Consider the following 144,179-nt stretch of genomic DNA (forward strand, 5'->3'; position numbering starts at 1 on the left):
AGGAATATGATTAAAACAAAGCCTGTGGTTAGGAACAAAAGGAGGGCGAAGGAGACCAGGATGATGCCCAGATGTTCTTCGTAGGACAGGAAAGTTTTTACTTTGGGGATACAGTGGATTCGTTTTTCATTTGAATATTCATCATCAGGACACTTGGTGCATTTTTCAACATCTGAGGAAAATAAACACCAATATTTCTTTAACATTATGTCAATTTACTTTTCATGGAATATAACTGACACTGAGAGAGAGGAAAGAAAAATAGTAAATATTTCATAAAACTATAAAAACAGTTGTGTACTCTAGTTTGAAAAAAATGCTTTATTGTTGATTGTAAGTTACCCAGAGTTGCTTTGTGCAAGATGAGCGGACATCCAAATTTGATAAATAATAAATACATAATTTTATTTAAACAAAATGATTAATTTCTGAAATAATTTAAGAAGAGAAATTGAGTCCTTTATCTGTGTCTACCAGGCATTTAATTTGGAAGAAGAAGGAGAAGGAGAAGGAGAAGGAGAAGGTTTCCATTCTAGATTTGATAATAATAATAATAACAGAGTTGGAAGGGACCTTGGAGATCTTCCAGTCCAACCCCCTGCCCAGGCAGGAAACCCTACATCATTTCAGACAAATGGTTTTAATAATTTTAAAGAGTGAATGAGCTCCACAGCAGTATCCATGGAGATTGGTGGGTTAATTTTTTTTAATTCATTTTCTTTTTCCCCTCCTTCGTGTTAGGTCTGATTTAGGGGTGAAATCCAGCAGGTTCTGACAGGTTCTGGAGAACCAGTAGTGGAAATTTTGAGCACTTTGGAGAACCGGTAGTGGAAATTTTGAGTAGTTAAGAGAACCGACAAATGCCACCTCTGGTGGGCCCTAGAGTGTGGTGGGAATGGAGATTTTGCAATATCCTTCCTCTGCCATGCCCACCAAGCCACACCACACCCACCAAGCCACACCCACAGAACCGGTAGAGAAAAAATTGGATTTCACCACTGGTCTGATTCCTTCTAATCCCCAACAGTGTGTGTAAAGTTTTTTTTTTCCCTTTCAGAAACACAACTATATTCCTATCTTGTTCATATAATAATTGTATTTAATTAAACAACTGAGAAAATTGGAAAGATTAGAAGAAGTGGGAAGGCCCAACAGCAATCCTACCAAGGACTCCATGATGGTGGAAATGTTTTTTTTTAAATTTGCATTTATATCCTGCCCTTCTCCGAAGACTCAGGGAGGCTTACACTGTGTAAGGCAATAGTCTCATTCTATTGGCTGTACACCGCCCTGAGTCCTTTGGGAGAAGGGCGGTATAAAAATTTAATAAAATAAATAAATAAATAAATAAATAAATAAATAAATAAATAAATAAATAAATAAATAAATAAATAAATATTTGTATATTATATACAAAGTCAACTTATTGCCCCCAACAATCTGGGTCCTCATTTTACCTACCTTATAAAGGATGGAAGGCTGAGTCAACCTTGGGCCTGGTGGGGCTTGAACCTGCAGTAATTGCAGGCAGCTGTGTTAATAACAGACTGTCTTAGCAGTCTGAGCCACCAGAGGCCCCTCTGGTTGAACCTGGGACTGTAGAATTGGCCTACAAATAATATTTCTGATTTATTTCTTAAACTATAAAATGGAAAATTAGAGCACTGGAGAGGAAAGAGACAGATTTTATTCCAAATTATGGTAAATTCCGTTTACCTTCCTCCTCTCACACTCTTATGCTCTCAATGGATTTTTGGGTGAATCCTCTGTTTGAATTTCTCTTGTCCCTTGAAGCAGGGGTGAAATATAAAATTTGTTACTACCGGTTCTGTGGTGGGCTTGGGGGGGGGGCTTAATGTGACTGGGTAGGTGTGGCCAACTTTTTTTTTTTACTTTTAAAAGCATTTTTTCTACAACCTCTTCTGCCAAAGAGGTTGTAAAAAAATTCTTTTAAAAGGCTTTGATGATCCCAGCTGAGCCACATGATCATCAGAGGCTTTTTTTACTTTTAAAAGCATTTTTTCGGCCAAGCCACACCACACCCACCAAGCAACGCCCACAGAATTGGTAGAAAAAAAAATTGGATTTCACTACTGGTCTGGTTTTTTTCCCCCTCTCAGAAACACAACTATATTCCTATCTTTTTCATATAATAATTGTATTTAATTAAACAATTGAGAAAATTGGAAAGATTAGAAGAAGTGGGAAGGCCCAACAGCAATCCTACCAAGGACTTCATGATGGTGGATATGTTTTGTTTTTAATTTGCATTTATATCCCGCCCTTCTCCGAAGACTCAGGGTGGCTTACACTATGTCAAGCAATAGTCTTCATCCATTTGTATATTATATACAAAGTCAACTTATTGCCCCTAACAATCTGGGTCCTTATTTTACCTACCTTATAAAGGATGGAAGGCTGAGTCAACCTTGGGCCTGGTGGGACTTGAACCTGCAGTAATTGCAAGCAGCTGTGTTAATAACAGACTGTCTTAGCAGTCTGAGCCACCAGAGGCCCCTCTGGTTGAACCTGGGACTGTAGAATTGGCCTACAAATAATATTTCTGATAATATTTATTTCTTAAACTATAAAATGGAAAATTAGAACACTAGAGAGGAAAGAGACAGATTTTATTCCAAATTATGATAAATTCAGTTTGCCTTCCTCCTCTCACGCTCTTAGGCTCTCAATGGATTTTTGGGTGAATCCTCTGTTTGAATTTCTCTTGTCCCTTGAAGCAGGGGTGAAATATAAAATTTGTTACTACCGGTTCTGTGGTGGGCTTGGGGGGGGGGCTTAATGTGACTGGGTAGGTGTGGCCAACTTTTTTTTTTTACTTTTAAAAGCATTTTTTCTACAACCTCTTCTGCCAAAGAGGTTGTAAAAAAATTCTTTTAAAAGGCTTTGATGATCCCAGCTGAGCCACATGATCATCAGAGGCTTTTTTTACTTTTAAAAGCATTTTTTCGGCCAAGCCACACCACACCCACCAAGCAACGCCCACAGAATTGGTAGAAAAAAAAATTGGATTTCACTACTGGTCTGGTTTTTTTCCCCCTCTCAGAAACACAACTATATTCCTATCTTTTTCATATAATAATTGTATTTAATTAAACAATTGAGAAAATTGGAAAGATTAGAAGAAGTGGGAAGGCCCAACAGCAATCCTACCAAGGACTTCATGATGGTGGATATGTTTTGTTTTTAATTTGCATTTATATCCCGCCCTTCTCCGAAGACTCAGGGCGGCTTACACTATGTCAAGCAATAGTCTTCATCCATTTGTATATTATATACAAAGTCAACTTATTGCCCCCAACAATCTGGGTCCTTATTTTACCTACCTTATAAAGGATGGAAGGCTGAGTCAACCTTGGGCCTGGTGGGACTTGAACCTGCAGTAATTGCAAGCAGCTGTGTTAATAACAGACTGTCTTAGCAGTCTGAGCCACCAGAGGCCCCTCTGGTTGAACCTGGGACTGTAGAATTGGCCTACAAATAATATTTCTGATAATATTTATTTCTTAAACTATAAAATGGAAAATTAGAACACTAGAGAGGAAAGAGACAGATTTTATTCCAAATTATGATAAGTTCAGTTTGCCTTCCTCCTCTCACGCTCTTAGGCTCTCAATGGATTTTTGGGTGAATCCTCTGTTTGAATTTCTCTTGTCCCTTGAAGCAGGGGTGAAATGTAAAATTTGTTACTACCGGTTCTGTGGTGGGCTTGGTGGGGGGGGGGGTAATGTGACTGGGTAGGTGTGGCCAACTTTTTTTTTTACTTTTAAAAGCATTTTTTCTACAACCTCTTCTGCCAAAGAGGTTGTAAAAAAATTCTTTTAAAAGGCTCCGATGATCCCAGCTGAGTTGCCTGATTGTCAGAGGCTTTTCTTTTCTTTTAAAAGCATTTTTTTGCCTTTAAAAGAAAAAAAAGCCCCTGACGATCAGGCAACTCAGCTGGGATCGTCAGAGCCTTTTAAAAGATTTTTTTTACAATCTCTTCGGCCAAAGAGGTTGTAGAAAAAACACTTTAAAAAGGCTTTGATGATCCCAGCTGAGCCACGTGATCATCAGAGGCTTTTTTTACTTTTAAAAGCATTTTTTCGGCCAAAGAAAAAATGCTTTTAAAAGTAAAAAAAAAACCTCTGATGTTTGCACAGTTCATCTGGGCATGGGCGGGGTGGGCAGGGATTTTTGCTATCAGTTTTCCAAACCACTTGCCGCCATCACTACTGGATCAGGTGATCCAGGCCGAACCGGGAACATTTCAACCCTGCCTTGAACCAATCCTCTCTCCCTCTATGGTCTTTCCATTTTCAGCTTATGTGTCTCTATGATTTGTTTTTTAAAGACCAATGGCTGATTGGTTGGTTGATTATTGTACCTTTTGGCCTGTAGGGTAAAGTTGGTTTGGGTGACAAGGAACCACTCTTCTTCAAATTTCAACGAATCAGTTGTTTCTAACAAAGCTAATATTTGAAGGACACTTCAGAAGTGTCTGAACAGTGGTGGGATTCAAATAATTTAACAACTGGTTCTCTGCCCTAATGACTAGCTGGGTAGGCGTGGCTCAGTGGTCATGTGACTGTGTGGGAATGCCCAACTCAACGTCACTCACATCGATGGGCGCTTCGCCTTAGCTGTTACAATGTTATAAGGGTTAACCAGAGAGGCAGTTTCTGTAAGCAGGGCAATAAAGATTAGGCTAGAAACACCACCAGAATGTTCCTTCCTGCCTTCCTTACAGGATTAGCCCTGTAAAGTGGGGAAAAAAAAGATTTCTTCCAACAACTGGTTCTCTGAACTGCTTAGAAAGTTAACAACCAGTTCTCCCGAATAGGTGCGAACTGGCTGAATCCCACCACTGTGTCTGAAGCAGAAGAGAGATTTACTCTGGCAGAAGGAACCTTGCTCATGCTAGGTTCCATGTCTTTCTATTTCTTCCTACTTCACCCTTCACGATCTTGTTCTTATTCCTCCCATTATGGAACAAATTGTTGAGAAGCAAAGAACAACAATAAAATAGTCAATTTTAGATCTGTCCCTATTAAAAATTATATTGATTGAAATGCTCTGTCTATATCCGATAGCATTTCTTCTGGTGTCACCCACCTTCCTGAGTGGAGATGGTCCCCTCTGGACAAGGAACGCAGTCGTAGCAGCAAACTGGATCTCCTTCCCGAGCCCGTTTCACAAATCCAGGATGACAGTTTTCCACACATTTGGACTGAGGCAGAGACTAAAAAGAAAAACAAGGAAGAAAGAAAATGTGTTAGGAAGCACCATCCATGGAAAATTGTGGTCAACCTGAATATTAGACAAGGAGTCTCTGAGCTTCACATAGGAAAATATGAAATCTCTAACAAGTTTCAAACAGTTGCAGGAAATACAACTATTCACAGATTCTTCATTTAGTTCTTCCCTTTTGTTTCTGGCATAATATTTCAAGAAAGGACTTTTGTATTTAACAAAGTCTGGAGTGAAGGCATTGAGAAAAGAGTTAAATTGTACATTACAACCAGTGGGTTCCTCATCATCACTGTATTAACATGCATTCCTCTATTGTTCATACAGCCACGTTTTTAAAGTATGAGGGTCTATTGGTATTCAGTGTTAGAATAAAATTAATATTAAAATATTTAATTTTTATTCCATTAAACTTTTTTTAAAATAGATTAAAATTATGATGAAGAAAGAAACCTCTGATCAATATGATCCGAAAAGGTTTCTTCTAGACTATATGAAATATTGAAAAAGCTACTCCTCTTTGAAAATAATCCAGAACCATCTCTCAGTTAAGAAATAAAGGAAAAATTCCTTAGACATTAGGGCTGTCAATCTTAAAAGTTGTTCTTTTTTATTTGTATATTAATTTGTTCAATTTATTTGACTGCTATGTTGCTGAAGTACCAGTAAGGATAAGTTTCTGCATAGTTTGTATAATGAGATGAGATGGAGGTTAACAGGTTCCTCAAACCGTCAGACAGCAAATGGAACATGATTATGAGCCAAGTATAGAAAAGGGATATTTTTAAAGCCCATCTAGATATCCAAGAAAAGTTTTTTTTCTGTTTTCAAATTAAATGCCTCTTACAATTCAAAGGAAAAATCTAAATATCCTTTCTTTTCAAACTATATCTCATTCCATCAGATATCAGGAAGGGCTTGTCTTTGGATCACAGTCATGTTTCAGTGCTTCAGTTTTCTGAGTCAAGATTTATCTCACCTTAGATTTTATTTATTTATTTATTTATTTATTTTGTCACAACAATATAAGTAACTATCATACAGAAAGGTTATATAGTATATAAATGTATAGAAGAAAAGAAAAACAATAGGACAGGAACGGTAGGCATGTTTGTGCTCTTATGCACACCCCTTACGGGCCTCTTAGGAATGGGGTGAGGTCAATAGTAGAAAGTTTTTGGTTAAAGCTTTTGGGATTATGGGAAGAGACCACAGAGTCAGGTAAAGTATTCCAAGCACTGATGATTCTGTTACAGAAGTCATATTTTCTGCAATCTAGATTAAAGCGGTTGATATAATCATTAGATCAATGATTATGATTGTGAATTCAATGCCTTAGGAACAGAAGGCCTAATAGAAGGTGAAATGAAAGTGAGCCATGGATAACTCTGGCCAAGTCTGGTATGCTTTTAAAAAAATCACAGAAAATGGACAATTCCTTTCAGGAGACACTGTCTCTCCAGCCAAGACAAGCTGAATCCTGATGCCAAAGCTTATTTCTCACTGGGTTCAAAAGAACCACTATGTACTCTTGATTTATTTTCAGTCCAAAATTGAACGTGGGCACTAGTCAACAGAATTGTCTTCTTCTTTGCAAAATTTAGGTAAAAAATAAGCAAATCCAAATGTATAAGAACCACAATCCAAAGCACTTGCGGGACCAGTTTTATGGAGATACCAGATTATTGAGTGGACACCAAGGGGTCATGACCTGTGTCTTAAAGTAGTCAATTTAGGAAAATAAATTTACAGAGGTTTTGAAAGACATCAGATGTCTACCAAGTGCTACTGCCATCAGAGACAAAAGGTATATTTTTAAGATTGTCCAGAATGTCAGTAAGGACTATGATATTGATGCTATTGAACATCAGCATGAATGATCTGTCCCAAAAAGACGTACTTTCTGTGCAGAATGATTTCCAGAGCTTGGGGCAGGAACTTAGTAGGATACACTTATCTTTTCAGAGGTTTTACCAGTATATAAGGAACAAAAAGGAAAAGGCCAGCATATAGCAGAGTTCAATGTTTGTCTGAAGGAGTAGTGTAAAAGGGAAGGCTTTGGTTATATTAGTCACAATGTCTGCAACTGGTCCAATGAAAAACTGTACAAAAGAGATGGTTTCCATCCATCAAAGAAAGGAACTGAGTTACTCGGCATTAAATTCCCAGATTTTCTGGAGAAACATTTAAATTAAACAATGGGGACAGAGAATAAATACAGAACATATCTGTTCCCAGCAATCTAAAATTAATAGAATAGAATAGAATAGAATTTTTATTGGCCAAGTGTGATTGGACAAACAAGGAATTTGTCTTGGTGCATATGCTCTCAGTGTACATAAAAGAAAAGATACGTTCATCAAGGTACAACATTTACAACACAATTGATGATCAATATATCAATATAAATCATAAGGATTGCCAGCAACAAGTTATAGTCATACAGTCATAAGTGGAAAGAGATTGGTGATGGGAACTATGAAACGATTAATAGTAGTGCAGATTCAGTAAATAGTCTGACAGTGTTGAGGGAATTATTTGTTTAGCAGAGTGATGTATATATATAAGAAGAAGAAAAATAAAAACAATAGGACAGGAACGGTAGGCACGTTTTGTGCGCTTATGCACGCCCCTTATGGTCCTCTTAGGAATGGGGTGAGGTCAATAGTAGACAGTTTTTGGATAAAACTTTTAGGATTATGGGAAGAGACCACAGAGTCAGGTAAAGTATTCCAAGCACTGATGATTCTGTTACAGAAGTCATATTTTCTGCAATCTAGATTAAAGCGGTTGACATTAAATTTAAATCTATTGGTCGCTCTTGTATTATTGCAATTAAAGCTGAAGTAGTCTTTAACAGGAAGGACATTACAATAAATGATTCTGTGAGTTAAACTTAGGTCTTGTCATAGGCGACGGAGTTCCAAGTTTTCTAAGCCTAGGATTTCAAGTCTGGTGGGATAAGGTATTTTGTTGTTTTCAGAGGAATGGAGAACTCTTCTTGTAAAATATAAATAAAATAAATAAAAAATAACCCTAACCCTAACCTTCCCACTCTCTGTCCCCCCCCCCCCGACTCCAGAATTTATGGAAAACTGGTGCCGAACACAGCACATTTAAACTGATTTTGAGCATCCCAGGGTGCCTTAAGGAAGCTAACAAATCAAGATAAACAATTGCACTCAAGGGATTTTCAGATAAAGTGCATGCTTAAAAGGCAATGCCCAAATCTAAGCAATATTTCCCTTGAAATTATCCCTCATTACTTCTGATATCAGGATTTATTTTTTATTTATTTATTTATTTTGCACCAGTCATGCTTCAGTGCTGCAGTTGTCAGGCCATTATTGTGCTGAGATCGATGGCAAATAAATAAATAATCTCACATCAGACCACTCACTCTTATTTCATGTGAAATGAAAGCCTTGGATCTCTTTCCTGAATTCCACTATCACAGCGGGATTAAAGAGAGCATGAATTGCCTGCTTTCAGCTGATTAAAATATTCCAGACTATGGACCTGGACTGTTAGGAATCCCTGCCTCCAACCAGCACAAGATGAAGCTTCTTCCCCAATTGGACCTCCATCCATTTCATTGAATCATCCATTGATTCCATTTCATCAGATTGAGTCCAAACCTGAAGTCAGGCCGTGGTCAACAGAATTTCCTTAATCTTTGATACTTGAAGACAAGAAACTAGTGAACCTGAAGCTATTAAGACCAAAATCCCCAGCATATGAGGTTCTCTCTCACCAGTTTTATGGTGATAAATTTCAGAAGAGATATTAAATGGTAATGATTTATGTCCTAAATAATAATCACCCCAAATCTCATTCTGGATATATCTGAATCGATCTGCGGGCCCGTGGGCTTGCCGGCTCGCGGGGATGGACGGCGCTCGCTTGAAGTGCGGTTCAGCGCCCCGGTGGTGGGCAGCCAGCCTTGCCGGCCCCGCTGGCCTGCGGCCTGCCGGCCTGTCGGTTTTCGGCGTGGGCGATTCGGGAGGTATGACTGGGCAGCGGGCGGCGGTAGCCATCTTGGGGTGCGGAATGGCGCCCCTGAAGATTTAACCAGCTGGCTTTTCGATCTGCTGGCTGGCGGACTGCTGACTTGCGGGCCTGTGGGCTTGCTGGCTTGCGGGAAAGGGCGGTGTCGCTCACTTCGAAGTGCGGTTTGGCGCTCCCGGAGATGGACAACCGGCCTTGCCGCCCTGCTGTCTTGCGGGCCTGCCGGCCTGTTGGTCTCCGGCCTGTCGGCCTCCCGGATTGCGGATTGCCAGATTGTCGTTATGCCGCAAGTACCATCGGCGGCTGGAATTTTCCGCTAGATTTAAGTCCTAATACCATCGACCTGGTCATGAGCCTGGACATCGGCTCTGTCTTGAGCCTGGACACCGGCCTTAGACATTGGCCCTGACATCGGCAGGGCTTGGCGGCTGGGCGGTTTTAGCTCGGCGTTCACCTCACCGCGAAGGACATCAGCGGGACTATCATCTGACTGTGAGCGACTTTGGGCGGCCTTTTACCATCCTAGGCTTTAAAGGCCTAGTTTTATAGCTGATTTTAAGCTAGCGATAATGGCGCTATTTCTGTCATCAGCGGCATTGCAGACATGACTGTCAACTGTCTGACGTAGTTAACTTTAAACATGGTCGTTCCTCATGGTGTTCGCCTGACAGTGGTGTACCGGTCCGCTAATTCCATCAGCGGACTTCGGACAGTTTGATCCCCGTTTTACATCTTATATGGACAGGGGGTCGGTTTTACTACACTTGTAGGGAACTGCTGGCTCGGGATACCCTTTTTTTTCCGTTGTTACCTGATCCTATCCCCCTACCCTGTATATATCTTTGTTTTTACTTTGGCTGTACACCGCCCTGAGTCCTTCGGGAGAAGGGCGGTATAAAAATTTAATAAAATAATAAAATAATAATAATAATAATAATAGTAGACAGTTTTTGGATAAAACTTTTAGGATTATGGGAAGAGACCACAGAGTCAGGTAAAGTATTCCAAGCACTGATGATTCTGTTACAGAAGTCATATTTTCTGCAATCTAGATTAAAGCGGTTGACATTAAGTTTAAATCTATTGGTCGCTCTTGTATTATTGCAATTAAAGCTGAAGTAGTCTTTAACAGGAAGGACATTACAATAAATGATTCTGTGAGTTAAACTTAGGTCTTGTCATAGGCGACGGAGTTCCAAGTTTTCTAAGCCTAGGATTTCAAGTCTGGTGGGATAAGGTATTTTGTTGTTTTCAGAGGAATGGAGAACTCTTCTTGTAAAATATAAATAAATAAATAAATAACCCTAACCCTAACCTTCCCACTCTCTGTCCCCCGACTCCAGAATTTATGGAAAACTGGTGCGAACACAGCACATTTAAACTGATTTTGAGCATCCCAGGGTGCCTTAAGGAAGCTAACAAATCAAGATAAACAATTGCACTCAAGGGATTTTCAGATAAAGTGCATGCTTAAAAGGCAATGCCCAAATCTAAGCAATATTTCCCTTGAAATTATCCCTCATTACTTCTGATATCAGGATTTATTTTTTATTTATTTATTTATTTTGCACCAGTCATGCTTCAGTGCTGCAGTTGTCAGGCCATTATTGTGCTGAGATCGATGGCAAATAAATAAATAATCTCACATCAGACCACTCACTCTTATTTCATGTGAAATGAAAGCCTTGGATCTCTTTCCTGAATTCCACTATCACAGCGGGATTAAAGAGAGCATGAATTGCCTGCTTTCAGCTGATTAAAATATTCCAGACTATGGACCTGGACTGTTAGGAATCCCTGCCTCCAACCAGCACAAGATGAAGCTTCTTCCCCAATTGGACCTCCATCCATTTCATTGAATCATCCATTGATTCTGTAATGTATTACTGTAAGTTTTGGCGGGAGTTTTAGGCGGGAAATATCTCGTTTCTGATTGGATGCAGCCTCAGGCTGAAGTGTATATAAGGAGAGGTTTTTCTCCAGAGTTTTGCTGGGTCACACTATATTAAAGAGCTGTTGTCACTAACCTGGTCTCCTGCCTCGTCAATACCCAAACTTAACATTGGCGACGAAGGTGGGATCTTGAGGCAGACCCTTCAGACCCTCCTGAAGAATCACTACGCACCAGCCCCGGCCCAAATACGCTCGACGGTACGAGTTTGGGGGCGCAGGCAACAAGAAGGCGAGTCTATCAGCGACTACATGGCAGCCCTGAGACAAGCCTCCAAGCATTGCGAGTACCGCGATCTGGACGAAGAGCTGCTGGAACAACTTATACGGGGGGTCAGAGACATCCGTTTGAGGAGACGGTTGCTAGCCAAGAGCAACCTGACATTGGCAAACGCTCTGGACGAAGCCAGAGCCCATGAGATGTCCAACCATGCAGCAGACACCTTACAAAAGCGACTCACGCCGATGGCGGGCGCAAAGCCGAGCACAGTCCACCACGAAGAAACCTATCGTGAGTCAACCAGCGAAGAGGAGGAAGAAGTCCACTACACGGAAAATCGACAAGGAAGACCCGGAGGAATGCGGAAGTTGCGGGCGACATCAGCGCCAAAGATGTAAGTTCAGGGCGCCATTTGCGGCGGTGTGAAAGGAAGGGCACCTGGCTCAAGTCTGCCGAGCACCCCAACCTTCCGCGAAAATTCAAATCGGCCAATCAGAGCGGCTCTGAGTCAGAGATGCAAACCCACATTCCGAAATTTCAAACCAGCCAATCAGAGCGCGAGATCGGCGAGGCGACCAGCGATTGGCCAGGAAAGAAAGAGCGAAGTCAAACCGAATGACTGTTACCATAGACCACGCAGCTACCGCATCAAGAAAAGATCTTCACAAACCCGACAATTGAAGGCGTGCCGTGCCGACTGGAAGTAGACACAGGATCAGCAATCACAATCATGTCCTGGGACACTTTTGTGAAAGCCTTGCCGCACCTCGCAAACCGCAAGCTACAGAAACAACGGCTCCGGGTGCAGGATTACCAGGGCAACCGCATCCCTGTTCGAGGACAACGACCGTCGAGGTCAAGTACGGGACATACGAAAAGACCCTGCCCATCACGTTAGTCGAGGAACCTTGCTCATGCTAGGTTCCATGTCTTTCTATTTCTTCCTACTTCACCCTTCACGATCTTGTTCTTATTCCTCCCATTATGGAACAAATTGTTGAGAAGCAAAGAACAACAATAAAATAGTCAATTTTAGATCTGTCCCTATTAAAAATTATATTGATTGAAATGCTCTGTCTATATCCGATAGCATTTCTTCTGGTGTCACCCACCTTCCTGAGTGGAGATGGTCCCCTCTGGACAAGGAACGCAGTCGTAGCAGCAAACTGGATCTCCTTCCCGAGCCCGTTTCACAAATCCAGGATGACAGTTTTCCACACATTTGGACTGAGGCAGAGACTAAAAAGGAAAACAAGGAAGAAAGAAAATGTGTTAGGAAGCACCATCCATGGAAAATTGTGGTCAACCTGAATATTAGACAAGGAGTCTCTGAGCTTCACATAGGAAAATATGAAATCTCTAACAAGTTTCAAACAGTTGCAGGAAATACAACTATTCACAGATTCTTCATTTAGTTCTTCCCTTTTGTTTCTGGCATAATATTTCAAGAAAGGACTTTTGTATTTAACAAAGTCTGGAGTGAAGGCATTGAGAAAAGAGTTAAATTGTACATTACAACCAGTGGGTTCCTCATCATCACTGTATTAACATGCATTCCTCTATTGTTCATACAGCCACGTTTTTAAAGTATGAGGGTCTAGTGGTATTCAGTGTTAGAATAAAATTAATATTAAAATATTTAATTTTTATTCCATTAAACTTTTTTTAAAATAGATTAAAATTATGATGAAGAAAGAAACCTCTGATCAATATGATCCGAAAAAGACTATATGAAATATTGAAAAAGCTACTCCTCTTTGAAAATAATCCAGAACCATCTCTCAGTTAAGAAATAAAGGAAAAATTCCTTAGACATTAGGGCTGTCAATCTTAAAAGTTGTTCTTTTTTATTTGTATATTAATTTGTTCAATTTATTTGACTGCTATGTTGCTGAAGTACCAGTAAGGATAAGTTTCTGCATAGTTTGTATAATGAGATGAGATGGAGGTTAACAGGTTCCTCAACCCGTCAGACAGCAAATGGAACATGATTATGAGCCAAGTATAGAAAAGGGATATTTTTAAAGCCCATCTAGATATCCAAGAAAAGTTTTTTTTCTGTTTTCAAATTAAATGCCTCTTACAATTCAAAGGAAAAATCTAAATATCCTTTCTTTTCAAACTATATCTCATTCCATCAGATATCAGGAAGGGCTTGTCTTTGGATCACAGTCATGTTTCAGTGCTTCAGTTTTCTGAGTCAAGATTTATCTCACCTTAGATTTTATTTATTTATTTATTTATTTATTTTGTCACAACAATATAAGTAACTATCATACAGAAAGGTTATATAGTATATAAATGTATAGAAGAAAAGAAAAACAATAGGACAGGAATGTTTTGTCTCTTATGCACACCCTTACAGACCTCTTAGGAATGGGGTGACTGGCGTCCACCGGAGCGGATGCAACCTGCAAAACGCCCTAATGGAGGAATTCGAGCGTATTCGAGGACCGTTTAGGCAAGTACAAGGGACCCCTATCTCCTTCAATTTAGACCCCAAATAGCTCCCATTAGGTTAAAGGCAAGGAGGGTTCCTTTGCACTCAAACCTAAAATCGACAAAGAGTTAGATAAATTAGTCAGCCAGGGATACTAGTGCCAGTTGACCATGCCAAATGGGAGACGCCAATCGTCACCCTATAAAACCAGACGGGTCCATAAGAATTTGCGCTGATTACAAGGCTACCTTGAACAAAGCATTGCAAAGAGCGCCTACCCAGTTCCAGTAGTGCAACACTTATTGCACTCACTAGGGCACGGACAAGTTTTCGCCAAATTAGACTTGGCACAAGCGTACCAACAGCTACCCGTAGATGCTAGCACAGCTGAGGCCCAGACCATTGTAACGCAGCGGGGTGCCATTAAGTGCACCCGGTTACAGTTCGGGGAGAGCGTGGCCCGGGGCTATTCAAAATTTGATGGGCGGCTCCTACAAGGGTTACCGGAGTCGTACCTATTCGATGATGTGTTGGTATCAGGGAAGATTTAAGAGAACTGGGAAGCGATTAAGGAAAGTTTTGGCCATTTTAGGTCGGCAGGATTAAAAGTCAAAGCAAGCAAGTGTCAGATAGGGGTCGAATCTGTTGAATTTTGGGCTATAGAATAGACAAAAAGGATTCACCCACTGAGAGCAAAGTCAAGGCGATAAAGAGAGCCTTGCCGCACATCGCAAAGCGCAAGCTACAGAAACAACGGCTCCGGTGCAGGATTACCAGGGCAACCGCATCCCTGTTCGAGGACAACGACCGTCGAGGTCAAGTACGGGACATACGAAAAGACCCTGCCCATCACGTTAGTCGAGGAACCTTGCCAAGCTTGCTGGGGCTAGACTGGTTCCGGGCGTTGGGAATGGGGTGAGGTCAATAGTAGAAAGTTTTTGGTTAAAGCTTTTGGGATTATGGGAAGAGACCACAGAGTCAGGTAAAGTATTCCAAGCATTCCAAGATGATTCTGTTACAGAAGTCATATTTTCTGCAATCTAGATTAAAGCGGTTGATATAATCATTAGATCAATGATTATGATTGTGAATTCAATGCCTTAGGAACAGAAGGCCTAATAGAAGGTGAAATGAAAGTGAGCCATGGATAGTCTGGTATGCTTTTAAAAATCACAGAAAATGGACAATTCCTTTCAGGAGACACTGTCTCTCCAGCCAAGACAAGCTGAATCCTGATGCCAAAGCTTATTTCTCACTGGGTTCAAAAGAACCACTATGTACTCTTGATTTATTTTCAGTCCAAAATTGAACGTGGGCACTAGTCAACAGAATTGTCTTCTTCTTTGCAAAATTTAGGTAAAAAATAAGCAAATCCAAATGTATAAGAACCACAATCCAAAGCACTTGCGGGACCAGTTTTATGGAGATACCAGATTATTGAGTGGACACCAAGGGGTCATGACCTGTGTCTTAAAGTAGTCAATTTAGGAAAATAAATTTACAGAGGTTTTGAAAGACATCAGATGTCTACCAAGTGCTACTGCCATCAGAGACAAAAGGTATATTTTTAAGATTGTCCAGAATGTCAGTAAGGACTATGATATTGATGCTATTGAACATCAGCATGAATGATCTGTCCCAAAAAGACGTACTTTCTGTGCAGAATGATTTCCAGAGCTTGGGGCAGGAACTTAGTAGGATACACTTATCTTTTCAGAGGTTTTACCAGTATATAAGGAACAAAAAGGAAAAGGCCAGCATATAGCAGAGTTCAATGTTTGTCTGAAGGAGTAGTGTAAAAGGGAAGGCTTTGGTTATATTAGTCACAATGTCTGCAACTGGTCCAATGAAAAACTGTACAAAAGAGATGGTTTCCATCCATCAAAGAAAGGAACTGAGTTACTCGGCATTAAATTCCCAGATTTTCTGGAGAAACATTTAAATTAAACAATGGGGACAGAGAATAAATACAGAACATATCTGTTCCCAGCAATCTAAAATTAATAGAATAGAATAGAATAGAATTTTTATTGGCCAAGTGTGATTGGACAAACAAGGAATTTGTAAAGAAAAAGGGAATTGTCTGTGCAAGGGGTGCCTGCTCTGGGGGATAGGGTGGTAGTTCCAGAGAAGCTGAGAAAAAGTTCTGGAACTCCTGCATGAGGGTCACCCAGGAATTGTGAGGATGAAGGGCTAGCTAGGAGCTATGTCTGGTGGCCCCTAATGGACAGGGAAATCAGTGACAGGGTTGGCGATGCCAAGTATGTCAGGAATCCAGACCACTACCACCCACGGCCCCAGTTTTTGGAGTGGAGAAACCCCAAGGCCCTTGGTCCCGCATACACATTGATTTTGCCGGCCCTTCCACGGCCAAACATTTCTAATTGTGGTGGATGCATTCTCCAAATGGCTGGAGATCATCTAATGAAATCCACAACCGCTGGAGCTGTCATCTCAGCACTAAAACACCTTTTCGCCACGCACGGGCTACCGGACACCCTCGTGTCCGATAACGCCCACAGTTCACCGCAGCATTATTTGAAGGGTACCTGGCTGAAGAGGGCATCCGACATGCCCTCTCAGCGCCGCTCCACCCCGCGCCGAACGGCCTTGCTGAACGCTTTGTCCGAGTGCGAAGAAGCGCTATCACGAAGCGGCCCGGCGATTGGCAGGCACAAATCGACGCATTCTAACCGTCAACACAGGACCCCTGTGTGGCCACCGCCGCAGCCCAGCCGAGCTATTAATGGGGCGGAAACTACGGTGCCCGCTAGACCGGCTACACCCGAACTACGTACAGGACGGGTTCAAAACAAAACCAGATAGAATCCGAGAGTTAAACATAGGAGACTCGGTGTGGGCACATAATTACAGCGACGGCCCTAACTGGAAGAGGGGGATAGTCATAGACAAACGGGCCCCAAATCTTATCTAGTGGAACTAGACGATGGCAGAATCTGGGCGCCACATAGATCAATTAAGAACCAGATTGAGCGATAAGGCAGAATTAGGCGAGAACAGCCCTGACTATGATTTGATTAACCCCACAGCTGACCGGTGCCAAGAACAAACAGAAAGCGTAAGCAAAGAACCAAACAGAGACTTATCTGAGTCAGGCGAGGTCCAGCGACACCCTCCGGTCCCTCTAGAGGACAGCAGGTCCGAGCCGGCGACTAATCCAGGGCCGGATGGCCGGGAGGAGGAGCTCAGAGGAACGAAAAGTCCCTCCGGCAAGCTCGACTCAACTCCAGAAAGTGAACTGCGCAGGTCCGGGAGAGTCAGGAGACGCCCCACGTACCTGCAGGACTACGTAGAGAAGTAATATGCAAATATTGGCAAAGTGCCTTCTGGGAGGGAAGGAGTGTAATGTATTACTGTAAGTTTTGGCGGGAGTTTTAGGCGGGAAATATCTCGTTTCTGATTGGATGCAGCCTCAGGCTGAAGTGTATATAAGGAGAGGTTTTTCTCCAGAGTTTTGCTGGGTCACACTATATTAAAGAGCTGTTGTCACTAACCTGGTCTCCTGCCTCGTCAATACCCAAACTTAACAGATTCCATTTCATCAGATTGAGTCCAAACCTGAAGTCAGGCCGTGGTCAACAGAATTTCCTTAATCTTTGATACTTGAAGACAAGAAACTAGTGAACCTGAAGCTATTAAGACCAAAATCCCCAGCATATGAGGTTCTCTCTCACCAGTTTTATGGTGATAAATTTCAGAAGAGATATTAAATGGTAATGATTTATGTCCTAAATAATAATCACCCCAAATCTCATTCTGGATATATCTGAATCAACTTACAACGGTATTCAGCATTATAGCATCTGAAGGATACCTAAGTCAATAGATCTTGTCTATGAAAATTATAGATGTTTTACTCCACACATTCAATTCTTAGTGAAGTGGCTCCTAAGCCTTTTGAAAAAAGAGAAGAGATATTTTCCTCACCTTGTTGAGCAACCTTAGCTGTGACAAAGTATCTTGGTTGATGCTAAGTCTCTGCCTTTCAAAACTCCCCAATTTCTGATTGATGGGATCCTTCTTGGGGAGAACCACCCTACCAAAGATCATCAGATCTGCTGAAAGGTCTCCATTTTGATCCAAGTACACATCAAACAGGGAAAGGTTGTACAATTCACTCTTCTCTAGAAATGGATGGAACTAGAATGGAAACATCCAGGAATTTTAAAAGTAGCTTCTTATCGAATTTCTTATCTCATGATCTTTTTTATGTGAACCTTTCTTCTGTGGTTGTTTAACTAGCAAAAATTGTGACTTGGGAGAACAAGTGTTGTCACTATCTTCAAATCTCAAGAACAAGGGTTCAGTAATAATACTCAATCATATAGTATATTGACCAAAAGTATAGTGAGAAGATATAATTGACAAAAGTGGTCCATTATATATAACAATCTAGCAAATGTCACAAATCAAATGAACAAACTACCGAAATAATTAGAGTATTCATAAACTCCTTGAAAAGAACAGGGTGATTACCAGAAAGCAAGGATTTGTTAAGAAGAAAGTTGCAAGGCTAATCCTCATTCTGGTAGAGGAATGATCAGATGAACTAAAAATGATCAGATGAACTAATTCTATTTTACTTTAAGACCACATTAACAGAATCTTGGAAGTTTGAAAGTACAAATTTTTGCACCATCTCTTTTGACAGTCAAAAAAATTAGGGAGGACCTTCTCCGAGTTTCTTTCTCTGCCTGTTACATAGCTAGTGAGTTGCCTTTCATCCCAACCATCTTATCTGATCCTTTCCTGTATCTCTTTCTATGGTTCCCCAAACTCATTACCACATATCATTACACTTCCTTAACAGATTATTTGAATTCTGATGGTATAACTTGATTTTTAGCACAGAATTAATAAAATGCTTCATGAAGTGATGAATGGAGATATAGTTAATGGAGTACTGGATAGCATGATAATTAAGTGGGTAAAGGTAAAGGTAAAGGTTCTCCTCACACTTATGTGCTAGTCGTTGCCGACTCTACGGGGCAGTGCTCATCTCCATTTCAAAGCCGAAGAGCCAGCGCTGTCCGAAGATGTCTCCGTGGTCATGTGGCTGGCATGACTCAACGCCAAAGGAGCACGGAACGCTGTTACCTTCCCACCAAAGGTGGTCCCTATTTTTTCTACTTGCATTTTTATGTGCTTTTGAAACTGCTAGGTTGGCAGAAGCTGGGACTAGTAACAGGAGCTCACCCCATTACATGGCAGCACTAGGGATTCGAACCGCCGAACTGCTGACCTTTCGATCGACAAGCTCAGCTGTCTTAGCCCCTGAGCCACCGCATCCCTAATTAAGTGGGTACAACTATCTTAAAAACTGTAAAAGGTAAATTTTAATCTTACTGATAAAAATGGGGAATTGCAAAAAACAAATAGACCTTGGTGATTGATTTTACTATATTTTCATTAATAAAGGAAGTATGATTCATGATTTCATGAATAAAGGAAGTATAATCATGATTTTATGATGCAAAACTTGTAACACTTAGACAAGTTAGTTTGATCTCCTTTAAAAAGGTTCTCAGCTTCCAGAAAATAAAATTATGATTTTGTGATAGAGAGAGGTGTACTGTATAAGTAAAAACTGGTTGGAACCTATCTGATTTTTAGCATCTAGGACTTGATACATGATTGCATCTTAGATAACAACAAATGAATGGCAGCCACAATCTATATCTTTCTTTAAGATTTCATTTGTAGTTTTTCTCACATTATTATATATATATACAATGGTTATTGATTACAATAAAGTAGTAGCAATGTTTTAATGATATGATAATAATCATATTATTCATTTGATGATGATGTCATGAATGATCCAGGGGAATCATACCAGACGTATGAAGACATTGCACAGAGTTTTCAACAGCTTTTGTCAAGGACAAAGAAGGAGAGGAAGAGATCAAAGGAGCTGCTTTTAGCCTTCAGGAAAGACAACAAGGAGAAGAGCCATTTTGGTTTACAGGAACTTAAAATCAGAAGGCATCTGGGAACATTTTTTTGAATATACGAAATGTCTTGGTTGTAGAAGGGAGGATGCAGTGCTCTTTCAATAAGTAGAAGATGTTGTACAGCAGCTAAGATCTTAAACAACCAAGCTCAGACAGCACCAAAAACCCTGAAAAGGAATTCAGTTTGATGGGTCCTTGTTGTGACCCCGTACCTTCCATGGCTGCAACCTTTCTTCTCCCTTCTCCCTTCTCCTGTAGAAATTGGATGCAGTATTTAATGTGTGGGCCAGAATCTTAATGACGCTGTAAACATAGAGGTTATTTATGATCCACAGGTCATTCTTTTTGTCTTGGGTCTCCAGTGGTGCTTTCTGGGTGCATCTTCTCCGCCCTTTGACAGAAAATATGTGTTTTGAAATAGAACAATGAAAATACTCATCCTGAAATTCACGTTTCAAAAGGAAATATGTTTTATAGGCATCCTCTTTGTTCCAACTCTTTTTCCACTGAGGAGGAAAGCTCCAAATGCTATGGACGTACTTGAGATGTGTGTTCTTTCTCTCTAAACATATTCCAAGCGTTGTCATGATCCAGACTTTCCCTTCAATGGGACCTGGCAAACTTTCAAATGTTAAATGGAAAGAAAGAATATTGTCAGAAATGTGACTAAATTCCGAGAAGTGAACAAAGACATTAACTTGTTTCCACTTAGACAGGGCACCCTGGAGAGGTGCTGTGTGTCCAATTACTGAGAATTGTTGTGATATAACAACACAAATACTATTCCTGACAAGCATAGGAGTAAAAGTCCCCATGAAATGCTCTCCCTTCTCTGTGTCCGGAGCAAAGAGACCAATCAGGGTCCATTCAAAATGGAGGAGCAGTTGGACAATTCCTAGGTAGTGGAAACCTTCTCTAGGGAGCGTTGGATAGAAAAAAGGGAATTGACTTTTATCACTCTGAGCTTCTGAAGCAATTTTATCATTGACCTGAAAAAAGGAGTGAAGGATTTTGTTATATTTGGGGGCCTTACCAAGTCCCAATACTTAGCTTTTAATGACTCCAACCTTTTTCTCATGCACATATTAGAACAGTTTCTTGTTGATTAGTCATTAGCCCATGTCAAGATACAGAATATGAAACACAGAACATTAACCAGTCTGAATAGAATTTAGAAAAATAAGTACAATAAGCATAAAGAATGAAAAAGAAGATTTCAGCTGAACTAATTTCTTCTAAAAAAAAAGCTGTATTATATACAATATAATTTCTGAATTCTGATCACACAGGAAATACATTGTTTTAATATTAGGATCTCAACAGGTTGTTTCTCCGATGTGCAGTCCGAGATATTGTTCTCCCTCTTTCTTATACAATTGACATTCAAAATAATAGATCTATTACTTCTATCTCTGGACCTCCACAATCACAAATATATTCACTGTAAGGGATTTGGAAGATTTAAATCAATACTTGGAAGATATATTTGTAGCAGCTGAGAAGATATGGTTGGATCTATCATCAAACACTACCACCCCGTTCACTTGCCAGATATGGGAACACAAAAACAAACCTGTGCGACTTTGTAGGGGCGAACTACAGTTGACATCTGGATGGAGATGTCCCGGTAAGCTCCAGCCACAAGAGCCAAAAGGTTGTCCTTCTTTCCACAGCTGTAGTTGGGAACATTGTCTTCTCCAGTAGAGAGCATATCCAGCAAGGCTTCTGAAGTGCCAAGGAGGTTATCATAGTTGTCATGGAGGTTGTAGCCAAGTGTGAGATTGTGCAGGAGCTGGGGATTCTTTTTCACCATGTCAATATTTAAAATCATGGACAGTATTGATTCCTTTCCATTGGGTAAACTAATGTAAAACCATACTCGTGTTAATATTAGCATCCTCAATGTCAACAAAAATATACTTTTTCTCCATTTAATCCTCTTTTTTCTCTACAGGCTGAGACTAAAGCCAACATTGATCCAAAAACCAGAGGCAAATGTTTGTCACCCATTACCCTTTAATGATGTGGGTATTGAGGATGGAGATAGTCCTTAAAAAGGTTTTTAAAAATCAGAAATATTCCATTATTTTTAGCAATGCTAATATTCATAGCCCAGTAACCAGGTTGCAGAATAATTCAGTCATTAAAGTAGAGCTACCAGCTGTTTTAAAAATAAACCATCTTCTATTCAATGTCTAAAATCAGACATTGAATAGCAATCGGTTGTAAAAATGTAGATTTGGTTGGGCAGACAAAATTAAAACCATTGTATTCCAGTCATGAATTTAGGATTGAACAGAGAGAGGAAAATAAGGTGGACTTCTTTCAGGTTTCATTTGCCTGAAACCTCATTTCTACTCTCATTAAACAAGACAAAATATAGAGGCTTGGAAATCAAAAGGATTCAAAAAATTAGCCAGATCCTGCAATATAAGAGTAAATAAAATAACAAGGGGCGGGGAGAAGAGGGCTAGAACTCAAAAATGGAGGGAATGAAACTCCATCAGAGCGAATAACTTACAACTGAATCTGATTGGAAGGAGCCACGTTGAAAGGTAATGTTGCATCTTTTACTGATGATGCAGAGATGACTATACCAATGAGAAGATCTCCTGGCCTGTAATAGCTCCATGGCTTTTCTCCGTCCTGGTGGTCCAAATTCAGTGGGCACTTCATTCTAAGTATCCCAGAGACTGGCTGGCACAACAGCAGCATCAGAAGCAGAAGCAGGACATCCATAATTCATGAGGTTGAATCAATCCTCTTGTTCCTAACAAAGAATTAGAAGAATTCAAACCAGAGACAAACCTGGTAGAGAGAGAAAGTACATTCAAGAGGGCACTTCCTTCCTATCTTGAAAGTTGAGGCACAAAGATCATAACCTGTGGTATTTATCCTTTTCTAGTACAAGATCCCTTCCTTGTTGCTTCAGTTTGATGTTTAAATTAAAGGCAGTCACTGGAGAAATAGGAGAAGAGGTCTGAAGAGGTATGGTAATAATAACAGTGAGAATAAACTTCTCCTCTTGGGACCTTGAACTTCTTCCGTGTAAGGAAGGGTAGCTGGAGAGAAGCATATTAGTGAAAATCACAGATAATCCCCTTAAGGCACGGTTCTGCAGTGGTCATAGCCCTTCCTGTTAGGACATGTCCAGAAAGTGGTGCTAGAGCAAGAAACTTCAACAGCCAGAAAAGTGACTTCTGCTGTCCTTCAGTGTGATCTCTTGCCTCCAGAAACTGCTAGGGAAGCTCACCCAGTGCTATGGAGTTTGGCACCACTCTAGGTTGGTGACACTTAACTCTAGTGCTCCCTTTGCTATAATTCCATGGAAGCACTCAGTATCCTTGAACCCAGCCTAATGTTAACAATAGGGCGTGTTTGGAATGTTCTTTTCAATGAGATCTCCGTGTATTAATCCTAATATGGAGCTTTCTTATACAACCTCCAAAAATAAACCGATGGGCTGTCTGCTAAAGTAAAGCCAGGTCAGGACACACACTTGGAAGTAAATCAGGAAGCGGTCTGGCAAGAACAAAGACTGCATATCCACAGGAAATATGCATGTGTAAATCTTGTAACAATTCTGGGTAGTTAGAAAGCTGATAAAAGTAACAAGAGTTGGACAACTTGCAGGCCTCATCTAAAAATTAGGAATACAGTTGGCCTGCAGTCAATGAAAGGTGTATTAGATAACTCCTGGGGCATTCATTAGCCAAGGCTTAGGAATAGGGACAGGTAGAGATTCATAGAACAAATGGTAGAATTATTACTAAAATGTTTATTAGATGTTATTTCTTATTATCTCGCCTTGTCCCGCCTTCTCTTTTAGTGAAAATGTATAAAGCTTATTTAATCCTTTGTTCTTGGTTCTTGGCATTTTGGCCAGGAGCCCTTTTCCTTGGAGTACTCTAATAAAAAGCAATCAGAAAACCTGCACCTCGTGTCTGGCGTCCATCATTGGCTTCGGCACCAGGCTCAGACCTGAATTAGGGACAACAAAACCATGGTTGAAAGTGTGAATGCAGCTATTGGTGAAATGACCAGGTTAAGTAAGTTGTATGGCTTGACCAGAGGCAGTCTAGTCTAGTGGTCAAGGCATCCAGCTAGTAACAAGGAGACCATGAGTTCTTGTCCTGCTTTGGACAGAAAACTAGCTGGGTGAACCTGGTCCAGCCAATCACTTAGAGCCCTAGGAAAGAGGCAACGGCAAACCACTTCTGAAAAGCTTTGCCACTTACGTTCTTTCTGACCTTTCACACTCAGCTGGCTGAGGCTGTGGACCTTCCTGAGTCTGGCTTCAGTCTTGCAAAACCTTCCAAGTGGACTCCGACTCGCTAAACTAGGGCAGAATTTTTATCTGGTTGCTTTGTGAAGCATCAGCAGCAGGGAAGCTCCAGTCTTGAACATGAGAGTCCATTTCAAGTCCTCGTGAAGGCTGCAGGGACAGTGATGAAGCATCGTTCCTCGAAGGCCAGGAGGATTGCAAGAGGTTGATGTCCCTTCCTGTCAAGGGCAGGGAGAGTATGCTGGGAAAAGAGGAAAGCAAGTGGGGCTCTTTACCCAATCCAGCTCAGGCAGCCTCAGGCATGGCTGGAAACCATTTCTTTGAGGGAGGAGCCCTCTTAGTGCATGACAAGGCTGGGAGAACACAAGTACATCAGAGTAATGGGGATTCCTTGCAGTGGGGGGGTCCAAGTCAAAGCACCCCTTTCTAAGGTGCTTGCAATCATGTTTGCATTAGGACAGCGTCAGCACCCCTAGCATTGGTAGGACCCCCTCAGACCCCTTTGAGGACTCAATTGCTGAGCCCCTGTGTTGTGTGAATGCCCCACCAGGTGACTGAAAGTTCTGCATCCTCTGCAGACTTGAACTGAGTGAGTCAAACTCCATTGACCATCATGGAAGCACGTGCTCTCTCCTTAACCTGGATTGGGTAGAAGCCATCTTTACTGAGCTCTGTGGAATCATCAAGTGGATTAACGGGCAAGTTTACAGTTCGTGTAGAGGTCATCCAGGTTTTTTTCAGGCATTTCTGCAGTAGTTTTAGCAAGCTGGGCACACCTCAGCCTGGCACTGCCCACAGGGAGGCATTGGGCTTCAGAGGTAACCAGATTAAAAGTGGCTTCTTTCTCCTTTGCATCCCCAAAGAAACCTCTAAGGAACTGGGGACTCATCTATAGTTGGCCACAAAGCCCCTTAAAATATTGAGTGAGATTTTAAGAAAGTTTGTCCCATTTCATCCATTCCAGTAGTTGGGAACCTTCTCCCGGGCAAATATGTGAAACAGTTTGTCACACTAAGACAGTATCTGGTGTATATATTTTGGCATGGTACATTATGCCAATGTAGCAAGTCTCTTTCCTTAACCAAGTTAAGGGTGCTATGTGAACTCATCCAGACTTACCACAAACCAACTATGTGTTGTCCAATGCACATAAAATTAGAAACATTTTATAGGGTCTTTTGGATTTAGGGTCCATGGCAGAGGTGGTATTCAGCAGGTTCTGAACAGTTCTGGAGAACCGGTAGTGGAAATTTTGAGTAGTTTGGAGAACCTGACTGGGACCACACCCCACCTATTCTCTGCATCCCGAGTCACAGCTGATCAGGAGGAAATGGGGATTTATTTTATTTATTTATTTATTTATTTATTTGTCAAACACAACAGTATATATAAGTATAAGCATGAAATAACCATACGAATTGGGTACAATCAAAGGGAACATTAGGACAGGAACAGTAGGCACGCTGGTGCTCTTATGCACGCCCCTTACAGACCTCTTAGGAATGGGGTGAGGTCAATAGTAGATAGTCTTTGGTTCCCACCACTGGTCCATGGGTAACCAGCATGGCAACGTTCACAAGACAAGAGATCAGCCTAGTTTGTGGTCTTGTTTTGCATCTTCTTCTCTTTTTTTTTGAATTTATATCCCGCCCTTCTCCGAAGACTCAGGGTGGCTTACATTGTGTAAGGCATCTCAGGTTTTGCCCCGAAATTCGCCTTTTCCCCAGTGGTTGACTTGTGTTATGGTATGTTTAGGGTTTCACTTGAACAAGCATTCTTGGCTACTTTTGCTTTCTTAAGTATTCCTTCTTGTATGCTGGCAGGTTACTAAGGATCAAGGCCTGTCTGCTTTAAGATTTTAGCTTCTTAAGGTAAAGGTATTAGGGAAGGGGTTTTTCAGCCTTTCCTTCAATGGCAAACCACTTTCTGAATACCTTGCCAAGCTCTCTGGCTCATCTCCACTTGTGGTTTTTCTGACAACCTTCACATACTTGGCTGAGGCTCTGAACCTTGATTTGCCTGGTTCTCTCCTCGCAAGTCCAGCCAGATGGCTTCCAACTCTTTAAAATTCACCCAATTTGTGCAGCTGGTTGTGCTTCAGAGAGGTGACAAGAAGCTCCCAATCCTGACAAGGAGAATGGGTTTCAAGTCCTCATGAAGGCAATTGGATGGGCAATGAAGCAAAGTTCCTGGAGAGCCAGGAGTGACAGGGAGGCTACAGGAGATCTATGTGTCTTCCTGGGAAAGGCAGGGAGGGTGGTCTAGAAGAGAGGAAGACAGGCGGAGTCCCCAACCCAATATTGTGGTCTGCCAGCAGCCTGCGGACCTGGCAGCAGAGTCGGACAGTGAGGAGGCTGGGGAGGACAATGGGCCAGTTCTGGAGTCAGGGAAGGAAGGCCCAAACGAGGGCTCTGCATCGGAGGCAGAAATGGAGCCAGGGACATCTGGGAGTGATGCCTGGACTCCGGAGCGTCTAGAGGCAGAAAGCAGAGAGGCTCTCATTGTATCAATATGAAAAGAGAACACAGAAAGTGTCGAGAAACTAAAACTAAAACTTCTTTCCACTCCATAATTTTCTCTCTCTTAGCCAATGATGTGGTCCACGGGTTGTCACTTTCTTGTCTCTTAATCAGCTCTCATGCAAAAAATGGATATGTCTAGAACAGATGGCAAAGGAAATTTCACTTCAGTTACAAGAAATTATAAAATCAGCTCCAATTTAAGATTAATACATGGAGATCTCATTGAAAAGAAAATCCCAAACAGGCCTTGGGACCTTGGAAGACTTCTAGTGCAGGGGTCAGCAAAGCTGGCTGAGGGACTCTGGGAGTTGAAGTCCACAAGTCTCAAAGGGACCAAGGTTGGAGACCCCTGTCCTAAGAGGTTTATCTCCATTCTCCATTCTCACTCCAAAGAAACCAGTGGGAGGAGCTGCTGACTGTGAGAGCCCTTCTATTATCTATAAAGAAAACTGGCCTTAATTATAAGGAGCATTTTCATCTTCAGATTCCAGGGTTGCTATGAGAACATTCTGACAAAACTGATCACTCTCAGCTGCAGGGCCACCTCTGAGCTGCAAGGCCACATTCCTCATGTCTCCATTTGCCTAATAAAAAGTCCCATTCATCCAAAAACTAAATTTAACTACACTATTGTGACTAAAAATAAGACTTGGTGCATTGGTTCCATTACAAATATGAAGGGATATAAATAACAGTACATTTAGGAATAAGAGGAATGGCTCATCCCACGGGCATCTTTCGTTTCCATATTTGTTGATTTTAAAACAAAGTATTATTTATTGCTTTAATTTCTGTCTTTTTTTCTTGGTTGTAAGCAGCCTAGATTCTTCTCTAGCTGAGATGGCCAGCATTTAAGTTTAATAAATGAATAAACAAACAACGATTAAACGATGAAAACCTGACATTTAAAAAAAAAAATAGATTTGTAAAACTCTTTCTTTCTATTTTATTTTGACATCAAATGTTCTTTGGTATTCAGATCTGGCCTACAAACAATAATGTAGCATTTAGGGAAGAAGATGCAGCCCAACAGACCAGCACTGGAGGCCAAGATGGAGAAGACCTGCACAGCCACTGTGTACTTCCCTTTGGTGCTCAGGTAGGCTGGCACAAAGGACACCCAGACACTGCAGAAGACCAGCATGCTGAAGGAGATCAGCTTGGCTTCGTTGAAGGCCCCAGGGAGATTTCTGGCCAGAAAAGCCACTGTGAAGCAGATGGCAGACAGGAAGCCCATGTATCCGAGGGCAACATAAAACATGGTGACAGAACCTTCATTACATTGTAGGATGATCTCTCTAGGTTGGGAGTGCATGTCAAAGTCAGGGAATGGGGGGAAAGTTCCCAACCAAATGCTGCAGATGACAGCTTGGAACAAGAAAGGACAATGGAGTTGGCCAAGCTCTTCCCCAACCATCTCTGCACTTTATTCCCTGGTTTGGTGGCCAAGAAGGCTAACACCACTGTGATCGTTTTGGCCAAGATTGAAGAAATGGCAATTGAGAAGATGATGCTGAAGGCTGTTTGTCGCAGGAGGCAGGTCACCTTCCTTGGCCGGCCAATGAAGAGGAAGGAGGTCAAGATGGAAAGCAGGAGTGAAACCAGGAGGATGTAGGAGAGGTCCCGGTTGTTGGCTTTGACGATTGGTGTTTCCATGGATTTAATGAAGATCCCCAAGCCAAAGCCTGTGGTTAAAGAGAGGAACAAGGCAATGGAAGTCAGGATGATCCCCAGATTTTCCCTATAAGAAAGATAACTTTGAATCTTGGGGATACAGTGAACTCGATTGGTGTTTGGATGTTGATCCTCTGGACATTTGGTACATTTGTCTGCATCTGAAAAAGAGGAAGAGGAAGGTCTCCCTTTAACATGTCCTTTAATCAAATGCATATTTCAGATAAACTTGTTTTTGGTGTGAACAGTTGTGTGTAGGTGAAGTCAATATATTTCTTCATTTTCCTCCAGCTAAAACATCTTAATATTCTTTCTTTTTTACTGCTACCATTTTATCAATGAACTTGTAGAGAGAAGAAGGGAAGAAGAAGAAAGGATTCAAGAAGCAAAAGCAGTTCCAGCATTTTACCTTTTCACTGCTGAACCTCTTGAAAATTGGAGCTCAGTCTTTTGTCAATGCTTTAAGGCACCAGTGAGATCCATAGTGGAATTATGTACATGTGAAGGGTAGCTTATGCCAGCTGAAGTGGGTAAACACTTCTTTTGCCATGGAGAAAGGAATGTTAGGTGGAGTGTCCCCTGAAGATGAGTTGGGTATGGAGTGAGGACATCAAAAAGCATTCCTCATTTTCAAAACTAACAATCATAATCCAAAAGAAATCTTAAATTATATGTTAGTTTTGATACCCTGCATTTTGTTCTGGGAAGTCGGGGGGCTGGGGGGTAAGGGGTAGGGGAACTGGGGGTGAGGGATGAGGGTAGAGGATGGAGTGATGGTTAATATACAGGGATTATTGAAGATGTATAAATATAATTAATGTAGGGTCGGGTTTGCCCAGCTACCATTTTAGAATGGTGGGGAGGGAGAAAAGAGGAGAAGAGGGGGAGAAGAGGGAGAAGAGGAAGGAAGAGGGCTAGAAGAGGGAGAAGGAAGGTATAGGGTGGAGGGAGGAGAGAATGTAGATAAGAGAAGGGGAGGAAGGCTGGAAAGTAGAAGAAGGTAGAAGAGGGAAGAGAGTTAAAAGGAGGGGGGGGTGACTGGGCAAGCCCGACTAATTGTATATGACTGTACATTGGATGAGTTGTTGGATATGAATGTAAAAATAAAAAAATTTTATAAAAAAAAAAGCATTCCTCATTTTCCTTTATTATTAGAAAAAGGAACATCTTCCAATAAGACCAAGAAGGAAGTTTGCCTCAATTCCAACTTATTCTTATTCTTCTCCTCCTCTCCTCTCCTCCTCTCCCCTCCATGGACCATGAGTTTGAAAATTGCTTTAAGAGGAGCCTCCAGCAGAACCTCTGCAATGTCAGACTCAGGAAGTATAAAGCCAGGGGTCACCTGAAGCAGACCCAAAAAGGCACCACCTGAACAGATGGAGCAGTCAAAGGATTATGACATAAGGCTACCAACTCCCTCCCTCCCCAGAAAGTAGAATGATGAGCACATCAAAGACACTCTGAGAAACTCCTCTAGCAAAGAAATACATCCTTTGATTAAAGGTTAAGTAACTACAACTTGGAGAGGGACACGGTGGCTCAGGGGCTAGGACGTTGAGCTTGTCGATCGAAAGGTCAGCAGCTCAGCGGTTCAAATCCCTAGTGCTGCCATGTAACGGGGTGAGTTCCCGTTACTAGTCCCAGCTTCTGCCAACCTAGCAGTTTCGAAAGCACGTAAAAATGCAAGTAGAAAAAATAGGGACCACCTTTGGTGGGAAGGTAACAGCGTTCCGTGTGCCTTTGGCGTTGAGTCATGCCGGCCACATGACCACGGAGATATCTTCGGACAGTGCTGACTCTTTGGTTTTGAAATGGAGATTAGCAGCGCCCCCGAGAGTCAGTAACGGCTAGCATGTATGTGCGAGGGGAACCTTTACCTTTACTTTTTAACTACAACTTGAAAATGTGGCTGCCCAAGTGCCCACCAGACATGGACTCTTCCCAGATTTTGGTCAATCCTCTTCCAAAGATCCTATCAAAGTTCCACCATTATATTCTGGAATCCAGAAACTCTCATTATTTAGAGCAATGAAGTCAAGAAACATGGAAGATGTGTTGTAAAAGATGAAGAGCAAGAGGTGTCACTTCTCTCACAATACTCAACCCTCACCTATCCCATATCTTTATCCATGATCTGTATCACTGTTTGCTTCACCTTTGTACCATATTAATCTCCAAGATATTTTCTTACAGTTCACTATGACATAATGTATTGTGAACTCACAAAGCGTCCCTGGCCTGCTCTCGAGTTGCCATAGGTGGGGGGGGGGGATGGGATAACAAACTTTGCAGTGAGGCAGCACATCAATCAAAACAAAAGCACATTCCAGTCATATCTCTGTCAAGGCCGTCTCCACAGTTACCCACAGTGGCCGGAGGGGAGTGATCTCTACAACCTGCAAAATTGCTTCATTGGAGAATGTGACTGATGACACACCTTGGGGAGACGGGAAACAGGGTCAGGATCGGAATGTAAATTTATTTATTTATTTATTAATCATACTTTTATACCGCACCATCTCCCGTAGGACTCAGGGCGGTTCACAGGCATATTAAAAAACAATATAATAGACTTCCGGTTTGGCACCGTAGGTGATGGCGGTGATCTTTACGATCACCAACCTCTGGATTATGTGGAATCGCTAGGACAGCTTAAATCTGCTGTCCAGCGGTTCGAAAAACCCTCTCTTCGGGAGAAGAGGAGACGGTGAGCTGAGGGCAGAGGTTGAATTTCCCTAAAGCCCCTGAGAAAAAAGGGGTTTGAAGGGTTAAGTTCCCTCCAGCAACCCGAAGAGCTCCAGATCCGAGGATTTTTTCTGCTTTGGCGGAACTAATCACCACGACCAAACACCGAGATTTATTTTGGATAATAAAGGATTATACCGGACAGAACGAAAGTGGGAGAACTTTATGCAAGTAGCCAAGCCAATTCCCCGATACTTTGTAACAAGCTTGAAAACAGCAAGAAAATGGAGGCGAATTGTTAACAAGTTAACGAGCGGAAAGTGAAAGTGATACTTAGCCTTTGCCGTCTGCCAGTAAATTGCATGTTACTTGCTACTTTAACTCTTTAACTCTTTGCTGCCTGCTGATAGAATCTAGGGGAGATTTTTAAATATTGCTTTAAAAGACTGTTTCTCAGAGGTTAAGAAGATTTAAACTGAATATTAAGTTGGAAATAAATAAATAATTTTATAGAAGATGGCAGCCAAACAATTAAAATCTACTGTAACAAAGGGCTCTGGAATTTCATCAGCTGGTGCCTCTCCAGCTCATACAGTGGAGACTAGAACATTGAACTTAGAGGTGGTACAAGAGAACTTAAAAGGCTTTATAGAAGAAAAATTTAAAGTAATAACTGATGAGATGTCTGAAATGAAAGAGCAGATATCAGAAATTCAAGTGGGAAATAAAGAAGTTAAGGAAGGATTTGTAATTGCAGTACAAAGTTTGGCAACTAATGTGATTTTATTGGAAGAGGAGGTTGAAGAAATTAAGCAACATAATTCAAAATTAGAAAATAAAATGGATGAATTTCAAAGTAAAATGGAAAAACAGAGGATGAAATAGTTTTGATACAATATAGAAATATGGAATTTGCTCTAAGAATTCGTGGTCTGAAAGAGAATAAAGAAGAGGATTTAAGGAAATTTTTCTGAAGTATTTGCTGAGATATTAGCAGCTCGTCCAGCAGATGTGGCTTATCAAATTGATAAAATATATCGTGTGAATTCTTGGATAGCAAGGCAAAAAAAGTTGCCAAGGGATGTTGTTATTTATTTTACAAACAGAACAGTGAGAAATCAGATTTTGCAAGCTTCATATAAGGGGGAGAAGATTCAGATTGCTGGTCAAGATATTTTAATATTAAAGGAAATTCCACCAAAATGTTAAGGGCTAGGAAGGAATTTGCCTTCCTGGTGAATGAACTTAAAAAACATCAGATTGAATATAGATGGGATATTCCAACTGGTATAATAGTATATTATGCAGGGAAAGTACATCGTCTCAATACAGTTGGAAAAGCAAGAGAATTTTATGTTGAGGTATTAAAAGTTGGAAGTCTTCCCCCATTGGAAGCTAGAAGAAGGGAGGCTGAAGTGAAGGAAAGAGAAGTGAAGCAGGTACAAGAACAGATTGTGATGGAAGAAGATTTATTACAAGTGTTGGAAATACCTACGACGGGTTCAGACTCAAAAGAACAAAGGCTGACAAGAGCTGCTGCTAAACGCAAGGAACAAGAGATGAAGGCACAACAACAACTGGCAACTACTACAACGGAAACAGTGGGAGGAGCAAGGCCTAAAGCAAAATGTGATCTGCGGCTAGTGTTCCAAAAGTTTCCTTTGGCCGATAACGGCAATTAAATTGTGAAGATGCCACTTATTATCATATATGGTGGACTTGTAAAAAAGTTAAAGCATTTTGGATTAAAGTATGGTGGATCATGCAGAATATTTTGAAAAAGAAGATTAAGTTTACCCCGCAGTTCTTTTTACTAGGAATAATTATGGATTGTACAGCTATAGAGACTAAATTGATTTTGAACTTAATAACAGCCGCAAGACTTTTGATTGCTCAATATTGGAAGAAAGAAGAATTACCTACAATTGAAGAATGGACTCTTAAAGTATCAAATCTGGCAGAAATGGCAAAAATCTCTGCTTACTTGAAAGACTATACACAAGAAAAATATATTTTAGAATGGAAAATGTGGATTGATTATATTCAAAATAAGTATCAGATAAAAAAATATCGAATAGCATATGAGTAAATTTAGGAAATAATTTGTATTAGATATATTTCTGAAGGAGAGGGGAATTGAGAGTGTGATTAAGCGTGGAGAGACTAGAGATTATAATTTAGGAATTATTTTAGATTATGATTGTTAGTTTTGATACCCTGCATTTTGTTCTGGGATGTCGGGGTGGGAGGTGGGGGGTAAGGGGGAGGGGAATTGGGGGGTTGAGGCTAGTGTTGGAGTGATGGTTAATGTACAGGGATTATTGAAGATAAATATAATTAATGTAGGGTCGGGTCTGACCAGTTGCCATTTTAGAACGGTGGGGAGGGAAAAAAGAGAGAGTAGGAGGTAGGAAAGAGGAGAAGAGGAAGGAAGAGGGGTAGAAGAGGAAGAAGGAGTGTAGGGTGGAGGGAGGAGAGGAGGTAGATAAGAGAAGGAGAGGAAGGATTGGAAAGTAAAAGAAGGTAGAAGAGGGAAGAGTGTTAAAAAGGGGGGTGGTGACTGGTCAGGCCCGACTAATTGTATATAACTGTACATTGGATGAATTATTTGATATGATTGTAAAAATAAAACTTTTTTATAAAAAACAAAACAAAAAAAAACAATATAATAAATAAGCATTAAAAACCCAATTAAAACTAAATATTATCATAGCCAAATCACTAAAAACGGTAAAAACCCATTAAAAAACCCTTAAAATTTAGCTAAAACATTTTATTCTTAGGCTAGTCCAGCGCGCTGAAATAATAAAGTCTTCAGTTCACGTCTGAAGGTCCGGAGGTCGGGGAGTTGTCGTAATCCCGGAGGAAGCTCGTTCCACAGGGCTGGTGCTGCCACAGAGAAGGCCCTCCCCCTGGCAGTCGCCAATTATGTGGGGTCAGAGTTGGCTTCATTTAGAACATGCCAACATGAAGCTCCTAATAAATAACTGGATTTCTTTTGAAGCTTGGCTCGAGGCTCATGATTTAATTAGGGCATTGGTCGGAACCCTGACTGAGGAGGGGAGATCCCTTGAATATTCTGGCATTGGGGCGAAATCCATGCTGCTCACTACTTTGAACAGAGTTAGTCCTGTGCTACTGCGAACAGCATTATTGTACGTGATCTCAGCGAAAGGCAGGAGGTCCGCCCAATTGGACTGATGGTGGTTTATGTAACAACTTAGGTACTGTTCTACCATGGCATTCAGTCTCTCTACACCCCCCTCCCATTGGTGCTTGGATGAAAGGCTGAGCTAAGGCCCTGGGATGACCCAATGGACTGCAGGAAATCCCTCCAGAATTTAGCCATGAACTGGACCCCACTGTCTGAGATAATTCTTCATGGTACTCCATGTAGGTGGTAGATGTGCTTCAGGAATAGTTTGGCTAGCTGGTGGTTTGAGGGTAGTCCACTGCAGGGTATGAAGTATGCCTGCTTGGAGAACAAGTCTATTACAGTCCAGATTCACCATGTTCCCCCCACTTTTTGGCAACTCCACTATAAAGTCCATTGCGATTCCTCCCATGGCCTAATTGGCTCTGCCACCAGTTGCAGCAGTCTGGGGGATTTTCCTGGTCATTTTTTTCATTGTGGTACAAATGGTGCAACTTTTCACATAACTGTCCATGTCTTTCTTTATGCTGGGCCACCAGAATTGCCTGTGTGCTAAGTGTAAAGTCTTTAGGAACCCAAAGTGGCCTGCCAATTTGATGTTGTGACTCCTCTGGAGGATTAGGGTGTGTACAGATTCTAGGATGTAGGAATTTGTCCCCTTCCATGCTAGGTCATCTCTTTTTGTCAAGATGTGTTGATGCTCCTTATTCCCTGACATTCCTGTACCCAAGGTACCAAAAATCACACACACACACTCTGGGCTTGATCAAGACTGAAAGAGGAGGGACCCACTCTGGCTAAGCCTTTCAAAATGCATGTTCATGGAGAATCTCAATTTATGGTCCTCTTTAGAGTCTGTCCCTTTCTCCTTCTGTCACCCACCTTCCATGGTGGAGATGAATCCTTCTGCGCAAGGACGACAGTCGTAACAGCAGATGGGTCTCCCTTCCTGAGCCACCTTCATGAATCCAGGAGGACAGCTTTCCACACACCTGGAAGGAGGGAAGGGCTGGCCAGAAAGAGAGGGGGGAAATAACTTCCACAACATGAATTAATTTATTTCCTAAAATATGTAAAAAGAAAAGATTGGGGATCTCCAATTGAAGGTAATTGCTAAATTACTACTCTTCAAATTTGTTAAATGTGAAGACTACAAGAAACTAAGAGCTCCTCAAACTGATGTGGTTGCTTGCTGTTTGTGTATTTACCTCCTCTTCTAATTTCTCTCCCACCACAATTTTAGATTAAATTCTCAATGTACCTACAGAAAAGAAGGTTGAATGGAGTTTGGCTTTGACAAAATCAATCCAGCTTCCTTGTAGAAATTTGATAAACAGATAACAGATAACTGGAATAGTTAAGGATATTTTTCTCATAGCCAACAGAACATCTAATTTTTATTTATTTATTTATTTATTTGTCACAACAGTATATATGAGCATAAGCATGAAATAACTATACGATATATAAGCATATATATAAGTATAAGCATGAAATAACCACACAAAATGAATACAACCAAAGGGAACATTAGGACAGGAATGGTAGGCACGCTGGTGCTCTTATGCACACCCCTTACAGACCTCTTAGCAATGGGGTGAGGTCAACAGTAGACACTCTTAGGTTAAAGTTTTGGGGATTTTGGGATGAGTCAGGTAATGCATTCCAGGCATTAACAACTCTGTTACTGAAGTAATATTTTCTCCGATGACATCCCACGTCTGTCCTTGCTCCAATTCTGCAATCATCTTGGAAAGACCTTCATAAAGAGCAGAATAAAGTCTTTTTCTCACCTTGTTCAGCATCTCCATCTTTGCAATAGCATTCTGGTTCATCATGAACTTGATATCCAAAGATCCCATTCTTTCTAGCCTCCCAAGTGTTGTTATGATAGCAGAGTAATTGGGGAAAATCACTGTGTTCATAATATCCAGGTCTGCTACCAGCTTTCCATTCTCATCCACATATACTCCATTGATGGAATTGTTATAAAACTGAGAGGTTCGAAGGAAAGAATGAAGCTGGAATGGAAGAGAAAATGGACAATGTTACACAGGACATAGAAAACTCTTTGGTAAGATGCTTCCATTTGAGCTGGCATGAAGGATCTATATGAGGAATATGGAATAAAAATCTTGTTAGAAGGACCAAGAACGACATGGAAAATAAGGAGAGTGAAGGATGTTCTTTATCTCTTCCATTTGTAGTTGTCACTGCAGAGTTTGGAAAACCAACGAGAAATAACCAAAGCAAAGGATATATGCAGTATGAACTGTCGAGGTCCAAAATTAAAACCCTAAAGGAAATGGAAGTTGTGCTGAACAACACTGTCAGAAACAAACTAGGAATAAAATCCCATAAAAAGCAACAAAAACCATGAACAAGTGTACAACAGATTCATTGAATAAAAATAGAGATAGAAAGGAAACATATTTATTTGTTTGTTTGTTTGTTTGTTTGTTTGTTTAATTTCTATACCGCCCTTCTCCCGAAGGACTCAGGGCAGTTTACAGCCAACATAAAATAGATTCATCAATAAATTAAAAATAATTTTAAAAATCTAATTCAATTAGGCCAAATTCCATTAAAACTATTAATAAAACGATAATAAAAGCCAAGTTAAAAGCTATATTACAATTAGGCCAGCCCTGCATGGTAAAACAGAAAGGTCTTGAGCTCTCGTCGGAAGGTCTGGAGGTCGGGGAGGAAAGGATATGTATCCAAAGGATATATATATTATAAAAGACTTTTGCAAAAGGGTTCTCCCCAATGATGAGAGAATATCTGACTGCTTCGAATACATGATTTAAATATATTTTTAGACATGCAACAGGACAATCACCCAATATTGTTTTCACATCTTACATAACAGTTTTGACTAATACAACTGTGTTTTTGCCTTTTGGAAAGTCCCCCTTCATTCTCTGGAAAATCCCCCCTCCACTGAATGAAATATCATTTACAGGAAACCCCTTAATGATTATTCCCTTTATGAGAATTCTCACTTACAAGAACAATACTTTTGCATAGGTCAGCGTGTCCTGATTAAAAGACACCAGCATGTTTTCACAGAGACTTCCCTTTTTTAAAATGTCATATGTATTCATAGATTTCTTACATAAAAGTTTTTCGTAAACCGCTAACTTGGTAAAAAATAATTAGGGTTATAGGAGCACAATATGGCGTTACTTAGGCTATATTCTTTACAGGAATAATCCCTCTTCTCACAACACAGAAGGAATTTTGCCAATAAAGCCAAAATAAAATCAGATGCCCCACACAGAAACAACGTAAAAAAAATCTGATTTACAGGACAATCGGTTCAAAGAATCTTTGCTCAGTTTGAGGATGAGTGTGGTGATGTTTGCTCTACTAGTAGGTTGCGCTTATGAAATTCTGCATTGAGGTGACAGATAAGCAACTTGACCCCAATATCTTCATGTTGAAAGATGATCTCTGGTACCAGTGAATAGAATAGAATAATTCTTTATTGTCCAAGTGTGATTGGACACACAAGGAATTTGTCTTTGGTGCATATGCTCTCAGTGTACATACAAAGACAAAATACATTCATCAAGAATCATAAGGTGCAACACTTAATGATAGTCATAGGGTATAAATAAGCAATAAAATCATACTAGGAAACAATCAATCGTAAGGATGCAAGCAACAAAGTTAAAGTAATGCAGTCATAAGTGGGAGGAGATGGGTGATAGGAATGACGAGAAGATTAATAGTACTGCAGACTTGGTAAATAGTTTGACAGTGTTGAGGGAATTATTTATCATCTCCTTCAATTTTATGGAACACCTATAGAATATTCAGAATATGCAGAATATTCTTCACTCTTGTTGCTTCTAGACTTTTCCCAGTCCAACCCTTTATCTTCTCACCTGACCTTAGCCTGCTTAGCTTCTTGGCCCAAAAGGCTTCTACTGAGAATTTTGAGCCAGGGAAGGAAAACCAAAGGGATTCTTAGCCAAAGAATGAGACCCACTCTGAGTAAAGCCCAGGAAGCTTAATATACAATACACTTTTTAGACTGTGTGTGACATGGTAGAAGGGATGCGGTGGCTCAGTGGCTAAGATGCTGAGTTTATCGATCGAAAGGTTGGCAGTTCAGTGGTTCAAATCCCTACTGCCGCGTAACCGGGTGAGCTCCCATTACTTGTCCCAGCTTCTGCCAACCTAGCAGTTCGAAAGCACATTAAAAATGCAAGTAGAAAAATAGGGACCAACTTTGGTGGAAGGTAACAACATTCCGTGCATCTTTGGTATTTAGTCATGCTGGCCACATGGCCGTGGAGACATCTTTGGGCAGCGCTGGCTCTTTGGCTTTGAAACGGAGATGAGCACTGCCCACTAGAGTCAGGAATGACTAGCATATATGTGCGAGGGGAACCTTTACCTTTACCTTTTATGACATGGTCATGGTCCTGCTTGTAAAAAAAAGAGTCAGAGAAGAAAGAGGTGGAAGAATAATATTTTTACCAAGAATCTTGTAAAAAGAAATTGGAAAAGAAATGAGCAGGGTGAAATAAATTGCAGAAAGGAGAGCAATGGAAAATTGGAATTTAATGTAATTTTTATATTCAGAATACCATATAACTATTGTCAGATTCTTACAATAATAACATAGATTCTCAGCTGTTATGGAAAGCTGTGCGATAGAAAATAAGTACCTGCCATGCCTTCAGCTTTGGACTTTTCATGTTTTTACCAGTTTTAAATGTGTTCCTGGATCTGGATAAATAAGCTGCATTTAAGGCCCTTGCCACAGCCCAGACTGTGTTGTAAATGAAATAGTTGTCCCGAGTCAGGATTGGATCCATCTCCTCTTCCTTGAGAGCTTCCAGGTCTTCTCTCTGCCTGCACTGTATCCAGACTTTCACTGAAAAGGCATTGTTGGTGTAGGAACACAGGAAGGAGGTCTCTACATGGTGTCTCATAAAAGAATAAAGGTTCAAACGCCTAACATACTTTGCAAATTGATTTTTCTGCAGAGGAAAGGAAAATGTGCTATGGAAATATTCAACAGGAAAAGATTGTTTTTTCAAAGAAACAGTGAAGTCCCAGCGGATTGTGGTGAGCAGGACTTTTCCTCTAGGAGCTTCAGCAATCTTTTCAAATATTAGATCCAGAAGCAAAACCCCTGAATTGAATGAATTCAAGTCTGCACCAAAAATAAAGACATTGATCTTTCTCCAACTGCGATATAAATGCCATTCTATTTTTGCTTGCCGAGAAGCTGGGGAAAAGGTTTGTGATAAAACTGGGCAAATGCCATTCCTAATCAACACAGAAGTCATTGTCCTCATGAACATTTGTCCGTTCTCGGTGTCTGGAGCAAGGAGACCCACCAAGGTCCACCTGAAATGGAGGACCAGCTTCACCATCCCTGGATACTGGGCTCCTTCAGCAGGGAGCATTGGGTAGAAGAAAGGATTTTCATCACTCACAACCTGGGAATCAAAACTGTGACTGATCTGAAAAGGGGAAAAAAAGTTAACTTTATTATTTTATTTTATTTTGGAGAGAGAGATCATAAAAACAATATCCGGCCCTAATGGAGGAATTGTTCCACTCCTGGTCATTCTGTTTACATTGCCTCTCTTCTCACTTCAATAGCATTAGCAAAAACACTTAGACTTATATACTGCTTCACAGTGCTTTTACAACCCTCTCTAAGCAGTTTACAGAGTCAGCCTTTGGCCCCCAACAATCTAGGTCCTCATTTTACCCACCTCAGAAGGATGGAAGACTGAATCAACTTTGAGCCTGGTGAGATTGGAACTGCCAAATTGCAGTAGCAGCAGTCAGCAGAAATAGCCTGCAGTACTGCATTCTAACCACTGAGCCACCACAGCTCTTCAATGAAGCATTTGGCTATTGCAAAGAGCCAGCAGAGATGCACAGTCTGCATTACGAGTGTAGCAGAGAGAGGGTTGTCTGCTCAGATCCTTCTCTAATATTTGATAGAACCTTCATCCTTACTTCATGCAATTCCCACAATAGAACTTTGCTCTTCATTTACAAGAGAGGATGTCCGGCTGTAAGTTGCATGTCTAAAAATGGTCTTCACAGCAAAGACACACCTGTGGGATTTTGTAGGTTCCCAACATGGTTGAAATCTGGATGGAGATGTCAGTATCAGCCCCTTCGAGAACAGCCACTGTGTTTCTTTGCCTTCTACAGCTGTAGTTGGGAACATTGGCCTCCCCCGCTGAAAGCAGGTCCAGCAAAGCCTCCGAGGTCATTTGTGCTGTGAAATAATTGTCATAAATGTTGTATCCCAGGGTGACATTGAACAAACTGTTGGGATTCTTGTTGATCGCTTGGATTGCAAAAAGGAAGGACAGCATTTTCCAGTACTCTGATGATGGTCTCCTGAAATGTATCAGGACATAGTCAATGGAAGCGACATTTTATTTAACTATTAAATTTAGCAATTGTATTTTTAATCCACCTAAGGCTGAGAGGTTTGGAGGCATTTTTAACCCCCCACCTAAAAAAAAATCTCACCTATCAAATAGAACTCTGGGATACTTTCCGTTTTTCTTTTATTTTTGGATACTGAATGCATATTATTTCTGAGTTACTCTAGTTATTATTCTATTGTGAGAATTCAATGATTCTTCCATCATTGAGGATACAATAATCTTGAATGTTACCTAATTCTTTGCTCAGAAGTCCCAGTAAAAAATAATTCTGGTTTCTTCATAATTTTTAGCCTTTCAAGTTCTTTGCATTGTTGTCAATTTGTATCTAAAACTTCTGAGCTTTCTCATAAGTCCACCCTGCATGATATATTATTTCCCCATTCTTTTCACAAATCTTACATTGGTTTGAAATATGTTTACCCATTCTTTAATATTTCTCTAATTTCCTATACTAAGAATACATCAACTTATGTCAAAAAAAATTCTCTTAACCTATGACAGAGTGTAAACCGAATACCAGTTACCCAAATTCTCTGCATCTTTATTTAATAACTGAATTTAATAGTGCATTCAGTCATTCAAATTGAACCTGTTCATTCTCTGTTCAAATCCTTGAAACTTTACACTTTTTTGTTATTACATGTTCACCATCTGTACATAATTCAGTTTCAAATTCGGTTTATCTTATTCTTCACATTGTGATTTTTCTTGCTGTTGCATTAAGTTTTCAGACTTTCAATCTCTCTATTTCTCTCTCTCTCTCTCTCTCTCTCTCTCTCCCTCCCTCTCCCTATTTATTTCCTCCAATAATTAATAATTGGAAGTGTGACCTATTATTCCACATGAAATATTAAACATTAAAGGACACATACAGACCTACGCACCCACAATGACACATAAAATGAGCAACTATGACTGTTAACAAATGCGGTAAGTGCTCAATTTCTGGAGGTGTTTATAGGACTCACATGTCCACCATAGAGACTTAGCTGACAAATAACTGATTGTATGATTGGGATGCTGGCATCCCCTCAAATGAAATTCACATATTTAAGAAAAGTAAATTCTAAACTGGGACCCATTCATTTAATTGGTGGTACAGAATGAAATTGTCAAGCTTATCTCATTTTTACTTCAGAGAAAAAGTCAACATTTTTGCATTTTTCTACCCATTCTGATGACCTTATTGGGCCTGAGAGTGGTAGAAGAGAAGAACCATCCTCTCTTCTCCATCCACAGTCCAACTCTGCTAAGAAGATGTCAAGAAAAGCAGATGTTTCTTCTTCGAAGTCAAGAAACAAAGAAAATCTCTACTGATTATTTATTTGAGAATTTCAGATCAGGCTCATCAGCTGAAAAGGATGAGCCAAGGTTGAAATGAGAGAGAAAGAGAGAAAAACTAGCAGATCAAAGAGATCATTCATTGTAAGAGAGGCAGCTGAAACAGTAGAACTCAGGGTGGAATGGAGAGGCTCTAAGTCAGTGCAGAAACTTTGACATACTGAAAAATTTGAGTCAAAGGAGATTTGTTGAAGCTTATTGGTAAAAATTGCATCCTCGTTGCAGAGACAATGCCACCAATGAGAAACTCTCCTGGCTTGTAATAGTTCTGTGGATGCACCTCGTCCCTCTTCAGAGTCAGGAGGCATTTGGATCGGAGACTTGCCAGAACTTCCTGGGGCAGCAGAAGCAGTAGAAGCAGCAACATGACTTGTGTTCCTGATGGAGTCTCCAGCCTTGCTTTGAAGACACAGTGATAGGAAGAGGTGGAAGAAACCAAAGTCCTCTTCCAAGACAGAAGCTCCAGAAGTTTTCTAATCCTGACCAGAATCTGTACAAGTCTTCATATCTGCATCCCCTGCCTGTCATAAAAGCTTTCAAAGTTCTCTCTTTCTCAAGGGCCATTTATGCCTCCAAGATTTTCCAGGGCAAAGAGATCAGCCAACAAGGTGTTGATATGATGTCAACGTGGAAGCATGTTATGGCTGTGTTTGTGTGATATCTGGAAGGAACCCAAAATGTCTTTTGAGATTTAGCCCCAAGAGAATAAATAAATCAATATGATTTGGATAATGGCAACAAGAAGAGACATCATCTCTGCAGACTCTGAGTGAGTCAACAAGCAGGTGCCCAATGGGAGGAATCACAAATGGGGATGAAACTCTGAAGATGAGCCCAGGAGTGAGACAGGAGAATTTTCTCCCAAACATCTCATTCCTACCATTGCATCATCATTACAGTATTACAGCATTACAGCATCATGGCAGCTGGTCAGCTCATCCCTTAGAAAATCTCTCAATACATTCCAGTCTCAAGAGAGGATTTTAGCATGAGTCTGAAATGTTAATCCTCAATGTGGATACAGTTGATTCTGGTTTGCCTCTGTTAAGAGATGGGTGGCTGTTTTTGTTCATATGACATTCTTCTCTCTTACAAAGTTCCAGACCAGAACAAAATCCCTGAAAATCATTTTTATCCATGATAGTCATCAAAAGTTTGACTTTGCGTTCTACCGTTGGGACATTTCAATTCTGGAAAAAAAAAACCTAGACATTTTTCTTCATGGGAGAAAAGCCATTATTTCTTTGTAAAGGTGGAACTAAATAACAGAATGAACCAGAAGAGGGTGGTTGTCAGGGACCGGTGTGTAAAGAGAGAGAGAAAATACAGCACAATGGCCACATCTTTAGAAATAGATCAATAAATAGGTAGAATTAGGATGTTGTTGTTGTTAGTTGCGAAGTCATATCTGACCCATCGCGACCCCATGGACAACGTTCCTCCAGGCCTTCCTGTCCTCTACCATCCTCTGGAGTCCATTTAAACTCATGCCTACTGCTTCAGTGACTCCATCCAGCCACCTCGTTCTCTGTCGTTCCCTTCTTCTTTTGCCCTCAATCTTTCCCAGCATTAGGCTCTTCTCCAGTGAGTCCTTCCTTCTCATTAGGTGGCCAAAGTATTTGAGTTTCATCTTCAGGATCTGGCCTTCTAAAGAGCAGTCAGGGTTGATCTCCTCTAGGACTGACTTGTTTGTTCGCCTTGCAGTCCAAGGGACTCGCAGGAGTCTTCTCCAGCACCAGAGTTCAAAGGCCTCCATTCTTTGGCGCTCAGCCTTTCTTATGGTCCAACCTTCACAGCCATACATTGCAACTGGGAAAACCATAGCTTTGACTATACACACTTTTGTTGGCAGGGTGATGTCTCTGCTTTTTAGTACGCTGTCTAGATTTGCCATAGCTTTCCTCCCCAGGAGCAAGTGTCTTTTAATTTCTTGGCTGCAGTCCCCATCTGCGGTGATCTTGGAGCCCAGGAAAATAAAATCTGTCACTACCTCCATTTCTTCACCATCTATCTGCCAGGAATTGAAAGGGACGGATGCTATGATTTTAGTTTTCTTAATGTTGAGTTTCAAGCCAACTTTTGCACTCTCCTCCTTCACCCGCATCAAGAGACTCTTTAGTTCCTCTTCGCTTTCTGCCATTAGAGTGGTATCATCTGCATATCTGAGGTTGTTGCTCATATGAAAAATTAGGATAGCATAACATTTATACACATAAAACCTATGAAACCTGTTCAACTGATCTAGGCAAGTAAACCTAACAGAATTCACCATCTTTAAAACTTGTCTAATTTGTTTGATACTCTATAGTCCTTGTGTCAATCCTGAAGCTGACCTGACCGAGGCCATTTCTGAGGCTTCAGTGTTGCCACAGTGGAGCTGAGGGAGAGGAAGGAGGGGGGGAACCTGACGCCTTGGTTAAATATGTGTGAAGAATTTGTCAGAAAGTGGAATGTGTTAAGTAAATAACTCTTTGGCATCCAATGTGGTCCAGGGCAGGCCTAGCACAGGGACATTCTTAGCATCCCCTCTATGAAACCATATCATCTAGTTGGGCCAGAAAGCATCCCTTCTCTCTGGCATCCCCTGCCTTGTGGAAGAGCCTCCCTGGAGATCTAGATGGCCCCAATTACCTCAAGATTAGGTCTACTGCTGTTATTGGTGTTGATGAATCTTTAGTGATTGATTGATTGATTGATCGATCGATCGATTGATTCCTGGCACAAACTGGTTCCAAACTGCTTTGCACTCCTTCAACTGTTATTCCAGGGGTGAAATTCTTCTGGTTCGGCCGATCTGGTTGCAATGACAGGCGGTGATTCGGAGAACCAGGAACGATGTCATCTGGAGGCTCCGCCCACCCACCTGGTCATCATGGTTTTAACCAGGAAGTAACCTGTTTTTTACCCTCCGCGCATGTGCAGAAGGTTTTGAGCATGTGCAGAGGGTCAGTGCGTATATGTGACACATGTGTGCAGCATGTGCACTTCAGAACCGGTAGGGAAGGTAAGTAGATTTCACCCCTCTGTTATTCCCCCTCCCAAATTCCCACCGTAGAAGCACACAGGTTTATTGCCCATCTGTCCCCCTCCCTTCCCCTCCATCCTTTGATGACAGGATTGTAGTGAGACAATTGCTTCATTGGAGAATGTGACTGATGACACACCTTGGGGGACAGGGGAAACAGAGTCAGAGCCAGGATGTAAATTAAGTGAGGTCAGAGTTGGCTTTACTTGGAACGTGCTGACATGAAGCTCCAAATAAATAACTGGATTTCTTTTGAAGCTTGGCTCGAGGCTCATGATTTAATTAGGGCGTTGGTCGGAACCCTGACACTAGGTCACAAAGTTCTTGTGTGTACTTAGCCACTCCCCTCCGATCCTGGCTTAAGGTTTTGATGTGATCTCTAGATTTGCAATTGGCCAGGGAGTCCTCCAAACATTCATGGAGTGCTGCCAGGGAGCAGTTGAAATTTCTCAGCTCCAGAGTGTCATGATTGTGGAGGGTGTTCATCCACTGGATTGCAGCCCAGTCTAGTTCCATGGTGACATATCTGACCTTGGCAGCTTCAGTGGTTATTTCCAGATGATACTCCTGCATGTAGGTCCAAACCTGGGCCAGGAAGAACCCCAGTTGCTGGAGATCCCTATTAAACTTTACACCCAGCTGCTGTGTCTTGTGGGTGGTCCTTCTCCCTGGGGCTATCCTGCAGAGGATGTGATACAGGCGGCAGCTCCTAGTGCTGGATCAGCAGTGGCCGCTGCTGTCATTGGGTGACTGAGGGGCTGGCTGTGGTGGTGGATGTTATTAGTCAGACTCCTGTTGTGGCTGGAGGTGGCTGGTCATCAGGTTGCATGGCCTCGTGTTCACACACCTTTAGGTTCTTGAAACCTCCCTGTATTAACTTGATGGCTTGCTCCATCATCCAGTCAGCTTGGACCCTCTTCTTCTTCCTTCTCCAGATTCTCCAGTTCCACTCATTGTTGTGTCCGCCAGCAACTGCCACAGAGTGAAAGTCATCACCATGGGCTTCCCCTCCCATTCCTCCTTTTGCCCAATGCCCAGAGACCACCTGGATCTCGGCAGATTGCTGCAGCTTTCTGCCTCCCCTGTCCATTCAGAGAGATCCAGTCATGAAGGAGGCCACTTCAAAGCCTCCCCCCACATTCATTCTCCTTCTGATTGCTCCCTTGAGATGATATCATGTGTATGGTCCCCACAGTAGAGGATATCCTCTCCAGGTTGACCACAATATCAGATTCCACCTAATGTCAGACCTGGCCCAGACTGATCCCATAGGGAAGTAAAACCCTCAACTCCATTTGTCTGAAATGAAAAGAACTTTTATTTAAAAATGGTGGCTGAAGTAAAGTCAGGAGGAATCTGAAGTTCCCATGTAGCAATACAAAAAACAAACCCGCAGTTCCCCATCCCTTCCCCATTTCTAGTCTGTCTTTAGCTAATCAGATATCACTGAGATGTTTTGGGAAATGCTGAGGTGTTTGGGCTGGTGAAATTCCATACTCCACCCTGAGTATGCCTGGCACAAACTGGTTCCAAACTGCTTTGCATTCCTTCAACTATCATTCCCTCCTCCCAAATTCCCACCATAGAAGCATATAGGTTTATTACCCAACTGTCCCCCTCCGATTCCTGATCCTTTGATGGCAGGATGCTTGTGAGGTGCCAAGCCAATGATGGAGGACTTCACAAAACCAATGGAATAGCTTGCCTCCAGAAGTTGTGGGTCCTCCAGCACTAGTGGCTTAAAAAAGATTCCATGCTGCCAACTAGACAATCATTTGTCTCAAATAGTATAGGGTCTCCTACTTGAGCAGAGGGTTGGACCTCTTAAGGTCCCTTCCAACTCTATTGTTCTATGATCTCGGTCAAAGAGAGAAAAATAAAACATATAAACCAAAACCAAATTGCAATCAATAATTAATTGTCACAAGTCTAAGAAACAATTTCATCATCAGGTCCCTGCTTTTATCATTAGCTGTTCCTTAGTGTTTAGATCTGGCCTCAGGAGGATAATGTAGCACTTGGGGAAGAAGATGCAGCCCAGCAGGCCAGCACTGGAGGCCAAAATGGAGAAGACCTGCACGGCCACCATGTATTTCCCTTTGGTGCTCAGGTAGGTGGGCAGGAAAGAGACCCAGACACTGCAGAAAACCAGCATGCTGAAGGTGATCAGCTTGGCTTCATTGAAGGCGCCAGGCAGGTTCCTGGCCAGAAAAGCCATCATGAAGCAAATGGCAGCTAGAAAACCCGTGTAGCCGAGGACAACATAAAACATGGTAACAGAGCCTTCATTGCACTGAATGATGATCTCTTCAGGTTGAGAGTGCATGTCAGAATTAAGGAATGGGGGAGAAACTCCCAGCCATATAACACAGATGAAAATTTGTACACCAGAACAAGAAACAATGATGGAATTGGCCAAGCTCTTCCCCAACCATCTTCTCATCCTGTTTCCTGGTTTTGATGCCAGGAAGGCCAGCACTACTGTGATTGTTTTGGCCAACACAGAAGACACAGCTACTGAGAAGACAATGCTGAACACCGTCTGTTGGAGAAGACAGGTAGCTTTCCTTGGTTGACCAATGAAGAGAAATGAGGACAGAAAGCAAAGGAGGAGGGAGACCAGAAGGATGAAGGAGAGGTCCCGGTTGTTGGCTTTGACAATGGGAGTTTCTAGGTATTTAATGAATATGATTAAAATAAATCCTGTGGTTAGGAACAAGAGTAGAGCAAAGGACACAAGGATGATGCCCAGATGTTCGTCATAGGACAGGAAGGTTATTCTTTTGGGGTTACATCTGACTCGATTCATGGTTGGATATTGATCATCTGGGCATCTGATGCATTTTTCAGTATCTGAGAAAACAAAGTAACATTTCTTTCATAGTCTTTGAAATTTCAAGAAAACATTTAGATGACTTGGATACTGAGAGACAGGAAAGCCTCAGTAAACAGTATATACATACAAAAAAATCCCCAATATATACAACTACAAAAACCAAGAACAACAACAACAAAAATTATAAGAAGAAATATCCGGTGCCACAACCACCCTTCTCTGAGGTAATCCACCAGATTCTTATCTTTCACTGACTTTACTTTGAGTTGGTTTGTTTTCCTTTGTTTATTATTTTATTTTATTTTTTAACGTTTGTGAGATGATGGACATGTGTTTACCCCAAGAATGTTTAAACTAAGTTGTTGATGATTGACCCTCCAACCATGTTCTCAATAAGCTGCTCTAAAAATATTGGACACAGGATAAAAGTTATCTAACATGGTTGGAGCCATGGAGAGCCCCTTGCGAGAGGTTGCAACACTGCTTACTTCAGGAAAGGTTGTACAGCCCCATCCAGTTGAAAATCATTCACTACCCTGAATTTGAGATTATCTCCAAACTATGAGGCCTTCTAGAAATCCCTTAAAATGTGATCCCTTCAACAGACTCCCTGGGTAACAGAGTCCTGTGTAGTGGTTGCCTGGTGGGTAGCATGTTGATGTATTCTTCTCTTGATTTTTAGCATTTATATCTCATTGTTTTAATTTTTTAATTATTTGTTTAATTGTGTGCCACTATGAGTCACTTGGTGTGAAATAGCCATATAAGTTTGATAAATAAATTTGAAAACAAAGTAACATTTCTTTCATAGTCTTTGAAATTTCAAGAAAACATTTAGATGACTTGGATACTGAGAGACAGGAAAGCCTCAGTAAACAGTATATACATACAAAAAAATCCCCAATATATACAACTACAAAAACCAAGAACAACAACAACAAAAATTATAAGAAGAAATATCCGGTGCCACAACCACCCTTCTCTGAGGTAATCCACCAGATTCTTATCTTTCACTGACTTTACTTTGAGTTGGTTTGTTTTCCTTTGTTTATTATTTTATTTTATTTTTTAACGTTTGTGAGATGATGGACATGTGTTTACCCCAAGAATGTTTAAACTAAGTTGTTGATGATTGACCCTCCAACCATGTTCTCAATAAGCTGCTCTAAAAATATTGGACACAGGATAAAAGTTATCTAACATGGTTGGAGCCATGGAGAGCCCCTTGCGAGAGGTTGCAACACTGCTTACTTCAGGAAAGGTTGTACAGCCCCATCCAGTTGAAAATCATTCACTACCCTGAATTTGAGATTATCTCCAAACTATGAGGCCTTCTAGAAATCCCTTAAAATGTGATCCCTTCAACAGACTCCCTGGGTAACAGAGTCCTGTGTAGTGGTTGCCTGGTGGGTAGCATGTTGATGTATTCTTCTCTTGATTTTTAGCATTTATATCTCATTGTTTTAATTTTTTAATTATTTGTTTAATTGTGTGCCACTATGAGTCACTTGGTGTGAAATAGCCATATAAGTTTGATAAATAAATTTGAAAACAAAGAAATTATGTTAAATCTTGAGGAAGAAGGAATTCAAGAACTCAGTCTGTTATCTGCAAAGTCTTTTTACCCCATAAACATGAGAAGATGAAGCAATATATTTCCATGCCCTCTAAAACTGGGAACAATTTTAAAGACGGAATGAATTCAACATTGGTATCAATGGATATTTACAGATCCCTCACATCCTGGACATAAACTGTTTCAACCCCTACCCTCAAAACGACGCTATAGAGCACTGCACACCAGAACAACTAGACACAGGAACAGTTTTTTCCCGAAGGCCATCACTCTGCTAAACAAATAATTCCATCAACACTGTCAGACTATTTACTGAATCTGCACTACTATTAATCGTTTCATAGTTCCCATCACCAATCTCTTCCACTTATGACTGTATGACTATAACTTGTTGCTGGCAATCCTTATGATTTATATTGATATATTGACCATCAATTGTGTTGTAAATGTCGTACCTTGATGAACGTATCTTTTCTTTTATGTACACTGAGAGCATATGCACCAAGACAAATTCCTTGTGTGTCCAATCACACTTGGCCAATAAAAAATTCTATTCTATTCTATTCTATTAGTTTTCCCCCCCCTTCCTTTCTGTTCCTTTTAATCCTAAGGCTATATATTAGTCTTTGTTTTCAAAACCACAACCATATTCCTTTTTGTTGGTGTTATAATTGTTTGTATCTCATTATTTAACAACAAAGAAAATTGAAAAGATAAATAAAGGTGGGAAAGTAATATCTACTTGATGGTTTTATGGTGAATCCTCTGTTTGGTTTTCTTTTGCTCCTTCAACCCAACTTTTCTCCCTCCATTGTTCCTCTCAATTAGATATTTCAGCTTATGAGGATTTATGATTAACTGATTAATTGAATGATTGATTGATGTATCTTTTGGCCTGTAACATAAAGTTGTTTTAGGTGAGCAAAGTGGATTGATCTAAAACCATTCCTCAAGTTACAAAGAATTAGGATGTTTCTAAGGAATCTAAATATGGATGGAAACATCCAAACTGGTGAATAAAATAGGTCTCTTCCCATAATCCCAAAAGCTTTAACCAAAAACTTTCTAATATTGATCTCCTCCCATTCCTAAGAGGACCATAAGGGGCGTGCATAAGCGCACAAACGTGCCTACCGTTCCTGTCCTATTGTTTTTCTTCTTTATATATATATATATATATATATATATATATATATATATATATATATATATATATATATATATATATATATATATATATATATATATATATGTTTCCTGAAACCCGAATAACCAAAGACCTACATATATGTAGGATATATATAGGCTTAGGACTGGGATACCTACAGGACCGTCTACTGCCAACGTCTATCTCCCAACGACCGGTGCGCTCTCACAGAGAGGGGCTCCTCAGGGTGCCGTCAGCCAAGCAATGTCGGCTGGCGGTCCCCAGGGGGAGGGCTTCTCTGTGGGGGCTCCTACCCTATGGAACGAGCTTCCCCCTGGACTCCGACAAATACCTGACCTTAGGACCTTCCGACGCGAACTTAAAACCTACTTATTTCGTCTTGCTGGACTCGCTTAAATTTTATATTATTAAATTGATTTATGGGTTTTTAAATTTTTTAGTAAATTTTAGAGAGAATATTTTTATCTATAGTCAAATTAAATAGGTTTTTTAAGGGTTGTTTTTAGTTTTGTATTGTTGTTTTCTTTCTGTATTTTATTTGTGGCTGTACACCGCCCTGAGTCCTTTGGGAGAAGGGCGGTCTATAAATAAAAATATTATTATTATATTTTATATATATTATTATATATTATTATATATATTATCATATATATTTTATAATATATTAGTAATATATTATTATTAGTATATGAAATCCCATGCACCGCCTGCCCCTCCACATACATTGGACAAACCAATAGAAGAATAAGTGCACGCATTGAAGAACACAAGAGCTCAGTCAAAAAAGAGGAACCAACTTCTTCCCTGGTCCAACACTTTAAAGTCACAGGACATGATATTGACTTTAAAAAGACCAGAACTATCGCCAAAACTGAACACTTTAACAACAGAATAATCAGAGAAGCCATTGAGATAGAAAAACGCCCACACAGCATGAACAAACGAGATGATACCTCCCGCCTACCAGCCATTTGGAAACCTGCCCTTATTGACAAATGAGTCCCTAACATGAGGAATGACACCAGACCCACACTCACGAGGTCCACACAGGATGTCACCACCGCACATCCACCCAGAAAGCAGACCCAAACCCACACTGATCATGAAGCATGACCAAGGACCAGAAGCCAGACCGCAGCTGCAACATTAGCCATTTCAAACCCCTCCAATCCATACATGCAGCAGACTGACACCCACTATGAAGATGTAGCACGACCACAAAGCCAAACAACAGCTATGCAGCTCACCAGCTCAAATCCCTCTGCAACTCAGATTAATCTGAGCACAACCAAGCCCCCACCCAAACAGGACACACCCCCATCCAATCAGAGCACAAAAAAACCCCCATCCAATCAGAGCACAGCCAAGCTCCCACCCAATCACTTCAAACCCCCACTAGCAGTTAAAAAGGAAGAAACAGCTGCAATCACACATTGCTCCCAGAAGCACGAAGCTGAAGCCTGAAGATGACGAATGACACTTCGTCGAAACGTCGCCAAGACACTTCCAATTTTACGTGGGAGAAAACCCGAATAACCAAAGACCTACATATATATATATGTGTGTGTGTGTGTGTGTGTGTGTGTGTGTGTGTGTGTGTTTTCTGAGGTTTTCGCGGGTGTTTGTATGTAGGTCTTTGGTTATTCGGGTTTTCTCCTGCGCAAAATTGGAAGTGTCTTGGCGACGTTTCGACGAAGTCTCATTCGTCATCTTCAGGCTTCAGCTTCCTGCTTCTGGTGCCGTGCTCCAGAAGCACGAAGCTGAAGCCTGAAGATGACGAATGACACTTCGTCGAAACGTCGCCAAGACACTTCCAATTTTACGCGGGAGAAAACCCGAATAACCAAAGACCTACATATATATGTGTGTGTGTGTGTGTGTGTGTGTGTGTGTGTGTGTGTGTGTTTTCTGAGGTTTTCGCGGGTGTTTGTATGTAGGTCTTTGGTTATTCAGGTTTTCTCCTGCAAAATTGGAAGTGTCTTGGCGACGTTTCGAGTCTCATTCGTCATCTTCAGGCTTCAGCTTCGTGCTTCTGGTGCTTCGTGCTCCAGAAGCACGAAGCTGAAGCCTGAAGATGACGAAGATGATGAAGCCTGAAGATGATGACACTTACATGTGTCTTTAAGATGCATATTTTATCAAAGTGCTCTGGATGAACCCAATAGGTTTCCTTATGGTGTCACCCACCTTCCTGAGCGGAGATGGTCCCCTCTGGACAAGGAACACAGTCATAGCAGCAAACTGGCTCTCCTTTTCGAGCCTTCTTGACAAATCCCAGCTGACATTTTTCCACACATTTGGACTGAGGGAGAGACTGAGAAGAAAAAGAAGAAATGACAAAGAAAATGGGTTAGGACTTACCATCTGTATAAGATGGAGGTAGACATGAATATTAGCCAAATAGTCTCTGGGCTTCACGTAGGCAAATATGAAATCTCTGACTACTTCCAAATGGTTGCAGGAGATACAGTTGCAGGCAGATGCTTCGTTTAGATTCTCCCTTTTTTCTTCTGGAATATCAGATTGCAATTTTTTTTTAAAAAAGTATGTTTCTACTTAAAAGTCTGGAGGGATGAAACTGAGAAAATATTTAAACATTAAGTGACAACTGTTATGATTCTTCCTCGTAGTGGAATGAACATGCATTCCTTTATTCTTCATATATGCATGATTTTAAAATATTAAAATTTCATTTCTCAGTGAAGGTAACCCACCTTTTTAACTACGTTCAGTCCATTTGAAATGGGTTCTAAGGCTTTCGAAAAAAAGAGAAGAGACACTGAATATTTTCCCCACCTTGTTGAGCAACTTTAGCTGTGACAAAGTGTCTTGGTTGATGATAAGTCTCTGCCTTTCAAAACTCCCCAATCTTTTTTGGATGGGATCCACCTTGGGGATAACAACCCTACTAGCAATCCACAGATCAGCTGTTAGGACTCCATTTTGATCCAAGTACACTTTCACCAGGGAAAGATTGTACAATTCTTTCTTCTTTAGAAATGGATGGAACTAGAATGGAAACATCCAGGAATTTTAAAAACAGAAATCTTGGTTTCTTATCTCTTTCTACATTTGAATCTTTCTTGTATGTTGTTTATAAAGATCTCAAATGCCTATATAAAAATGCAGAAAGTCTGGAGAACAAAGAGGGTGAACTTGAATTATTAATACATGAAGGCAGATATGATATAGTTGGACTTACTGAAGCATGGTGGGATGAAACCAATGACTGGAACATACTGATAGAAGGATACAAACTGTTGAAAAAACTCAGACCCCCTAAAAGAGGAGGTAGAACTGCACTATATGCAAAAGACCACTATATTACTACAAAAATGAAAGAAATCAAAGACAAAAACCTCCTAGAATGCATGTGGGTCAATATAAAAGAATGACGTAGCCATAGGTGTATACTACAGGCCACCCAACCAAGCAGAAAAAAATGGATGTACTTTTTGCTAACCAATTAACAAATATATGTAGGAAACACACTACAATAGTAATGGGGGACTTCAATTAACTGGAAAATTAATTTCTCACCAACTGAGAAATCAAATAGGATCCTGGCCAACCTAGCTGAAAACTTTGTTATCCAAAAGGTAGAGGAGGGAACTAGAGGGACAGCCATACTGGATTTAATTCTTACAAACAAAGAAGAAGTGATAGAGGGAGTTGAAACTGCAGGAACTTTGGGTGAGAGTGACCATATCATACTGGATTTCAACATAATGGAAACACAAGCAAAAGAAAACAGTGATATGAGAGTCTTAGATTTTAAAAGAGCTGATTTTAACAAACTCAGAGAGTACTTGGGAAAGATTCACTGTATGAAAATCCTAAAAGGTAAAATAATTCAAGAAGCTTGAGAAACTGAAAAATATGATCATAAAAGCCCAGATCACAACAATATCACTGAAAAAGAAAACCAAGAAATTCAAGAAGAAACCAGCATGGCTGCACAAAGTTTTTAGAATAGAATAGAATAGAATAGAATAGAATAGAATAGAATAGAATAGAATAGAATAGAATAGAATAGAATAGAATAGAATAACTGAAAGACAAAAAGGACAAGTACAAAAAATGGAAAGAGGGACACATAACTAAGGCAAAATATCAGCAGATAGCCAGAAACTGCAAAGATGAAGTCAGAAAAGCAAAGGCTCAGAATGAACAAAAACCTGCAACGAAAGTCAAAGATTATAAAGTTTATTTCAATGTATAAATAACAAGAAAAAAAATCAAGAAAAAAGTCGGTCCACTAAAGAGAGAACATAGTAAAGAAGTAAAAGGCAGCAGAGAGAAAGCAGATCTGCTTAACTCATTATTTGCATTGGTCTTCATACAAAAAGAAACTATAGTCCAACCTACCTAAATCATAATAATAAAAGACAGACCAGAAATAAAAGTTAAAATGAGCCAAATAAAATGGTAAGAACACCTGTCTGATCTTGATGAATATAAATCACTGGAACCTGATTTATATCAGATTTATATATATATTTATATTATATATATATATATATATATATATATATATATATATATATATATATATATATATATATATATATATATATATATATATATATATATATATATATATATAAATTTATATATTAAAAGGTAAAAGTTCCCCTCGCACTTACGTGTTAGTTGTTGCCGACTCTAGGGGGCGGTGTTCATCTCCGTTTCAAAGCCAAAGAGCCAGCGCTGTCCGAAGACGTCTCCGTGGTCAGGTGGCTGGCATGATTCAACATCAAAGGCGCACGGAACGCTGTTACCTTCCCACCAAAGGTGGTTCCTATTTTTCTACTTGCATTTTTTTTTTGCTTTCAAACTGCTAGGTTGGCAAAAGCTGCGACAAGTAACGGGAGCTCAGCCCATTATACGGCACTAGGGTTTCGAACCGCCGAACTTCCGACCTTTCGATCGACAAGCTCAGCTGTCTTAACCCTGAGCCACCCTTAAATTTATATATTATATATATTATAAATATATATATTATATATTTATATATTTATATCAGAGTTATATACATCCCAGAGTTCTAAAGCAGCTGGAAGATATTTTCTCAGAACTACTGTACTATATCTTTCAAAAATCCTGGAGCACTGGGGATCTACCAGAGGACTGGAAAAGAGCTGATGTGGTTTCCATCTTTAAAAAAAAAAGTTGGGGGGGAATAGACCCAGGAAACTACAGACTAATGAGCCTAACATCAATACCCGAGAAGATACTGGGAAAAAATAATCAAAAAGAGATCTGTGCGCATCTAGAATTGTGCTTTACAGAGTCAGCATACTGCCTCCAATGATCTGAGTCCTCATTTTACAGATCTCGGAAGGATGGAAGGCTGAGTCAACCTTGAGCTGGTGAGATTTGAACTGCCAAACTGCTGGCCATCGGCAGTCAGCAAAAGCAGCCTGTAATACTGCATTCTAACCACTGCGCCACAGTGGCTCAATATGAATGTTATGAATGGCAGCAACAACCTATTTTAAGATTTCATTTGTAGTTTTTCTCACATTATTCAATACATAGAATGGTTACTGATTATAATAAAGTAGTAATAATATTTTAGTGATTCGATAACCATATTATTAATTTGATGATAATGCCATTAATGATCCAGGGGAATCATACCAGGTCCTCTTGTAGGAAACACACTTGGAGAAGACACTGCACAATGTCTCTATGTTGTTACACAATCTCTATGTTACACAAACTCTTTACGCTGCGTCACCTGTAAAGTTATGGAATCTATCATCAACCAATCCATTACCCTCCACCTAGAAACAAACAATCTACTCTCTAACAAACAATTTGGTTTCAGAAAAAAATTATGATGTAATTTACAACTTCTTCACTGCAAAAACATATGGACTACAAATCTTGATCAAGGCAAAGCAATAGATGCAATTTACATAGACTTCTGCAAAGCTTTTGACTCAGTGGTACATGACAAACTTCTCCTAAAACTAAAATCCTACGGCATCTCAGGACCCCTCCACAATTGGATAACAGCGTTCCTGTCAAACAAATAACAAGTGGTCAAAATTGGCAGTGCTCTATCAAATCCTGTTCCTGTCAAAAGCGGCGTTCCCCAAGGCAGCGTTCTTGGACCAACACTCTTCATATTATACATTAATGATCTCTGTGACCATATTACAAGTAATTGTGTTCTCTTTGCTGATGATGTCAAACTATTTTACACCACCAACAATACAGCTACCCTTCAAAAAGACCTTGACTTTGTGTCGGAATGTTCTAAAACTTGGCAACTCCAAATCTCAAGCAGCAAATGCTCAGTCTTACACATTGGAAAAAAGAATCTAAACACTAAGTACAAGCTCAATGGACATTACCTTACAGATGACTCCCACCCTGTTAAAGACCTTAGAGTTTTCATATCAAATGATCTAAGTGCCAAAGGCCACTGCAACTTCATCGCAAAAAAGGCTTTAAGAGTTGTAAACCTAATCTTGCATAGCTTCTTCTCCAGAAACACTACACTACTAACCAGAGCATATAAAACATTTGCTAGACCAATTCTTGAATACAGCTCACCTGTCTGGAACCCATACCACATTTCAGAAATCAATACAATTGAATGTGTCCAGAAATATTTTACAAGAAGAGTTCTCCACTCCTCTGAATACAACAAAATATCTTATGCCACCAGACTTGAAATCCTGGGTTTAAAAAATTTAGAACTCCGCCGCCTTCAACATGACCTGAGTTTAACTCATAGCATCATCTATTACAATGTCCTACTTCAGCTTCAATCGCAACAATACATGAGCACACAATAGATTTAAGCTTAATGTTAACCGCTCCAATCTTGATTGCAGAAAATATGACTTCAGTAACAGAGTTGTTAATACTTGGACTACGCTACCTGACTCTGTGGTCTCTTACAAAATCCCCAAAGCTTTAACCAAAAACTGTCTACTATTGACCTCACCCCATTCCTAAGAGGTCTGTAAGGTGCATGCATAAGAGCACAAGCGTGCCTACCATTCCTGTCCTATTGTTTCCTTTCATTATATCCAATTAATATAGTTATTACATACTTATGCTTATATATATGCTTATATATTGTATAGTTATTTCATGCTTATGCTTATATATAATATGTGACAAAATAAAAGAAAGAAAGAAAGAAAGAAAGAAAGAAAGAAAGAAAGAAAGAAAGAAAGAAAGAAAGAAACATTTTCATCAGCTTTAGTTAAGGACAAAGAAGGGGAGGAAGAGATCAAAGGAGCTGCTTTAGCCTTGAGGAAAGAGAACAAGGAGATGAGCCATGTCGGTTTACAGGAGCTTAAAATCAGAAGGAATCTGGGAATATTTTTTTCAAATATACAAAACGTCTTGGTTGTAGAAGGGAGGATGCAGCGCTCTTCCAATAAGTATAAGACGTTATACAGAATCATAAGATTTTAAACAACCAAGCTCTGAGAGCACCAAAGACCCTGAAAAGGAATTTAATTTGATGGATCCTTGTTGGGACCCCATACCTTCCACGGCTGCAGCCTTGGAGCCCCCCACCTCTCTTCTCCCTCCTTCCTTCTCCTCTGGGGTTTGGAGGCAGCATTTATAGCATGAGCCAGAATCTTTATGATGCTATAAGTAACACCGTCATTTGTGATCCGCATCCCATTCTCTTTCTCTTGGATCTCCACTGGTGCTTTCTGGGTGCATCTTCTCCAGCCTTTGACAGAAAAGCTATGTTTTGAAACAGAACAGTGGAAATAATTGGCTTCAAATTCACGTCCCACAAAGAAGGAATATTTAAAGGCATCGTCTTTGCGCCAGTTTTTTTTCCACTGAGAATAAAGGGTCCAAACACTATGGACGTACTTGAGAAGGATGTTCTTCTTCATTACATATGCTCCAAGCATTGTCACGATCCAGACTTTCCCTTCGATGGGTCCTGGCAAAAATTCAAGTGTTACATGGAAAGGAAGAATTCTCTTCCAAAGAGAAGCATATTCTATGAAGTGAACAAAGACATTGACTTGTCTCCACTTAGAGAGGTCATCCCTGAGGAAAGTTGCATCTCCAGTCATTGAGAATTGTTGTGATAGAACAACACAAATCCCAATCCTGAGAAGCATAGGAGCAAATTTCCTCATGAAATTCTCTCCCTTCTCTGTGTCTGAAGTAAAAAGGCCAATCAGGGTCCATTCAAAATGGAGGAGCAGCTGGACAATCCCTGGATAGTGGAACCCTTCTGTGGGGAGCATTGGATGGAAAAATGGGGATTGGCTTTTATCACTCAGAGCCTCTGAAGCGATTCTATCACTCATCTGAAAAAGCAATGAAGAATTCTGAGTCACATTTGGGGGCCTTACCAAATCCAAATTTTGACCTTTTAATCAATCCAATGTTTTTCTCAGGCACATATTAAAACAGTTTCTTGTTGATTAGTCAGTAGGCAATATCAAGGTAAAGGTAAAAGGTAAAGATTTCCCTTGCACATACGTGCTAGTCATTGCCGACTCTAGGGGGTGGGGCTCATCTCTATTTCAAAGCTGAAGAGCCAGCGCTGTCCGAAGATGTCTCTGTTGTTATGTGGCCAGCATGACTCAACGCCGAAGGCTCACGGAACGCTGTTACCTTCCCGTCAAAGGTGGTCCCTATTTTTTCTACTTGCATTTTTACGTGCTTTCGAAACTGCTAGGTTGGCAGAAGCTGGGACAAGTAACGGGAGCTCACCCCGTTACACGGCAGCACTAGGGATTCGAACCGCCGAGTTGCCGACCTTTCGATCGACAATTCAGCTGTCTTAGCCCCTGAGCCCCTTCAAGATACAGAATATAAAATACAGAACATTTACATATGATCTTGTTAATTGTACATTTTTAAAAATGTACAATAGAATAAGCATAAAGAATGAAAATAACTATTTAAGCTGAACTAATTTCCTCCCAAAAAGGGCTGTATAATATACAGTATAATTTTTGAATTCTGACCCCACAGGAAATAGGTTGTTTTAATAATAGGATCCCAATAAGTTGTTTCTCTAATGCGCAGTCCAAGATATTGATCTCCCTCTTTCTTATATAATTGACATTCAAAACAATAGGTGTCTTACATCTTCGGTCTCTGGACCTCCATGAATATACCTGTATTCACTGTAAGGGATTTGGAAGATTCAACTCAATAGCTGTCAGTTTGGAAGATATTGTAGCAACTGATGCATTTCAACATGCCAATCTTACTGGCTATGTCTCGCTTTGTTTTGATAATCTTGGATTCTTTGCGCACCATTTTTTAGGGTTTTTTTTAGTTGCAAAAAAGAAGGGAGACGACAGTTCCTACTATAAATAGCCATGTATACAATTCAAGACAGTTTTAACTGAAATATGTTTGTTCTAACAGCATTTTAGGACTTCTGTACTTTAATAAATCAGGTTAAGGAAGCTGCATAGCTATGATTTTTTAACAAAAATTAACACTGCATCCACTTGTGCCTTTGGTCTAAATGAACTCCTTTGATGTTGACGAAGCCAAGATCCAGTCACAGAGAAAAATACCCCAGGTAAGGAAAGGTGTGAACTTGCTCTATTAGATCCTCATCTAATAGCCCTATTTGGAAATGCTGCCGTTTTCCAAAGACCATAACTTTTGACTTTGACTTATCCATAATCAGATAATTATTATGAGAATGGGAGCCAAGGCCTTTTAACAGCATATGCAGTCCAAATATCATATCGGCAACACCTTTGACTTACCTTTTTGTAAATATCAATCCTACGGCTCATGACTCCATTGAGCCCCAAACACGCCCTCAAATAAATGAACAAAAATAATTGGGATGGAAGGGACCTTAGAAGTCTTCAGGTCCAACCCCCTGCCCATTTCAGGAGATTCTATACCAGTGGTGAAATTCAAATTATCTACTACTGGTTTTGTAGGCATAGCTTGGTGGGCGTGGCAGAGGAAGGGTACTGCAACATCTCCATTCCCACCCCATTCCAGGGGAAGAATACTGCAAAATTCCCATTCCCTCCCCACTCCTGGGGGAAGGATATTGCAAAATCTCCATTCCCACCCCACTCCTGAGACCAGCCAGAAGTGGTATTTGCCAGTTCTCTAAACTACTTAAAATTTCCGCTACCGGTTCTCCGAACTACTCAAAATTTCTGCTACCGGTTCTCCAGAACCTGTCAGAACCTGCTGGATTTCACCCCTGTCCTATACCACTCCAGGCAAAAGGATTGTCCAGTGTCTTTTTGAAAATCTCCGGTAATGGAGTACCCACAACTCCATGAGGCAAGTGGTTCCACTGAGTAACTGTTGTCACGGTGAGTGCTTGTAGAAAGGACTACTTTGAGCAGGACCACCATTCTGAGTTCCATTTTAAGGGCCATCAGTTTCTTCCATGATATTTCTTTGCTTACTGTGTCAAATGATATAAAGGCAGCAAACCATTCTTTCCTCTGACTGCTATTTTTATAGTTAGATGGTTCAAGACAAAACAATTGTCAATAATGGATCACATCTGCCAAAAAACTGCTGCTTTTTCTACAAGGAATGTGCTTTTCTTCTACCTTCTTTCTGTGCCAACTCAGTAAGCTCAAACTGCCCAAGGAGTTGCTGATTCAGTTCTACAGGGACTCAATTATTGAGTCTGTCATTTGCACCTCTATAACTGTCTGGTTCGGTTCTGCAACCAACAAGAAAGACACAGACTTCAGAGGATCATTAGAACTGCAGAAAAAATAATTGCTACCAACCTGCCTTCCATTGAGGACCTGTATACTGCACGAATCAAGAAGAGAGCCATGAAAATATTTACAGATCCCTCACATCCAGGACATAAATTGTTTCAACTCCTACCCTCAAAACGACGCTATAGAGCACTGCACACCAGAACAACTAGACACAGGAACAGTTTTTTCCCAAAGGCCATCACTCTGCTAAACAAATAATTCCCTCAACACTGTCAAACTATTTACTAAATCTACAATACTATTAATCTTCTCATTGTTTTCATCACCAATCTCTTTCCACTTATGACTGTATGATTGTAACTTTGTTGCTGGCAATCCTTATGATTTATATTGATCTATTGACCATCATTTGTGTTGTAAATGTTGTACCTTGATGAACGTATCTTTTCTTTTATGTACACTGAGAGCATATGCACCAAGACAAATTCCCTGTGTGTCCAATCACACTTGGCCAATAAAAAAATCTATTCTATTCTATTCTATTCTATTCTATTCTATTCTATTCTATTCTATTCTATTCTATTCTATTCTATTCTATTTAAAACTTTGTTCAAGGGGAAGCTGGCATGTATTTACACACAATACCTGTTAGACAAATAGGCCTGAATTTGATAGGGTTCATTTTATTGCCTTTTTATATATGAAAGCTACAATCTTAAACCCAAATGGGTACAGCAGGTATTATTTATATTTGTAAATGAACTTCCTAATAGAGGGTCCCACCAGTTGGGATATTTCTTGAACTGTTCAGCTGGTAGAAAATCCTCTCCGGGGGCAATATTGTTCTTCAAACCTTTTATAATGAATTTGGAAAATATATTGGTAGGGTTTTTAAAAAATATATAAAATATTTAATTAATGTTAATGCTCCCTGTAGATTCATATCAAGGGACACGGTGGCTCAGGGGCTAGGATGTTGAGCTTGTCGATCGAAAGGTCGGCAGCTCAGTGGTTCGAATCCCTAGTGCTGCCGTGTAACGGGGTGAGCTCCCGTTACTTGTCCCAGCTTTTGCCAACCTAGCAGTTTCGAAAGCACATAAAAATGCAAGTAGAAAAAATAGGGACCACCTTGGTGGGAAGGTAACAGCATTCCTTGCGCCTTTGGCATTGAGTCATGCTGGCCCCACGGAGATGAGCACCGCCCCTAGATTCAGCAAAGACTAGCACGCATGTGCGAGGGGAACCTTTACCTTTACCTTAGATTCATATCATATATATTTCATCAATAGTAGGAAAGATAATCCGGTGGAACTCTGTTTATAAATCTGGGATTTGTTCGTGACTGAGAATATCATTATTTTGACTAAGATGATGTACAAAATGTGAGCTTTCCATCAGTCCTGCACCTTCCTGTTGGTACAGAAGATCCTTTGATTTGACACATAGTCTCTCCTCAACTTCACAAGTGTGCAGCAGAAGCCCTCAAAGTGAAGAGGATGGTGTCATGAGAAGATGGTTCTGTTTTGATCCTTGCTCCCTCCCCATTGTGACCTCAATCCCCAGCCATGAAACCTACAATGGCCAAAGTGAAAAGCAGCTCTTGAATCCTACAGATTGATATGGCGGTATCAATCGTCAAACGCTACCACAGCATTCACTTTGCCAGGTAGGTGAACACAAACACAAACCTGTGGGACTTTGTAGGTGTCAGCTAATGTTGATATCTGGCTGGAGATGTCCTGGTCAGCTCCATCCACAAGGGCTAAAAGGTTGTCCTTCTTTCCACAGCTGTAGTTGGGAACATTGGCTTCTCCAGTAGAGAGCATATCCAGCAAGGCTTCTGAAGTGCCGAGGGTGTTACCATAGTTGTCATGAATGTTGTAGCCAAGTGTGAGATTGTGCAGGTGCTGGTCATTTTTATTAAAAACTTCAATATTGAAAATCATTTGTATTATTCTTTCCTTTCGATGAGGTAAACTAGTGTAAAACCATGCTCATGTTAATATTAGCATCATCATCAGCAATAACAAAATACTTTTTCTCTATTTAATCCATTCTTTTTCTAATTGAGTCTTAAACCAATATTGATCCAAAACCAGAGGCAAATGATAGTCACCTCATATTTATGATTGTGGAAAAGGTAGGATGGAGATAGTCCTCTAAAATGATTAAAAATCACAAACACACCATTATTTGTAGAAGTACTAACTTTCAACAGCCTGGTAAACAGTTTGCAGAATAATTTAATCGTTCAAGCAAAACCATGATAAGTGGAGAGGAATTTTGATAAATGGTCCAGAAAAGCTGTTTTAAAAACAAGTCATCCTTTATTCTTATAAAAATCAGGCATAGAGTATCAATGAGAGGTTATAAAAATATTGAAATGGCCTGAGAGGGGAAACTACAAAACTGAATATTCAAGTCATGAATTTAAGATTGAACAGGGAGAGGAAAATAACGCAGACTGCTTTCAGGTTTTACTTGCTCATCTTTGGATTTGAGTCTTTCTCTGAAAATAAGACAAAAGAGAGAGGCTGTGGAAATCAAAAAGATTCAAGAAATTAGTTAGGTTCTGCAATATAAAAGTAAGTAAAATAAGAAGAAGGAAAAGAGAAGAGAGTTAGAACTGGAAATGAAAGGAATGAATGCATTATCTGACTCTGTGGTTTCTTCCTCAAATCCCCAAAACTTTAACCTTAGACCGTCTACTGTAGACCTCACCCCATTCCTAAGAGATCTGTAAGGGGCGTGCATAAGCGCACCAGTGTGCCTCCCGTCCCTGTCCTAATGTTTTCTTTTATTTGTATCCTTTACATGTATTTATAATTATGTTTACACTTGTTTCTGTCATAAAATACATGCTTGACGAAATAAATAAATAAAATAAACTCCATTATAGTGAAGACTTACAGCCGAATCTGACTAGAAGGAACCATGTTGAAAGATAATGGTTCATGTTCTATTGTTGATGGAGAGATGAGAAAACTAATGGGAAGATCTCCTGGGCTATAATAGCTCCATGGCTTTCCTCCATCCTTGTTATCCAAATTCAGTGGGCACTTCATTCTAAGCTTCCCAGAAACCGGCTCAGATATCAGCAGCAGCAGAAACAGTAGCAGAAGTTCCATAATTGATGGGACTGAATCAATCTCCTTCCTGTTTCTAAAGAAGAATTAGAAAAAGAATTATAAGCACTCTCCCAGTATGGAATATCCAGTTGCTTTCCTGAATCAAACAGAGACAAACCAAGATTCACCTGGAAGAGAGAGAAAGTACAGTTCAAGAGCACAGCTCCTGCCTGTCCTGTAACTTGTGCGATAAAAAGCATAAGCTGTGGTATTTATCCTTTCCTAACGCAAGATCCCTTCCATGTTACTTCAGTCTGATGTTTACATCAAAGGCAGTCACTGGAGAAGTAGGAAAAGAGGTCTCAGAGACAGGGATGGTGATAATTGTGGTGAGAAGGAACTTCTGCTCTTGGGACCCTGAACTTCTTCTATGTAAGGAAGGGTAGCTGGAGAGAAGCATATTAGTAAAAATCACAGATAAACCTCTTAGGACAGGGGTCTTCAACCTTGGTCCCTTTAAGACTTGTCCAAAACAAATTCTTCAGCCTTATCACCAACCTCTGATGTCTTTGGCAACCTGCCAAAGGCTTTTCTTGGCAAAACCCCCAAAAAGTTCAAGAGACTCTGATAAGAAGCACTGGAATCAACATTGCTTTTCTACAAAGAACCCAATGGCTCGTTGCTGCTCTTTTAAGCCTTATGGGAGTGTCCAATCATCTTCTGGCCTTACTTCTGAGTCGTCCTTTTTGCTTCAGCTGCTCTTGCCTTCTGGCAGCTCTTCACATGCGTGCTCCTGTTCCTCCTGTTCCTCTGCCTCTGTGCTGTCTGCCTCTGGAGACTCCGGAGTCTGGGTATCACTTCCAGATGTCCCTGGCTCCATCTCTGCCTCCGATGCAGAGCCCTCGTCCAGGCCTTCCCTGACTCCAGAACTGGCCCATTGTCCTCCCCAGCCTCCTCACTGTCCAACTCCACTGTCAGGTCCACAGGCTGCTGGCAGACCACAACATCGGGTTGGGGATTCCGCCTGTCTTCCTCTCTTCCAGACCACCCTCCCTGACTTTCCCAGAAAGACACATAGATCTCCTGTAGCCTCCCTGTCACTCCTTGCTCTCCAGAAACTTTGCTTCATTGCCCATCCAATTGCCTTCATGAGGACTTGAAACCCATTCTCCTTGTCAGGATTGGGAGCTTCTTGTCACCTCTCTGAAGCACAACCAGCTGCACAAATTGGGTGAATTTTAAAGAGTTGGAAGCCATCTGGCTGGGCTTGCGAGGACAGAACCAGGCAAATCAAGGTTCAGAGCCTCAGCCAAGTATGTGAAGGTTGTCAGAAAAACCACAAGTGGAGATGAGCCAGAAAGCTTAGCAAGGTATTCAGAAAGTGGTTTGCCATTGAAGGAAAGGCTGAAAAACCCCTTCCCTAATACCTTTACCTTAAGAAGCTAAAATCTTAAAGCAGACAGGCCTTGATCCTTAGTAACCTGCCAGCATACAAGAAGGAATACTTAAGAAAGCAAAAGTAGCCAAGAATGCTTGTTCAAGTGAAACCCTAAACATACCATAACACAAGTCAACCGCTGGGGAAAAGGTGAATTTTGGGGCAAAAACCTGAGATGCAAAACAAGACGACAAGCTAGACTGATCTCTTGTCTTGTGAATGTTGCCATGCTGGTTACCCATGGACCAGTGGTGGAAACCAAAGCCTATCTACTATTGACCTCACCCCATTCCGAAGAGGTCTGTAAGGGGCGTGCATAAGAGCACCAGCATGCCTACCGTTCCTGTCCTAATGTTCCCTTTGATTGTACCCAATTCGTATGGTTATTTCATGCTTATACTTATATAATATAGTATAACAACAGAGTTGGAAGGGACCTTGGAGGCCTTCTAGTCCAACCCCCTGCCCAGGCAGGAAACCCTACACCATCTCAGGCAGACGGTTATCCAATATTTTCTTTAAAATTTCCAGTGTTGGAGTATTCACAACTTCTGCAGGCAAGTCGTTCCACTTATTAATTGTTCTAACTGTCAGGAAATTTCTCCTTAGTTCTAAGTTGCTTCTTTCCTTGATCAGTTTCCACCCATTGCTTCTTGTTCTACCCTCAGGTGCTTTGGAGAACAGCCCAACTCCCTCTTCTTTGTGGCTACCCCTGAGATATTGGAACACTGCTATCATGTCTCCCCTAGTCCTTCTTTTTATTAAACTAGACATACCCAGTTCCTGCAACCATTCTTCATATGTTTTAGCCTCCAGTCCCCTAATCATCTTTGTTGCTCTTCTCTGCACTCTTTCTAGAGTCTCAACATTTTTTTTACATCGTGGCAACCAAAACTGGATGCAATATTCCAAGTGTGGCCTTACCAAGGCATTATAAAGTGGCACTAACACTTCACGTGATCTTGATTCTATCCCTCTGTTTATGCAGCCCAGAATTGTGTTGGCTTTTTTAGCAGCTGCTGCACACTGCTGGCTCATATCTAAATGGTTGTCCACTAGGACTCCAAGATCCCTCTCACAGTTACTACTACTGAGCAAGGTACCACATATATGGTACCTGTGTATTTTGTTTTTTACTATATATTTTGTTATATACTGTTGTGTTTGACAAATAAATAAATAAATAAATAAAATCCCCATTTGCTCCTGATCAGCTGTGACTTGGGATGCAGACAATAGGTGGGGTGTGGTCCCAGTCAGAGGTGGTATTTACCGGTTCTCCAAACTACTCAAAATTTCCACTACCGGTTCTCCAGAACTGTTCAGAACCTGCTGAATACTACCTCTGCCATGGACTCTAAATCCAAAAGACCCTGTAAAATGTTTCTAATTTTATGTGCATTGGACAACACATAGTTGGTTTGTGGTAAGTCTGGATGAGTTCACATAGCACCCTTAACTTGGTTAAGGAAAGAGACTTGCTATATTGGCATAATGTACCATGCCAAAATATATACACCAGATACTGTCTTAGTGTGACAAACTGTTTCACATATTTGCCCAGGAGAAGGTTCCCAACTACTGGAATGGATGAGATGGGACAAACCTTTCTTAAAATCTCACTTAATATTTTCAGGGGCTTTGTGGCCAACTATAGCTGAGTCCCCAGTTCCTTAGAGTTTCTTTGGGGATGCAAAAGAGAAAGAAGCCACTTTTAATCTGGTTACTTCTGAAGCCCAATGCCTCCCTGCGGGCAGTGCCAGGCTGAGGTGTGCCCAGCTTGCTAAAACTACTGCAGAAATGCCTGAAAAAAACCTGGATGACCTCTACACAAACTGTAAACTTTGCCCGTTAATCCACTTGATGATTCCACAGAGCTCAGTAAAGATGGCTTCTACCCAATCCAGGTTAAGGAGAGAGCACATGCTTCCATGATGGTCAGTGGAGTTTGACTCACTCAGTTCAAGTCTGCAGAGGATGCAGAACTTTCAGTCACCTGGTGGGGCATTCACACAACACAGGGGCTAGGCAATTGAGTCCTCAAAGGGGTCTGAGGGGGTCCTACCAATGCTGGGGGTGCTGACGCTGTCCTAATGCAAACATGATTGCAAGCACCTTAAAAAGGGGTGCTTTGACTTGGACCCCCCCACTGCAAGGAATCCCCATTACTCTGATGTACTTGTGTTCTCCCAGCCTTGTCATGCACTAAGAGGGCTCCTCCCTCAAAGAAATGGTTTCCAGCCATGCCTGAGGCTGCCTGAGCTGGATTGGGTAAAGAGCCCCACTTGCTTTCCTCTTTTCCCAGCATACTCTCCCTGCCCTTGACAGGAAGGGACATCAACCTCTTGCAATCCTCCTGGCCTTCGAGGAACGATGCTTCATCACTGTCCCTGCAGCCTTCACGAGGACTTGAAATGGACTCTCATGTTCAAGACCGGAGCTTCCCTGCTGCTGATGCTTCACAAAGCAACCAGATAAAAATTCTGCCCTAGTTTAGCGAGTCGGAGTCCACTTGGAAGGTTTTGCAAGACTGAAGCCAGACTCAGGAAGGTCCACAGCCTCAGCCAGCTGAGTGTGAAAGGTCAGAAAGAATGTAAGTGGCAAAGCTTTTCAGAAGTGGTTTGCCGTTGCCTCTTTCCTAGGGCTCTAAGTGATTGGCTGGACCAGGTTCACCCAGCTAGTTTTCTGTCCAAAGCAGGACAAGAACTCATGGTCTCCTTGTTACTAGCTGGATGCCTTGACCACTAGACTAGACTGCCTCTGGTCAAGCCATACAACTTACTTAACCTGGTCATTTCACCGATGGCTGCATTCACACTTTCAACCATGGTTTTGTTGTCCCTAATTCAGGTCTGAGCCTGGTGCCGAAGCCAATGATGGACGCCAGACGACGCCAGACAGATGGACGAGGTGCAGGTTTTCTGATTGCTTTTTATTAGAGTACTCCAAGGAAAAGGGCTCCTGGCCAAAATGTCAAGAACCAAGAACAAAGGATTAAATAAGCTTTATACATTTTCACTAAAAGAGAAGGCGGGACAAGGTGAGAAATGTCATGTAAGAAACATTTTAGTAATAATTCTACAATTTGTTCTATTGGTCTCTAGCTTTCCCTATTCCTAAGCCTTGGCTAATGAATGCCCCAGGAGTTATCTAATACACCTTTCATTGACTGCAGGCCAACTGTATTCCTAATTTTTAGATGAGTTGTCTAACTCTTGCTACTTTTAATCAGGTCTCTAACAATCCAGAATTGTTACAAGATTTACACATGCATATTTCCTGTAAATAAGCATTCTTTGTTCTTGCCAGACACATTCCACTTCCTGTTTTACTTTCAAGTGTGTGTACTGACCTGGCTTTATTTTAGCAGACAGCCCATCAGTTGTTCTGTCTCCTTCCCCACTTCAGAGTAACGAGCTGGCCTTCAGCCAGTGGATTCACAGCTCTTATCAGTCCTGGCAGAAAAATCGCAGCTGCTTGCCAAAATTCAAACAAATGACTTGCAGAGTAAGCTCTCTTTGAAACGGTTCAGCTAATCTTTTGCTCCCGTGGAATGAGAGCAGTCCCAAAGCTCCTTATATATCCTGTGGAGCCCCACCCTTCCCTTTGATGACGCCACCTCTCTAATCTTCTGAAGCGCGGATTAATCCGAGCTTGATTATTATTATCAGCTGGGTCTGAAGGCGTAGCCTGAGGAAGGGAGGAATCAGGGGATGACGGCCTCATTACATCCTCCAACTGGCCTGGTTCTGGCTCCTGGAGCCGAGCCAAAGGCATCAGTGCTCCCAAGGTAAGCCTTACCGGCCCTTCCCCCTCACTGTTGGAGTCACTTTCAGCATGGGGCCAGGTTCAGGGGCTGGAGTCACAACATCGGTTTATTTTTGGAGGCTGTATAAAAAAGCTCCATATTAGGATTAATACACGGAGATCTCATTGAAAAGAACATTCCAAATTCGCCCTATTGTAAACATTAGGCTGGATTCAAGGATACTGACTGCTTCCATGGAGATAAAGCACAGGGAGCACTAGAGTTAAGTGTCACCAACCTAGAGTGGCACCAAACTCCATAGCTCTGGGTGACCTTTCCTAGCAGTTTCTGGAGGCAAGAGACCACACTGAAGGACAGCAGAAGTCACTTTTCCAGCTGTTGAAGTTTCTTGCTCCAGCACCACTTTCTGGACATGTCCTAACAGGAAGGGCTATGACCACTGCAGAACAGTGCCCTAAGGGGTTTATCTGTGATTTTCACTAATATGCTTCTCTCCAGCTACCCCTCCTTACACGGAAGAAGTTCAAGGTCCCAAGAGGAGAAGTTTATTCTCACTGTTATTATTACCATACCTCTTCAGGCCTCTTCTCCTACTTCTCCAGTGACTGCCTTTAATTTAAACATCAAACTGAAGCAACATGGAAGGCATCTTGTACTAGAAAAGGATAAATACCACAGGTTATGCTCTTTGTGCCTCAACTTTCAAGATAGGAAGGAAGTGTCCTCTTGAATGTACTTTCTCTCTCTTCCAGGTTCATCTCTGGTTTGAATTCTTCTAATTCTTTGTTAGGAACAAGAGGATTGATTCAACCTCATGAATTATGGATGTCCTGCTTCTGCTTCTGATGCTGCTAGTGTCCCAGCCAATCTCTGGGATACTTAGAATGAAGTGCCCACTGAATTTGGACCACCAGGATGGAGAAAAGCCATGGAGCTATTACAGGCCAGGAGATCTTCTCATTGGTATAGTCATCTCTACATCATCAATAAAACATGCAACATTACCTTTCAACGTGGCTCCTTTCAATCAGATTCAGTTGTAAGTTATTCGCTCTGATGGAGTTTCATTGCCTCCATTTTTGAGTTCTAGCACTCTTCTTTTTTTCTCCCTTGTTATTTTATTTACTCTTATATTGCAGGATTTGGCTAATTTTTTAGCCAGATTTCCAAGCCTCTATATTTTGTCTTGTTTAATGAGAGTAGAAATATGAGGCAAATGAAACCTGAAAGAAGTCCACCTTATTTTCCTCTCTATGTTCAATCCTAAATTCATGACTGGAATACAATGGTTCTAATTTTGTCTGCCCAACCAAATCTACATTTTTACAACCGATTGCTATTCAATGTCTGATTTTAGACATTGAATAGAAGATGGTTTATTTTTAAAACAGCTGGTAGCTCTACTTTAATGACTGAATTATTCTGCAACCTGGTTACTGGGCTATGAATATTAGCATTGCTAAAAAAAATGGAATATTTCTGATTTTTAAAAACCTTTTTAAGGACTATCTCCATCCTCAATACCCACAACATTAAAGGGTAATGGGTGACAAACATTTGCCTCTGGTTTTTGGATCAATGTTGGCTTTAGTCTCAGCCTGTAGAGAAAAAAGAGGATTAAATGGAGAAAAAGTATATTTTTGTTGACATTGAGGATGTTAATATTAACACGAGTAAGGTTTTACATTAGTTTCCCCAGTGGAAAGGAAACAATATTGTGCATGATTTTAAATATTGACATGGTGAAAAAGAATCCCCAGCTCCTGCACAATCTCACACTTGGCTACAACCTCCATGACAACTATGATAACCTCCTTGGCACTTCAGAAGCCTTGCTGGATATGCTCTCTACTGGAGAAGCCAATGTTCCCAACTACAGCTGTGGAAAGAAGGACAACCTTTTGGCTCTTGTGGATGGAGCTGACCGGGACATCTCCATCCAGATGTCAACTGTAGTTCGCCCCTACAAAGTCGCACAGGTTTGTGTTTGTGTTCTCCTACCTGGCAAGTGAAGGGGTTGGTAGTGTTTGATGGTAGATCCAACCATATCTTCTCTATAGAATTCAAGAGCTGCTTTTCACAATGGCCATTGTAAGCTCCATGGCTGGGGATTGAGGTAATAGTTGGAGAGAGGAGCAAGGATCAAAACTGAAAGATCTACTGATGACACCATACCCATTGCTAAGACGGCTTTTGCTGCACACTTGTGAAGGACAGGAGAGGCTCTGTGTTCAATCAAGGAGTTTTCTGTACAATATGAATGTGCAGCTTTGATGGAAAAGTCACATTTTTTACATGGTCTTAGGCAAAATAATGATATCCTCAATCATGAACAAATCTCAGATTTTTAAACAGAGTCCTACTGGCTTACCTTCCTACTGATGATAAAACCTATATGCATTATGAACCTTTATGGGCCACTATGAGGCCTTTGAACTCTGGTACTGGAGAAGACTGTAAGGCTCAGGCTGTAAGAAGCCTGTTATTAAAACACAGCTGCCTGCAATTACTGCAGGTTCTAGTCCCACCAGGTCCAAGGTTGACTCAGCCTTCCATCCTTTATAAGGTAGGTAAAATGAGGACCCAGATTGTTGGGGGGACAATAAGTTGACTTTGTAAATATACAAATAGAATGAGACTATTGCCTTACACACTGTAAGCCGCCCTGAGTCTTCGGAGAAGGGCGGAATATAAATGTAAACAAACAAAAAAAAAAGACTCCTGCAAGTCACTTGGACTGCAAGGCAAACAAACAAGTCAGTCCTAGAGGAGATCAACCCTGACTACTCTTTAGAAGGCCAGATCCTGAAGAGGAAGCTGAAATACTTTGGCCACCTAATGAGAAGGAAGGACTCACTGGAGAAGAGCCTAATGCTGGGAAAGATTGAGGGCAAAAGAAGAAGGGGACGGCAGAGAACAGGTGGCTGGAGGGAGTCACTGAAGCAGTCGGCGTGAGCCTAAATGGACTCCAGAGGATGGTAGAGGACAGGAAGGCCTGGAGGAATGTTGTCCATGGGGTTGCGATGGGTCAGACACGACTTCACAACTAACAGCAACAACAAAACATTAGCTAACAATTTTATTAAAAATCTACAAATATATTAGCCAACATGTCAACTACTTTTAGCCCCCAGAAATGTTACCGTCATGCACTTACACTGAGCTGACTCTGGGATTTAATTTATATCACTACTAGAATAGATTCAATCATATTATCTGAAAAGTATCTTGAGAGTGGATAGAAAGACTTCAGCTGCTGCCCTCAGAGCAAAATTGGGAATTTATACAATTTATAAAATTAGGGCATGTAATTCTTTTTTTAAATAAAATGAATGGTATGGAAACCCAAAAGTCTGTTAGAACAAATAAATTTCAATCAAAATGTTCTTGGATTATGCAACTGACAAATTATTTTAGGACCTGTGATCTCCCTGTCTTTTTACAGCTGGAGAAGAAAACTTTAAAAAATCACTGCACAAAGAATCCAAGATTTTCAAAACAGAGAAAGAATAACCATCCTCAGTAAGGCTGGAACACTGAAATGCATCAGCTGCTACAAATATATCTTCCAAGTATTGATTTAAATCTTCCAAATCCCTTACAGTGAATATACTTGTGATTGTGGAGGTCCAGAGATAGAAGTAATAGATCTATTATTTTGAATGTCAATTGTATAAGAAAGAGGGAGAACAATATCTTGGACTGCACATTGGAGAAACAATCTGTTGAGATCCTAATATTAAAACAATGTATTTCCTGTGTGATCAGAATTCAGAAATTATACTGTATATAATACAGCTCTTTTTTAGAAGAAATTAGTTCAGCTGAAATCTTCATTTTCATTCTTTATGCTTATTGTACTTATTTTTCTAAATTCTATTCAGACTGGTTAATGTTCTGTGTTTCATATTCTGTATCTTGACATGGGCTAATGACTAATCAACAAGAAACTGTTCTAATATGTGCATGAGAAAAAGGTTGGAGTCATTAAAAGCTAAGTATTGGGACTTGGTAAGGCCCCCAAATATAACAAAATCCTTCACTCCTTTTTTCAGGTCAATGATAAAATTGCTTCAGAAGCTCAGAGTGATAAAAGTCAATTCCCTTTTTTCTATCCAACGCTCCCTAGAGAAGATTTCCAGTACCTAGGAATTGTCCAACTGCTCCTCCATTTTGAATGGACCCTGATTGGTCTCTTTGCTCCGGACACAGAGAAGGGAGAGCATTTCATGGGGACTTTTACTCCTATGCTTGTCAGGAATAGTATTTGTGTTGTTATATCACAACAATTCTCAGTAATTGGACACACAGCACCTCTCCAGGGTGCCCTGTCTAAGTGGAAACAAGTTAATGTCTTTGTTCACTTCTCGGAATTTAGTCACATTTCTGACAATATTCTTCCTTTCCATTTAACATTTGAAAGTTTGCCAGGTCCCATTGAAGGGAAAGTCTGGATCATGACAATGCTTGGAATATATTTAGAGAGAAAGGACACAAATCTCAAGTACGTCCATAGCATTTGGAGCTTTCCTCCTCGGTGGAAAAAGAGTTGGAACAAAGAGGATGCCTATAAGACATATTTCCTTTTGAAACGTGAATTTCAGGATGAGTATTTTCATTGTTCTGTTTCAAAACACATATTTTCTGTCAAAGGGCGGAGAAGATGTACCCAGAAAGCACCACTGGAGACCCAAGACAAAAAGAATGACCTGTGGATCATAAATAACCTCTATGTTTACAGCGTCATTAAGATTCTGGCCCACACATTAAATACTGCATCCAATTTCTACAGGAGAAGGGAGAAGGGAGAAGAAAGGTTGCAGCCATGGAAGGTATGGGGTCCCAACAAGGACCCATCAAACGAAATTCCTTTTCAGGGTTTTTGGTGCTGTCTGAGCTTGGTTGTTTAAGATCTTAGCTTCTGTACAACATCTTCTACTTATTGAAAGAGCACTGCATCCTCCCTTCTACAACCAAGACATTTCGTATATTCAAAAAAATGTTCCCAGATTCCTTCTGATTTTAAGTTCCTGTAAACCAAAATGGCTCTTCTCCTTGTTGTCTTTCCTAAAGGCTAAAAGCAGCTCCTTTGATCTCTTCCTCTCCTTCTTTGTCCTTGACAAAAGCTGTTGAAAACTCTGTGCAGTGTCTTCTCCAAGTGTGGTTCCTGCAAGAGAACTGGTAGGATTCCCCTGGACCATTCATGACATCATCATGAAATGAATAATATGATTATTATCATATCATTAAAACATTGCTACTACTTTATTGTAATCAATAACCATTGTATATATATAAAACAATGTGAGAAAAACTACAAATGAAATCTTAAAGAAAGATATAGATTGTGGCTGCCATTCATTTGTTATTATCTAAGATGCAATCATGTATCAAGTCCTAGATGCTAAAAATCAGATAGTTTCCAACCAGTTTTTACTTATACAGTACACCTCTCTCTATCACAAAATCATATTTTTATTTTCTGGAAGCTGAGAACCTTTTTAAAGGAGATCAAACTAACTTTGTCTAAGTGTTACAAGTTTTGCATCATAAAATCATGATTATACTTCCTTTATTCATGAAATCATGAATCATACTTCCTTTATTAATGAAAATATAGTAAAATCAATCACCAAGATCTATTTGTTTTTTGCAATTCCCCATTTTTATCAGTAAGATTAAAATTTACCTTTTACAGTTTTTAAGATAGTTGTACCCACTTAATCAGGGATGCGGTGGCTCAGGGGCTAAGACAGCTGAGCTTGTCGATCGAAAGGTCAGCAGTTCGGCGGTTCGAATCCCTAGTGCTGCCATGTAACGGGGTGAGCTACATTACTAGTACTAGTCCCAGCTTCTGCCAACCTAGCAGTTTAAAAAGCACGTAAAAATGCAAGTAGAAAAAATAGGGGCCACCTTTGGTGGGAAGGTAACAGCGTTCCGTGCTCCTTTGGCGTTGAGTCATGCCAGCCACATGACCACGGAGACATCTTCAGACAGCGCTGGCTCTTCGGCTTTGAAATGGAGATGAGCACTGCCCCGTAGAGTCGGCAACGACTAGCACATAAGTGAAAGGGGTACCTTTACCTTTACCTTTACCCACTTAATTATCATGCTATCCAGTACTCCATTAACTATATCTCCATTCATCACTTCATGAAGCATTTTATTAATTCTGTGCTAAAAATCAAGTTATACCACCAGAATTCAAATAATCTGTTAAGGAAGTGTAATGATATGTGGTAATGAGTTTGGGGAACCATAGAAAGAGATACAGGAAAGGATCAGATAAGATGGTTGGGATGAAAGGCAACTCACTAGCTATGTAACAGGCAGAGAAAGAAACTCGGAGAAGGTCCTCCCTAATTTTTTTGACTGTCAAAAGAGATGGTGCAAAAATTTGTACTTTCAAACTTCCAAGATTCTGTTAATGTGGTCTTAAAGTAAAATAGAATTAGTTCATCTGATCATTTTTAGTTCATCTGATCATTCCTCTACCAGAATGAGGATTAGCCTTGCAACTTTCTTCTTAACAAATCCTTGCTTTCTGGTAATCACTCTGTTCTTTTCAAGGAGTTTATGAATACTCTAATTATTTCGGTAGTTTGTTCATTTGATTTGTGACATTAGCTAGATTGTTATATATAATGGACCACTTTTGTCAATTATATCTTCTCACTATACTTTTGGTCAATATACTATATGATTGAGTATTATTACTGAACCCTTGTTCTTGAGATTTGAAGATAGTGACAACACTTGTTCTCCCAAGTCACAATTTTTGCTAGTTAAACAACCACAGAAGAAAGGTTCACATAAAAAAGATCATGAGATAAGAAATTCAATAAGAAGCTACTTTTAAAATTCCTGGATGTTTCCATTCTAGTTCCATCCATTTCTAGAGAAGAGTGAATTGTACAACCTTTCCCTGTTTGATGTGTACTTGGATCAAAATGGAGACCTTGCAGCAGATCTGATGATCTTTGGTAGGGTGGTTCTCCCCAAGAAGGATCCCATCAATCAGAAATTGGGGAGTTTTGAAAGGCAGAGACTTAGCATCAACCAAGATACTTTGTCACAGCTAAGGTTGCTCAACAAGGTGAGGAAAATATCTCTTCTCTTTTTTCAAAAGGCTTAGGAGCCACTTCACTAAGAATTGAATGTGTGGAGTAAAACATCTATAAATTTCGTAGACAAGATCTATTGACTTAGGTATCCTTCAGATGCTATAATGCTGAATACAGTTGTAAGTTGATTCAGATATATCCAGAATGAGATTTGGGGTGATTATTATTTAGGACATAAATCATTACCATTTAATATCTCTTCTGAAATTTATCATCATAAAACTGGTGAGAGAGAACCTCATATGCTGGGGATTTTGGTCTTAATAGCTTCAGGTTCACTAGTTTCTTGTCTTCAAGTATCAAAGATTAAGGAAATTCTGTTGACCACGGCCTGACTTCAGGTTTGGACTCAATCTGATGAAATGGAATCAATGGATGATTCAATGAAATGGATGGAGGTCCAATTGGGGAAGAAGCTTCATCTTGTGCTGGTTGGAGTCAGGGATTCCTAACAGTCCAGGTCCATAGTCTGGAATATTTTAATCAGCTGAAACCAGGCAATTCATGCTCTCCTTAATCCCGCTGTGATAGTGGAATTCAGGAAAGAGATCCAAGGCTTTCATTTCACATGAAATAATAGTGAGTGGTCTGATGTGAGATTATTTATTTATTTGCCATCGATCTCAGCACAATAATGGTCTGACAACTGCAGCACTGAAGCATGACTGGTGCAAAATAAATAAATAAATAAAAAATAAATCCTGATATCAGAAGTAATGAGGGATAATTTCAAGGGAAATATTGCTTAGATTTGGGCATTGCCTTTTAAGCATGCACTTTATCTGAAAATCCCTTGAGTGCAATTGTTTATCTTGATTTGTTAGCTTCCTTAAGGCACCCTGGGATGCTCAAAATCAGTTTAAATGTGCTGTGTTCGGCACCAGTTTTCCATAAATTCTGGAGTCGGGGGGGACGGGGACGGACAGAGAGTGGGAAGGTTAGGGTTAGGGTTATTTTTTATTTATTTTATTTATATTTTACAAGAAGAGTTCTCCATTCCTCTGAAAACAACAAAATACCTTATCCCACCAGACTTGAAATCCTAGGCTTAGAAAACTTGGAACTCTGTCGCCTATGACAAGACCTAAGTTTAACTCACAGAATCATCTATTGTAATGTCCTTCCTGTTAAAGATTACTTCAGCTTTAATTGCAATCATGGAGGCTGAAGCCAAACACCCTGATTCACTGGCCATTGTTTTGGGAGATCTAAACAAGGCAAACTTAAGGAAAGAACTACCAAAATACTTTCAGCATGTCAATTGTCCCACCAGAGGCAAGAATACTCTAGACCACTGCTACACAACACTAAAAGATGCCTATCGGTCTTTACCACGTGCAGCTGTAGGACACTCTGATCATTGCATGATTCACCTTGTACCTGCTTACAGGCAAAGACTTAAAGCCATAAAACCAATAATTAAATCAGTGAAAACCTGGACGGAGGAATCAGAATTAAAGCTACAGGCATGTTTTGACTGCACTGATTGGAATATTTTTAAAGATACCTCTGCAGACCTGGATGAACTCACAGATACTGTAACATCATATGTCAGCTTCTGTGAAGACCTATGTGTACCTACAAGGAACTTGCGAATACACAGTAATAACAAACCTTGGTTTACACCTAAACTTAAGCAGCTACGACATTCCAAAGAGGAAGCCTACAGAAAAGGTGATAAAATGCTGTACAATCAGGCCAGAAATGCACTAACAAGGGAGATAAGAGCAGCAAAAAGACGCTACTCTGAAAAGCTAAAGAATCAATTTTCAGCAAATGAACCAGCAAACATGTGGAAAACTCTTAAAAATATCACCGGCTATGGCAAACCTCCTTCCCAGGCTGAAGGTAATCAACAACTGGCAGATGACCTGAATGAGTTTTACTGCAGGTTTGAAAGGAAACTACAGCCACCTATCTCCACAACCCCATCTCAGACACACCAACAACAGCCAAGCCTCCTACAACTGACCCCATTTCATTGGGTTCACAACCCTAGTGATCACAGAAAAGGAAGTGCAGGACCTATTTCACAGACAAAAGCCAGGAAAAGCTCCAGGCCCAGACAAGATAACTCCTTCTTGCTTAAAAGTCTGTGCTGACCAATTGGCCCCATCTTCACCCATATTTTCAATAAATCACTAGAGATGTGCTATGTTCCTTCTTGCTTCAAACGCTCTACCATCATCCCAGTGCCAAGAAGCCCACCATCAAGGAACTGAATGACTACAGACCAGTTGCTCTAACATCTGTAGTCATGAAAACCTTTGAAAGGCTAGTGCTTTCCTACCTGAAAACCATCACGAATCCGCTTTAGACCCTTGCAATTTGCATACCGAGCAAATAGATCAACAGATGATGCTGTGGGGGGGAGGTTTATTTGCTCAGTCTGTCCGGGTATGGTGCCAGGACTGGGGGCTGGAGGCATGCCAGGCCATTCGTCTTCATTATCCGTCTGGCTGAGATAGCAGGAGATGGGAGGGGCCCAGCTGCAGAGAGGGGGGTGGGCGAGGCACAACAGTAACACACTGTGAAGTGGTATATAAATCTAAGTGCTATTGCTATTACATAAACTTGGAACTCTGTCGCCTATGACAAGACCTAAGTTTAACTCACAGAATCATCTATTGTAATGTCCTTCCTGTTAAAGATTACTTCAGCTTTAATTGCAATCATGGAGGCTGAAGCCAAACACCCTGATTCACTGGCCATTGTTTGGGAGATCTAAACAAGGCAATGGAAGTCAGGATAATCCCCAGATTTTCCTTATAAGAAAGATAGCTTTTAATCTTGGGAATACAGTGAACTCGATCTGTGTTTGGGTGTTGATCTTCTGGACATTTGGTGCATTTGTCTGCATCTGAAAAAGAGCAAGAATAGGATCTCAATGTAACAGGTCCTTTATTCAAATGCATTGTTTGGGTAAACTTGTGTGAATGACTGTGTGTAGACAATACATCTTTTCATTACCCTTCTGCTAGAACAGCTTAATGTTACTTTTCTTTTTTCGTGTTCATTGATTTCATTGACTGAGAGAGAAGAAGGGGAAAAAGAAAGGATTCAAAGAAGGCAGGCAGTTCTACCCTTTTACCTTTTCACTGCTGAACCTGCTAAAAACTGGGCCCAGCCTTTTGTCGATGCTTTAAGGTACCAATGAGATCCAGCTTATAGTGGAATGAAGTACATGCATGGTGACACAATGATTAGAATGCAGTATTGCAGGCTACTTCTGCTGATTGCTGATTGACAGCCGTTTGGCAGTTCAAACCTAACCAGCTCAAAGCTGACTCAGTCTTCCATCCTTCCGAGGTGGGTAAAATAAGGATCCAGATTATTGAGGGCAAGAGCCCACTTAGAGAGGGCTGTAACTGTCGTGTCCCACTCCTCCTCTGATGGCCAGGTCTGGGAAGTCTGTATCAAGCATGGCCACGAAGCCTCTGCAGCTTTGCCAAATTCCTGTCAAGAGTTCTCAGGGCAGGCAGGAATCCAAGGTGTGACTTCAGCAACCAGATGAGACTTTGCCTGACTCAAGGAATGCCAAAAAGCAGATCCTTTATATAGGCCATGGGGTGTGGCTCCATGACTCAGCACTTATCCAGGCCTGCCCCTCCCTTCCTTTTGCTGATGTCGCCTCTCCATTCTCCGGAAGCGGGGATCTGCCCACCTTTCGTCCTCCTGCTCAGCTGCCGGCAATTCCAGCTCGTGGCTGGTTTCATGCTCTCATGCTGTAGGAGGGAGGTTTGTTTGCTCAGTCTGTCCGGGCACGGTGCCAGGGTTGGGGGCTGGAGGCATGCCAGGCCATTCTTCTTCACTATCAGTCTCTGGCTCAGATAGCAGGAGATGGGAGGGGCCCAGCTGCGGAGAGGAGGGTGGGCGAGGCACAACAGTAACACACTGTGAAGTGGTATATAAATCTAAGTGCTATTGCTATTGCTATTGCTATTGCTATTGCTATTGCTATTGCTATTGCTATTGCTATTGCTATTGCTATTGCTATTGCTATTGCTATTGCTATTGCTATTACATAAACTTGGAACTCTGTCGCCTATGACAAGACCTAAGTTTAACTCACAGAATCATCTATTGTAATGTCCTTCCTGTTAAAGATTACTTCAGCTTTAATTGCAATCATGGAGGCTGAAGCCAAACACCCTGATTCACTGGCCATTGTTTGGGAGATCTAAACAAGGCAAACTTAAGGAAAGAACTACCAAAATACTTTCAGCATGTCAATTGTCCCACCAGAGGCAAGAATACTCTAGACCACTGCTACACAACACTAAAAGATGCCTATCGGTCTTTACCACGTGCAGCTGTAGGACACTCTGATCATTGCATGATTCACCTTGTACCTGCTTACAGGCAAAGACTTAAAGCCATAAAACCAATAATTAAATCATGGAGGCTGAAGCCAAACACCCTGATTCACTGGCCATTGTTTGGGAGATCTAAACAAGGCAATGGAAGTCAGGATAATCCCCAGATTTTCCTTATAAGAAAGATAGCTTTTAATCTTGGGAATACAGTGAACTCGATCTGTGTTTGGGTGTTGATCTTCTGGACATTTGGTGCATTTGTCTGCATCTGAAAAAGAGCAAGAATAGGATCTCAATGTAACAGGTCCTTTATTCAAATGCATTGTTTGGGTAAACTTGTGTGAATGACTGTGTGTAGACAATACATCTTTTCATTACCCTTCTGCTAGAACAGCTTAATGTTACTTTTCTTTTTTCGTGTTCATTGATTTCATTGACTGAGAGAGAAGAAGGGGAAAAAGAAAGGATTCAAAGAAGGCAGGCAGTTCTACCCTTTTACCTTTTCACTGCTGAACCTGCTAAAAACTGGGCCCAGCCTTTTGTCGATGCTTTAAGGTACCAATGAGATCCAGCTTATAGTGGACTGAAGTTCGCAGATGACACAACAGTGATTGGTCTCATTCGAGACAATGACGAATCCGCATATAGACGAGAGGTCGAACGACTAGCCTTGTGGTGCAACCAAAACAATCTGGAACTGAACACACTCAAAACTGTAGAAATGGTGGTAGACTTTAGGAAAAACCTTTCCATACTTCCACCTCTCACAATACTTGACAACACAGTATCAACAGTAGAAACCTTCAAATTTCTGGGTTCTATCATATCGCAAGATCTCAAATGGACAGCTAACATCAAAAACATCATTAAAAAAGGACAACAAAGAATGTTCTTTCTGCGCCAACTCAGAAAGCTCAAACTGCCCAAGGAGCTGCTGATCCAATTCTACAGAGGAATTATTGAGTCTGTCATTTGCACCTCTATAACTGTCTGGTTCGGTTCTGCAACCCAACAAGAAAGACACAGACTTCAGAGGATAATTAGAACTGCAGAAAAAATAATTGCTACCAACTTGCCTTCCATTGAGGACCTGTATACTGCACGAATCAAGAAGAGGGCCGTGAAAATATTTGCAGATCCCTCGCATCCTGGACATAAACTGTTTCAACTCCTACCTCAAACGACGCTATAGAGCACTGCACACCAGAACAACTAGACACAAGAACAGTTTTTTCCCGAAGGCCATCACTCTGCTAAACAAATAATTCCCTCAACACTGTCAGACTATTTACTGAATCTGCACTACTATTAATCGTTTCATAGTTCCCATCACCAATCTCTTTCCACTTATGACTGTATGACTATAACTTGTTGCTGGCAATCCTTATGATTTATATTGATATATTGATCATCAATTGTGTTGTAAATGTTGTACCTTGATGAACGTATCTTTTCTTTTATGTACACTGAGAGCATATGCACCAAGACAAATTCCTTGTGTGTCCAATCACACTTGGCCAATAAAATTCTATTCTATTCTATTCTATTCTATTCTATTCTATTCTATTCTATTCTATTCTATTCTATTCTATTCTATAATACAAGAGCGACCAATAGATTTAAACTTAATGTCAACCGCTTTAATCTAGATTGCAGAAAATATGACTTCTGTAACAGAATCATCAGTGCTTGGAATACTTTACCTGACTCTGTGGTCTCTTCCTATAATCCTAAAAGCTTTAACCAAAAACTTTCTACTATTGACCTCACCCCATTCCTAAGAGGACCATAAGGGGCGTGCATAAGTGCACAAACGTGCCTACTGTTCCTGTCCTATTGTTTTTCTTTTCTTCTATACCTTTATATACTATATAACCTTTCTGTATGATAGTTACATATATTGTTGTGACAAAATAAATAAATAAATAAATAAAATCTAAGGTGAGATAAATCTTGACTCAGAAAACTGAAGCACTGAAACATGACTGTGATCCAAAGACAAGCCCTTCCTGATATCTGAAGGAATGAGATATAGTTTGAAAAGAAAGGATATTTAGATTTTTCCTTTGAATTGTAAGAGGCATTTAATTTGAAAACAGAAAAAAACTTTTCTTGGATATCTAGATGGGCTTTAAAAAATATCCCTTTTCTATACTTGGCTCATAATCATGTTCCATTTGCTGTCTGACGGTTTGAGGAACCTGTTAACCTCCATCTCATCTCATTATACAAACTATGCAGAAACTTATCCTTACTGGTACTTCAGCAACATAGCAGTCAAATAAATTGAACAAATTAATATACAAATAAAAAAGAACAACTTTTAAGATTGACAGCCCTAATGTCTAAGGAATTTTTCCTTTATTTCTTAACTGAGAGATGGTTCTGGATTATTTTCAAAGAGGAGTAGCTTTTTCAATATTTCATATAGTCTAGAAGAAACCTTTTCGGATCATACTGATCAGAGGTTTCTTTCTTTATCATAATTTTAATCCATTTAAAAAAAGTTTAATGGAATAAAAATTAAATATTTTAATATTAGTTTTATTCTAACACTGAATACCAATAGACCCTCATACTTTAAAAACGTGGCTGTATGAACAATAGAGGAATGCATGTTAATACAGTCATGATGAGGAACCCACTGGTTGTAATGTACAATTTAATTCTTTTCTCAATACCTTCACTCCAGACTTTGTTAAATACAAAAGTCCTTTCTTGAAATATTATGCCAGAAACAAAAGGGAAGAACTAAATGAAGAATCTGTGAATAGTTGTATTTCCTGCAACTGTTTGAAACTTGTTAGAGATTTCATATTTTCCAATGTGAAGCTCAGAGACTCCTTGTCTAATATTTAGGTTGACCACAATTTTCCATGGATGGTGCTTCCTAACACATTTTCTTTCTTCCTTGTTTTTCTTTTTAGTCTCTGCCTCAGTCCAAATGTGTGGAAAATTGTCATCCTGGATTTGTGAAATGGGCTCGGGAAGGAGAGCCAGTTTGCTGCTACGACTGTGTTCCTTGTCCAGAGGGGACCATCTCCACTCAGGAAGGTGGGTGACACCAGAAGAAATGCTATCGGATAGAGGCAGAGCATTTCAATCAATATAATTTTTAATAGAGACAGATCTAAAATTGACTATTTTATTGTTTTTCTTTGCTTCTCAACAATTTGTTCCATAATGGGAGGAATAAGAACAAGATCGTGAAGGGTGAAGTAGGAAGAAATAGAAAGACATGGAACCTAGCATGAGCAAGGTTCCTTCTGCCAGAGTAAATCTCTCTTCTGCTTCAGACACAGTGGTGGGATTCAGCCAGTTCGCACCTGTTCGGGAGAACTGGTTGTTAACTTTCTAAGCAGTTCAGAGAACCAGTTGTTGGAAGAAATCTTATTTTGTTTTTTTCCACTTTACAGGGCTAATCCTGTAAGGAAGGCAGGAAGGAACATTCTAGTGGTGTTTCTAGCCTAATCTTTATTGCCCTGCTTACAGAAACTGCCTCTCTGGTTAACCCTTATAACATTGTAACAGCTAAGGCGAAGCGCCCATCGATGTGAGTGACGTTGAGTTGGGCATTCCCACACAGTCACATGACCACTGAGCCATGCCTACCCAGCTAGTCATTAGGGCAGAAAACCAGTTGTTAAATTATTTGAATCCCACCACTGTTCAGACACTTCTGAAGTGTCCTTCAAATATTAGCTTTGTTAGAAAAAACTGATTCGTTGAAATTTGAAGAGTGGTTCCTTCTCACCCAAACCAACTTTACCCTACAGGCCAAAAGGTACAATAATCAACCAACCAATCAGCCATTGGTCTTTTTAAAAAAAATCATAGAGACACATAAGCTGAAAATGGAAAGACCATAGAGGGAGAGAGGATTGGTTCAAGGCAGGGTTGAAATGCTCCTGGTTCGGCCCGGATCACCTGATCCAGTAGTGATGGCAGCAAGTGGTTTGGAAAACTGATAGCAAAAATCCCTGCCCACCCTGCCCATGCCCAGATGAACCGTGCAAACATCAGAGGTTTTTTTTTTTACTTTTAAAAGCTTTTTTTCTTTGCCCGAAAAAATGCTTTTCAAAGTAAAAAAAAAAGCCTCTGATGATCACGTGGCTCAGCTGGGATTGTCAGAGCCTTTTAAAAGCATTTTTTTACAACCTCTTTGGCTGAAGAGGTTGTAAAAAAATTCTTTTAAAAGTTAAAAAAGCCTCTGACGATCAGCTGAGTTGCCTGATCATCAGGGGCTTTTTTTTCTTTTAAAGGCAAAAAAATGCTTTTGAAAGAAAAGAAAAGCCTCTGACGATCAGGCAACTCAGCTGGGATCATCAGAGCCTTTTAAAAGAATTTTTTTACAACCTCTTTGGTGAAAGAGGTTGTAGAAAAAATGCTTTTAAAAGTAAAAAAAAAAAGTTGGCCACACCTACCCAGTCACATTAAACCCCCCCCCAGCCCACCACAGAACCGGTAGTAACAAATTTTATATTTCACCCCTGCTTCAAGGGACAAGAGAAATTCAAACAGAGGATTCACCCAAAAATCCATTGAGAGCATAAGAGTGTGAGAGGAGGAAGGTAAACGGAATTTACCATAATTTGGAATAAAATCTGTCTCTTTCCTCTCTAGTGTTCTAATTTTCCATTTTATAGTTTAAGAAATAAATATTATCAGAAATATTATTTGTAGGCCAATTCTACAGTCCCAGGTTCAACCAGAGGGGCCTCTGGTGGCTCAGACTGCTAAGACAGTCTGTTATTAACACAGCTGCTTGCAATTACTGCAGGTTCAAGTCCCACCCGGCCCAAGGTTGACTCAGCCTTCCATTCTTTATAAGGTAGGTAAAATGAGGACCCAGATTGTTAGGGGCAATTAAGTTGACTTTGTATATAAATATACAAATAGAATGAAGACTATTGCTAACATAATGTAAGCCGCCCTGAGTCTTCGGAGAAGGGCGGGATATAAATGCAAATTAAAAAAAAAACATATCCACCATCATGGAGTCCTTGATAGGATTGCTGTTGGGCCTTCCCACTTCTTCTAATCTTTCCAATTTTCTCAGTTGTTTAATTAAATACAATTACTACATGAAAAAGATAGGAATATAGTTGTGTTTCTGAGAGGGGAAAAAAAACCAGACCAGTAGTGAAATCCATTTTTTTTTTCTACCATTTCTGTGGGCGTTGCTTGGTGGGTGTGGTGTGGCTTGGTGGGCATGGCAGGGGAAGGATATTGCAAAATCTCCATTCCCACCATACTCTGGGGCTCACCAGAGGTGGCATTTGTCGGTTCTCTTAACTACTCAAAATTTCCACTACCGGTTCTCCAAAGTGCTTAAAATTTCCACTACTGGTTCTCCAGAACCTGTCAGAACCTTCTGGATTTCACCCCTAAATCAGACCTAACATGAAGGAGGGGAAAAAGAAAATGAATTAAAAAAAATTAACCTACCAATCTCCATGGATACTGCTGTGGAGCTCATTCACTCTTTAAAATTATTAAAACCATTTGTCTGAAATGATATAGGGTTTCCTGCCTGGGCAGGGGGTTGGACTGGAAGATCTCCAAGGTCCCTTCCAACTCTGTTATTATTATTATTATTATTATTATTATTATTATTATTATTATTATTATTATTATTATTATTATTATTATTATTATTATTATTATTATTATTATTATTATCAAATCTAGAATGGAAACCTTCTCCTTCTCCTTCTTCTTCCAAATTAAATGCCTGGTAGACACAGATAAAGGACTCAATTTCTCTTCTTAAATTATTTCAGAAATTAATCATTTTGTTTAAATAAAATTATGTATTTATTATTTATCAAATTTGGATGTCCGCTCATCTTGCACAAAGCAACTCTGGGTAACTTACAATCAACAATAAAGCATTTTTTTCAAACTAGAGTACACAACTGTTTTTATAGTTTTATGAAATATTTACTATTTTTCTTTCCTCTCTCTCAGTGTCAGTTATATTCCATGAAAAGTAAATTGACGTAATATTAAAGAAATATTGGTGTTTATTTTCCTCAGATGTTGAAAAATGCACCAAGTGTCCTGATGATGAATATTCAAATGAAAAACGAATCCACTGTATCCCCAAAGTAAAAACTTTCCTGTCCTACGAAGAACATCTGGGCATCATCCTGGTCTCCTTCGCCCTCCTTTTGTTCCTAACCACAGGCTTTGTTTTAATCATATTCCTTAAATACATGGAGACTCCTATTGTCAAAGCCAACAACCGGGACCTCTCCTACATTCTCCTGGTCTCCCTGCTATTCTGCTTCCTGTCTTCTTTTCTCTTCATTGGCCAACCAAGGAAAGCCACCTGCCTTCTCCGACAAACCATGTTCAGCATTGTCTTTTCAGTAGCTGTGTCTTCCGTGTTGGCCAAAACAGTCACAGTGGTACTGGCATTCTTGGCCACAAAACCAGGAAACAGGGTGAGAAGATGGCTGGGAAAGAGCTTGGCCAATTCCATCATCCTTTCTTGTTCTGCTGTCCAGATGTTCATCTGTACCATTTGGCTGGGAGTTTCTCCTCCATTCCCGGACTCTGACCTGCACTCCCAGCCTGAAGAAATCATCCTTCAGTGCAATGAAGGTTCTGTGACCATGTTTTATGTTGTCCTGAGCTACATGGGTTTCCTTGCTGCCATTTGCTTCATAGTGGCTTTCATGGCCAGGAACCTGCCTGGGGCCTTCAATGAAGCCAAGCTGATCACTTTCAGTATGTTGGTCTTCTGCAGCATCTGGGTCTCCTTCCTGCTCACCTACTTGAGCACCAAAGGAAAGTTCATGGTGGCTGTGCAGATCTTCTCCATCTTGACATCCAGTGCTGGGCTGCTGGGCTGCATCTTCTTCCCCAAGTGCTACATTATCATCCTGAGACCAGATCTAAACACTAAGGAACATCTAATGATAAAAATAGGCAACTGATAATAAAAATTTATCTTAGACTCATAGCCTGTAGATTTTCATTGCAGTTATTTTTGGACTTCTTTGCTTCCTTTTCCTCTGTTTGAGAATTAAGATTATTTAAAACCAAAGAAAATAAAACTTATGGGTGTAAGATTAATGAAATTAAAACACAGCATAATCATCAAACAGTAAATTATTTAATCGTTAAAATTGTTATGCAGCCAGGGAAGGACAGCATAAGAAATAAGATAGTTGTATTAAGATAAGATGGCTGAAGACAAGATTCCTTAAAGAGAAGGGGAAGGAGTCTTTTGCCTTGGGTGGGATGAATATGGCAATCTAAGTCTGTGTGAAACAGTGGTGGTATTCACAATTTTTTACTACGGTTTTTTATTACGGTTGTGTGGGCATGGCTTGTTTGGTGGTCATGGCTTGGTGGTCATGTGATGGTGGCCATGGCTTGGTGTTCATGCATTTGAAATAAAGCTTCTCTGCGCATTCAAACGTTTTGCAAAGACGTCTCTTTGTGGTGATTTTCAGGCTAGAGTTTCCATCAGTGCCAATCTACTCAACATGCCTTGACATTTGAGATAAAGCAACCAAAGAAATGTCTACCTTGAAAGGAGAACCATTTCATAATATTCTGATCTCTGATGTGTATGCACACAGAAAATCACACAGACAAACACACACACACACATACACACCACCATGTACTGGTCAGAATCAGGAGATTTTATGATGACATTCCTTCTTTGTAAGCACGTGGTAAGCACTCCTCGTCTCTTCTACTTGTCATCTGAGTTTGGCAGATGAATTTGTTTAATAAAAATGTATAGGTTTTTATGAGTTTTTTTTATTTTGTTGTGTTTAAAATTGTAAACTATCCAGAGCCCGCTGTGTATGAATTGGGTGTCTGTAAAAATCTATTCATTAAATAAATATATAAGTATTTATATATTTCAGAAAGGAAGAGGAAATGATGCCAAAAAAAAGAGGAGAAACTGATCCATCCATCCATATTCATAAATAATGGCATAATAACTCTCAGGTTACTTCTTGCCCTTCTTTTATCTGCAAAGGAAAATGGTCTTAGTTGGAAGAAACATCTGCATCTTCAGAGTCAGGGGTTTCTATGGGAATTTTCTGATAAAATTTCCCATAGATCACTATAAGCTGACAGGCCACATTCTTTATCCCTTCATTTGTGTACTAAATAGTTTCATTCATCTGGAAACTGATTTTACCCACAAGAAAAATAAGACTTGGTGTTTTGCTATTGGTCTCTTTAGTAATATAGAGGAAACTAAATAGGAGTAGCTTTAGGAATAAGAGGAATACCTCCTCCCCATGTATATCTTACTCCCTTCCTTCCCATCTTTGTCAATTTTAAACCAATGTTGGTATACTATTGACCACAAGCCTAACTAAGCTGGGGGCATTACTCAGAACCATGAAAGAAACATTAAATGATCAGAACCTGTTAACGACATTTTTTAAAATAATAGATTTGTAAAAGTCATTTTTAAATTTTATTTTGACATCAAATGTTCTTTTGTATTCAGATCTGGCCTAAAAAAAATAATGTAGCATTTAGGGAAGAAGATGCAGCCCAAAAGACCAGCACTGGAGGCCAAGATGGAGAAGATCTGAACAGCCACTGTGTACTTCCCTTTGGTGCTCAGGTAGGCAGGCACAAAGGACACCCAGACACTGCAGAAGACCAGCATGCTGAAGGAGATCAGCTTGGCTTCATTGAAGGCCCCAGGGAGATTCCTGGCCAGGAAAGCCACCGTGAAACAGACAGCAGACAGGAAACCCATGTACCCGAGGGCAACATAAAACATGGTGACAGAACCTTCATTGCATTGTAGGATGATCTTTCTAGCTTGGGTGTGCATGTCAGAGTCAGGGAATGGGGGGAAACTGCTCAACCATATGCTGCAGATGACAACTTGAAGGCCAGAACAAGAAAGGACAATGGAGTTGGCCAAGCTCCTCCCCAACCATCTCTGCACTTTACTCCCTGGTTTGGTGGCCAAGAAGGCTACCACCACTGTGATTGTTTTGGCCAAGATTGAAGAAATGGCAATTGAGAAGATGATGCTGAAGGCTGCTTGTCGAAGGAGGCAGGTCATCTTCCTTGGCCGGCCAATGAACAGGAAGGAGGTCAAAATGGAAAGCAGGAGTGAAACCAGGAGGATGTAGGAGAGGTCCCGGTTGTTGGCTTTGACGATTGGTGTTTCCATGGATTTAATGAAGATCCCCAAGCCAAAGCCTGTGGTTAAAGAGAGGAACAAGGCAATGGAAGTCAGGATAATCCCCAGATTTTCCTTATAAGAAAGATAGCTTTTAATCTTGGGAATACAGTGAACTCGATCTGTGTTTGGGTGTTGATCTTCTGGACATTTGGTGCATTTGTCTGCATCTGAAAAAGAGCAAGAATAGGATCTCAATGTAACAGGTCCTTTATTCAAATGCATTGTTTGGGTAAACTTGTGTGAATGACTGTGTGTAGACAATACATCTTTTCATTACCCTTCTGCTAGAACAGCTTAATGTTACTTTTCTTTTTTCGTGTTCATTGATTTCATTGACTGAGAGAGAAGAAGGGGAAAAAGAAAGGATTCAAAGAAGGCAGGCAGTTCTACCCTTTTACCTTTTCACTGCTGAACCTGCTAAAAACTGGGCCCAGCCTTTTGTCGATGCTTTAAGGTACCAATGAGATCCAGCTTATAGTGGAATGAAGTACATGCATGGTGACACAATGATTAGAATGCAGTATTGCAGGCTACTTCTGCTGATTGCTGATTGACAGCCGTTTGGCAGTTCAAACCTAACCAGCTCAAGGCTGACTCAGTCTTCCATCCTTCCAAGGTGGGTAAAATAAGGATCCAGATTATTGAGGGCAAGAGCCCACTTAGAGAGGGCTGTAACTGTCGTGTCCCACTCCTCCTCTGACGGCTGGGTCTGGGAAGTCTGTATCAAGTGTGGCCACGAAGCCTCTGCAGCTTTGCCAAATTCCTGTCAGAGTTCTCAGGGCAGGCAGAAATCCAAGGTGTGACTTCAGCAACCAGATGAGACTTTGCCTGACTCAAGGAATGCCAAAAAGCAGATCCTTTATATAGGCCATGGGGTGTGGCTCCATGACTCAGCACTTATCCAGGCCTGCCCCTCCCTTCCTTTTGCTGATGTCGCCTCTCCATTCTCCGGAAGCGGGGATCTGCCCACCTTTCGTCCTCCTGCTCAGCTGCCGGCAATTCCAGCTCGTGGCTGGTTTCATGCTCACATGCTGTAGGAGGGAGGTTTGTTTGCTCAGTCTGTCCGGGCACGGTGCCAGGGTTGGGGGCTGGAGGCATGCCAGGCCATTCTTCTTCACTATCAGTCTCTGGCTCAGATAGCAGGAGATGGGAGGGGCCCAGCTGCGGAGAGGAGGGTGGGCGAGGCACAACAGTAACACACTGTGAAGTGGTATATAAATCTAAGTGCTATTGCTATTGCTATTACATAAACTTGGAACTTTGGAAATGGTTGAACTCCTGAGAGGTATAGGAGAAGAAATAAAAGATTTTCAAGTTGCGGCACTATTACTTAATAGATAATTACTTAAAAGATAATGAACATGTTTTTCAATCTAAAAGTTGCACCTCATATTTGCAAACATGATGTGTTGATTCAGAATCTATAAGGCACATGACAAATGGCAGAAATTTCTTAACTCACCTTGACCTGAGTAAAACAGGAAAAAAAAATCACCACAGCTAATGGGCAAATAATGGAATCAGAAGGAATAGGATATTGTTTTCTTTACTGTCCTATTTCCCAGAGTGTCACAAGAAAGATAATTGTCAAAAATGTACTGTATGTCCCTCCTCTTGAAACTAATATTTTGTCGGTGAAGAAGCTCACAAAACAAGGCAATCTAGTGACTTTTAAATGGGGCAGTTGTATTATCACAGAAGGGGATATCTTAATTGCAAAGGCTAAAATTACAGATTTATTTATTTATTTATTTAATTTATTTTTCATATTTATATACCGCCCTATCTCCCTAGGGACTCAGGGCGGTTCACAGGCAGTTAAAATACATATAAATACAAACTAAAAAGACAGTTAACTTCATTCAGGTGGTTCGTACTGCCAAGGAGGAAAAACATTCAGACTGCGTACAAACATGGCACAGACAATTTGGGCACAGAAGACCTGACACAATAAAGAACTTAACTGAGAAAGACTATCCAAATGTTACAAAGGAAGAAGCCAGGCCACAAGAGGCTTCAATCAGGAGACACTACAGAAGCAATAAAGGCACCCTAGCCAAACGTCTATCCAATGTTGCCCATGAAGCATTAAAACCCAGAGATGGGAAGGAGAATTCAAAAGAGACTGCAACCACTACCATGGTCCTCCAGCCCAGCCCCAGCCGGAGCTCCAGCAGCTCCAGTGTCAGCACTTAAGAGAGCCAAAGTCGACTTCCTGTGGCTCCACTGGTTGTTGAGGACGGTCTTTTTAGACCGCCAGCCCTGGATCGTGTAGAGCCACTAAGACAGCAAAAATCAGCTGTCTAGCAGCTTGGAAACCTTTCCCCCAGGTGAAGAGGGAAAGGTGAGCGATTGGGTGGAGGTAGACCTCCCCCAAAAGCACCAGGAATGATCCTGGAGGCTTGAAGGGAAGAGCTCCCTTGGTAACCCAAAGAGCTCCGGATCCAGGATGCCTCTGTCTTTTTTGGCAGAGCAAAACGCTGCAACCACATTTGCAATCAATATTGAGATTAAATGGATTTTTGACTTAACCAGACAGAGCAATGTCAGGAGGCAAGGTGATGTGAGTACCAGACCTCAACCCCGTGTGTGGATTCCATTTGAGAAGAAAGGAACTGGCGTCTGAGTATAATGGGCGTGAAAGTGAAAGTCAAAGAGGTGTTGAATAGAATAGAATAGAATAGAATAGAATAGAATAGAATAGAATAGAATAGAATAGAATAGAATAGAATAGAATAGAATAGAATTTTATTGGCCAAGTGTGATTGGACACACAAGGAATTTGTCTTGGTGCATATGCTCTCAATGTACATAAAAGAAAAGATACGTTCATCAAGGTACAACATTTACAACACAATTGATGGTCAATATATCAATATAAATCATAAGGACTGCCAGCAACAAGTTACAGTAATACAGTCATAAGTGGAAAGAGATTGGTGACACTGTTACCGTTTATAACTTTGCTTAAACTTGCTGGATTTTACATTTATATGAAGAAACTATAAAGTGAAAGCTGGAAGGATTATACAACTGATTTATTTAACTTAAATACTGTGTTTATGAAAAGATTTGACTTTGTTTTAAATTATAAAATCAAAGTAAGATGGCTTCTGTACAAATACAGCCTGCTGTCTTCAAGGAAGTTGGAGCCCCATTAATTCAACTACATAAATTACAAGAGGAGCTGAAGGAATTTCTGAAGGCTCAAATTTCTGTTCGGGATAAAAAAATTAAGGAAATTGAGGAGAAAATATTGAAAATTAAAGATTTTGTTGCAGCTGAGGATGAAGAGATAAGAGAAGACATGGTGGCAGCATTTAAGACTCTGGTTGAATATATAAAACAATTGGATGAAAAAGTGGAAGAGATTGATGAAGTTAATTTCAACTTAAAATGCAAAATAGAGGAGTTTCAGACCAAGGCGGAGAATATAAAGCAGTTGGATGATAGAATTGAAGAAATTAATCAAGTTAATTTGGACTTAAAAAATAAAATAGAGGTGCTCCAGATCAAGGCGGAGAGAGCAGAAGAAGAGCGGGTTTTATTGCAATACAGAGTTATGGAATTTGCATTGAGAGTAAGAGGTCTGAAAGAAAATAAACGAGAGAACTTAAAAAAGATATTTTTTTTTTATAAAAAGTTTTATTTTTACAATCATATCAAATAATTCATCCAATGTACAGTTATATACAATTAGTCGGGCTTGCCCAGTCACCACCCCCCTTTTTAACACTCTTCCCTCTTCTACCTTCTTCTACTTTCCAGACCTTCCTCTCCTTCTCTTATCTACATCCTCTCCTCCCTCCACCCTACACCTTCCTTCTCCCTCTTCTACCCCTCTTCCTTCCTCTTCTCCTCTTTCCTACCTCCTACTCTCTCTTTTCTCCCTCCCCACCGTTCTAAAATGGTAACTGGGCAGACCCGACCCTGCATTAATTATATTTATACATCTTCAATAATCCCTGTACATTAACCATCACTCCATCTCTACCAAACCCCCCCAATTCCCCTCCCCCTTACCCCCCACCCCCCACCCCGACTTCCCAGAACAAAATGCAGGGTATCAAAACTAACAATCATAATCTAAAATAATTCCTAAATTATAATCTCTAGTCACACCACACTTAGTCACACTCTCAATTCCCCTCTCCTTCAAAAATATATCTAATACAAAATATTTCCTAAATTTACTCATATGCTATTCGATATTTTTTTATCTGATACTTATTTTGAATATAATCAATCCACATTTTCCATTCTAAAATATATTTTTCTTTCAAGTAAGCGGAGATTTTTGCCATCTCTGCCAGATTTGATACTTTGAGTGTCCATTCTTCAATTGTAGGTAATTCTTCTTTCTTCCAATACTGAGCAATCAAAAGTCTTGCGGCTGTTATTAAGTTCAAAATCAATTTAGTCTCTATAGCTGTACAGTCCATAATAATTCCTAGTAGAAAGAACTGCGGAGTAAACTTAATCTTCTTTTTCAAAATATTCTGCATGATCCACCATACTTTAATCCAAAATGCTTTAACTTTTTTACAAGTCCACCATATATGGTAATAAGTGGCATCTTCCGGTTTGGCACCGTAGGTGATGGCGGTGATCTTTATGATCACCAACCTCTGGATTATGTGGAATCGCTAGGACAGCTTAAATCTGCTGTCCAGCGGTTCGGAAAAAAGATTTTTGCAGAGGCTTTTGCACAGCTGATTGGACAAAAACCAGTGGACTTGAAATCCAAATTGAAAAAATTTACCATGTTAATTCATGGGTTGTAAAGCAGAGACATTTGCCAAGAGATGTAGTAATTTATTTTACATCTAGGAAGATTAGGAATGAAATTTCACAAGTTCCTTATAAAAACAAAATTCAAATATTGGGACAAGAGGTATTGGTATTGAAAGAAATTCCTTCTAAAATGTTAAGAAATAGAAAAGAATATGCTTTTTTGGTGGATCAGCTTAGAAATCTCCAGATACAGTATAGATGGAATGTACCAGCTGGATTAACAGTAAACTATAATGGAGGGAAATATTGTCTTATTACAATTCTTAAAGCAAGAGATTTTTATACTAAAGTATTGAAGGTCGGAAGTTTGCCATTCCTAGAAGTTAAGATTGAAGAAGAGGTGGGAATGGTTAAAAAAGGGGAAAAGGAAGCAAAGCAAATACAACCTAGAATTGGGGCTGTAAATTTGGGAGAAGAAACACAGAAAGCTGCAAGGGAGGATCAAAGTATGATTGTAACTATTAAACGTAAAGAGCAAAGAGTAAAGAAGTAATATCTTCAAATGAAAAGACTTTCCTTTCATGGGATAGGGTAAATTATAAGGGATATTTCCGAATATAAAAAAGGATAGCTAAACTAGATACTACAAAAGTTTTTAGGGTATGATGGATATATAAATTTGAGGGAATATAAGATATATTGAAACCCTTTGATAGTGTAATATTGTGTAGGGATAAGAAATATAATTAGTTATGGATTGTATGATAAATGGAGTGTAAAATGTTTAGAAATTGGGGAATATGGGGAAGAATATGAGGTAAATGTTAAAATTATATAAGAAAAGATGATGTTTATTATTATGTATGATGGATATACAAATATGATGGATTATAAGGTATACTGAGGAATAATTTTTGATATTACAACATTGGAAGATGGGATATTGTTTATTATAGAAGATTGGACTTTAAACTTAATGGATTTAGATGAGAAGATAGAATTATCAGCATATTTGAAAGATATTTTTGAAAGTTATATATAATGGAGACGGTTTGTTTTTTTTAAAAAATATTGGATTGAAATAACAAAATACTAAATAGCTTTTAAATGAATAGAAGGTAATTGTATTAGTATTAATATTTTCCTTTTTCTTCTTTTTTTATGGAAAAGGGGAGTTGAGGTTCAAGAAGAAGGATGGGAGTTTATGTTAATTAGCATATTTTAGTTTATGATTATTAGATACGATACCCTGTATTTGCTCTGGGAAGTGGGGGGGGAGGGGATGGGGGAAAGAGGGAGGAGGGAGGAGAAGGGTTAGGGTTGGGGGGAGTGGGGGATGTATGGGGGGGGAATTTGTAAATTTTTTTCAATAAAAAAAAGAGAACCAAGGTCAAAAGCACAGCAGCACACCATCTCTGCAGAAACCCAAGATGTCATGAAGATGAGGAAAAGAAGGACAAGGAGACGCATAAGAAACAGATGTATAGAACTAAGATTCAAAATGGGACAAATATAAGGAGTAATTGTTGAGTGGTATTTTTCGAATTCAGTGTTGGAATGTATTTCTATACAACAACTACAGTAGTATTGAGGCAGTAGATGACAGTGTTTACAGGTTTGGATCTACGGTATGTACTCTATGCTCCTTTGTTCTAAGTAGAGTTTCCTGTTTCCTGTTAAATAGTTGAGAAGTAAGACAAATGGTGAATGTACTCTTTGTTTGTTCTGCGGTGCCCTATATAAACATAATTTCTAACAAGAGCAATGAAATAAATAGTAATTTGAAAGATGGAAGATGTGTCGTAAAAGATAAAGAGCAAGAGAGGTCACCTCTCTCACAATACTCAACCCTCACTTATCCTGTATCTTTATCCATGTATCTTTATCCTGTATCTTTATCCATGATCTCTATCCCTGTTTGCTTATGCTAGATACCAGATTAATCTCCAAGATCAGTTCTTATGAGACACATTCAAATGTAATTTGATCAAGACTCAAAGAGGTGGGACCCATTATTGCCAATCCTTTCAAATTCACGTTCAAGTAAAATCTCAGGATTTGTGGTCCTCCCCAAAGTCTGTCCCTTTCTCCTGCTGTCACCCACCTTCCTTGGTGGAGATGGTTCCTTCGGGACAAGGGTGGCAATTGTAGCAGCAGATGGGCTTCCCTTCCTGAGCCACCTTCATGAATCCAGGAGGACAGCTTTCCACACACCTGGAAGGAGGCAGGGGCTGGGCAGAGAGAAGGAAATAAATACATCCACAGCATGAATTATTGTATTCCTTAAGGAGGTAAAGGGAGAACTTTGAACATTTCCACATCAAAGCTCAGCTTTGCTATATTAAAGCCTACAATAAACTTAGAGTCCATCCAACGGATTTGGCTGCATGATGTAGGCCTTTTTATCTACTCTTCTAATTTTTCTCCCAGTACAATTTTATTTTAACTTCTACATTGACAGCAAATGCACCAAGACAAATTCCTTGCGTGTCCAATCACACTTGGCCAATAAAATTCTATTCTATGTATCTACTCAAGAGAAAGGTGAATGGATTTCTACTTTGGTAAAATCAAACATTTTGTCCTATGATTTAATTCTAGCTCCCTTGCAGAAGACTGATACACAGTTAACTGGAATAGTTAAGAATATTTTTCTCACAGACTCCTGAACAACCAACCAAAAGTTAATTTTCTCCTCTGGGAGAATTGAGATGATACCCAAGCCTGTCCCTTCCCCAACTCTGGCATCCACTTGGTAAGACATTGAAAAAAAAATAAAGTATTTTCCAGGGGTGGGGCTGCTGGGGGTTCGCAGGAGGTCAGGAGAACCTCTAGCTAAGATTCTGTGCAGTTCGGAGAACCCCCAAATCCCACTCCTGGCTGGCCTTGCCCACCCTTCTCTTCCCCTCCCAGGAATCCATTTTGGATGCAGGTAAGCGCAGGGCACGTGAGGAGGATTGGGGAGGGTGAAAAATGGGCCTACTGGATGTTCGGGAAGGCCTCCAGATGGCCTCCAGAGCCTGGGGAGGCCATTTTTGCCTTCCTGAAGGCTCGAGGAAAGCCTCTGGAGCCCAGGGAGAGAAAAAACACCCACTCACACACATCATGGTGCAGGAGGCCGACTAGGCCATGCCCAATATGGCCACACCCACCCAGCAACTGGGCAGAGAACCCCTTCTAAATTTTTTGAAGCCCACCTCTGGGATTTTCTCTACCTTGTTCAACATTTCCATGTTTGCAATAGCATTCTGGTTCATCATGAACTTGAAATGCGAGGATCCCACTCTTTCTAGACTTCCAACTGTCACTTGGCTAACAGACATATTGTGGGAAAGAACCGTGTTCACAATGTCCAGGTCTGCTACCAGCTCTCCAGTCTCATCCAAATAGACCCCATGGATGGAATTATTATAAAACTGAGAGCTTCGAAGGAAAGGCTGAAGCTGGAATGGAAGAGAAAAGGGGCAATGTTACATAAACACAGAAAGCTCTCTGGCAGGACTCCTCCAGTTGAGCTGGAATGAAGGATCTGAACTGAGGAATAGAGGATAAAAATCTTAGAAGAACCAATAATGACTTGAAAAATAAAGATGGCAAAGGATGTCCTTTATCTCTCCCACTCATAATTGTCACTGCAGAATTGAGAAGGCCAATGGGAAGGAAAGGATACATCCAGTGTGAACTAATGAGGTTCAAAGTCAAAACCCAAAAGGAGATGGATGTGGTGCACAAGCAGACTCAAGGAATTCTGCCAGTGAAGCCAAAATGAAATCAGATGCCCCACACAGAGGCAATGCTGTAAACAACTGTTGTACAGGTCAATGGGCAGATAGGAAGAGAAAAATCTTTGAGGATGAGCAAGGGGGCCTTTGTTCCATGAGTGTTTTGCATTTATGAAACTCTGCACTGAGCTGAAAATTGGTCCCTTGGCACGGAGAAGAGACCCCAGATCTTCATTGTGAAAGGTGATCTCCAGTACCAGTTAAGGTCACTTCCTTCAACTTTATTGAATATTTATGAAATATTTTATGGAACATTCTTTACTCTTGCTGCTTCTAGACTTTTTCTCACTCACACCCTTCATCTTCTCCCTTGACCTTGGCCTGCTTAGCTTCTTGGCCAAAAGTGTCTTCTCCGTATGCTGCTTCTTGATGTGATCCTTTATTATCTGTGATTGTACTGAGAGGTTTGAGTCAGGGAAGGAAAATCGAAGGGATTCTTTCACTCTGAGTAAAGGCTGCCCCAGAGCAGAAGAGCATCCCAGGAAGTGAGATGGTCAGAGGTGTTAGACAGCTTAATATAAACAGCATACTTTTTTAGATGGTGTGTGACATGCTAATGGCCCTGCTTTGTAAAACAAAGAAGAGGCAAAAAAAGAAAGAGGTGGAGGAAAAATATGTTTTCCCCCAAAAAGCTGTAAACAGGCAATGCTGTAAACAGGGGCTGCCACAAAGAAGAGGGAGTCAAAACTATTCCCCAAAGTACCTCAGGGCAAAAAGAGGCTTAGGGGTTTTTTAAATTCGTGTTTTACTAAACTTTTAAATAAATCATCTACGGGGAGGGAAGGATTTTTAAAGGGTGGGTTGGTTGGGTGGGTGGGGGACACCCAGGGAGGGTTAGGCTGGTGCCTGCTAGGGTTCCTGATTTGGAGGTTCTTGATACGGAGATAGTTATGGAGGTTAAAACTCAACCAACTATGGGTATGTCCATTGGCACGGTAAGAGGGAGGGGCAGATATGGCGGAAGCGAGGGCTCATATCATGTTCGGGGAGTACACTCTCGCTGTTTGCGAGTGATTGCCTGCTCCGGGCCCCCAAGCTTGCCTCGTTCCCCGAGTGGCTATGCCTCCAGGAACCTGGACTTTCGGTTGATGCTATGCAATGCCAGGTCTGTCGTGAATAAAGCCCCCCTCATAGCCAATCTTATTCAAGAGGGGAGGCGGACCTGATGGGCATTTCGGAGACCTGGTTGGGCGCAGAAGGGGGGGTTCCCCTTATCGAGATGTGCCCACCAGGTTTCCAGGCATTCCATCAACCGAGGGCCCAGGGTAGGGGTGGGGGGGTAGCGGTTGTTATTCACGAGGGTCTAGAACCGAGGGAGATCACTGTCCCGCAGATAGCCGGTTGTGAAACCCTGTTGGTAAAGTGGAGCCGTGGGGTACAGGTGGGCATGCTGGTTACGTACCTGGCTCCTTGCTGCGTGGCAGCAGCCCTGCCCGAGTTGTCGGAGATGATAGCCGGGACGGCGGTTGAGAACCCCAGACTTATGGTTATGGGGGATTTCAACTTGCCGTTGGTGGGCGAATCGTCGACGGCAGCTCGGGAGTTCATGGCTTCCATGGCAGCCTTGGACCTGACCCAGGTAGTTAATGGTCCCACCCACACTGGGGGTAACACTTTGGACCTGATTTTCATCTCGGGACAGTGGCTAAATGATCTGGATTTAGGGGAATTAATTGTTAACCCCTTGTCATGGTCAGATCATTTACTCCTTCAGCTAGACTTTCGAACCGCTGCACCCCACCGCAGGGAGACAGAGCCAGTTCGATGGTTCCGTCCCAGGCACCTTATGGACCCGGAGAGGTTCCTGATGGAGCTTGGGCCGTTTCCTGGGGAATTAGCCCACGACTTGGTCAAAGAACTGGTGGCTGCCTGGGAAAGGGTGGCTGCCGGGGCTTTGGACCGCGTTGTGCCTTTGCGGCCTCTGACCCGGCGCCGAACTCACCCAGCTCCTTGGTATAAAGAGGAGTTGAGGGAGATGAAGCACTGGAAAAGACGCCTAGAGAGTGCCTGGAGGTCCAGCCGTACTGAATCCGACCGAACACTAGTTAGGTCTTGTATTCAGACCTATCTAGTGGCGATAAAAGCGGCGAAATATACCTATTTTTCTGCTCTTATCGCATCAGCAGATAACCGCCCAGCCACCCTGTTTAGGGTGACCCACTCCCTGCTCTCACAGGAAGCTCGGGAGGACCCCTTGCAGGGGCGTGCTGAGGATTTTGTACAGTATCTGTCCGATAAAATCGCTCGGATCCAGGACGGGCTGGACACTGATTGGATAGATCCGGGCGAGGAGACGGGGACAAGTCTTGTGGATATTATTTGGGCTGAGTTCGATTCTGTGACTCCTGACGACATGGACAGGTTGTTGGCTAGGCTGAATCCCACCACATGTTTATTGGACCCGTGTCCCTCCTGGTTGGTACTGGCCACACGGGAGGTGACATGAGGCTGGCTCCTGGGAATTATCAATGCCTCCTTGTTGGAGGGCACCTTTCCTGCCGCCCTGAAAGAGGTGGTGATGAGGCCCCTCCTCAAGAAGCCTTCCTTGGACCCAGCTGTATTGGCGAACTATCGTCCAGTCTCCAACCTTCACTTTTTGGCAAAGGTTGTTGAGAGTGTGGTGGCATATCAGCTTTCCCAATACCTGGAGGAAACTGTCTTTCTAGACCCGTTCCAGTCCGGCTTCAGACCTGGTTACAGCACCAAGACGGCTTTGGTCGCGTTGGTGGATGACCTCTGGAGGGCTCGGGACAGGGGATGTTCCTCTGTCCTGGTCCTGTTAGATCTCTCAGTGGCTTTTGATACCATCAACCATGGTATCCTGCTGCGGCGGTTGGAGGGATTGGGAGTGGGAGGCACCGTTTATCGGTGGTTCTCGTCCTATCTCTCTGACCTTTTGCAGATGGTGTTGGCAGGGGGGCAGAGATCGACCTCTAGGTCCCTCACTTGTGGGGTGCCTCAGGGGTCGGTTCTCTTGCCTCTCCTGTTCAACATCTATATGAAGCCGCTGGGTGAGGTTATCCGTGGTTTCGGGGTGGATTATCATCTGTACACTGATGATACTCAGCTGTACATTTCCACCCCGAACCACCCCAACGAAGCTGTCGAGGTGATGGACCGGTGTCTTGAGGCCGTGCGGGTCTGCATGGGGAGGAATAGGCTCCAACTCAACCCTACCAAGACAGAGTGGCTGTGGGTTCCGGCATCCCGGTACAGTCAGCTTACGCCTTCACTGACTGTGGGGGGTGAAGTTCTGACCCCCAGGGGAAGAGTGCGCAACTTGGGCATTCTCCTGGACGATTGGCTGTCTTTAGAAGAACATTTGACGGCCGTCACCAGGGGAGCATTCTATCAGGTTCGCCTGATGCGCCAGTTGCACCCCTTTCTTGACCGGGACTCCTTATGCACGGTCACTCACGCCCTCGTTACCTCTCACCTGGACTATTGCAATGCTCTCTACATGGGGCTCCCCTTGAAGAGCACCGGGAGGCTCCAGCTAGTCCAGAATGCGGCTGCGCGGGTAATTGTGGGAGCATCACGTTGCTCCCATATAACACCTATCCTGCGCAGCCTGCACTGGCTGCCGGTAGCCTTCCGGGTGCAATTCAAGGTGCTAGTGCTCACCTTTAAAGCGCTCCATGGCTTAGGACCAGGCTATTTATGAGACCGCCTTCTGCCACCGATAGCCTCCCAACGACCTGTGCGCTCCCAAAGAGCGGGCCTGCTCCGGGTGCCATCAGCCAAACAGTGCCGGCTGGTGACCCCCAGGGGGAGAGACTTCTCTGTGGCAGCACCGACCCTATGGAATGAGTTACCTCCAGGGTTACGCCAACTTCCCGACCTCCGTACCTTCAAGCGGGAACCGAAGACTCTGCTATTCAATCGGGCGGGACTAGCCTAAATATTATTTTAATTTAATATTTTAGTTTAACTTAATTTTAATTGAATTTTAAATTGTATTAATCTATTTATAATTTTATATTTTAGGTTTTATATCGGTCTTTTGACTATTTTAGTTTTAAATTGGCCGGTTAAATATTTCATTTTAAATGTATTGTAAATTTGGGATTTGTATTGTGTACCTATGTGTTTTAAATAAGGCTGTACACCGCCCTGAGTCCTTCGGGAGAAGGGCGGTCTAGAAATAAATAAATAAATAAATAAATAAATAAATAAATAAATAAATAAATAAATAAATAAATAAATAAGGGTAGAACAAGAAGAAATGGGTGGAAACTGATCAAGGAAACTTAGAACTAAGGAGAAATTTCCTGACAGTTAGAACAATCAATAAGTGGAACAACTTGCCTGCAGAAGTTGTGAATGCTCCAACACTGGAAATTTTTAAGAAAATTTTGGATGACCATCTGTCTGAGATGGTGTAGGGTTTCCTGCCTGGGCAGGGGGTTGGACTAGAAGGCCTCCAAGGTCCCTTCCAACTCTGTTGTTGTTGTTGTTGTTGTTGTTGTTGTTGTTGTTGTTCTTCTTCTTCTTCTTCTTCTTCTTCTTCTTCTTCTTCTTCTTCTTCTTCTTCTTCTTATTATTATTATTATTATTATTATTATTATTATTATTATTATTATTATTATTATTATTATTATTATTATTATTATTATTACAACTGGCATTCAGGTCAATTGGCAGATAGGAAGAGAAAAATCTTTGAGGATGAGTAAGGGGGCCTTTGTTCTACTAGTGGGTTGTGTTTATGAAACTCTGCACTGAGCTGAAGATTGGTCCCTTGGCATGGAGAAGAGACCCCAGATCTTCATTGTGAAAGATGATCTCCAGTACCAGTTAAGGTCACTTCCTTCAACTTTATTGAATATTTATGGAATATTTTATGGAACATTCTTCACTCTTGCTGCTTCTATACTTTTTCTCATTCACACCCTTCAACCTCTCCCTTGACCTTGGCCTGCTTAGCTTCTTGGCCAAAAGTGTCTTCTCCGTATGCTGCTTCTTGATGTGATCCTTTATTATCTGTGATTCTACTGAGAGATTTGAGTCGGAGAAGGAAAATCAAAGGGATTCTTAACCAAAGGATGAGAGTCACTCTGGGTAAAGGCTGCCCCAGAGCAGAAGAGCATCCCAGGAAGTGAGATGGTCAGAGGTGTTAGACAGCTTAATATAAACAGTGTGTGACATGCTAATGGCCCTGCTTTGTAAAATAAAAAAAAGAGGTGGAGGAAAAATATGTTTTTTACCAAAAAGCTTGTAAAAAGACATTGGAAGGTCCTTGAGTGGCTCCGACTGCTAAGACAGTCTGTTATTAACAGCAGCTGCTTGCAATTATTGCAGGTTCAAGTCCCACCAGGCCCAAGGTTGACTCAGCCTTCCATTCTTTATAAGGTAAGTAAAATGAGGACCCAGATTGTTGGGGGCAATAAAAGTTGACTTTGTATATAATATACAAATGGATGAAGACTATTGCTTGACATAGTGTAAGCCGCCCTGAGTCTTCAGAGAAGGGCAGGATATAAATGCAAATTTAAAAAAAGGAATGAGCAGGGTGAAATGAATTATAGAAAAGAGAGCAATGGAAAATTGGAATTTAATTTGTTTTTTCAGAGAACAATAAAACTATTGTCAGAATAGTTTCACAGTTCTGACAATTATAAAATTGATTCTCAACTGTTATGGAGAGCTGTGCAATAGAAAATAAACACCTGCCATGCCTTCAGCGTAGGAGTTTTCAGGTTTTTACCACCTTTAAATATTCTCCTGGATCTAGGTATATAAGCTGCATTTAAGGCCCGTGCCACAGCCCAGACTGTGTTGTAGATGAAATAGTTGTCCACAGTCAGGATTAGATCTATTTCTTCTTTCTTGAGAAACACTACGTTTTCTCTCTGCCTGCACCGTCTCCAGACTTTCAACGAAAAGGTATTGCTGGTGTAGGAACAAAGGAAGGAGGTCTCTACAAATTGTCTCATAAAAGAGTAAAATTTCAAAGGCCCACCATTGTTCCCAATTTGCTTTTTCTTCATAGGAAAGGAAAATATGCTATGGATGTATTGAATACGAAAGGGTTTGTTTGACAAATAAATAGTGAAATCCCAGCGGATTGGGATGATCAGGATTTTTCCTCTAGGAGGTTCAGTAATCATGTCAAATATCTGAATCAAAACTGAAATGCCTGCATTGAATGAAGTCAAATCTGAACCATAAAGAAAGACCTTCACCTTTCTCCAACTAAGGTATAAATTAAAGTCTATGTTCACTTTCCAAGAAGCTGGCAAAAAGGTTTGTGATAAAACTGGGCAAATGCCATTCCTGATCAACACAGAAGTCAAGATCCTCATGAACTGTTGTCCATTCTCATTGTCTGGAGCAAGGAGACCCACCAAGGTCCACCTGAAATAGAGGACCAGCTTCACCATTCCTGGATACTGGACTCCTTCAGCAGGGAGCATTGGGTAGAAGAAAGGATTTTCATCACTCAAAACCTGGGAGTCAAAACTGTGACTGATCTGAAAAGGGGAAAAAAACATTATTTTTTGGAACACCATAAAAGAAAATCTAGTCCTAATAGAGGAATTGCTCCACTCCTTGTAATGAAGAACCTTTTATAGGGCATCTCTAATCATTCTGCCTAATAATCGTTTCTGTTCTCACTTCAGTGCAGCATTTATCTGTTGCAAAGATCCAGTCTGCATTATCTGTTGCAAAGATACAGTCTGCATTATGAGTGAGCCAGGAAGAGGATTGTCTGCTTGGATCCTTCTCCTCCATTTGATAGAACCTTCATTCTTACTTCATGCAATTCCCACAATAGAACTTTGCTCTTCATTTACAAGAGAGGATGTCTGGCTGTAAGTTGCATGTCTAAAAATGGTCTTCCCAACAAAGACACACCTGTGGGATTTTGTAGGTTCCCAGCATGGTCAAAATCTGGACAGAGATGTCAGTATCAGCCGCTTCGAGAACAGCCACTGTGTTTCTCTGCCTTCCACAGCTGTAGTTGGGAACATTGGCCTCCCCCTCCGAAAGCAGGTCCAGCAAAGCCTCCGAGGTCATTTGTGCTGTGAAATAATTGTCATAGATGTTGTATCCCAGGGTGACGTTGAACAAAATGTTAAGATTCTTGTTGATTGCCTGGATTGCAAAAAGGAAGGATAGGATTTTCCAGTACTCTGTTAATGCTTTCCTGAAAGGATGAATGTATCAGAACATAATCAATGGAAGTGACATGTTATTCAATTGTTTTTTTTATAACAATTGTATTTCTAATCCAGCTAAAGCTGAGAGGTTTGGAGGCATTTTCAAATCTTTAAAAAAATATCTCACCTATCTGAATGAAACTTTCCTTTTATTTTTGGATACTGAATACATATTATGTCTCGGTCAATTTAGTTATTGTTTAGCTTTCTCTAATTCTTTTTTAAATTTATATTTATTAAGAACTTTTACAGACATAAAATATTAATCAGAAGAAATAAATAAAGGAAGGAAGAAAAGGTCCAAGAAATTTTAAAAAAGAAAGAAAACCGATTTCCCATTTTCTTTTGAACAGATAATTTTTTTATTTCTGCAAATTCTACATTTTTCACAATCTAGTCCTTCACTGTGGGAATTCCAGATTCTTATATCATTGAGTAAACAATAATCTGACTGCAGTTGCCATACATATATAAAATTCATCCACTATAAATGCCTTTTAATTCATTGTTCAGACGTCCCAATTAAAAAAAAAATCTGGTTTCTTTACCATTTTTAGCCTTTCAGATTCTTTGCATTATTTGTCCATTTCTATCTGAAATTTCTGAGTTTTCTCACAAGTCTACCTGGCATGATAAAATATTTCCCTATTCTTTTCAGAATCCCTGCATTGGTTTGAAATAAGTTTACACATTTTTGATAATTTCTCTAACGTCATATACTAAGAATAGATCATGTAATTTTTTTAAAAAAATATCATGAATTATGACAGTGTAAACTGAATACCCATTACCCCAATTTTCTGTCTCTGTTTAATATCCAAATTTAAGAGTGCATTCAGTCATTCAAATTTAACCAGTTTGTCTTCTGTTTCAAATCCTTAAAACTTTATACATTGATTGTTATTACACGGTCACCATTTGTACCTAATCCATTCAAATTCAGTTTTGGCTTATTCTTCACATTGTCCTTATTCTTGCTGTTGTATTAAGATTTCAGACTGATTTCTTTCTACCCCTTTGCCTGTTTATCTTCTCCAATAATTAATAATTGGAAGTGTCATCTATTATTCCACTTGAAATATACAACATCAAAGGACATGTACAGACTCACAATGACAAATAAAATAAGCAACTATGACTGTTAACAAATGTAGTAAATGCTTAATTGCTGGAGATGTTTATATGACTTGTATGTCCACAATAAAGACTTAGCTAACTTTCATATATGATTAGGATGCTGGCATCCACTCAAATGAGATTCACACATTTAAGAAATTCAATTCTGATCTGGGATCCATTCATTTAATTCCTATTACAGGATAAAATTATCTCATTTTTACTTCAGAGAAAAAGTCAACATTTCGGCATTTTTCTACCCATTCTGATGACCTTATTGGGCATGAGAGTGGTAGAAGAGAAGAACCATCCTCTCTTCTCCATCCACAGTCAAACTCTGCTAAGAGGATCTCAAGAAAAGCAGATGTTTCTTCTTCAAAGTCAAGAAACAAAGAAAATCTCTACTGATTACTTATTTGGAGAATTTCAGATCAGGCTCGTCAGCTGTAAAGGATGAGCCAAGGATGAAAGGAGACAGAAAGAGAGAAAAAATAACAGATCAAGGAGATCATTCATTGTAAGAGCTGAAACTTTAGAATAGAATAGAATAGAATTTTTTATTGGCCAAGTGTGACTGGACACACAAGAAATTGGTCTTGGTGCCTATGCTCTCAGTGTACATAAAAGAAAAGATACCTTCATCAAGGTACAACATTTACAACACAAATGATGGTCAATATATCAATATAAATCACAAGGATAACCAGCAACAAAGTTACAGTCATAGAACTTAGGGTGGAATGAAGAGGCTCTAATTCTGTGCAGGAACTTTGACATACTGATAAATTTGAGTCAAAGGAGATTTGTTGAAGCTTATTGGTAGAAGCAACTTCCTTGTTGCAGAGACGATGCTACCAATGAGAAACTCTCCTGGCTTGTAATAGTTCTCTGGATGCACCTCGTCCCTCTTCAGAGTCAGGAGACATTTGGCTCTGAGACTTCCCAGAACTTCCTGGGACAGCAGAAGAAGCAGAAGCAGCAACATCACTTGTGTTCCTGATGGAGTCTCCAGCCTTGCTTTGAAGACACAATTAAATGAAGAGGTGGACGAAACCAAAGCCCTCTTCCAAGACAGAAGCTCCAAGGATTTCCTAATCCAGACAGAGTCCAGCCGAGCCTTCACATCCGCAGCCCCTGCATGTCTTAAAATCATTCAAGGTTCTCTTTTTCTCCAGGGCCATTTATGCCGCCAAGATTTTCCAGTGCAAAGAGATTAGCTAACAAGGCTGTGATACGATATATCAAAGTGGAAGATTGTTATGGCTGTGTTTGTGTGATATCTGAAAGCAATCCAAAATGTCTTTTGAGATTTAGCACCAAGAGAATAAATAAATCTCTATGATTTGGATAATGGCAACAAGAAAATACATCATTTCTCTAAACTCTGAGTGAGCCAACAAGCAGGTGCCCAATGGGCGGAGTCAGAAATGGGGTGAATCTGTGAAAATAAGCCAAGGAAGAAGAAGGAAGAACTTTCTCTCAAACATCCCTTAGAAATTCTCTCGATACATTCCAGTCTCAAGAAAGAATTTTGGGATGAATCTGAATTCATCCCAAAATTCAAAAAGCAAACTTCAAAAACTGCTACAGAAATATTTGCAACCAAATAAAAACTGGATGCACCATTTACCACATCAAGCAAGAAGCAGATCTTCTGCACACAAATTTCAATCATGCTTTTTATAATTTTGTTAACAATAAACTTAAAGAATCAAGATCCATCCCACCACTAAAAGAATCTAACGGCAATGAATGTAACAATGAAACAGTTAAAGCAAACCTCTTTAACACATTCTTTGGCTCAGTCTTTGTTAACAATGATGGCACATATCCGACATTCCCCAATCATACTATCAATGATTACAACGACTTAACTCATACAGACTTCACAGAAGATAATGTTGAAAAAGCTCTTCGCAAACTGAAACCATCTTTATCTGTTGGGCCTGATGGACTATGTGCATACTTCTTAAAAAAACTTTCCACTAATATAGCAGAACCCCTAAGCATAATCTTTGATAAAGCTTTCACGACTGGTTCCCTTCCCAAACTTTGGTCTCTAGCCACAGTCATCCCTATCTTCAAAAAAGGAGATCCCAGCCTAGTTGAAAATTACAGACCAATCTCTCTATGCTGCGTCACCTGCAAAGTAATGAAATCTATCATCAACGAATCCATTACCCTCCATCTAGAAACAAACAACCTACTCTCTAATAAACAATTTGGTTTCAGAAAAAAATTATCATGTAACTTACAATTTCTCCACTGCAAAAACATATGGACTACTAATCTTGATCAAGGCACAGCAATAGATGTAATCTACATTGACTTCTGCAAAGCTTTTGACTCAGTAGTACACGATAAACTTCTCCTAAAACTAAAATCCTATGGCATTTTAAGATCCCTACACAATTGGATATCTGCTTTCCTGTCAAACAGGCAACAAGTGGTCAAAATTGGCAATGCTCTATCAAATCCTGTTCCTGTCAAAAGTGGCGTTCCTCAAGGCAGTGTTCTTGGACCAACGCTCTTCATACTATATGATCTCTGTGACTGTATCTCAAGTTATTGTGTTCTCTTTGCTGACGATGTCAAACTATTTAACACCACCAACAATACTACTACCCTTCAAAAAGACCTTGACTTTGTATCCGCTTGGTCTAAAACTTGGCAACTCCAAATCTCAACCAGCAAATGCTCAGTCTTACATATTGGAAAAAAGAACCCTAACACTAAGTACAAGCTTAATGGACATTACCTTACAGATGACCCCCCACCCTGTTAAAGACCTTGGAGTTTTCATATCAAATGATCTAAGTGCCAAAGCCCACTGTAACTACATAGCAAAAAAGGCTCTAAGAGTTGTAAACCTAATTCTGCATAGATTCTTTTCCAAAAACACATACCCGACATTCCACAAACGTGCCAGCAATGATTATGATGACTTAACTCATATAGATTTCACAGAAGATAACGTTGGAAAAGCTCTTCATAACTTAAAACCATCGCTATCTATTGGACCCGATGGACTATGTGCATACTTCTTAAAAAAAACTTTCCATTAATATAGCAGAACTCCTAAGCATAATAACATAACATAACATCAGAGTTGGAAGGGACCTTGGAGGCCTTCTAGTCCAACCCACTGCCCAGGCAGGAAACCCTACACCATCTCAGTCAGATGGTTATCCAACATTTTCTTAAAGATTTCCAGTGTTGGAGCATTTACAACTTCTGCAGGCAAGTCGTTCCACTTATTAATTGTTCTAACTGTCAGGAAATTTCTCCTTAGTTTTAAATTGCTTCTTTCCTTGATCAGTTTCCACCCATTGCTTCTTGTTCTACCGTCAGGTGCTTTGGAGAAAAGCCCGACTCCCTCTTCTTTGTGGCAATCCCTGAGATATTGGAACACTGCTATCATGTCTCCCCTAGTCCTTCTTTTTATTAAACTAGACATACCGAGTTCCTGCAACCATTCTTCATATGTTTAAGCCTTCAGTCCCCTAATCATCTTTGTTGCTCTTCTCTGCATTCTTTCTAGAGTCTCAGCATCTTTTTTACATCGTTGCAACCAAAACTGAATGCAGTATTCCAAGTGGGGCCTTACCAAGGCATTATAAAGTGGTATTAACACTTCACGTGATCTTGATTCTATCCCTCTGTTTATGCAACCCAGAACTGTGTTGGCTTTTTTAGCAGCTGCTGCACACTGCTGGCTCATATCTAAATGATTATCCACTAGGACTCCAAGATCCCTCTCACAGGTACTACTATTGAGCAAGGTACCAATAGTAGTACCTGTGAGAGGGATCTTGGAGTCCTAGTTGAACGAGTCCAGAAATATTTTACAAGAAGAGTTCTCTGCTCCTCTGTAAACAACAAAATACCTTATTCCACCAGACTTGAAATCCTGGGATTAGAAAATTTAGAACTCCGCCGACTCCGACAAGACCTGTGTTTAACACACAGAATCATCTATTGCAATGTCCTTCCTGTTGTTGTAGAAAGATGAGACACAAGCCAGCTCTTCTGGGAAGGAAGGTTTATTATATGCACAGGTTCAGGGAACAGAACAAAGCTGAGGGTCTGAACAAAGTCAGGGGATTTCCAACCAGGATATATATACTGTTCTGTTACGTATAGTCAGCGTATACATTGTTTAGCATGTTACATTCCATATATGGTTATAATTCCAAGAACTAGATATTGGGGAACTGATACCAGACATTGAGGGAGGCAACACCATATGTTTGTTCTGATACCAGACTTCAGTTGGAGCACGACAAGAGGATATGGTTATCTAAGCTCAGCATATTTATGGGTATATCTTGGCAGGGCTGTGGTCGTCCACCAAGCTGAGAAAGCAGTTCCCTTAATATAGCTGACAAGGCATTTCCTTTCACAGGGGAATATTTTCTTGACCAAAGTTTCTGTTCTCAGAGACTTGAGGCCTGTTATGTGTACCCTGGGGCTAAAAGGTGTATGTAGCCCACCTTATTCCCCCCTTTGTTACTCATCTCAATTCTCGAGAAGAGTAACATACTCAGGTTCTTCTGATACCTCGGCGACCATGCGTTCCAATTGCCACATAGCCATGACCTGGGCTGTAGCCTTTCTTTCTGCTAACAGGGATAAACTGTTGGAAATAGTGTGTACGAAGATGGGTAGGAGACACGGGAGTAACACACATCCGGCTGCTATCAGTCCAACAAGGCCCATAATTGCCTGTAATCCTGGAAGTTTAGGCCACCACCCTGAGAACATTTCATTTAGATTGAGACCTTTCCATGTTTGCACTGGCACATGAGCTATTTTCACCATTTTATCCGTGATTTCTTTGATGACCTTACCACTTTCATCTATCTCAATACAGCAATTGGTTAGGTTGAACTTTCCACAAACCCCTCCTTCTTTTGCTAGGAGGTAATCTAGAGCTAACCTGTTCTGCATGATATAGGTTCGTGACTTAACACTTTCTCGGGCCAGTTGGGTGAGACCTTTTACTGTCTCATTTGTTATGATTTCCACCACTGCCTGTAATCGAATCAATCGGTTCAGGAGATACACCGGGGTCCGATAGCCAAACATACCATCTTCCGCCCATGAAGCAGGCCCATAAACCTGTATGATTCGTTCAGCAGGCCACTCTTCCTTGCCCCAACGAGGGTGATTGCCTCCTACATTAACCTGCGATATCAATGAGGTATCCACATGTCTCTTCCTTCTTCTCTGATTTCCTACTTCATCATATACAGGTACACCTAGAACCTGCCTGGTTTTTAGTGGGAGAAGAAAGAACCCCAGTCTAATGATACCTAGGACACATGCACCACACCAGTTACCAGGTAGGTAGCTGTATGCCATCTTTCCACATATCCAGTACAGTCCATCAGGTGCCAGCCATCCCAAGGTTTGGTTATCTGGGTCTGTCAAGAACCCTGTCAGCCCCCTGACACCAAACAATGCTTGTTCATCAATACCTTCTGAGATGTTATCACCCGACCACCATACCCCACTTTCCCACTTTCCAGTGCATATGAGGTTTCCCACCTCTTTACACCCTGGAAGGGGTTTCCTTCTGAAACATACATGGCCTACCAAATTGGTGGTGAGCGTCCAATCTCTGTCTTTTCCTTTTGTGTATGTAAGGTTTCCTCTCTGGTCCATCTCCAGAACCGTAGAATAATTTAATTCTTGGGCTTCCCACGGCCATTTTCCCCCCATGTTAGTTCCTCCACAAACAAAACAATTAGAGACATTCAACGTATGAGCAATATCTTCAGCCAACTTAACGAAGGTGTTGGTGACATATTGTGGGATTTCTGGTATGTTTAGTTTTTCCATTTCCAAATAAAAAGACCAAAACAATCCCTTTGTATCATACAGTTTTTGAATACGTTGGGTGATTTTCCACTTGAGTGTCACGTGTGGATCCACTCCTTTCCCATAGATGCCCAGACCATATGAACCTTCCCAAGTCTTTGTGGAGGTGCAGATGAGTTTAACGGGATTACATCTATTCTTCTGGCAGTCACTAGTGGCAACCCCTACTTCTAACTTACATTTCTGGTTTCCTGCTGGAGGATCACCGGACCACATAATGACACAAGACCAGTAAGGGCAATAACTATATGTGTCCCTATCATAACATTCTCCCTTGCTATGACATAGATATTTCTTGTCTAACATATAGCTCCGTTCCCACTGTAAATTACCACAGGTAGGCTTTAGACAATTGCGATTAATAGCCATACATGCATCAAAACTTATCTCTACTTGCTTATTCAAGGAACGGAACTCTGTTTTATTTATTTATTTATTTATTTATTTATTTATTTATTCAAATTTATATACCGCCCTATCTCCCGAAGGACTCAGGGCGGTTCACAGGCAAATAAAACAGCATATATATACAAATTAAGAAACCATTAAGAAAACATATTCAAAAAGCCTGATTATTAAAATAATATAGATATTAAAACCAATTAAAACCCCTATAAAATTTAAAAATTTAAAATTAGAAAATTTAAAAACTAGTCCAGTCGCGCAGATAAATAGGTGTGTTTTAAGCTCGCGACGGAAGGTTCGGAGGTCTGGAAGCTGGCGGAGTCCTGGGGGGAGTTCGTTCCAAAGGGTGGGAGCCCCCACAGAGAAGGCCCTTCCCCTGGGCGTCGCCAGACGGCACTGTCTAGCTGACGGCACCCTGAGGAGTCCCTCTCTGTGAGAGCGCACGGGCCGGTGAGAGGTATCCGGTAGCAGTAGACGGTCCCGTAAGTAGCCCGGCCCTATGCCATGGAGCGCTTTAAAGGTGGTTACCAAAACCTTGAAGCGCACCCGGAAGGCCACAGGTAGCCAGTGCAGTGCAGTTTTATTCAATAGTTCTTCTTTCCCACATTCGGTTGTGTAAATGGACATTTCGTATATAGTAATACTTTTAGCTTCGGCAGGATTATAGCAGTGTACTACTCCATTCAAGTTGCACATGTGATAAATAGTCTTATTTACCTGACATGTAGCTGGTGTGTTTATCAGGCAGCCATCTGGCTTCCTTGTGTGGTAAATGAGGGTGTTCGAATGCACGGGCTACAGTCTTCTGCAGGTACTGCTTTGGGGTGGGCTCGTGGTTCCCTCGTTGCTTGTGGTTGAATGTGGAAGCTACCTTTGTGGTTTGCTAGCAGTGAGGTAAGGGGTACATGTGTGTTTAACATTTGGACTGGTGGTGCAGGAGATGGTGTTGGTATTCTAAAGCAGACGATACCTTTCGGCCCGCTACACCTTTGGTATGTTCTCGTACCGTGCTGGTCATAAGTACAAGGGGAAATGTCAAACCGAGTACATTCCTCCGGTATTCTAGTCCACGAATCCATTCCCCCATACTTATTCAAGCACTCCGTACATGGTGTCAATTCTCTTTGTATCCTATCTTTGGTAATGTAAAGGGTGCCCTCATCATGTAGTGACGGTGAAGTGGTGTGCGATTGCAAATGCCTCATCATGCGTGGAGGATTGAGTACATTTTTAGGGTCTGTAGGTTTAGGGGACTTAGATTTGGTTAGTAGCGGTGAAAGTGGGAGTGTGAAGGTGTGGGGTACTTGACCTGGAGTTGCATGAGTTGGTTGCAACCCAGTGGAGCTTTGCCGCACGCTGGAGTGGCTTGCCTGAGAGGCGTACTTCGTACTTTGGGGTTGCCTGTATTTGGGTGGCTGATGAGTAGTGTCCTCCTGTTGCGAGGTCTGCCTAGTGCCATATGCTGTGGTGGATATGTCGTATGTTGGTGTTATGGACTGCGTGTCATATTCAGGACCCTGTGTCAGGCTATAAGGTAAACTGTATCCAGTTACAGCTACATACCCTTGCAGTCCATCTAACAGGCTAGGTTGACCTCGTGTGGGTAGAAATGGGATTTCCTCATCAGGTAGTACCAGCCGGTGTAGTGGATGTATTCTGAAACATCTAACACCCTGTGGTCCACTACACCTATGGTATGTTTTTATAACTCTCCAGCCATATGTACAAATGGGAAGGCCAAATTGAGTACATTCCCTAGGTATCCCATTCCATGAAATTATCTCCCCTTGTGCACTCTGCACATGGAGGAAATTCTCTTCGGTTCCTCACCTTTCTAGCTGCTTTCATTCACCTGTTTCGGCCTTCACTTATAATAAGTGCATGTTCTTGTGGATCGACATGGAGGATGCAGGTACCATCCCATCCTGATTTAAGTTGTGTAACCATGATGATGCGCTCCCAACCCCACAGTAATGGAGGTCCACAATCTAGTTTGACGGGCACCAATCCCTTATAAGGGGCCTTCGAGCACATCCCTTTCCTGAGGACATATCCCACATATCGACAGGCCTCTGGATTGACTGGTCGCCTAACACGACATGCTTCTGTAGCAATCCTATCAAACACCTGTGGGTATTGGCATGGGTGAGGCAAGGTTCCTGCCCAGCATTCTGGGGTGAAGGCTAAAGGTGGATGACCTCCACAGTCCCCTGTTCCTATAGCATAAGATCGGATGATTCTAGGCCTTTCCTCCGGGGGGCTCCATTGGCCCATGTTACGGATGCATACATCATTGCTTCCGATTAGGAGTATAGAGATATGCAGCACTAACATACTGATTTTTTTCTGCTGCATCTTCGTCTTTTTGCACAGCCCTAATGGTGAGACAAGTTTTAAGGGTATAATAGGAGGGCTTTCCTGCTCGTATCACCTTATAATGTTCCAATACCTCCTCTATGATCTTAATATCACACTCAATGTTGCACCCTGTACACAAAACACAATCAATGCAGTGAGAGCAGCAACAACACCCACAAAGGCACCTGCAAAACCAGCACATCCAAATCGTTGTTCAGTCTTCTCCCGTGAGTAGAAAGTCAGCTTCCGGAGTGACTTAACAGGGGTCTTCACTACCGTGCGTAGAGGACTCTATTGCCGGTAAGAGTTCAGCAGAGTTCACCACTTTGAGGTGTCGTTTCAGGTTGGGCGCATCTATCGGGGGTCCTTCTGCTATTAAGGGTCCTCCTGGGGTTCACACATGCATATCTTACGATACAAACAATACAAATAAAAATTCCAAACACAACTACAGTAAAAACTAGATGAATATAAAGCGTTTGCAGAATTGTCTGCGGGTCAACAGTTACTTGCGGAGCAACCTCAACTTGAATGGGTGTCCATTGAGTTGTACGGCCCATTGCTGTTCAGCCGCTCTCTTGACTCTAGTCCAATGGATCCATGATTTAGATTCCGCAATCTTAATAGCAAGGGGAGATGACATGATTACAACATATGGCCCTTTCCATCTCCCTTCTAACTGTTCCTTTTTCCAGTGTTTTATCCACACTCTGTCACCAGGTTAAAATGAGTGACATTGCGTAATGAGCCTAGATGGGGATTGCTCTAACACATATCTTCTTAACTTCTGCACTTGTTTATTGAACTCTTGCACCATTTCCATAGTCCATACACCCCCCTTATGTCCCAAATCAGGCCACCCAGCTAGGTTTCTTCTTAGCAAGCTTGGCGGACAACCATACATTAGTTCATAAGAGGACAACTTATGTAGTCTTTTTGGTGCACTTCTAACAGCATACAGGGCTAGGGGCAAAGCATCTCGCCACTTTAGGTGTGTCTCAGTACAGATCTTAGTTATTTTCTCTTTCAAGGTCCTATTCATCCTCTCTACATTAGCGCCCCCTTGTGGGTGGTAGGCGCTATGAAACCGCCACGTAATCCCCACTGCCTGTGCTAAGGCCTGGTTTATGTGGTGTACAAACTCAGGCCCATTATCAGATGATAAAAATGAAGGATTACCAAATCCGGGTATCACCTCCTTCAGCAACAGACGAGCTACCTCCCGTGCTTGTTTTGACTTTGTCGGGAAGGCTTCAGGCCAGCCTGTGTACATATCAACCATTACTAGCATTGCCTTATATAACCCACACCTCGGCATATCAGTGAAATCTATCATGATGGAATCCATGGGGAAATACAACTGGGGGATGGTTCCTGGAGGTATTATCGGTCCTTGTCTAGGGTTCACCTTTGCACATATCTCACATTGTGTTGTTACTTTTGCTATAATCCCCGCTACCCCATCAATATAATAATCTCTGCCTAAGGCAGTCTCGAGAGCAGTTTTTCCCATATGTGTAGCTTCATGGGACATTTGCACCAGTGGCCAGGCAGCAGAGGAAGGTACATATATTCTTCTGTCAGTTAGGATGTACCAACCGTCCTTCAAAACTGCCTTCAGATCATTCACTGCCTTGGCACACTCTGCTTGGGAGTATGATGGCCTAATTGTGGGTGAAATAACACCCAAGTCCTGGGCTACATTTATGGAAAGATCTGGTGTAGGGTCATCTCTAAGGGCCGCAGCCTGCGCCTCCAAATCTGCCGCCCTATTACCTAGGGCCACTGTATCGTCACCTCGCTGATGTCCTTTACAATGCATTACTGACATCTTTTTTGGTTTCTTCACTGCTTCAATTAAGTATTGAATCAAATGTCCATGCTGTATGAACTCTCCAGCTGAATCTCTAAAATCTCTTTCCTTATACACTGCACCTTGGGATGTAATGTCAAAAAAGCATACTTGCTGTCTGTCCACACATTCAGGGTTCTCATTTCTGCCCTACACAACGCCCTAATTAGAGCCCACAACTCAGCTACTTGAGCACTCTTTCCACTTCCCAGTGGTCCGCTTTCTATTACTTCGTTATCATCAACAATTGCATACTCAGCTACTCTCTTGCCTTCATGCATATAACTAGAACCATCAGTGTACCAATTGTAATCAGCGTTCGGTAGCGGGACGTCTGATAAATCTGGCCTAGTAGAATATACATTGTCTAGCACATGCAAGCAATCATGGCAGAGCCAAAGCTGTCTGCTTTGGTCAATTCCTTTTTTATTTCCCTGAAGGCTCTGCTCTGTTCTTCAGTCCAAATGAAAGGATCTGTATTGCCCCCCTTAATGGATTCATAGAAGGGTGCGGCCATTAATGCAAAATTTGGGATCCAGATCCTAAAAAATCCTGCCAGTCCTAGGAAGCCCCGCAACTGTCTTCTCGTAGTAGGTTCTGCTATAGCCAGCACTGCCTCCTTTCGTTCAGGGCCCAGAGATCTTTTACCTTGTTCAATATCATAACCCAAATACCGTACTCGCTGCGTTACTAACAGCGAGTAAGGAATATATTGGAAGCACGGCCGGTACTCAACCATTCCCTGTGGGTTTACCACTTGCTGATCCATCTGCCTTAACGGTGCCACGAACTCATCCTGGGCTGCAGCTGCCACGGCCTCTGCTTTGGCAGTCGCTGCTCTCATCATTACCCCAAGTACAACACCCATACCTGCTGTGGCTTCGACATCCTCTCCTTCACTATCCGTTCCCTTCTCCTCCTCCAGCTTCTCTACCTTAGCCGGTCTTCCCCTCTTTGGCTGCTTTTTCGTTTTTGGGTGAACTACCGGTTCAACTACGTCCTCTCCCTCGGCTCCCATATCCCCGTCCCCAGCATCTGCCTGTGGCTGTACCAGGGGGGTGCCCCCGGAAGTGGCGGGGGTGCATACGGCGGGGGTCTCAGGATTGTCTCCTCCTCCTGAATCAACACCTGCTTCTTAGTATCCGACATCTTCGTCTCAGATACCTTCACATCCTTCACCCTTTTAGTAACTACATCCAGCCTTTTCCCCTTTCCTTTTCCCTTTGGGCGGGCTACACACAACCGGACCATTTCAGCCTGACATTGCAACAAATCATCAGCCTGTTCGTTTACGGCGTTTGACCACTGATCTATGTATGGGAACTGATTCAGATATTTTTCCTCACTTGAGGCTATAAGGTCCCAGAGGTCATCTATGGTTTGGTTCTTGAAAGAGCCCTCTGGTGGCCACCCTACCCCCAGATGTGGCCACTGTTGTTGGCACAGGTACTTCAGGCGTTCTTTGGTTACAGGGGGATAGGGAACCTTATACTGTGTTTTGTTAAAATAGCTATCAAAACCTTTCAGCATGCATGCCAAGGGGGTACTCGGCGTGCTACTACCTCCACCCATCCTATCAATACTGCCACCGACCCACAGAGCCGGACGTTCCAACGGTCACTGAAGGGAACTGCAATGGCTTAACCACCCACACAACCTAACCAGACTTCTTTAGGACAGCCGTCCCGAGTCCAGGGGGGAGATCAGGCCCCCTCTTCTATCTTCAAGCGAGATAGGTACACACACAAATTACATATACTTGCCTACGACGTTTTCACACACACGCGTCCTGGCCAGGATTCGGTTCAGACCTCCGTTCCTTCCCGCAAGAGTTCTTGGACTAGCTCTCAGCACCGTCGGCCCCGCCGAGGTGCCACCACTGTCTCCCGGAGGACTTACCCCCGTGGCGCCTGGAGAATGTTCAGGAGTGGCCCCTGGGAGGGTCCGAGGGGTCGAGCCGCCCTCAACGAGATATCGTCTTGCTTACTGTCCCTTCGTGGTCGCCATTGAAGCTGTTGTAGAAAGATGAGACACAAGCCAGCTCTTCTGGGAAGGAAGGTTTATTATATGCGCAGGTTCAGGGAACAGAACAAAGCTGAGGGTCTGAACAAAGTCAGGGGATTTCCAACCAGGATATATATACTGTTCTGTTACGTATAGTCAGCGTATACATTGTTTAGCATGTTACATTCCATATATGGTTATAATTCCAAGAACTAGATATTGGGGAACTGATACCAGACATTGAGGGAGGCAACACCATATGTTTGTTCTGATACCAGACTTCAGTTGGAGCACGACAAGAGGATATGGTTATCTAAGCTCAGCATATTTATGGGTATATCTTGGCAGGGCTGTGGTCATCCATCAAGCTGAGAAAGGAGTTCCCTTAATATAGCTGACAAGGCATTTCCTTTCACAGGGGAATATTTTCTTGACCAAAGTTTCTGTTCTCAGAGACTTGAGGCCTGTTATGTGTACCCTGGGGCTAAAAGGTGTATATAGCCCACCTTACTGTTAAAGACTATTTCAGCTCCAATCGCAACAATACAAGAGCGAACAATAGATTCAAACTTAATGTTAACTGCTTCAATCTTGATTGCAGAAAATATGACTTTTGTAACAGAGTTGTTAATGCTTGGAATACACTACCTGACTGTGGTCTCTTCTCAAACTCCCAAAATCTTTAACCAAAAACTGTCTACCATTGACCTCACCCCATTCCTAAGAGGACCATAAGGGGCATGCATAAGTGCACAAAAGTGCCTACCTATTGTTTCCTTTCAAAATATGTGCTTGTATATAATGTTCTGACAAAATAAATAAATAAATAAATAAATAAATAAATAAATAAATAAATAAATAAATAAATAAAATGGGAATATTATCCAGGCTATCTGGAGGATAAAATTACTGAGATTTCTTCTGATCTGAACAAGGAAGATCAAAGTGCCTGGTACATGGTCTAGTGTTGTGATCTGGGAGGTTGAGCTGGTGAATCCAAAGGAAATGGATAAGGTTCCCTCAGAAATCTGCAAGGTTTGAAGATCTGCAAGGTCCCATCCAAATAACTCTGGAGTGTCTACCATCAGAAGAATGAGATGGATGAATTTAAGGAGTATTTATGCCCAATCTCACCTCCTTCCCTTAAGCCATATTTATGGAACATTTAAATTTAGATACTCTTAATTATTTAGAAATTCTTTTGTAAAATTCTTCTAGGGCTGTATTTTAGCTCCCCTCTTATTTCATTTCTAAATAATTTGATCCAATATATAATCCAGATTATCCAGATCTTCCAATTATATTGGATAGGGATGGAGGACACTATCTTCCAGTTGCCCTTTGATTATTTTAGCTCAAAATCATTGCCCCAGCTCATGTAAGTGGGACAACTTAAAACAATTTCTATGTTTGTCCTGTTGAAATGTGTTGAGAATGGAAATTCCTCTAACTCACATTTATACATTTCTTCTGGATGTAAGATACTCCTTTGTATTCAAGTTTGGCCTCAGAATGATAATGTAGCACTTGGGGATGAAGATGCAGACCAGCAGACCAGCACTGGAGGCCAAGATGGAGAAGACCTGCACAGCCACCATGTATTTCCCCTTGGTGCTCAGGTAGGTGGGCAGGAAGGAGACCCAGACATTGCAGAAGACCAGCATGCTGAAGGTGATCAGCTTGGCTTCATTGAAGGCTCCAGGGAGATTCCTGGCCAGGAAAGCCACTGTGAAGCAGATGGCAGCCAGGAAGCCCATGTAGCTGAGGGTTATGTAGAACATGAAAACAGAGCCTTCATTGCATTGCAGGATGATCTCCCCAGGCTGGGAGTAAAAGTCTGAGTCACGGAATGGGGGAGAAATTCCCAACCAGATGGAGCAGATCATAATTTGGACACTAGAACAAGAAAGGATGATGGAGTTGGCCAAGCTCCTCCCCAACCATCTCTTCACTCGGTTTCCTGGTTTTGTGGCCAGGAAAGCCAGAACCACTGTGATAGTTTTGGCCAAGAGGGAAGAAACGGCAACTGAGAAGATGATGCTGAAAACTGTTTGTCGGAGAAGGCAGGTGGTTTTCCTTGGTTGACCAATGAAGAGAAAAGGTGACAAGAAGCAAAGCAGGAGAGAGGCCAGGAGGACGTAAGAGAGGTCTCGGTTGTTGGCTTTGACAATGGGAGTTTCCTGATGTTGAAGGAATATGATTAAAACAAGGCCTGTGGCTAAGAACAAGAATAGGGCAAAGGAGACCAGGATGATTCCCAGATGTTCTTCATAAGAAAGGAAGGATATAACTTTGGGGATACATTGGATTCTGTCCTCATTTGGATATTTTTCATCTGGACACTTGGTGCATTTTTCTGTATCTGAGTAAACAAAAAAAACACACCTTTCAAGAAATACCTTCTTGGGATAACATTTGTTACTAGCAGCATTTTCCAAGAAGCATTGCTTAAAATCTCTACAGAGAGAAGGTAAAAAGAATCTCATTTTAAAAAAACCAGATATATTTTTTATGGTTTATGCAATTGGAAGAAGTCCTGGAAGCTAAATGATTTCTTATGTTATTTGCAGAACCTACATTTTTAGAGGTAGATTATAAATCAATTAAACTTTCTCGACACATTTCCTGGATTTTCTGGCAGTAGAGAAGTTTGTCCAATCTCTTCCAAGGCCCTCCCTCAAGATTCTTCTGCTATTCCTCTAAATAAGAAATTAAGCAATTTGAAGATAATAGCAATCTCAGAAGGATGAGTCAACTTTCAGCCGGTGAGGCTGAGTCAACCCTGAGCTCATGAGAATCAAACTGCCAAACTGCTAGCAAAAACAAAAAACAATTGAATTTCAATCTATCTTTTAACTTGTATTTGTATGAAAGTGTTTCAGGTGAATCCACTTCCACAAGTCCTGCCCTTTTCCTTGGTATCTCCCACCTTCATGAATGGAGATGGTCCCCTCAGGACAAGGAATACAGTCATAGCAGCAAGCAGGCTCGCCTTCTCGCTTCCTCTTGACAAATCCAGGATGACAACTTTCCACACATTGGGACTGAGGCAGAGACTAAGCAGAAAAAGAAGAAACGCCAAAGAAAATAGATTGGGACGAGGCATCCATGAAAATGGATGTAGACATTAAGATTAGCCAAATAGTTCCTGGGCTTCATTTAGATGAATATGAAATCCTTGACTCATTCCAAACAGATTTAGGAGAAATAAACACTGGCAGATAGTTCATTTACTCACTCTTCTTTGCTTTTGGCATCTATAATATTGAAATAAAGGATTTTTCTACTTAAGAAAGACTGGCGGGATGGAACTGAAAAGAATTCAGACTTAAGTGACAACCAGTTTGGTTCCTAGCCTTTTTAACATGCATTTCTCCATTCTTCCATAACTGTGATTTTAAAGTACAGTATGATGATCTTGCATGAAATTTTGGAAAAGAAATTACTGTAAAAGAAGTATTATTTTTTTTATTATATTAGGTTTATTAAATAAAATAATACTTTAATGAAGAAAGAAACCTCGGACCAGAAGGATCTAGATAGGCTTCTTCCGGAGTATATAAAACATTGCAAAACTGCTTCCCTTTGAAAGGAGCCCAAAACCATCCCCCGATTAAGATATAAAAGGGAAAAAAATCCTTTAAAACGAGGGCTTTCTTTATTTGTGTGTTTCTTTCCTCAATTCACATGGCTCTCAACTAAAACTAAAACTGGGGTGCGATGAGGTGCAGGAGAGATCATGAGAACTTGTCCCTCAAAACTTTTCATCTTCAGCAAGTGGACGAAGAATAGGAGACTTGTGTCCAGCTCTGTATTTGAGTCTTTTTCTACTACAATTAGAAGACACCAACTTGCATGGAAAGACAAATCTACATTTCTTATTAGTTAAATTTGGATCCTCCTTTGTGCTCAGAGGGACTTAACATAGCTGGCAATAAAGATAAAAAATTGCATTCTAGGTTTGATCACTGAGGAAATAGATTAGCTGAGCAATTGATGCTGTCTGGGCTGAAACTGAAACTGCTTTCGGGCTGTGGCCATGCGTTCGTCAGTAATCAGGTAAGTGCCTTAGAATCTCTACTCTTACTTGTAGAAAACATGTTTTCTACAAGTAAGAGTACAAGTAAGGTTCTGCTGTTTTTTACTTTTAAAGGCCTGTTTCGGCTGAAGCAAAACCGGCTTTTAAAAGTAAAAAAAAAAACACCTCTGCACATGGTGCGGCTCAGCAGAGACAGGGAGGCGGGGCCAGGGATTTTTGCTACTGGTCCTCCGAACCAGCGCGATCCCGTCCAATCTGGGAGCATTTCACTCCTGGTTTTATATCACTACCAGTTCTCCCAAACCAGAGCGAACCGGTAGCATTACACCCCGCCATTAACATTGGCCAAATAGTTCCTGGGTTTCACTTAGTGAAACATGGAGTGACTCATTTCAAACAGATTTAGGAGAGATAAATACTGGCAGATTGTTCATTTACTCACTCCCCTTGGCTTTTGGCATCTATAACATTGAAAAAAAGGATTTTTCTACTTAGGAAAGACTGGAGGGATGGAACTGAAAAGAATTCAGACTTAAGTGACAACCAGTTTGGTTCCTAGCCTTTTTAACATGCATTTCTCCATTCTTCCATAACTGTGATTTTAAAGTACAGTATGATGATCTTGCATGAAATTTTGGAAAAGAAATTATTGTGAAAGATTTATTAATTTTTATTATATTAGGTTTATTAAATAAAATAATACTTTAATGAAGAAAGAAACTTCAGACCAGTAGGATCTGGATAAGCTTCTCCTGGAGTATATAAAACATTGCAAAACTGCTTCCCTTTGAAAGGAGCCCAAAACTATCCCCCAATTAAGATATAAAAGGGGAAAAAATCCTTTAAAATGAGGGCTTTCTTTATTTTTGTGTTTCTCTCCTCAATTCACATGGCTCTCAACTAAGACTTAAACTGACTGCCTGGTTTCTAGAACTGGGGTGAGATGAGATGCAGGAGAGGTCATGAGAATTTGTCCCTCAAAAAGTCATCTTTTCATCTTCAGCAAGTGGACGAAGAATAGGAGACTTGTGTCCAGCTCTGTATTTGAGTCTTTTTCTACTACAATTAGAAGACACCAACTTGCATGGAAAGACAAATCTACATTTCTTATTAGTTAAATTTGGATCCTCCTTTTTGCTCAGAGGGACTTAACGTAGCTAGCAATAAAGATAAAATAAAATGTACTCTAGGTTTTTCATATGAAGTGCCCTCTTACAAGCCAAAACCCAAATCTAAATAGAATTTTCTTTCAAATTCTCCTTTGTTATTTCCAAAATGAGGAAGAGCTTTTCTTGTTTCGCTGCTTCAGTTTCCTGGTTATGGGCATTATCTCACATCAAAACAGCCTTCATGGTTTCATGTGATGCATGAACATCTTTTGTTGTGTCTTGTCCGCTCTCACCGCAGCCGGGGTCTGCTTATCTGCTCCCGAACACGGAGGAATGTATGCCTCCCGGCCCCAGTCCTGGTTCCATGCCCAGACAAGCTGCAGAGGAGGGGGCACCTCCCGGTCCCAGCCCTGGCTCCATGCCCAAGCAGGCTGCAGAGGAGGGAGCATCCCCCAGCCCCAGCCCTGGCTCCATGCCCAGGCAAACGAAGCAGCTAGACCCCTCCCCCTCCTCCACAGCATGTGAGCCTGAGGAAAGTTTACTTCCAACAGCTGATTGGAGTGACCCTCGCATCAGAAGATTGGATAGGCAGAGGCAACAGAAGGAAGGGAGGGGCAGGCCTTAATGAGTGCTGAGTCATGGAGCCACACCCCATGGCCTATATAAAGGATCTGCTTTCTGGCAGTCTCTGAGTCAGGCAAAGTCGAACTTATCTTGCTGAAGTCACTTACTGGTCTCCTGCCTGCTCTGAGGACTTTGCTAGGACTTTGGGCAGAGCTGCAGAGGCAAGCCTGATTCGGATTTCCCTGACCCGGCCGTCAGCGGAGGAGTGGGACACGACATCTTTGGACCTTCTCAGAGCAGCAGAAGGCCTGTTGCTTATCCCAGTGGAGTGAAAAAGAGACATGGGGAACTCCGGCCAGGTTTGGGCTGCTTCAAAGGATTATAGAACATCAGACACCTTTCAAGAGAGACATTCCTCAATCTGGACAAGGTGAGGCTTATTTCTCGCATGGACCAACAGGACCTCTAACCAGTCATGACTACATTTCATCTGAGTCAGTCCAAACCTTAATGCAGATGCTGGTTAAAAGAACCTGAGGCTATTAGGAAGACAAATGCCAGCACTTGAATATTTCTCACCCGCTTGATCCATGGTCTCCATCCTAAAGAATAATCACCCAGCATCCAATATTGGACATGACTGAATCAGTTTAAAAGGATATTCCTTATCATTTCATCTGAAGGACACTTTTGTGAATAGTATTGAAGTCCCCACAATCCATCTAACAAAATGTTAAGTTTTCTCTTCTGTACATTCAATTCCCAGTGAGGGTCATCCGCCAGGGTGACTAGAATTAACTCATTTGAAATGGGTCATAATCTTTACAAAAAAGCAAAAAAACAAACAAACAGCAATTTTGTCCCACCTTGTTGAGCAGATTTATCCATGAAAGAGCAATTTCATTAATAGTAATTCTCTGTCTTTTAATACTCCCCATTTTCCTTTTGATTAAATCCCCCTCAGGCGAAATCACCAAGAACTCAATGTCCATATCTGCAGCTATTTCTCCATTATGGTCCATATAAAGATTCCAGTGGGAAAGATTGTAGAACTCATTCTTCTCCAGAAAGGGATGGAACTAGAATAGAAACATCCAGGAATTTTAAAAGCAGAAACCTTGGTTTGTTATCCCACCTGGCATTTTCATGTGTGACTTTTTCTTCTAATTTTTTTTTTTAAATTTTAAACAAGCTTAATGCTGAATGGTTTCAGGAACTGGGCCTGGCTAGTCTAGTGAAGAGAAGGACCAGGAGAGACATGATAGCAATGTTCCAATATTTGAGGGGCTGCTACAGAGAGGAGGGGGTCAAGCTACTTTTCCAAAGCACCTGAAGGCCAGATAAGGAATAGTGGATGGAAACTGAATAAGGAGAGATTCCACCTGGAAATAAGGATAAGTTTTATGACAGTGAGAGCAATCAGCCCATGGAACAGAAGTTGACTTCAGAAGTTGTGGGAGCTTCATCACTGGAAGCTTTCAAGAAGAGACTGGACTTCCATCTGTCAAAAAATGGTGTAGGATCTACTTGGGCGGGGTGTTGGACTAGATCAGGGGTCAGCAACCTGCGACTCTGGAGCCGCATGTGGCTCTTTCATCCCTCTGCTGCAGCTCCCTGTCGCTCAAAACATGCATCATAACCACCAATCTGCAACAACTGTCAGACTTCCGGTTTGGCACCGTAGGTGATGGCGGTGATCTTTATGATCACCAACCTCTGGATTATGTGGAATCGCTAGGACAGCTTAAATCTGCTGTCCAGCGGTTCGGAAAACCCCCTCTTCGGGAGAAGGAGAAGGTGGTGAGCTGAGGGCAGAGGTTGAATTTCCCTAAAGCCCCTGAGAAAAAAGGGGTTTGAAGGGTTAAGTTCCCTCCAGTAACCCGAAGTGCTCCAGATCCGAGGATTCTTCTGCTTTGGCGGAACCAATCACCACGACCAAACGCCGAGATTTATTTTGGACAATAAAGGATTATACCGGACAGAACGAAAGTGGGAGAACTTTATGCAAGTAGCTAAGCCGATTCCCCGATACTTTGTAACAAGCTTGAAAACAGCAAGAAAATGGAGGCGAATTGTTAACAAGTTAACGAGTGGAAAGCAAAAGTGATACTTTCAGCTTGCCGTCTGCAGTTTGTAATTTGCATGTTACTTGCTGCTTTAACTCTTTAACTCTTTGCTGCCTGCTGATAGAATCTAGGGAGATTTTTAAATATTGCTTTAAAAGACTGTGTTTCTTAGAAGTTAAGAAGATTTAAAGTGAATATTAAGTTGGAAATAAATAAATAAATAATTTTATAGAAGATGGCAGCCAAACAATTAAAGTCTACTGTAACAAAGAGCTCTGGAACTTTATCAGCTGGTGCCTCTCCAGCTCATACAGCAGAGACTAGAACATTGAATTTAGAGGCATTACAAGAGAACTTAAAAGGCTTTATAGAAGAAAAATTAAAGTAATAACTGATGAGATGTCTGAAATGAAAGAGCAGATATCAGAAATTCAAGTGGGAAATAAAGAAGTTAAAGAAGGATTTGTAATGGCAGTACAAAGTTTGGCAACGAATGTGATTTTATTAGAAGAGGAGGTTGCAGAAATTAAGCAACATAATTTAAAATTAGAAAATAAAATGGATGAATTTCAAAGTAAAATGGAAAAACAGAGGATGAAATAGTTTTGATACAATATAGAAATATGGAATTTGCTCTTAGAATCCGAGGTTTGAAAGAAAATAAGGAAGAGAATTTAAGGGAATTTTTTTCTGAAGTATTTGCTGAGATATTAGCAGCTCGTCCAGCAGATGTGGCTTATCAAATTGATAAAATATATCGTGAATTCTTGGATAGCAAGGCAAAAAAGTTGCCAAGGGATGTTGTTATTTATTTTACAAACAGAACAGTGAGAAATCAGATTTTGCAAGCTTCATATAAGGGGGAGAAGATTCAGATTGCTGGTCAAGATATTTTGATATTAAAGGAAATTCCACCAAAATGTTAATAATAATAATAATAATAATAATAATAATAATAATAATAATAATAATAATAAGTCCTTCTAAAATAATAATGGATCCTTGTTGGGAATATAATAATGCAGCCTTGGAGCCTCCAGTGTCTCTTGGGCCTCTTTCCTTCTCCTCCAGGACCTGGACGAATATGCAGCCTTCAAAACGTGGGCCAGAGTCATAAAGATAAGGTAAACAGAGTCACTGTTTTCAATAATCTTTCCATTCAAATCATCTTCTGTCTCCACTGGAGTATTTTGGGTGCATCTTTTCCGACCTTTGACAGAAAAAACATGCTTAGAAAAAGAACACTGAAAATTCTTGTCTTCATACTGGGAGTCTAAAAAGGAAAAGGGTTCAAAGGCACCATATTTTGGCCTTGTTTTTTGCATAAATTCAAAGCTCCAAATACTATGGATGTATTTGTGATATCCAAGATGAATCATTATATAGTTTCCCAAAGTTGTGGTGATCCAGATTTTCTCTCTGATGGGTCCTGATAAAATGTCAAGTGTTAGATGAAAAATATGAAATGTGCTTGAAACGATAATGTGTTCTGTGAAGTGAACAAAGACATTGACTTGTTTCCACTGAGAAAAGCTGGAATCCCGGAAAGGTGCTAGATCTCCAGTCATTGAGAATTGTTGTGATATAACGACACAAATTCCATTCCTGAGAAGCAAATGAGGAAAAGTCCTCAGGAAATTCTCTCCCCCCTCTGTGTCTGGAGCAAGGAGACCAATCAAGGTCCACCTGAAGTGCAGGAGAACTTGGACAATTGCTGAATACTGGAACCCTTCCTTGAGGAGCATCCGGTGGAAAAAAGGGAATTTACTTTTATCACTCAAAGTCTCTGAAACAACTCTATGATTGATCTGGAAAAGCAATGAAGAATGCTGTTATATTTTGAGAGAGGTCAACTCCAAAATATGAGTTTTTAATAAACCCAACTTTAGATCTTAGAATAGAACATCTTAGAACATTTTAGAATAGTTTATTGATTGGCCATTGTTTAAAATATTAAACACCGAATATTAAGATGACTTTATATAAAAATGAAAAATGAGAAACAAATTAACTAAAAAGAATAACAATCAAAATGCAAATCATATTTCTTGATCACCCCTACAATTGAATGCAGTTAAACTCACATGTGCAGACATTAACTGAAGTATATTGTTCCAATAAAGGGCCATATTACATTTAATTTTGGAAGATTGCTACATCTTTCTCTGCTTCTATATCTCAGATTCTTTGTGCAACCATCGTTTTACTTTCTTCTCCAGTTGTGCAAGAGACAGGGAGACCATAGCTCCTCGTATACTTTGTCGGTTGTATAAGATGAGAGGCCTTTAGTTGAAAATCTTCCAAGGCGTTAGTGATTTCCCCCAGCTTGGTATCATCTGCAAATTTGATGAGTTCCGCTTCTTTCCCTTCATCTAGATCATTTGTGAAGATGTTGAAGAGCACTTAGGCTTGAAGGGGTCCTAAGACAGAATCTTGGGGAACCACACTGCATTCTTCCCTCCATGTAGGTGCAGTTCCATTGTGGACTACATGCTGAATGTGGTTGGTTAGTCAAAACTCTGTCTAAAGTTTGAGGAACCATCTCACCCCAAAGAGGCATGCTGCAGAACCCATCAGTCAGGGAATTCTGATTGGCTGATCCAGGAGAAGAATGTTCTCTGCAATTGTTCCTGCCCTCTGGAACATCTTGTCCCCCAGAGTGAGGTCAGTTCCCACTCTCCTGGTCTTCTGCAAGAACCTGAAGACCTGACCTGGTCATTTGGCTTGTGGCCCCAATGGGTGCTTGATTGGAGGTGCTTGATTGATCAATAGCAGATCCCACCTCCAACCCTGCTCATCCTATTCCCTTCTCACCCCATGTTTTAGACTATTACAAGTGTGCTTTTCTCTAGTTTTATCAATTTTAATATTATTAAATATTAATAATGCTCAGAGTCACTTTGCAGTGAGACAGGTGGCAAACAAGTTTAATAAATAAATGAAAAAAATAAAACCTTCAGCAATAAATTATTTGTCAACTACCCTGTTTCCCTGAAAATGAGCCTCCCCCCGAAAATAAGCCCTCCCTGAAAATATTTAAATGCATGTGCAGCTGGTCTCTGCCCTTTCCTCTGTTTAGGGTTAGGGAAACAGAGCTGGAAATCAGGTAAGATGGCAAGAGGAGCCCCGATTCCTCCACGCACCCCAAAATAATAAGACCTCCTCGAAAATAAGGCCAAGCACTTATTTCGGGGTTCAAAAAAAATATAATAGAGGGTCTTATTTTGGGGAAAACATGGTATCAACTGTACTCAATAGGAACTTTGCATTTATTTTAGACACAATATCTATTTGACCAATGGGACATTAATTGATTGGGTATTTTTATTCCCTTTTTTATATTCAGAAAATATTATTGCCATCTTCCACCCAACTGGATATAGGAGGTATTATTTATACATATGTATAAATCAACCTGCCAATAGTTGGACTCACAACATGGGGAAGTTTTTTCCCATTGCTTCTTGTCCTGCCTTCAGGTACTTTGGAGAATAGTTTGACTCCCTCTTCTTTGTTTTTGAACCTCGGAGATATTGGAACATTGCTATCATGTCACCCCTAGTTCTTCTTTTCATTAAACTAGACATACCCAATTCCAGCAACTGTTCTTTATATGTTTGACCTCCAGTCCCCTAGTCATCTTTGTTGCTCTTCTCTGCCTCTTTCTAGAGTCTCGACATCTTTTTTACATCATGGCAACCAAAACTGGATACAGAATTCCAAGTGTGGTCTTACCAAGGCACTGAGCAACAGAGATGGATCCTGGCCTGATTCCAGTAACTGCTCTTTATATGTTTTAGCCTCCAGTCCCCTAATCATCCTTGATGCTCTTCTTTGCACTCTTTCTTCTCTGCACTCTTTCTAGAGTTTCAACACCTTTTTTACATTGTGGTGACCAAAACTAGATGCAATATTCCAAGTATGGTCTTACCAAGGCCTTATAAAGTGGTATTAACACTTCAGGCAACCTTGATTCTATCCTTCTGTTAATGCAGCCTAGACACGTGTTGGCTTTTTTGGCACCTGCAGTGCATTGCTGGCTCATATTTAAGTGATTGTTCACTAGGACTCCAATAACCTTCTCACAGTTACTGCTATTGAGTCAAGTACCACCTATACTATACCTGTGCATTTAGTTATTCTTGCCTAAATGAAGGACCTTATTTTTTTGTCACCATTAAATTTCATTTTGTTAGATAGTGCCCCATGTTCACATCTGTCAAAATCCTTCTATATGTTAAGCCAGTCTTCTGGAGTATTGGTTATTCCTGCTAACTTGGTGTTGTCGGCAAATTAGATGAGGTCCCCATCTATCCCCTCATCCAAATCAATGATAAAGATGTTGAAGAGAACTGGGCCTAAAATAGAACCCTGGAATACCGCACTGCATATTTCCTTTTCCCATAATAACATTCTTTTCTCTGAGAGTCAAGGACATTCTGCCCTGCACCAGGAGTGGCGTGACTGAGAGGCATCTCCAGTTGGGACGGTGCATTGATTGGACCATGTGATGGACATGTGGGTGCAGGGGAAGGGACTTGAACTTTCCTTTAGGTGGGTAAACTTGGAAGCTTTCAGATTCAGGTTTTCCCAAATGTGCCAATATGAAATCTCTAATAAAATGGAACTTTGAGGAACTTCTAGTCTCGGAGTCTGCTTTTGTTGGGAGTGTTACTTGGAGCCCAGACACTCCCGTTCTAATGTGTATCCCAGTTTTCAGCCATGAAACCTACAATGGACATAGTGAAAAGCAGCTCTTGAATTCCATAGAGAAGATACGGATGGATTTTTCATGCTCCCACTACCATCCCACTCACTTTACGATAAAGAGAAACACACACACAAACCTGTGGGACTTTGTAGATGCCTACTAATGTTGACATCTGGATGGAAATCTCCCTGTCAACTGCATCAAGAAGAGCCAACAGGTGGTCCTTCCTTCCACAGCTGTAATTGGGAACATTGGCTTCTCCAGTAGAGAGCATGTCCAGCAAGACTTCTGAAGTGCCAAGTGTGTTCAAATAGTTGTCATGGATATTGTAGCCAAGTGTGAGATTGCACAAGAGCTGGATATTCTTGTTGCTCTCTTGAATGGTGAAAATGAAGCGTTCTATTCCTTTGGAAGTATAAGATTCACTAGTGTAAAAAAATGCTTTGGTTAATACAAGCTTCATCAACAGCAGTATTAAAATGTATTTTTTTACAATTTCATTCTCTTTATCAACACAAAACTATTGAGTCAGAAGCCAATACTGATAAAAAAACCAAAGGCAAATAATAGTCACTCATCAACATTTAATATTTGTAAATGTTGAGAAAATGGGAAGCAAATAAGAAACCCAAATAGTCTATTATTTACAGCAGCAGTGATTTTCATCAGCACAGTACCCAGTCTGCAAAACAATTCCTTTTTTTTTTCATAAAATTTTTTTTACAATCATATCAAACAGCTCATCCAATGTACAGTTATATACAATTAGTTGGACTTGCCCAGTCACCACCCCCCTTTTTAACACTCTTCCCTTTTTACCTTCTTCTACTTTCCAGACCTTCCTCTCCTTCTCTTATCTACATCCTCTCCTCCCTCCACCCTACACCTTCCTTCTCCCTCTTCTACCCCTCTTCCTTCCTCTTCTCCTATTTCCTACCTCCTACTCTCTCTTTTCTCCCTCCCCACCGTTCTAAAATGGTAACTGGGCAGACCCGACCCTACATTAATTATATTTATACATCTTCAATAATCCCTGTACATTAACCATCACTCCATCCTCTACCCTCAACCCCCCAATTCCCCTCCCCCTTACCCCCCACCCACCACCCCGACTTCCCAGAACAAAATGCAGGGTATCAAAACTAACAATCATAATCCAAAATAATTCCTAAATTATAATCTCTAGTCACTCCACATAATCACACTCTCAATTCCCTCTCCTTCAAAATATATCTAAAACAAAATATTTCCTAAATTTATTCATATGCTATTCAATATTTTTTATCTGATACTTATTTTGAATATAATCAATCCACATTTTCCATTCTAAAATATATTTTTCTTGTGTATAGTCTTTCAAGTAAGCAGAAATTTTGCCATTTCTGCCAGATTTGATGCGTTGAGTATCCATTCTACAATTGTAGGCAATTCTTCTTTCTTCCAATATTGAGCAAACAAAAGTCTTGCGGCTGTTATTAAGTTCAAAATCAATTTAGTCTCTATAGCTGTACAATCCATAATTATTCCTAGTAGAAAGAACTGCGGAGTAAACTTAATCTTCTTTTTCAAAATATTCTGCATGATCCACCATACTTTAATCCAAAATGCTTTAACTTTTTTACAAGTCCACCATATATGGTAATAAGTGGCATCTTCACAATCGCATCTCCAACATTTAGCCTGTACATTAGGATACATACATGACAACTTTTTGGGGTCTAAATGCCATCTATAAAACATCTTATAAAAATTTTCTCTCATATTTTGTAAATTTAACATTCCTCACCCAAATTCTTTCCCAAGTTTCCAACATTATTGGTTGCTGAAAATTTTGTGCCCACTTAATCATACAATCCTTAACCAATTCAGTCTCTGAGTCTATTTCTACTAATACATTATACAACCTCTTAATATGCTGTTGGCCTTGATCTCTCATTTGTTTTAACAAATTATCCTCAATTTGCTTAACACCTATTTTTTGATCTAATTCCCATCTAGCTTGTAATTGTCCATATTGAAACCATGTATAATTTTTCCCTTCTTCCCCCATCTTTTCTCTGGATTTTAATTGTAATTCCCCCTTTTCCATACAAAGGAGTTCTTTATAGGTAACTACCTCCATCTTTTGATATATATTTATATTTTCTATCATGTGTCTCGGGATTGCCCATATTGGAATCTTTCCATCTAATTTATATTGATATTTCCTCCAGACCCTCATTAATGCATTTTTAATTATATTATTTTTAAATATTTTATCTACTTTCTTATCATATAATAAATAGGCATGCCACCCATATAACAAACCATAACCTTCTATATTCAAAACTCTTTCCTCAGTTAAATTAATCCAATCAGTAATTGATGATAAGACAATTGCTTCATAATACAATTTTAAATTAGGCATTTTAAGACCCCCCCTTTCCCTTGTATCCTGCATTATTTTTAATTTTATTCTTGGTTTTTTGCCCATCCATACAAAATTATTAAACCCCTTTTGCCATTCCTGTAATTTGATATCATTCTTAAGTACCGGTATCATTTGAAACAAAAATAGAAACCTGGGCAAAACATTCATTTTTATAGCCGCTATTCTTCCCAGCAAGGATAGTTGTAACTTCTTCCAATTCTCCATTTCTTTCCATACCTTCTGCCACAATACCTCATAATTATTTTTGTATAATTTGACATTTGAAGCTGTAATATATATTCCTAAATATTTAACCTTTTTAACGATTGCAAAACCCGTAGTTCTTTCTAACTCTTCTTTTTGTTGTATATTCATATTTTTAGTTATCATCTTTGTCTTTTGCTGATTCACCTTAAATCCAGATACTTTACCATACGGACCAATTATATCTTTTAAACCAGTAGCTGAGTATATTGGTTGGGATACAGTAACAACCAAGTCATCTGCAAAAGCTCTTAATCTATAATCTTGATGTTTAACTCTAATTCCCTTTATTCGATCAGAACCACGTATTTTATTCAGAAGAATTTCTAAAGTTAAAATAAAGAGTAATGGGGACAGGGGACATCCCTGTCTCGTTCCTTTCCCAATTTTAAAAGTTTCTGTTAACCCACCATTTACTATTATTTGTGCTGTTTGCTTCTGATATATTGCTTTAATTGCATGGATAAAATACTCCCCAAATTGCATTTTTTCTATTACTTTAAACAAAAACTGCCAATCCAATCTATCAAAGGCTTTTTCAGCATCCAAAAAAAAAGAGTGCCGCTGAGACTTGGTTGTTTCGTTCCAAATATTCAAGTAAATTTACAATTTGCCTCACATTATATCTCATCTGCCTACCCTTAATAAATCCTGACTGATCATTATGAATTATTTGATTCATCATTGGCATTAATCTATTAGCAAGTATCTTGGCAAATATCTTGTAATCAATATTTAAAAGTGATATAGGTCTATAATTCTCTGCTTTAATACCATCTCGATCTTCCTTCGGTATTAACGAAATAAAGGCTGTCCTCCATGAAGGGGGAACATCCCCTCCCATTTGAATTTTATTAAATAACTCTTTAAGTGGTTCAACCATCTCATTTTGTAATTTTTTTTTAATTCAAAAAGTTTTACAAGAAAAAATTTCTTTCCCTAACCCCTCCCTTCACTAATCCCTCCCCCTTCCCCCCTGACTTCCCGGAAGAGGCACAAAGTATAGTTAAAAATAAAACAAACATATGCTAAGAAAATTTTTCCCCAAAACTATTATACCAATTTTCCCTCTCTAGCTCTGACTTCCTCCTAACATAACCAAAATCCTTCAGGAGAAAATCCTTCAGGAGAAAAAAAAATAAAAATAAAAAATTAACAATTAACAGTAAGAAAATATATAAATCAATAGAGCAAATTAATCCTAAAGTATTTAAAACCAACTAAAGCATAAGAATCCAATCCAGTTCAAAGAATATCTCCCTTATAACTTCTATAATTGATTGGTATAATTGATTCTATAAGTGATTGGTCTCATTCGAGACAATGATGAATCCGCATATAGCCGAGAGGTCGAACGACTAGCCTTGTGGTGCAACCAAAACAATCTGGAACTGAACACACTCAAAACCGTAGAAATGGTGGTAGACTTTAAGAGAAACCCTTCCATACTTCCGCCTCTCACAATACTAGACAACACAGTATCAACAGTAGAAACCTTCAAATTTCTAGGTTTTATCATATCGCAAGATCTAAAATGGACAGCTAACATCAAAAACATCATCAAAAAAGGACAACAAAGAATGTTCTTTCTGCACCAACTCAGTAAGCTCAAACTGCCCAAGGAGCTGCTGATTCAGTTCTACAGAGGAATTATTGAGTCTGTCATTTGCACCTCTATAACTGTCTGGTTCAGTTCTGCAACCCAACAAGAAAAACACAGACTTCAGAGGATAACTAGAACTGCAGAAAAAATAATTGCTACCAACCTGCCTTCCATTGAGGACCTGTATACTGCAAGAAGAGGGCCATGAAAATATTTACAGATCCTGATCCTGGACATAAACTGTTTCAACCACTACCTCAAACGACGCTTATAGAGCACTGCACACCAGAACAACTAGACACAAGAACAGTTTTTCCGAAGGCCATCTAAACAAATAATTCCATCAACACTGTCAAACTATTTACTGAATCTGCACTGCTATTAATCTTCTCATAGTTTCCATCACCAATCTCTTTCCATTTATGACTGTATGACTATAACTTGTTGCTGGCAATCCTTATGATTTATATTGATATATTGACCATCAATTGTGTTGTAAATGTTGTACCTTGATGAACGTATCTTTTCTTTTATGTACACTGAGAGCATATGCACCAAGACAAATTCCTTGTGTGTCCAATCACACTTGGCCAATAAAAAATTCTATTCTATTCTATTCTATTCTATTCTATTCTATTCTAACCATATAATTTCCCCCCCAGGTCTTTCTTACATAAACTCTTTCAAAAATATTGTATTCAAAATACAATACAACACATTATAAAATTTCAATACTGAGAATTATACAATAGCTATTCAAATTTAGTCCTTCCTTGTCAAAATCCAGTATAAATCCAAATACCTAGTCTTTTATGATAGATATAAAACATATAATCAACCCATTTCTTCCAGATCTTCCTCACATATTGTCTTTCAGGGACAATAATATTTTTGTCTGTTAATAATTCAAAACAAGCTCATTTCAAGGATAATACTTTTGTCTCTTGCCATTTTTTTTGATGCATTAATCTCTGTCTTTCCTTCATTACTCCTTTTGAAAAATCAGTCACAATATTGCCTAATATTTCCTTATGTCCCAAAATCTACAAATTACTACCATATATTCCATCAGTCCAAAGAGAGAATTCTTGAAAAGCATTAAGCCTGTAAATTTTTCCGGTTCAGGAGACAGCCTCCTGTAACACAAATTCTGACATTTCATCCAAACTATTTAAAGGAAACTTCTTTGCATCAACTTGTTTATTCACGATCATATCTTCATATTTATCCACTTTTGTTTGTATCTCCTCCATTGCATTTACGTCCTGATCACACTGGTTAATTTCCTCCAAGCCTTGATCCAAAAAGTCCCCATTTTTTATCAGTTCGTATTTTTGAATAATTAAATACATTCTTTCTGTGTAATCCTGTATAAAGTCACGAACCCATTCTTCTGATAGAACCTTCATAGCAAAGTTCTTGCTGAAAATCCCCTTATGAAATACTTAAACAACGTAATATAATCCAACAATCCACAATCCAACACAATAAGATGAAGTCTCCATTCAATTTCGATTTCACAGCAAAGCTATCGGTCTATTTGCAGTTAGTCTCAAATGCCATTTTAAAAGAAGAGAAAAGAAAATTTTTTTTCTCTCTTTAAAAAAAGGAGAAAGTCAGGAAATCAACAATTTTTGTAAATTTTTATAATAAACAGCTGTTAAACCATCTGTACCTGGTGCTTTACCGATTTTAAGTTGCTTAATTGCTAATAAAATTTCCTCTGAAGTAATTAATTGATTCAGTTCTTCTCTTTGATTTTCTGTAAGCTCACAAATATTTTGTTGTTGTAAATATCTTTCTATCTCTGTATCATCAATCATATCCCTAGTATATAACTTACTATAATACTCTAAAAATGCTTTTTTAATCAAGTTCTTTTGATAAACTTCCTTACCCCTATATTCTATTTTATCAATCGTTCGTGATTTCTGTTTTTTCCTTATTAAATAGGCAAGCCATCTTCCTGGCTTATTGGCATTATTAAACGTATTATGTTTTACATATCTGCCATCAACATGTTAAACTGACCTCTTAATATATTTATTGATTCTTTTATTTTACTATTTCCTGGGCTATTTATCAATAACTGTTCTTTCTTTTTAATTTCCTCTTCCAATTCCTTTTTCTTTTTCTGCAATTTATTTTTGTATTTAATATTCATTTGTATAAGATTTCCTCTCATATAGGCCTTGCTAGCATCCCAAATCATCTCTATAGATGTCTCTTTTTTCATATTCATAATAAAAAATTCTTTCATTTGCTTTTTACATTCATTTACATTTTGTTCATATTTAAACAAATTCTCATTCAACCTCCATGATCTCCTAGCCTCCTTTTCCCGATCAAATTCAAACCAAACCGGTCTATGACCAGATAGAGTTCTTGAACAAATCTTCGTCTTCTTCATTCTAGAGTACAAACCATTAGAAATCAAAATAAAATCAATCCTAAAATGATTGATGCCTGTCAGAAAAGAAGGTAAAATCCTCTCTTCTGTATTATGTTCTCTCCAAATATCTCTTAATTCCAAGTCCACCATCATTTCAAAAGTCTTTGGTAATTTACTGCTTGAAATCTTTCTTAAACTTTTTTTGTCTTTTTGAGTATCCAACACACCATTCCAATCACCCATTAATATATATGATTTATAATCCCAAAATACTATTCTTTTATGTAAAAACTTGTAAAAATTTTCTTGTTGTTGATTCGGAGCATAAACTCCTATTAATAATGTCTTCTTTCCCTCCAACAAAAGTTCAATAGCAATGTATCTTCCTTGCTTATCCACCTCAATTAATTTTGCTGATATATCCTTCTTTATATATATATAACTAAACCGTTTTTTTTTCCAAAAAGGAGGCAACAAAATGTACTCCCAGTTTTGAGTTTATCAAATATTTCTGGTCTAAAGAACTAATATGTGTTTCTTGTAAACAGGTAATGTCATTTTTAAATTGTTTCAAATAATGAAATACTTTCCTTCTCTTCTGTGGTGAATTCAAACCATTAACATTCCAAGATAATAGTTTAATTGCCATTATCGGCCAAAGGAAACTTTTGGAACACCAGCCGCAGATCACATTTTGCTTTAGGCCATGATCCTCCCACTGTTTCCGTTGTAGTAATTGCCAGTTGTTGTTGTGCCTTCATCTCTTGTTCCTTGCGTTTAGCAGCAGCTCTTGTCAGCCTTTGTTCCTTTGAATCTGAACCCGTTGTAGGTATTTCCAACACTTGTAATAAATCTTCTTCCATCACAATCTGTTCTTGTACCTGCTTCGCTTCTCTTTCCTTCACTTCAGCCTCCCTTCTTCTAGCTTCCAACTTTTAATGCCTCAACATAAAATTCTCTTGCTTTTCCAACTGTATTGAGACGATGTACTTTCCCTGCATAATATACTATTATACCAGTTGGAATATCCCATCTATATTCAATCTGATGTTTTTTAAGTTCATTCACCAGGAAGGCAAATTCCTTCCTAGCCCTTAACATTTTTGGTGGAATTTCCTTTAATATTAAAATATCTTGACCAACAACCTGTATCTTCTCCCCCTTATATGAGGCTTGCAGAATCTGATTTCTCACTGTTCTATTTGTAAAGTAAATAACAACATCCCTTGGCAACTTTTTTTGCCTTGCTATCCAAGAGTTCACACGATATATTTTATCAATTTGATAAGCCACATCTACTGGACGGACTGCAAATATCTCAGCAAATGCTTCAGAAAAAATTTCCCTTAAATTCTCTTCTTTATTTTCTTTCAAACCATGGATTCTTAGAGCAAATCCCATATTTCTATATTGTATCAAAACTATTTCATCCTCTGTTTTTTCCATTTTACTTTAAAATTCATCCATTTTATTTTTTAATTTTGAGTTAAATTGCTTGATTTCCTCAACTTCCTCTTCTAATAAAATCACATTTGTTGACAAACTTTGTACTGCAATTACAAATCCTTCTTTAACTTCTTTATTTCCCACTTGAATTTCTAATATCTGCTCTTTCATTTCAGACATCTCATCAGTTATTACTTTAAATTTTTCTTGTATAAAGTCCTTCAAATTCTCTTGTAATGCCTCTAAATTCAATGTTCTAGTCTCTGCTGTATGAGCTGGAGAGGCACCAGCTGATGAGATTCCAGAGCCCTTTGTTACAGTAGACTTTAATTGTTTGGCTGCCATCTTCTATAAAATTATTTATTTATTTATTTCCAACTTAATATTCACTTTAAATCTTCTTAACCTCTGAAAAACACAGTCTTTTAAAGCAATATTTAAAAATCTCCCCTAAATTCTATCAGCAGGCAGCAAGGAGTTAAAGTAGCAAATAACATGCAATTTACCAGCGGCAGATGGCAAGCAATAAAAGTATCACTTTCGCTTTCCACTCGTTAGCTTGTTAACAATTCGCCTCCATTTTCTTGCTATTTTCAAGCTTGTTACAAAGTAATGGGGAATTGGTTTGGCTACTTGCATAAAGTTATCCCACTTTTGTTCTGTCCGGTATAATCCTTTATTGTCCAAAATAAATCTCGGCGTTTGGTCATGGTGATTGGTTCCGCCAAAGCAGAAAAATCCTTGGATCTGGAGCACTTCGGGTTGCTGGAGGGAACTTAACCCTTCAAACCCCTTTTTTCTCAGTGGTTTTAGAGAAGTTCTACCTCTACTCTGCAGCTCACCTCCTCTTCTTCTCCCGAAGAGGGGGTTTTTCGAACCGCTGGACGGCAGATTTAAGCTGTCCTAGTGATTCCACATAATCCAGAGGTTGGTGATCGTAAAGATCACTGCCATCACCTACGGTGCCAAACAGGAAGTCCGAAACAATTCCTTTTTTAAAGTACAACCATCATAAAAGGAAGAGGATATTTTATAAGTGACCCAAAAAAGCTGTTCTAAAAACAAGTCATCCTCTATTCCTATAAGGATCAGGCACTGAATATCAACCAGCAGTTAGAAAAATATGAAAGTGAGCTGGTCAAGGTTAATTATAACAATCATTACTTTAAACAAAAGTCAGTATTCAAGTCATGCATTCTAGATTGGACCTAGAGAAGAAAATAATATGGACTTCTTTCAGGTATTTTTTTCTGCTCCATCTTTGTATTTGTGTCTCTTCCCCTAAATAAGACAAAAGAGGAAACCCATGGAAATCTGATCAATCAACAAAATTAACCAATTCCTGAAATATAGGAATAAGCAGAATAAAGAGAGAAGAATGAAAGTGTCAGAACTACAGATGGAAAGAATACAATTTCATCACATTGAATAACTTACAAGTAAGACAGACTAAAAGGAAGCTGGTTGAAAAACAACATTTTCTGGTTTAATGTTACTGCACTGGTGACTATACTGATGAGATGGTCTCCTGGCCTGTAGTAGCTCCAGGGTCTTTCTCTATCCAGGTGGACCATATTCAGTGGGCACTTCATTCTAAGCTTCCCAGAGACCGGCTGGGACACCAATAGCATCGAAAGCAGAAGCAGGAAGTCCATAATTCATGGAGCTGAATCAATCGCCGGTTTCCAAAGAAGAGTTAGATGATTTCAAAGCACTGTCAGAAAATGGAAGATCCAGGGGCTTTCCTTATTCAAATAGAAACAAATTGAGCTTTATCTGGAAAAGAGGGAAAGGTACATTCAGCAGCACAGCCCCTGCCTGTGTCCTACATCTCGTGCAAACCATTCAGCATGAACAGAGGCTTATATCTTTTTCTGATGCAAGAGCCATTCCACGTTGTTTCAGTCTCACATTATATCAAAGGCAGAAAAATAGCAGTAGACGTCAAAGTCTGGGATCGTGATAATTACTGTGAGTGATAATTTGTGGTCTTCCAGGGCTCCATGTACAGAGGGGAAGCTGGTGAAAAGGATTCTTGTGAAATGTTGCATATACACCCTGGAGACACCCTTCTACAATGGTTGTTATCCTTCTTGTCAGGACATGTCCAGAAAGTGATGCTGGAGGAAGATACATCGATACCCTGGGAATTGATTTCTGCTGTCCGTCATTGCGGCATATGGTTTCCAGAGAACACGAGAGAAGGTTACCCAGAGCTATGCAGTTTGGTGGCAGTCTAGATTCTTGATACTTAACTCTACTGCTTTCTGACACCTTCTGCACCTTTGAACCCTGCCTCATGTTAAGAGCAGGTCCTCTTTGTGATTTTCTTTTCTATGAGATCTCCAGATATTGATCCTAATTTGAGCTGATTTTAAAATTCCTTGTGCCTGAAGTGACATTTCATTTCCATCTGTTCTAGAAGTGTCCTTTTTTGGATGAGAGTTGGCTAAGATGCAGCAAAGTGACAGTCTATGGACTGTATTCTTGGGTAAACAGGGAGAAATTTATAGAAGGGATAGAAATATTTATTTCCCTTGACTCTCTGTTGTCCTTCAATATTCATGGAAAATGCTGAAATACTTTATATTTTGAAGTTTCATAGTTTATTAAATAAAACATGGGTCTGAAGTCTGCAGCTGAGATGGTGGTGATGCTCACAGCGTGGTGGACGGTGGGACCTGATTTCTTGCCAGACCCACCGAGAAACTGGTTTAGAGATACGTAATGGTCCTTTCTCTGCTTCTATGAATCCCACTTGGTGGGATGGGCTCCATTTGAGTTTCCCATCTCTCAGGCATTTTGTGACACACACACAAGTGCTTTGAGGAGCAGTTGGGAGACCTGCGTTCCTGGTTTATCTGGGTGATTTATAATTGAGGTTAGGTTTCTTACCTGGAGAACAGATGGAAATGAATTGTCACTTGATATGTACCGCTTGGCTTTGAATGAAGAACTGGGGGTTTGAGTGAGAGGAGAGAGCTGAGGGGATAGGCAGGTCCATTGTGAAGTGAGGAAGAGAGAAAGTGAGAAAGTTTTCCCACTGTATGGCCTTCAACTTCTACTCTCAGGGTCTGAGCCTCCTGAGATGGGAGGAATTCCCCTTTTCGGTCAGATATGTGCCCTTGCCAATATTTATTTTTATTTTTATTTATTTATTTATTTGTCAAACACAACGTATATATAAGTATAAGCATGAAATAACCATAGGAATTGGATATAATAAAAGGAAACAATAGGACAGGAACGGTAGGCATACTGGTGCTCTTATGCACGCCCCTTACAGACCTCTTAGGAATGGGGTGAGGTCAATAGTAGATAGTCTTTGGTTAAAGCTTTGGGGATTTTGGGAAGAGACCACAGAGTCAAGTAGTGCATTCCAGGCATTAACAACTCTGTTACTGAAGTCATATTTTCTACAATCAAGATTGGAGCGGTTCACATTAAGTTTAAATCTATTGTGTGCTCGTGTATTGTTGCGATTGAAGCTGAAGTAGTCTTAGACAGGAAGGACATTGTAGCAGATGATTTTATGAGTTAAACTCTGGTCATGCCGAATGTGGTGGAGTTCTAAATTTTCTAAAACCAGGATTTCAAGTCTGGTGGCATAAGGTATTTTGTTGTGATCAGAGGAGTGGAGAATTTTTCTTGTAAAATATTTGTGGAAACGCTCAATTGTATTAATGTCCGAAATGTGGTTCAGGTTCCAGACAGGCGAGCTGTATTCGAGAATTGGTCTAGCAAATGTTTTATATGCTCTGGTTAGTAGTGTAGTGTTTTTGGAGAAGAAGCTACACAAGATTAGGTTTACAATTCTTAAAGCCTTCTTGGCGATATAGTTGCAGTGGGCTTTGGCACTTAGATCATTTGATATGAAAACTCCAAGGTCTTTGACGGGGTGAGGGTCATCTACAAGGTAATGTCCATCAAGTTTGTATTTAGTGTTCTGATTCTTTTTTCCAATGTGTAAGGCAGAGCATTTGCAGGTTGAGATTTGGAGTTGCCAAATTTTTGACCATTCCGACACAAAGTCAAGGTCTTTTTGAAGGGAGCCGTATTTTTGGTAGTGTTAAATAGTTTAACATATCGGTGAAGAGAACACAATTACTTATAATATGGTCACAGAGGTCATATTATATATGTAATATATA

The 144,179-nt window shown here is 40.5% G+C and overlaps 2 protein-coding genes and 1 pseudogene across 2 annotated transcripts; all 3 read right to left on the minus strand.

Moving 5' to 3' along the window:
- Positions 1-24,179: 24,179 nt before the first annotated feature.
- On the minus strand, positions 24,180-40,417 carry LOC131190426 (vomeronasal type-2 receptor 26-like; annotated as a pseudogene).
- A 6,671-nt stretch (positions 40,418-47,088) lies between these two features.
- Positions 47,089-64,753, minus strand: LOC131190427 (vomeronasal type-2 receptor 26-like; the record flags this gene model as incomplete). The annotated part of the gene is made up of 8 exons (XM_058167748.1): positions 64,602-64,753; positions 64,136-64,387; positions 62,914-63,202; positions 58,064-58,855; positions 53,456-53,555; positions 52,908-53,056; positions 52,734-52,860; positions 47,089-47,819 (listed from the first exon to the last, which is right to left on the minus strand). Coding segments are annotated over exons 1-8 (2,592 nt in total), but the record flags the coding sequence as incomplete, so codon positions are not given.
- Positions 64,754-89,398: 24,645 nt separating this feature from the next.
- LOC131190428 (vomeronasal type-2 receptor 26-like) lies at positions 89,399-108,075 on the minus strand. Its single transcript, XM_058167749.1, has 8 exons — positions 107,702-108,075; positions 105,502-105,793; positions 104,313-105,116; positions 98,077-98,304; positions 96,966-97,092; positions 91,590-91,595; positions 89,535-90,294; positions 89,399-89,438 (listed from the first exon to the last, which is right to left on the minus strand). Exons 1-8 carry the CDS (start codon positions 108,073-108,075, stop codon positions 89,399-89,401), a joined length of 2,631 nt encoding a protein of 876 aa, XP_058023732.1.
- Between the last annotated feature and the right edge of the window lie 36,104 nt (positions 108,076-144,179).

Source organism: Ahaetulla prasina, chromosome 2 (genome assembly GCF_028640845.1).
Source record: "Ahaetulla prasina isolate Xishuangbanna chromosome 2, ASM2864084v1, whole genome shotgun sequence".
Taxonomy (NCBI): domain Eukaryota; kingdom Metazoa; phylum Chordata; class Lepidosauria; order Squamata; family Colubridae; genus Ahaetulla; species Ahaetulla prasina.

Bases quoted from the DNA above. Each gene is read 5' to 3' on its own strand.
- LOC131190428 (XM_058167749.1), bottom strand. From the start codon at position 108,075: ATGATTTTAAGACATGCAGGGGCTGCGGATGTGAAGGCTCGGCTGGAC. The intron at 105,794-107,701 runs GTATGTCAAAGT...TCATCCTTTCAG, and splicing joins CCTTTGACTCAAATTTATCA to GAAAGCATTAACAGAGTACT. The intron at 89,439-89,534 runs GTACACAGTGGC...TATTTTTTTTAG, and splicing joins TACCTGAGCACCAAAGGGAA to GCCAGATCTGAATACAAAAG.